Here is a 144179-nt window from a genome sequence, read left to right on the forward strand (position 1 = left end):
CATGTTTTGGAATATTTGTATTATGTAGAGGCTTCCTTCCTGTCAATTAACTTAGTGTTGTGGAGTAACTACAGTGTTGTTGACCCCATCTTCAGTTCTCCTATCACAGCCATTAAACTCTGTAACTGTTTTAAAGTCACCATTGGCCTCATGGTGAAATCCCTGAGTGGTTTCCTTCCTCTCCTGCAAACGAGTTAGGAAGGACGCCTATATCTTTGTAGTGACGGCATGTATTGATCAAAGGGATATTTGTCACGGTTTTCATATGGTGAAGGAGAGTCGGACCAAACTGCAGCGTGTCGATTGCGATCCATGTTTATTTAAACAACGTAACACGAATCAATACATGCACTACAAAACAAATAAACGAAACGAAAACCGAAAACAGCCTATACTTGTGTCAACTAACATCGAACAAGGACATCAAGACACTCAAGACAATCACCCACAATACAACCAAAGAATATGGCTGCCTAAATATGGTTCCCAATCAGAGACAACGATAAACACCTGCCTCTGATTGAGAACCACTTCAGACAGCCATAGACTAACCTAGAACACCCCACTAAGCTACAATTCCACTATCTACACACCACATACAAAAAACCCATGTCACAACCTGGCCTGACCAAATACATGAAGAAAAACACAAAATACTACGACCAAGGCGTGACAATATTCAATGTCTGCTTTATTTTTACCCATCTACCAATAGGTGCCATTTGTGAGGCATTTGAAAACCTCCCAGGTCTTTGTGATTGAATATTTGTTTCACTGCTCAGCTGTATGTGTGGGGTACAGAGATGAGGTAGTCATTCAAAAATCATGTTAAACACTATTATTGCACACAGAGTTATTCCATGCAAGTTATTATGTGACTTGTTAAGCACATATTTACTCTTGAACTTATTTAGGTTTGTCATAATAAAGGGGTTGAATAGTTATTGACTCAAGACATTTCAGCTTGTCCTTTTTAATTAATTTGGAAACATTTCTAAAAACACAATTCCACTTTGACATTATGGGATATTGTTTGTAGGCCAGTGACAAAAAAAATCTAAATTTAATCAATGTTAAATTCAGGCTGTAACATGACAACATGTGGAAAAGCTCAAAGGGTGTGAATACTTCCTGAGGGCACTTTAACTGTCAGAGAGCAACACACAGTGTAGTTTATCTGTTATGTTGTGTTATGTATGATGTAAACCCATAAACCTGTTGGTTACACTTACAAATATAGCCTAGTACTAGTATGCTATGCCCATTGAGACATATGCCCATAAGTCATTTTCAAGGGGTATTCAAAACATTTGCAATTACCAATATGTAGCAGGAAATCTTGATTGCACTTTTAACCTCTTAAATGTAAAGTCCCCATATTTTGGGACCCTATTAGATTTGTTTTATTCAATTCAGTCTGGTATGAGAACGGTAGCCCCTATCTCCAAAGCAGGGTGTATGCGTAAAGCTGAGTATCTTGGCTATTGATTGGTGTCTTAATATCTTTTGTATGACTTACTACCATTTATGGGCTTACGAAGGAATAAGGGCAGGCAGAGCAGATGACCTCCTTTCTAGATGGCTGCTACCTACATTCCGTTTAAGGTTGTGAAGCATAAACAAATGAAACACGGAATACGTTGATACACACCGAAAGCCTGGACTCCACAGATCATGATTATATCTTATTTGTCTGCCTGTGACCTACCATTGATCACCAGCCCCAAGAGTTAAAATGTTTATTTTACACATTGTTTTCACCAAACAGCGCACATCTTACAATGTAAGCTTCGTTTTGGTCTGTGTTTGAACTATAGCTACTTCAAATGAATCATTCGGTTGGTAGGAACAAATCTAGCCTATTGCCAATGTTATCTGATGATGTATGACTTAATAGCAACATCGAATGTCCAATGAGTGACTATATATTTGATGTTGCCCGCTTAAGCGCTGTAGGCATCTATTACACAGGGGATTGGCTACTATGGCACCTTGACAGTCTTGTAGCCAATGAGATAAGCTTTCCAGGGATATGCAGTTGACCTGGGTGGGACAAAGCAAGCCCTAGAACTTATATGTAGTGCGAACTATTGCTACCTAGCTTAGAAGCAACTAATGACCACACCTGATACCACTTACTAAAACATCTGTACATTTATAGTTGTTAGGTCTATCAATCCCATTTTTTCTTATATTGTGCACATGTTGTGGAAGCCATCTGACGTGTTTCCAGCTCTGGGCATCAATAATTCACTGATAGCTTGTCAATGAAAGATGACTTTAAAAATAAAAAACTGAAAAAATATATTTTATGTGTGCTTGATCTTATGTATTCTGAACTATGTAACTGCTATCTATCTTCTGATCATTTCCTCCCAAGCTCCCAGATGTCTTCTTTCCAGATATACTAAGTGCCAGAATCATGTAATTACACATGAATAGTATTTACCTTGTGTATGTCTAATTAGGCGAAATAGCCTTGTATGAGTTGTACTACGCCCATTGAGACATTTATGTCATATTCAAGGGGTATTCAAAACATTTGCAATTGCCAATATGTAGCAGGACATCTTGATTGCACTTTTAATTATAGGAGTGGGCCCATAGCAATGGCCCATGACCCATAGTGGGCTACAGCCTCGCAGCATTCGCTAATCATATCACACCATAGCCTACAATGTGACTATCGAAATTACTGTATGACCAGACCAAAATGTTTCCAATCCATCGTATTATGTTAATGACAAAACTCTGATTGTGGACAATATTGAAGCGTTTAAAGATACACGCGATAGCTTTTTGTTGGACCATCCCCCAATGTGCGCGAGTGCTTTGCAGCCCCCCCTTGCTGCGTGCATCGTGATCTCGCAGATGCAGAGTCTCTTGCAGAAGAAGCAGGGTCACCTTCTGTCATTCCAAAAAGAGAGCTGATAAACATTTAGAATATATTTGGATAACACGCTTAGCCTACACCCTGGTAAGTCAGCCGTGCATGTTTGTCCATTGTTGGCGTTACATAGTGTCTGTCCATGGTTATATAACGCTAGGGCAACACAGGGATGAAGGAATCTCTCGCATGGTTCCTTCCCATACATTTTTCTCGACCACGTCAGATTGCAATCTAGTGTGTTTTCGATCTCTAAACGACGTATTCTTCATAAATATGAAATGAATACTCTAATGTATTGTTGTCAATACCTTGATATAGCCTATCTAATGCCAGGTATGTTGTTATTTTGTATGTTGTAGACTGTTTTATGTTTCACGTGTCATTTAAAAAATGTGGTTGTGCTAAATTGTAACATATTTGGCAATTGTCTTATTGCTTTAGGCTACGTGAATGTTTTTTATTTCAATTTTTTATTTCATGAGATTCTACAAGAGATGATGTTTTCCATCATGCAGATGTTTTCCTCTGATCACATACTGTCACTATTAAGTTATATTGCCTGGTTATTCCTGAGTTTTGACCTTATATAGGCTATATAGGCTCATGTTTTCCTTGAGTAATTGAAGCATGGCTTAGCGTTTTCTGGGGGTAATTGTAACAATGTAACCTAACCTGTGTATGAATAGAGATCGAATATAATGACTTTAGGATAAAAGACTACAGGCTATCGGCCGCAGATGCTATCACCACAAGTCCTTAAGAAAACAGACTGACCAAGGTTGTGAGATTGCCGTTTATGCCCCCTCCTAGCACGAACAGTGAGAGGAACTAGACAATTGAGGTAGCCTGGACGAATAAGCAAGGTCGCAACGATGCTTCTGAAAACTATTTAATAAAGCAGTCGACCAACGATGAATAGTAGTCTATATTTATTGTTTAGTAGGCTATCAGGTGCAACATTTGTAATATGTAATGCCAGAAAATCGTAGAATAGGGTATGCAGAATAGGGTATGAATAGGGTATTGAATACTAATGAGGGCATTCCGGTCTGCTGTTATGTAATAGCCTGTCATAACACAGTGCCATCGTTACTCTATCGTCAATGTTTTTCTCGGTGGAAGCACTGCTGCTCGCCTCACGTATCAATAACATTATTACAATTCCACGAATGGCATTTCCTATCGTGTGTCTTAAGGAAATATATCTCAGCACAGTCAAAACAGAAGATAGTCTGGTAGAATGCACATGCCTAAACATTTATGCAGTTTGGAGATGTTTATATCATTAATGATTCTTCTGCACCACTAGTGATGGCTGTAGGAGATAGCCAGTTCCCAGTTGTAGGCTGTGTGTTAAGGGGTTGGAATAAGGGGATGTTAGGCCCTTTAGAGAAACGGGTTGTTTATGCCTCGCTCATCAGGGTGTCAACACTGTCCATGAGGGGATTGACTGCCTCAGCATAGTTTATTGATGCTGAGGAAGGGAAGGTAGCCTATTACCGCCATCTGTTCTGTCCGTTGTCTCTTGGGAGCTGTCCATGGTGCTGAAATTGAGCTCTGGTGGACCGCACTGTCTGTAAGCCTGTCAGCAAAGGTGCCAGTGCCCCTGAGTGAACGAGATGTGGCTGCAGAGGAGGGAGAGGATGGACATAATGCAGTGAGGGGAATAATCCAATTGTAGTGCGCCATAAGCAGTTGTAGCGGGTTTTCTTTTAATTAGCTGACTCCATGCACTCTCCTATACCTTGGAGTGGAGTCTTTCAACAGGAACCGTTCAATATCAGTTGACTAAAATGAATCTCTCTTGTTGATTGATACTGAGTCCATGCTTGGATTAATCTGGAATATTTTCTTTATTCATTGTGCATTGCAAAAACACACTTGCAGTGTTCCAAGTGCCCACACAATCTCTTGGAGGGAAAGCTAGTCTAAAGTTGGCACCGACATTCACTGCATCCAAGTCTCTTGACATAAACTGTGTCCTACCTTCACCCATTTGTTTGTTCTCACAGACAATGTCAGTTTGTCACTGATCTTGGATTAGTTGAGATTCTCTGTGTCATGTCTGTTAATCTCTTGTGGGCAGACTACATATGACCAATTACGTGATACTTTAGTTCTTGGTTAACCAAAATTACATGTCTGTGGGTGAGATGCTCAGTTCCTATAACTTCCTAAAATGGAAGCAGACAGGGAAGCCTCCACAGTGACATGATTCAAAAGCAAACTGCTACAAGTGCCATGTGTGCCCAGTGCCCATCATGCAATATGAGTCATCTGGAAAATATGTCTACGCATCTCTGTTGTGATAGAAGAAGGCGTTAATAAAAGTGGGGCACCGGCCCTCAACACAAAGCTTGTCAGAGGCAAACACAACTGCCATTGATTTCTGGACTTGTATTGTGCTCTTAGTTTCTGAGAACCTGTCGCAATTATTTATTTTCTTGTAATGACATACAGTAACTGAGATCAGAGAAGTGTGTGTTGGGCAATTAGTTAGAATTATAATATCTGCACAATTCACATGGTTATTGCATCCCGGTAGGCCCTTCTAACCCTTGTCTGTTTTCCCTAGCTTACACTATTATCTTCAATAGCCTACATTATTTAATATTTGAGATTCTTCAAAGAAGCCACCCTTTGCCTTGATGACAGCTTTGCACACTCTTGGAATTCTCTCAACCAGGTTCATGACGTAGTCACCTGGAATGCATTTCAATTAACAGGTATGCCTTGTTAAAATTGTATTTGTGGAATTTATTTCCTTAATGCGTTTGAGCCAATCAGTTGTGTTGTGACAAGGTAGGGGTGGTATACAGAAGGTAGGTAGCCCTATTTGGTAAAAAAAAAACAAGTCTTTATTATGGCAAGAACAGCTCAAATAAGCAAAGAGAAACGACAGTCCATCATTACTTTAAGACATTAAAGTCAGTCAATGTGGAACAATTCAAGAACTTTGAAAGTTTCTTCAAGTGCAGTCGCAAAAACAATCAAGCGCTATGATGAAACTGGCTCTCATGAGGACCACCACAGGAAAGGAAGATCCAGAGTTACCTCTGCTGCAGAGGATAAGTTCATTAGAGTTAACTGCACCTTAGATTGCAGCCCAAAGAAATGCTTCACAGAGTTCAAGTAACAGACACATCTCAACATCAAATGTTCAGAGGAGACTGTGTGGCCGTCATGGCCTTCATGTTCCAATTGCTGCAAAGAAACCACTAGTAAAGGACACCAATAAGAAGAAGAGACTTGCTTGGGCCAAGAAACACAAGCAATGGACAATAGACCGGTGGAAATCTGTTATCTGGTCTGATGAGTCCAAATTTTGGTTCCAACCGCCCTTGTCTTTGTGAGACGCAGAGTATGTGAACGGATGATCTCTGCATGTGTGGTTCCCACCGTGAAGCATGGAGGAGGTGTGATGGTGTGAGGGTGCTTTGCTGGTGACACTGTCTGTGATTTATTTAAAATTCAAGGCACACTTAACCAGCATGGCTACCACAGCATTCTGCAGCGATACACCATCCCATCTGATTTGCGCTTAGTGGGACTATCATTTAGTTTTTCAACTGGACAATGACCCAAAACACACCTCCAGGCTGTGTAAGGGCTATTTGACCAAGAAGGAGAGTGATGGAGTGCTGCATCAGATGACCTGGCCTCCAGAGTGAAGGAAAAGCAGCCAACAAGGGCTTAGCATATGTGGGAACTCCTTCAAGACTGTTGGAAAAGCATTCCTCATGAAGCTGGTTGAGAGAATGCCAAGAGTGTGCAAAGCTGTCATCAAGGCAAAGTGTTCTTCAAGGTGGCTACTTTGAAGAATCTAAAATATAAAGTATATTTTGATTTGTTTAACACTTTTTTGGTTACTACATGATTCCATATATGTTATTTAATAGTTTTGCTGTCTTCACTATTATTCTACAATGTAGAAAATAGTTTTTTTTTAATAAAGAAAAACCCTTAAATGAGTAGGTGTGTCCAAACTTTTGACTGGTACTGTATGTATGTGAGTTTTATCCACAATCACATTTGTGGGTTGTTTTATATGTCCAGTGCTTGACTTAGACAAGAGTTCACCGGAGCTGAGTACCGGCACCTCAAATGTTCTACTGCTTGAGCTCCTGCTCCTCTTGTAGAAAATTCTCAAAAGTATTGTGGAGCTCCTGCACCTAAATATAAACAGTACCGGCACCGAAAATGAGTATCGGCACTTATTTCAGTCCAAGTCAAGCACTGTGTAGGTAGGTATAATAACATGCTTCACTTTTCTTGCTTCTCAGTGTGGTTGTGGAAACTGCTGCTGCGTAGAGCCTGAAAGTTTGTATTTTAGCGTTCGATTATGATTTGTGCTCATGCATCCAAATGGCTCTATCACTGTAGTTATCATCCAGAGCAGTGGTATTCAAGCTTTTTCAGCAAGGACCCAATTATTTTTACCATAACTTTTGGGGACACAATTCTTCCCCTAAAAAAATACTTGCAACTCCACCCCAAATCTAAAGACACAATCGGGAAATACATTTTAAAAAACTTTTTACATCAACAAATAACCTTCAATTCATTGCATTTATATATCTTTCTGAAACGAAACCAATAACTACATTTACATCTTTCTCAAAAATCTTTGTATATTGTCCAATACACAAATTTTGTTCCTAAAAAAATGACATGATTTTGTGTACATTTTGGCGACCCCACTGCAGGTCCCCCCTGACCCTGACTTTGAATGCCACTGATCCAGAGAGTAATGGAATGCTCTTTAATTCTGCAGCTAGTGACCGGTCTGTCAGAAGGAAAGCAGTGGAAATAGATAGCAAGCTTAATCACAACAGAGGAAGCTAACCATAATAGAATAGGGCACTCTATGTAGTTTTTTATCCCCTTCCTCCACTTAAGTGTTTATCTGTTTTGTACGTGTTGAAACAAAACTGAGGATGAACAAATATAGCTTTGTGGAAACATGGAAGATTACATCACATTGTATTTCTGAGATGTGTCATTTGAAATTTGATATCAGATTTGCAAATTGGCTGTAAACGACAACAACTTTGTATGGTCAGTGCAACATTTTGGCAACTGTGTTATCTAACACCCAGCAGGTAGCCTAGTGGTAAGATCTTTGGGCTAGTAACTCCAAGGTTGCTAGTTCAAATCCCTAAGCCGACATGGGTTATGCACTTTTCACACTACACACTTGTATAGGTTACATGGTTGTACAAGTGCGAAACAGGACAAATATAAACACAATGTTGGGTTTGTTTGCTAACAGAATAACAGATGACCAGTCTCCATTAATATAAAACATTGGATGATCCTCAAAGATTGAACCTTGTTTTCATGAAGAGGTTGTTGCGGTGACTATATCACGATTAAGAGCAAAGGGCCGGTGGTGCTGCAAACAGTATTATTAATATTATTTTTTTACATTGAAATTTGAGTAATTTAGCAGATGCTCTTATAGTGAGTGGATACATTTTTAGTTATAAAACGAAACAGTATTATTAGCGTTTCAGTGACATTAGAATGGACAGCGACCATTCAGCCAGATTCAGTACCTAAACAGCGACCGTTTTCTCTCATAGGTTCTGCTCCGAGGAAATCCCTAGCAAGATAATGGGGAGTAGGTCACAGGAGGTTGGTGGCACCTTCATTTGGGAGAACGGGCTCATGGTAATGACTGGAGTGGGATAATTGGAATAGTATCAAATACACCAAACACATGGCTTCCATCCATTATTATGAGTCATCCTACCCTCAGCAGCCTCCATTCGAGTTGGCCTATCTAGGAAGCTGGGAGCTTGGATGGCGAATGGCTCCTCTGAGAACTACTGCTAACCTGATTCAGCCATATTGACTTTCCCAACCAAATGTTAGGAAGCCTTACTCATGTCTCAGTCAAATTATCCAGTGATTCATAAAACACAACACATTCACTTTCTGTGGGAAGCCCGGTACACTGACATTACATTATATATACATTATATATCTCTCTAGTAATCCAAAATTGAAGTTCCAAAAGTGGAACAAGAAGTTGCACTATTAACTATTATGATGTTATTAACTATTTTTATTTTCAAATGCAAAGTCTTCCAATGTAGATTTACTTATCAAATACACTTGTTTGTCTTTTACTCAGATTAGGAAATCTGTTGCCAAGGTAACAACTTTTGGTTTGATCAGTTGATGTTCACTTCAGATCTCATTACTTGAAATACAAGAGGGAGAGAGAGAGCTCCTGCTCCTCTGGAGCGAGAGGCCTTATTATTAAAGGTGCAATATGCAGAAATCACTCTACCATTTCCTGGTTGCTAAAATTCTAATAGTTTATCTAATTTCAGTTTATGTAAAAAAAACTAAAAACAAGCTAGTGTAGAGAATCATTGTACCTGTAAACGAGTGCGCTGAGAGTCGGGAAGCAAGTTCAGGGAGAGACACAAGCAATGCACCGACATGAAAACAGAGTCAATAACACCTGAGGAAAGAACCAAGGGGAGTGACAGATACAGGGAAGAAAATCAAGGAGGTGATGGAGTCCAGGTGATTGTCATGAGGTGCAGGTGCGCGAGACGATAGTGACAGGTGTGCGGGATAATCAGCAGCCTGATGACCTAGAGGCCGGAGAGGGAGTATATGTATACTTTATATTTTCATCTGTTTGAAGCTGGTGTACAAAACCGAAAGTAAAAGACACAAAAACTAAACTTAAGAACTGGAATCATAGTGCACATCGAACAGATCTACCGCTTCTTAGACTTGCTTTCAATGAGAACTCACATTTCTATGTGAATTTGGTCCGGTCATCCAAAAAGTTACATGTTGCAGCTTCAAACCCGGGGCGACAGGTAGCCTAGTGGTTTGAGTGTTGGGCCAGTAACTGAAAGGTTGCTGGATTGAATCCCCAAGATGACAAGGTAAAAATCTGTCATTCTGCCCCTGAACAAGGCAGTTAACCCACTGTTCCCCCGTAGGCCGTCATTGTAAATAAGTATTTGTTCTTAACTGACTTGCCCTCAGAATAGCCTCAATTTGTTGGAGAACGGACTCCAAGGTGTCGAAAGCGTTCCACAGGGATGATGGCCCAGGTTCACTCCAATGCATCCCACTGTTGTGTCAAGTTGGCTGGATGTCCTTTGGGTGGTGGTACACACAATAAACTTTTGAGCATGGAAAAACCCAGCAGTATTTCCGTTCTTGAGACAAACTGGTGTACCTGGCACCTACTACAATACCCCATTCAAAGGAACTTAAATCTTTTGTCATGCCTATTCACCCTCTGAATGGCACACATACACAATCCTTGTCTCAATTGTCTCAAAGCTTAAAAATCCTTCTTTAACCTGTCTCCTTCCATTCATCTACATTGATTGAACTGGAATTACCAAGTGACATCAATAAAAGATCATAGCTTTCACCTGGGTTCACCTGGGCTGTTTATGTCATGGAAAAAAGTGTTCTTAATGTTTTGTACGTAATATAATGTGTGTGGACATGACCTATGTGATAGTGTTACCAAGAGAGAAGCTCTTGGATGGTGCGGGTCCAAGGGGTCCCACCGTGAGAGCCAATCTGTTAGTGGGAGGTGATAGTCATTTGTTGTTGCTGTGACTGTATGGAGTCCTGTTCTCAGAGCAGGCAGTGGTGTCTGACAACCTGTGAAAGTGGAAGAGGGAAAGGAGGGAATGTGAGAACGGTGAGTCTGAAGGATAGCCCGGCTGTCTTATCTCTCCAGGCTGCGGGGAGAATAGGAAGGAAGTAATAATGTGATATCTCCCTTTATTGGCTGGGATGAAGCCTTTACCAATAGGTAGCTGAGGCACAGCTAATAATAATTATTCTCTTGTCCGTGCTTAAGACAAAATGCTTTATCTTCCAACCTCTGACATTTTATCTTAACATGATCGTTGGTCATTGTGAAAAAGATGACAATGATTCAGCTTCAGCCCCAGCCTGTAGGGATGGACTGGATGACTCAGCTTCAGCCCCGGCCTGCAGGGATGGACTGGACTGACTCAGCTTCAGCCCCCGCCTGCAGGGATGGACTGGATGACTCAGCCCCAGCCTGCAGGGATGGACTGAACCAGCTTCAGCCCCAGCCTGCAGGGATGGACTGGACTGACTCAGCTTCAGCCCCCGCCTGCAGGGATGGACTGGATGACTCAGCTTCAGCCCCAGCCTGCAGGGATAGACTGGATGACTCAGCCCCAGCCTGCAGGGATGGACTGAACCAGCTTCAGCCCCAGCCTGCAGGGATGGACTGGACTGACTCAGCTTCAGGCCCCGCCTGCAGGGATGGACTGGATGACTCAGCTTCAGTCCCAGCCTACAGGGATGGACTGGATGACTCAGCTTCAGCCCCCGCCTGCTTGGGATGGACTGGATGACTCAGCTTCAGCCCCAGCCTGCAGGGATGGACTGGATGACTCAGCTTCAGCCCCAGCCTCAAGGGATGGACTGGATGACTCAGCTTCAGCCCCAGCCTGCAGGGATGGACTGGATGACTCAGCTTCAGCCCCAGCCTGCAAGGATGGACTGGATGACCCAGCTTCAGCCCCAGCCTGCAGGGATGGACTGGATGACCCAGCTTCAGCCCCAGCCTCAAGGGATGGACTGGATGACCCAGCTTCAGCCCCAGCCTCAAGGGATGGACTGACTCAGTGTGTCATACAAGTGGCTTTGGGCTTCCCATAATGGCGACCTACATGGCCTGTTTGTCTCACCTACATGGCCTGTCTGTCACGTTCAATGATCAGTGTTTTCTCCTAGCTTTGGTTTGTTTTATTGTATTTCCTTTTGGATGGGTGGTAATCAAGGATGTATATAAACACATTTATTTATGGTGGTAATACTGTAACCACCCAGGGTTGGTTACCCACTGAAGAGTTGGGTTTCAGGTGTGTCATTCTGAACACTAGGGGTTGTATTGCTCATTAACGTAGGCCTCACTATTTGAACTGGTCAGCATTTGAGGTGTATCTGTTTGCATATGTGTGCATTAGCTTCTCTTCAAATGTTCCAGATATGTTCCCATAATTTAATGTATCCTTTGTGTGTCCTCAGTTCAGAGTGAGAGGCATGAGCAGCCTATATGTGTGTGGATGTGGGGTTTTCATAGTGATGCTCACACTGACATTGTATATCAGAGGCAGTGTCTCTTTAAATGTTTGATCAACTGTGCTGCTGAGAATCCTGGCTACAGTCGGTTCCCTCTCACTAGGTCTGTGTGGGATGCATATGGAGTGGTATGATATCAGAGGCACTGCATATTTTTATAGTCTCATAATTCCTTGTCCCAGAAGGTTCCTGGCCTGCCACAGAGTCAAACACAGAGACTGTGTCCTCCAAAATGTAAGTAAGCAGACTAGACATGCAGTCACACGTTAGAGAGGAACATGGAGGGCACAAGGGAGATATAATGGGCTGTGTTACCCTTTTAAAGGATTTGTAACTCATGGCTCCACAGTCAAGGAGGAGCAATTGGAGGGTATGGGTTTACTGTTGTAGCTACCAAAATGACTGTTATCGGCTTCAAAGTGGCACTTTGAAAACTTTTCCTCTCTGTTTCAGGAACAATTAGAATTTACTCCAGGGAGCTGAATATGACAGCTAAATGCATTTCTACAGTTTTGCTAAAATGCATGGAAAGAGTGTGAGTGTAGGAGAGTGAAGAAAATATCATGGTTAGTAACAATTCTTGTGTTGGTGAATTATAAGAGCTGGTCGTTGGCTCAGATCCATAGACTGTCCGTCCCATCTTCTGTGCTGTGTCTGGTGGTCATATGTTTGGTCAAGGAGACACACTGCCATCTTATCTTCCACATGCTGAATCATGGTCAGATCAGTTTTATTCAAATAAGACTGCAGAAAATAGAGGGCGTCCGCGACACGTATCCCTGAACCTGTCTCTCTGTCTGTCTCTCTGTGTAGGTGACCTCCTGTAAAGGACAGCAGCTCTCTCCAGGGTTTATGGAAACCTGATTTCTCATCCGGCGGTGAAGGTGAGTCTTCAACCTTGTCCTCTTTGTCTAATTCTCTTTAGGATTTAGTATGATTGTCTGTTTACATGGGATAGCACTGCAATGGTCATCAGGCTTCTCAGAGGAACCACATGTTGTTGGCTGTAGTTTAGTCTCTGAGGCATTGTTCTAATGTCCGTTTGGATCATGAATCTTTAACTAAGTAAGCACTCCCATTGGGTTAATAAAAAGCACATCAGCAACCCCACTAATATTTCATGAGGAGGTCATTCCGTTACAGCCCCGGGGTCACTGGGGGTTTCCTGTAAAAGGGCACTGCACTCAGATAAACAGCCATCCGATGTAACCTGTGACATACAGTAAATACTTACCTATGTCCACATACCCTAGACCTTCTCTGACTTGTTCTTGGTGTCCTCTAGTATTTAACCTTTCATTCCAAATTTGGTCTCACCTGGTCTATGGATTGCTGTTCAATCCTTTACTGCTGACTTCCCCTTGCAGTTTTGCTGGCAAAGTAAATTATAAAATCACAAGCGCCTTCATCATATAGCACATACACTGTCAAACAATAATTCTGGAATAATTACAGAGTTTCTTGTTTGATCACTTCCTCTTTGTGGTCTGTAAAAAAGCACCTTCCTTCTCACTCCCGGGAGGTGATGAGAGGAGGCTGTGTTTGGTTAGCACAGACATGTCGTTTGCATATGCAGGGTCGTTAGAATGGATTCTCTGCTCATCATCAACACATCATGGCCCGGATCTGTGGGTCTACTCTACTCCGGGAAGCACAGCTGTCTGGGCTGGGGAATAGAAGGGAGCTGCATGGGAGCAAACTGGAGCCTAGAACAAACACAGGGGACCTAACCTGCACACTCCAAACCACTCAAGCATACTGATCTGTGTTGGTGGGAAAATAGGGACTCCAGGAATTGTGTGTGTGCATGTACAGTACATGCATGAAGTCCTGTAAATCAATAGTGTGCGATCCATCAAATGCACAAACTGCAAGAATGAAAATAGTTAGTCAGGTTACCCATTGTTCTTTTGTAGTCATAATGCATACACTGACTGTACGCGATAGTCAGATTAACCTTCATCAACCAAGACCTTAGACCTTAAAGTGACTGATCTCTCTGTGGACTTAAGAGTTGTGTATTAATAGAAGCATAAGATGCTTATGGTCTGCACATTTAGACAGAGCTCCTGTCTTTGTATCTCAACTGTCAGGCATGGTTGGTCATGTCTGTTTGGTGCTGCTCATATACTGCTTTGATTGACTTGAGGTTGTGATACTACCAAACCCGTAGTAGACCCCGTACACTTTGCTCTGTATGTATGCATCTGCTAAACTCTCTCTGACACTTCTAAACTCTCTCTGACACACCATAATCATTGTAGTAAGGTAGTTATGTAGGTGTTATGTATAGGTGTTACAAAGGCTAAGCTGTAGATTAATGTCAATAGTTTAGACACGGTGTTAGATAGCATGTAGATTAATGTCAGTAGTTAGCATGTAGATTAATGTCAGCAGTTAGCATGTAGATTATTGTCAGTAGTTTAGACATGGTTTTAGATAGCATGTAGATTAATGTCAGTAGTTAGCATGTAGATTAATGTCAGTAGTTAGCATGTAGATTAATGTCAGTAGTTAGCATGTAGATTAATGTCAGTAGTTAGCATGTAGATTAATGTCAGTAGTTAGCATGTAGATTAATGTCAGCAGTTAGCATGGAGATTAATGTCAGTAGTTAGCATGTAGATTAATGTCAGTAGTTTAGACATGGTTTTAGATAGCATGTAGATTAATGTTAGTAGTTAGCATGTAGATTAATGTCAGTAGTTAGCATGTAGATTAATGTCAGTAGTTAGCATGTAGATTAATGTCAGCAGTTAGCATGTAGATTAATGTCAGCAGTTAGCATGTAGATTAATGTCAGTAGTTAGCATGTAGATTAATGTCAGTAGTTAGCATGTAGATTAATGTCAGTAGTTAGCATGTAGATTAATGTCAGTAGTTAGCATGTAGATTAATGTCAGCAGTTAGCATGTAGATTAATGTCAGTAGTTAGCATGTAGATTAATGTCAGTAGTTTAGACATGGTTTTAAATAGCATGATTGGTAGAGTGCTGTAGAGATGGCTGTAAAGAAGGTTCTCCCATCTCCACAGAGGAACTCTGCAGCTCTGTCAGTGTGACCATCTGTTTTTTTTTTTTTGTTTGTTTGTTTTTTTCACCTTTATTTAACCAGGTAGGCTAGTTGAGAACAAGTTCTCATTTGCAAATGCAACCTGGCCAAGATAAAGCATAGCAGTGTGAACAGACAACACAGAGTTACACATGGAGTAAACAATTAACAAGTCAATAACTCAGTAGAAAAAAAGGGGAGTCTATATACATTGTGTGCAAAAGGCATGAGGAGGTAGGCAAATAATTACAATTTTGCAGATTAACACTGGAGTGATAAATGATCAGATGGTCATGTACAGGTAGAGATATTGGTGGGCAAAAGAGCAGAAAAGTAAATAAATAAAAACAGTATGGGGATGAGGTAGGTAAAAATGGGTGGGCTATTTACCGATAGACTATGTACAGCTGCAGCGATCGGTTAGCTGCTCAGATAGCAGATGTTTGAAGTTGGTGAGGGAGATAAAAGTCTCCAACTTCAGCGATTTTTGCAATTCGTTCCAGTCACAGGCAGCAGAGAACTGGAACGAAAGGCAGCCAAATGAGGTGTTGGCTTTAGGGATGATCAGTGAGATACACCTGCTGTAGCGCGTGCTACGGATGGGTGTTGCCATCGTGATTTGTAGATGACCTGGAGCCAGTGGGTCTGGCGACGAATATGTAGCGAGGGCCAGCCGACTAGAGCATACAGGTCGCAGTGGTGGGTGGTATAAGGTGATTTAGTGACAAAACGGATGGTACTGTGATAAACTGCATCCAGTTTGCTGAGTAGAGTGTTGGAGGCAATTTTGTAGATGACATCGCCGAAGTCGAGGATCGGTAGGATAGTCAGTTTTACTAGGGTAAGTTCTTGATCACCTCCCTGACCAAGGCCTTTCTCCCCCGATTGCTCAGTTTGGCCGGGCGGTCAGCCCTAGGAAGAGTCTTAGTGGTTCCAAACTTCTTCCGTTTAAGAATGTGTTCTTGACCCTCAATGCTGCAGAAAGTTTTTGGTTCCCTTCCCTAGATCTTTGCCTTGACACACACCTGTCTCAGAGCTTTACGAACAATTCCTTCGACCTCATGGCTTGGTTTTTGCTCTGACATGCACCATCAACTGTGGGACCTTACATAGAGATGTGCGTGCCTTTCGAAATCATGTCCAAACAATTGAATTTACCACAGGTGGACTCCAATCAAGTTGTAGAAATATCTCAAGGATGATCAATGGAAACAGGATGCACCTGAGCTCAATTTCACATTTCATAGCAAAGGGTCTGAATATCTAAATAAGGTATTTCAGTTTTTATTATTACAATTTCTAAAAACCTGTTTTCTCTTTGTCATTAAGGGGTATTGTTTGTAGATTGATGAGGGAAAACAAACATTTAATCCATTTTAGAATTGTCAGTAGTTTAAACACGGTGTTAGATTTACATTTACATTTACATTTAAGTCATTTAGCAGACGCTCTTATCCAGAGCGACTTACAAATTGGTGCATTCACCTTATGACATCCAGTGGAACAGCCACTTTACAATAGTGCATCTAAATCTTTTAGGGGGGGGTGAGAAGGATTACTTATCCTATCCTAGGTATTCCTTAAAGAGGTGGGGTTTCAGGTGTCTCCGGAAGGTGGTGATTGACTCCGCTGTCCTGGCGTCGTGAGGGAGTTTGTTCCACCATTGGGGGCCAGAGCAGCGAACAGTTTTGACTGGGCTGAGCGAAAGTCAAAAAATTTTATCAGGGAACTGTACTTCCTCAGTGGTAGGGAGGCGAGCAGGCCAGAGGTGGATGAACGCAGTGCCCTTGTTTGGGTGTAGGGCCTGATCAGAGCCTGGAGGTACTGAGGTGCCGTTCCCCTCACAGCTCCGTAGGCAAGCACCATGGTCTTGTAGCGGATGCGAGCTTCAACTGGAAGCCAGTGGAGAGAGCGGAGGAGCGGGGTGACGTGAGAGAACTTGGGAAGGTTGAACACCAGACGGGCTGCGGCGTTCTGGATGAGTTGTAGGGGTTTAATGGCACAGGCAGGGAGCCCAGCCAACAGCGAGTTGCAGTAATCCAGACAGGAGATGACAAGTGCCTGGATTAGGACCTGCGCAATATGATCGCTTCCTGTGTGAGGCAGGGTCGTACTCTGCGGATGTTGTAGAGCATGAACCTACAGGAACGGGCCACCGCCTTGATGTTAGTTGAGAACGACAGGGTGTTGTCCAGGATCACGCCAAGGTTCTTAGCGCTCTGGGAGGAGGACACAATGGAGTTGTCAACCGTGATGGCGAGATCATGGAACGGGCAGTCCTTCCCGGGAGGAAGAGCAGCTCCGTCTTGCCGAGGTTCAGCTTGAGGTGGTGATCCGTCATCCACACTGATATGTCTGCCAGACATGCAGAGATGCACCTCGCAAATCACCATTCGCCACCTGGTCATCAGAAGGGGAAAGGAGAAGATTAATTGTGTGTCGTCTGCATAGCAATGATAGGAGAGACCATGTGAGGTTATGACAGAGCCAAGTGACTTGGTGTATAGCGAGAATAGGAGAGGGCCTAGAACAGAGCCCTGGGGGACACCAGTGGTGAGAGCGCGTGGTGAGGAGACAGATTCTCACCACGCCACCTGGTAGGAGCGACCTGTCAGGTAAGACGCAATCCAAGTGTGGGCCGCGCCGGAGATGCCCAACTCGGAGAGGGTGGAGAGGAGGATCTGATGGTTCACAGTATCGAAGGCAGCCGATAGGTCTAGAAGGATGAGAGCAGAGGAGAGAGAGTTAGCTTTAGCAGTGCGGAGCGCCTCCGTGATGCAGAGAAGAGCAGTCTCAGTTGAATGACTAGTCTTGAAACCTGACTGATTTGGATCAAGAAGGTCATTCTGAGAGAGATAGCGGTAGAGCTGGCCAAGGACGGCACGTTCAAGAGTTTTGGAGAGAAAAGAAAGAAGGGATACTGGTCTGTAGTTGTTGACATCGGAGGGATCGAGTGTAGGTTTTTTCAGAAGGGGTGCAACTCTCGCTCTCTTGAGGACGGAAGGGACGTAGCCAGCGGTCAGGGATGAGTTGATGAGCGAGGTGAGGTAAGGGAGAAGGTCTCCGGAAATGGTCTGGAGAAGAGAGGAGGGGATAGGGTCAAGCGGGCAGGTTGTTGGGCGGCCGGCCGTCACAAGACGCGAGATTTCATCTGGAGAGAGAGGGGAGAAAGAGGTCAGAGCACAGGGTAGGGCAGTGTGAGCAGAACCAGCGGTGTCGTTTGACTTAGCAAACGAGGATCGGATGTCGTCGACCTTCTTTTCAAAATGGTTGACGAAGTCATCTGCAGAGAGGGAGGAGGGGGGGGGGGGGAGGATTCAGGAGGGAGGAGAAGGTGGCAAAGAGCTTCCTAGGGTTAGGGGCAGATGCTTGGAATTTAGAGTGGTAGAAAGTGGCTTTAGCAGCAGAGACAGAGGAGGAAAATGTAGAGAGGAGGGAGTGAAAGGATGCCAGGTCCGCAGGGAGGCGAGTTTTCCTCCATTTCCGCTCGGCTGCCCGGAGCGCTGTTCTGTGAGCTCGCAATGAGTCGTCGAGCCACGGAGCGGGAGGGGAGGACCGAGCCGGCCTGGAGGATAGGGGACATAGAGAGTCAAAGGATGCAGAAAGGGAGGAGAGGAGGGTTGAGGAGGCAGAATCAGGAGATAGGTTGGAGAAGGTTTGAGCAGAGGGAAGAGATGATAGGATGGAAGAGGAGAGAGTAGCGGGGAGAGAGAGCGAAGGTTGGGACGGCGCGATACCATCCGAGTAGGGGCAGTGTGGGAAGTGTTGGATGAGAGCGAGAGGGAAAAGGATACAAGGTAGTGGTCGGAGACTTGGAGGAGTTGCAATGGGGTTAGTGGAAGAACAGCATCTAGTAAAGATGAGGTCGAGCAAATTGCCTGCCTTGTGAGTAGGGGGAAGGTGAGAGGGTGAGGTCAAAAGAGGAGAGGAGTGGAAAGAAGGAGGCAGAGAGGAATGAGTCAAAGGTAGACGTGGGGAGGTTAAAGTCGCCCAGAACTGTGAGAGGTGAGCCGTCCTCAGGAAAGGAGCTTATCAAGGCATCAAGCTCATTGATGAACTCTCCGAGGGAACCTGGAGGGCGATAAATGATAAGGATGTTAAGCTTGAAAGGGCTGGTAACTGTGACAGCATGGAATTCAAAGGAGGCGATAGACAGATGGGTAAGGGGAGAAAGAGAGAATGACCACTTGGGAGAGATGAGGATCCCGGTGCCACCACCCCGCTGACCAGAAGCTCTCGGGGTGTGCGAGAACACGTGGGCGGACGAGGAGAGAGCAGTAGGAGTAGCAGTGTTATCTGTGGTGATCCATGTTTCCGTCAGTGCCAAGAAGTCGAGGACTGGAGGGAGGCATAGGCTGAGATGAACTCTGCCTTGTTGGCCGCAGATCGGCAGTTCCAGAGGCTACCGGAGACCTGGAACTCCACGTGGGTCGTGCGCGCTGGGACCACCAGATTAGGGTGTCCGCGGCCACGCGGTGTGGAGCGTTTGTATGGTCTGTGCAGAGAGGAGAGAACAGGGATAGACAGACACATAGTTGACAGGCTACAGAAGAGGCTACGCTAATGCAAGGAGATTGGAATGACAAGTGGACTACACGTCTCGAATGTTCAGAAAGTTAAGCTTACGTAGCAAGAATCTTATTGACTAAAATGATTAAAATGATACAGTACTGCAGAAGTAGGCTAGCTGGCAGTGGCTGCGTTGTTGACACTACACTAATCAAGTCGTTCCGTTGGGTGTAATAGTTTCTACAGTGCTACTATTCGGGGGCTAGCTGGCTAGCTAGCAGTGTTGATTACGTTACGTTGCGTTAAAAGAACGACAATAGCTGGCTAGCTAACCTAGAAAATCACTCTAGACTACACAATTATCTTTGATACAAGGACGGCTATGTAGCTAGCTATGTAGCTAGCTACGATCAAGCAAATCAAACCGTTGTGCTGTAATGAAATGAAATGAAAATGTGATACTACCTGTGGAGCGAAGCGGAATGCGACCGGGTTGTTGTTGGCTAGCTGTTAGCTGTTAGCTGTTAGCTAGCTAGCAGTGTCTCCTACGTTAAGGACGACAAATAGCTGGCTAGCTAACCTCGGTAAGTTAAGATAATCACTCTAAGACTACACACTCTAAACTACACAATTATCTTGGATACGAAGACAGCAAAGACAACTATGTAGCTAGCTAACACTACACTAATCAAGTCGTTCAGTTGAGTGTAATAGTTTCTACGGTGCTGCTATACGGTGGACGTTAGCTATGTGGCTAGCTGCAGTAGACTACGTTAGGACGACGAAATACGATAATTACGCAATTATCTTTGATACAAAGACGGCTATGTAGCTAGCTAAGAAGAAATTGCTAAGATTAGACAAATCAAACCGTTGTACTATAATGAAATGTAATGAAAAGTAATACTACCTGCGGACCGAAGTGCGAATGCGACCGCTCGCTCCAACCCGGAAGTTGGCAGTAGGTAGACATGGTGTTAGATAGCATGTAGATTAATGTCAGTAGGTAGACATGGTGTTAGATAGCATGTAGATTAATGTCAGTAGGTAGACATGGTGTTAGATAGCATGTAGATTAATGTCAGTAGGTAGACATGGTGTTATATAGCATGTAGATTAATGTCAGTAGTTTAAACACGGTGTTAGATAGCATGTAGATTAATGTCAGTAGGTAGACATGGTGTTAGATAGCATGTAGATTAATGTCAGTAGGAAAACATGGTGTTATATAGCATGTAGATTAATGTCAGTAGTTTAAACACGGTGTTATTTAGCATGTAGATTAATGTCAGTAGTTTAAACACGGTGTTAGATAGCATGTAGATTAATGTCAGTAGGTAGACATGGTGTTAGATAGCATGTAGATTAATGTCAGTAGTTTAAACACGGTGTTAGATAGCATGTACATTAATGTCAGTAGGAAAACATGGTGTTAGATAGCATGTAGATTAATGTCAGTAGGTAGACATGGTGTTATATCGCATGTAGATTAATGTCAGTAGTTTAAAAACGGTGTTAGATAGCATGTAGATTAATGTCAGTAGGTAGACATGGTGTTAGATAGCATGTAGATTAATGTCAGTAGGTAGACATGGTGTTAGATAGCATGTAGATTAATGTCAGTAGGTAGACATGGTGTTATTTAGCATGTACATTAATGTCAGTAGGTAGACATGGTGTTATATAGCATGTAGATTAATGTCAGTAGTTTAAACACGGTGTTAGATAGCATGTAGATTAATGTCAGTAGGTAGACATGGTGTTATATAGCATGTAGATTAATGTCAGTAGGTAGACATGGTGTTAGATAGCATGTAGATTAATGTCAGTAGGTAGACATGGTGTTATATAGCATGTAGATTAATGTCAGTAGTTTAAACACGGTGTTAGCATGTAGATTAATGTCAGTAGGTAGACATGGTGTTATATAGCATGTAGATTAATGTCAGTCATCATTAGTCCTTCTGTAAAAAAACAAATTAATTAGAAAAGTCAAATAAATAAAATAAAATACAAATTGAAATAGGGCTTCTGCAGTTTTATTTTTACCCTCCATTTACATTGAGTTATTTTTACATTCAGTTGTTTAGCAGACACACTAATCCAGAGCAAGTTACAGTTATAGTGCATTCATCTAATAGCTAGTTGAGACAACCACATGTCACAATCGTAGTAAGCACATTTTTCCTCAATAAAGAAGTAATCAGCAAAGTCAGTGCCAGTAGGAAAAGAAGAAGGAGGGCTGCTAAGACTGAGATGTCTTATTTAAGATACTCTTTGAATAGGTAGGGTCTCAGATGTTTTTGGAAGATGGGCAGGGACTCCGTTGACACACCGTGTCTGTGATCATTCTAGATTAACATGGGATTATTGTGAGAGTGTGTCAAGGTATGTAATGCCTCTACTTGGTTATCGCAACGTCAATTTGCACCTCAGTGCTGTTAACCATCCATCATGTATGTATTCAGGTTATTAAGACCTATTGAAGCCAGGGGAACATTTGAGAGAAGGTGGGAACTCTGAGAACAAAATGGAGAAATTCTCTATTGAAGCTGTCTGATTTAGAATGAATGAAAATCCTAATTCAGCCATGTTAAAAGAATCACACACACACATATATACACACACACTCTGGCAGTATTTACCGTGCCTTTGAAGAGCCCCCATCAGTATTCTGAGGAGCGACAGGCAGTTAAACGTAGAGAAGGAAGAAGAAGGCTGGTGTTTGAAGAGCTCCGCTCACAGATTTACTATCGCCTCCTTCCTTTCACTCCTTTCCCTGCTCCTTCTGTCTCTGTATCTCAGCCCCGGCTCTGTGAAAACCTGGACCGGTGTGAAGGGCCATGAGAGCCCTGTCCACATTCACTATCTCTCTCCCAGTTAGAAGGAAGTGGTGGAGCGGACAGACATTGCTGCTTCCTGTACAGTGCAGCCAAAGAGGAAGAGGCGAGATCATGGTGCAGCTAATTTTCTTCCCTTCCTTTAAAATCCTTTAAAATATCTCAGTCTTCCTCCTCCTCCTCTCTCTTTCTCCTCCTCGGCTCTCCACCCTACTCTCTTCCCTCCCTCCATGGGTTTCTCTGTTTACCACACTCAATGTCACCAGGAGGCTTGTGGGTTACATAAGCATTGCAGCAGCACTATCTGGACAGGGGTGTGTTATATCAGGACTAGGCGTCACATGTGCTAAGGGTGTGTGTGCGTGGTGGTTTGATGTATGGGGGCAATACATGTCAGTGTTGTAGGTTAGCGTGTATGTGTGTGGATGGATGTGTGTGTCCAACGTATGTGCACTCTGCAATTTGTGCCTTGAACAAAGCTAACACCCTTGCTTTCCGTGCGATATCAGCAGTTCCAAGCCTGGGGATCTACACACTATCCATTCAGCACCTATCTCTTTTTCTTTCTCTCTGTCTTTCTTTCTCTCTGTTACCTGGACAGGGCTGTAGAATATGAGTATGATGCTACACAGTGGCTGCTAATAATAATGCTTCTGTAACATTGGGGACATGCAGTCCTTAAATTGCACACACAGCCAGCAACAGAGCCGCCATCAAAATAATGAAAACCATGCTGCCCCATTGTACTTTGCTATAAATTTGCATCAACATTTTGCTCTCCTCGAAGCTTTGTAATGAAAATGATTGCTAATCATAATGCAGTGTGTGCAGTGAGGACTTTCAAGACAGAGAGAAATGTGTAATGCAGTATGTGCACAGGGAATTCATACCTGTATATTCTGAGGCTCTTGATAGAAAACTGCTATTCAAACATTGCATTAACCTCTATTAATCTCTCAATTACAATGAATGGAACTATGTTCAGTATACCTTGACTTTGATCTCTTCATGTTGTAATTTTGACATTCCTCCATCTTACAGCTCCAAGATAGACTGTGAGTTATTTTATGTACATTCTCTGTTTTTTTCCCCTCCTTTTCCTTTAAGAGCTTTTTCACACCGGACCAGTCAGTCAATGCCCCCTCAGGGATTATGGAGTATGCAATGGTACTTTAAAATAACATTCTAATAGAAAATGGTAGGTTGTCGCTCATGAATTAACAAAATAATTTTCCACATATAACATCACACTAAGGTGTACGGCGTTCAATGTATAACAGGGAATGATAGTATGTCTATTTTGCTCCAGAGAAGTAGCTCATTGTTCCCGCGATGGCCCAGATGCTAGGGCGGCAGGTAGCCTAGCGGTTAAGATTGTTGGGCCAGATGCTAGCGCGGCAGGTAGCCTAGCGGTTAAGAGTGTTGGGCCAGTAACCAAAAGGTCGCTGGTTTGAATCGAATCAAGCCGACTAGGTAAAAAAATCTGCCAGTGCCATTGAGCAAGGCACTTAACTCGAATTGCTCCTGGATAAGAGCTTCTGCTAAGTTATGTAAATGTATGTAAATTGTAAAGGCTTTTGTTTGTAATGTATTTTTTGTTACGCGTCGGATCCAAGTAAGACTAGCTAGACTAGCTCTGGCTAATGGGGATCCTAATAAAATCACATAAAAAAAAACTCAAAGCTGCTTATTCCGATATTGCTATTCTAACATTATGGCAAGGTTTTGGCTTTGCTGCATGGCTAGTCTACTTGGTTCTGGCCTGTCTTGTAGCATATAGACATTTACTGTGGCTATTATACTCATCCTGTAGCTGTGTTTGTTCTCAGCACCATGCTCAGGGCTGGGTCCGCTCTTTGTTGACACTGTGTATTGACTCTTGTTGATTTGACAGGAGTGATTTAGTATGTGGTGTGAAGGTGGGAAATGAATCAAGTCCCCCTGAGAACATAGGTTGAGTCTGCTTTACCCATCTTCATTTTCTCAGGAGAAAGAAAAGAAAGACATAATGAGAAAGAGAGATGTAGAAAAAGAAAGGCAGAGTCTTTTGACAGGGACAGAGGGCCCAATATGTCTGTCCCTTGAATCTTAACAAGCCCACAGAATTCAATACTGACCAGTCTAAGCTTGTCCCATATGACCGGGTCAGTGTCTCTTGCCTGCTGGAGCAATGACATCAGCAGCTGTTCCTGCTGTACTCTAACGGAATGCTGGGCCTGGGCTGGACAGGCTAGGATGAAATATCTAGCATGAGAGCTCATTGTAATGGGGAGGGAAGCAGGGAAAGATGTGAGGGAGCTGGGTGTGGTGGTTTTGTTCCTCCACCATCCAGGGAGAGATGGAGAGGCGGAAGGCCTGGCCCTGCAGCAAGCCCTAGAGCTCTGTTATCTACTGTAGGCCACCTCTGAATCAGAGAACTGAGTTACACGTTTGTCTCCCCAAATAGGGATCCCATCCAGCCAGACCTCTCTGTGCAGACAGACAACTTAGGGAGCTTTAAAACATGTTTTAATATTTTGCAGAAACGAAAGAGAAAAATAGAATATTTACAACTGGTAATTCATTTATTTTTCCTGTGTGAGTTAGCGAGAGAGAGGGTGTGTGTATTCATGATGACAGAGATTAGTTGTATGAGCAGGATGTATTACATCTGTGTGTCTGTTTGTTAAGGCCAGATCTGAGTAGACATTTAGGGGCAATGTGAATGCAGTGGTTACTGGTGTATTTGTACTGAATCACTCTGGCTGAGCTCATTATGATCATTGTGATGGTGTACAGCGCAGTCCCGCCCACATGCATTTCTGCACCATACTGGTTTCCCTCCCACTCACACAAGGAGGAATGCATCCCACGCACACAAACTGCAGTGCATTCACATTATGCTCAATACTGCTCAGATTCTGACTTGGATTAGGTTTGCTTCCAGTCAATGATCCAGTCCTTTCTCCAAAGAGATTCCAAAGAGCAGCCTGTAGAACTTATATCTCACTCAGTGCTGCAGCCCCTTCATTCCCTCTCTTCATTCCCTCTCTCTGAGAGGACATTTGATATGTTGCAACAGTACTTCAATCTCATATATCAGTGGGTGTGTAGTGGGGGTGGGGCAGTATGCATATCGTCGTCCTCATATGACGTTTCACCCTCCTCACATTGTTGCAAGGGTAGGCTCATCGCGAAACAGGCTTCCCTAAAACAGGAAGCCTGGAGAACTTCCATGGCAGAAATCAGCTAAAAAGACGGGTCGGAAGCTGATGTAAATCAGTGACACCTCGCAACACGTCAAGCCAATGAAATGCCTTGCTTGGGCGGCACTCCGAATGTGTGCACCAGATTAGGGAAAGTTAGAAATTGTGTCATAGGGACTGGTCCAATTGAATTGAAGGTGTCATGGGGACTGGTCTAATTAAAGGTGTCATGTGGACTGGTCCAATTGAAGATGTCATAGGGACTGGTCCAATTGAAGGTGTCATAGGGACTGGTCTAATTGAAGGTGTCATAGGGACTGGTCCAATTGAAGGTGTCATAGGGACTGGTCCAATTGAAGGTGTCATAGGGACTGGTCCAATTGAAGGTCTCATAGGGACTGGTCTAATTGAAGGTGTCATAGGGACTGGTCTAATTGAAGGTGTCATAGGGACTGGTCCAATTGAAGGTGTCATATGGACTGGTCCAATTGAAGGTGTCATAGGGACTGGTCCAATTGAAGGTCTCATAGGGACTGGTCTAATTGAAGGTGTCATAGGGACTGGTCCAATTGAAGGTCTCATAGGGACTGGTCTAATTGAAGGTGTCATAGGGACTGGTCCAATTGAAGGTGTCATAGGGACTGGTCCAATTGAAGGTCTCATAGGGACTGGTCCAATTGAAGGTGTCATAGGGACAGGTCCAATTGAAGGTCTCATAGGGACTGGTCTAATTGAAGGTGTCATAGGGACTGGTCCAATTGAAGGTCTGAAATATGACATTTACATAAGTATTCAGACCCTTTACTCAGTACTTTGTTGAAGCACCTTTTAGATTATGTCAAGGCACATTTCTGCAGCATTGCTTCCATCATTCTTAAATGAAAGAAGTTTGTTACCACCAAGACTCTTCCTAGAGCTGGCTGCCTGGAAAAACTGAGCAATTGGAGGAGAAAGGCCTTGGTCAGGGAGGTGACCAAGAACCCGATGGTCACTTTGATAGAGCTCCAGAGTTCCTCTGTGGAGATGGGAGAACCTTCCAGAAGGACAACCATCTCTGCAGCACTCCACCAATCAACAGGACAACGGCCCTAAGCACACAGCCGAGACCATGCAGGAGTGGCTTCTGGACAAGTCTCTGAATGTCCTTCAGTGGCCCAGCCAGAGCCCGGACTTGAACCAGATCGAACATCTCTGGAGAGACCTGAAAAAAGCTGTACAGCAATGCTCCCCATCCAACCTGACAGAGAATAAGAGGATCTGCAGAGAATAATGGGAGAAACTCCCCAAATACAGGTGTGCCAAGATTGTAGTTGCATACCCAAGAAGACTCAACGCTGTAATTGCTGCCAAAGGTGCTTCAACAAAGTACTGAGTATAGGGTCTGAATAGGTTTTTAAAATACATTTGCAAACATTTCTAAAAAACTGTTTTTGCATTGTCATTATGTGGTATTGTGTGTAGATTGATGAGGAAAATGTAATCAATTTTAGAATAAGGCTGTAATGTAACAAATTGTGTCAGAAGTCAGGGGGTCTGAATACTTTGCACTTGTTTGGACCAACGCAGGTTAGTTTTGAGAAAAGTCAGCTGACCTTGTAAGATACCTAGGTATAACGTAATAGCTAGTTCATTTTCTCTCATGATTATAAAGCCAACCACATTTTTTATAAAAGGTTAGCTGTGTCTCTAGCTTATCCAGAGTCAGTGATACATAGAGCAACCATGTACTGTCTACAGTATCTATGGGAACAACTGCAATCATTTTGCAAGCGACATTACTGTAATGAATTAAATAAAATGAACCTCATAAAATGTTAATGCCTGTAATGCTCATCTCCTGTAGCCTAATTGTCATCTCCTTATTTTCATACTAAATTACAAGGGTTGGATTTGCACTAAACCAATGTATTTCTCAGCACTTAAAAGGCATGTAAAAAATCTGGTATATGGTTTGCCTCATATACATTGTCTACTGGTATCCTTTTGAATTGAGAACATATAGCTCAACATGTGTGAGTTGAGCTATTCTCTGCTTCAGATGACAGATGCCCATAAGGCCAGTAATGCCGTCATACTGTAGGCCTAAGGCTGCGTTGGCGATGCATGCCATATAAGCTGCAGAATGGATTCACATCGTTGATATACTGAGAGAGAGTGACAATCAAATAAAACAGATTGGAGATCTTACAACTAGACACAAAGGAAATGTTCATTTGAAAACACAGACCCATTACAGACAGAAACCCTTCCCCTCTTTATTGCATGATTGTGATAGGTGATTAATCAACATGATTGTGATAGGTGATTAATCAACATGATTGTGATAGGTGATTAATCAACATGATTGTGATAGGTGATTAATCAACATGATTGTGATAGGTGATTAATCAACATTGACACTAGTTCATTTTGAATAATAGTATAAACACTTCACTTCAAAGAATCAACACTTCATCACTTCAAAATGTACAAATAAGCTAACTCGTATGTAAAGATTAGACATCTTAGTCTAAACAGCAATATATAATTGAGCAGTAAAAGGTAGGCTATTATTATAAAAACTTTATTTCAGGTTAAAAAAAAAACTCCATACCAGCAGTGGCCAACCTTGCTCCACTGATCCCTAATCTACTGATCTACCTCGCTCCACTGATCCCTAATCTACTGATCTACCTCGCTCCACTGATCCCTAATCTACTGATCTACCTCGCTCCACTGATCCCTAATCTACTGATCTACCTCGCTCCACTGATCACTAATCTACTGATCTACCTCGCTCCACTGATCCCTAATCTACTGATCTACCTCGCTCCACTGATCCCTAATCTACTGATCTACCTCGCTCCATTGATCCCTAATCTACTGATCTACCTCGCTCCACTGATCCCTAATCTACTGATCTACCTCGCTCCACTGATCCCTAATCTACTGATCTACCTCGCTCCACTGATCCCTAATCTACTGATCTACCTCGCTCCACTGATCCCTAATCTACTGATCTACCTCGCTCCACTGATCCCTAATCTACTGATCTACCTCGCTCCACTGATCCCTAATCTACTGATCTACCTCGCTCCACTGATCCCTAATCTACTGATCTACCTCGCTCCACTGATCCCTAATCTACTGGGTGAGGAGACTTCTATACCAGCCCAGCAATAGCACACTTGATTATCAACTCATTTGATTTGAGTTGAGTTGAATCAGGTGTGTTATTGCTGGGCTGAAATAGAACCCTGCAGACCTCCAGCAAGGCTGGCCTGCTCCAATTGTAATAGGTTTATACATTGTGAGTGATTAACTGTATTTTTGTATACAACATTTTCTAACATAGGTAGGCCTACACACATAACCCATGGCATTTAGGATATACCATTAGTCTCTTAGGATATTCATTGAGACCTCTCTCTTCATTTGGAAACAGGCTTTCACAGCTTTCCATATCTGAGGACAGAAAACATCACAAAGAAACGGGTTTCATTATACTCAAATTAGACAGCACTTAACATTATGTTGCTATTATCTCTATGTCCTCAATGTTTTCCCCTCTAGGTACTGGAACTGGTGAATCTTTTAAAAATGTCCTTCCAAAAAATGACCTCCCTTAATCAGTAGCCTACACTCTCCCTTTACTGACATCTGGAGCTGCAATTTCATCCTCTTCCATGGCTATTATCTACAAATGCACTTGGAGACTGGATTTTTTAAATTTACATTTATTAAGATACCTAGCTAATAGGAAGTTAGCTAGCTGATGACATTTAATTCACTTAACTAAACAGTGTGTAAAGTTAGTTAGCTAGCTAGCTAGCAGCTTAGATGAGTTAGCCTACAAAGTGGCCGACTGTAGCCAGCTAGCTAGCTAGATCTATCATATAATACATTGTTTTTTTTATTGAAAAAATGTATTTACTCACTTGAATAGGTTCTCCAACTGCCTCTGTTTTTTGGGTTCTTACAAAAACTAAATAATGGACAATCTTCACAATATCTTTGGTGGTAGCAAAGCGCAGCCAGCAACCATGTGGATCAAATAAAACAGTCAACCAAATTGTTTCTAGTCATCTCTCCTCCTTTCAGGCTTTTTCGTCTTTGGATCTTACATGGCGATTGGCATCTAATAGTATTACCATGATGATGATCGACCTCAGTTCCTCTTTCAATCACCCATGTGGGTATAACCAATGAGGAGATGACATGTGGGTATCTGCTTCTATAAACTAATGAGGAGATGGGAGAGGCAGGATTTGCAGCACGATCTGCATCACAAATAGAAGCAGCTTCTATTTTAGCGCCTGGCAACACAGATGCTCGTTGGCATGAGCGAGCAGTGTGGGTGCAATGATTGAATAACGTGTGGAAATGTATTTTGCAACGTGAAGCACGCACGCGACGTGAGCGGTGTGATCAGCAGAGCAGTTACCATACCAGGCTGTGATGCAACTGGTCAGAATGCTCTCAATGATGCAGCTGTAGAACTTTTTGAGGATCTGGTTGTTCATTGGTGATGTGGACACCAAGGAACTTGGAACTCTCAACCCGCTCCACTACAGCCCTGTCGTTAATGGGGACCTGTTCGGCCCGTCTTTTCCTGTAGTCCACGATCAGCTCCTTTGTCTTGTTCACATTGAATGGTGAATGGGAAAAAAAGTGTCACTCGAGCGATTTAGAACGTGTTGTGACGTTTGTCTTTAGCAGCGTAATCCACTTTCAATAAATATAAATCACAGACTGTCACCCACACTTTATAATGTGAAAACTAGCACTTGAAACTAGCATAGGCAGCAACTACCCCGACAGGAAAACAGTAACGTTTACAGCACCCCTTCTATGGGCGTGTCAAGGGAGGGGTCTTGAAATGAAACATACAATCAAAATTGTGCCGCTGGTACCAGCAGACCATTCAAAACATTTTTTGCAATACAACATTCTCCAAATCTCAAAGGGAGGCATGACAACGACGTGATTTTGGAGGTATGGCAACACGAGACTACTGGAAGCAGCCATTGCATAGAACTGTACATGTTTGAGAGACAGATTATTTTGACCCAAAATACATTTGAATCATTTCAAGGAACATCTTCTGTTGTCTGGGTATAGCAGTACAGGTATAGAGGAGAGGGAGGCTATGAACATGTTTTGTTGTCTGGGTATAGCAGTACAGGTATAGAGGAGAGGGAGGCTATGAACATATTCTGTTGTCTGGGTATAGCAGTACTGGTATAGAGGAGAGGGAGGCTATGAACATGTTCTGTTGTCTGGGTATAGCAGTACAGGTATAGAGTAGAGGGAGGCTATGAACATATTCTGTTGTCTGGGTATAGCAGTACAGGTATAGAGGAGAGGGAGGCTATGAACATGTTCTGTTGTCTGGGTATAGCAGTACAGGTATAGAGGAGAGGGAGGCTATGGAAATGTTTTCTTGTCTGGGTATAGCAGTACAGGTATAGAGGAGAGGGAGGCTATGAACATATTCTGTTGTCTGGGTATAGCAGTACAGGTATAGAGGAGAGGGAGGCTATGAACATATTATGTTGTCTGGGTATAGCAGTACAGGTATAGAGGAGAGGGAGGCTATGAAAATATTCTGTTGTCTGGGTATAGCAGTACAGGTATAGAGGAGAGGGAGGCTATGAACATGTTCTGTTGTCTGGGTATAGCAGTACAGGTATAGAGGAGAGGGAGGCTATGAACATATTATGTTGTCTGGGTATAGCAGTACAGGTATAGAGGAGAGGGAGGCTATGAAAATATTCTGTTGTCTGGGTATAGCAGTACAGGTATAGAGGAGAGGGAGGCTATGAACATGTTCTGTTGTCTGTGTGACAGGCGAGAAGGTACATGGGGAGAGGGAGGTTATTTTTTAGATGCTGCTGCAGTCTCCCCATCTGGATGGCCATGTCAGCTCTGATTTAACTCTCACAATCCATGGCCCAGCGAGCTGAGCAGAGCACAGGGCCCACTGTAGAACACATTCCACTGATAAATACAACAATACCCCCCTCCCCCCCATCACATTTACCCTCTGCCCCCTCCTTTCTAACAATCTTTTACAAACACCCATCCTCCCTCCAAAATATATATATATATGCCTTCAGTTGATCCCTCCACACACACCGCTGAATGCCTGATGCGTTTACCGAGATGGTCTGCTCATTTTTACTGGAGTGCAGGTGCTGTGCTGTTATGGATATGAGAAGACCCTATAGGAGTTGATTGCAGAGTCACCTGACGACACTCATCCACCTAACCACCCCTTATGTTTTCGCCTGAATGTGGATAATGGCCAGCTTCCCACCCTCATCTCATCTCCACTGTGATGATGCAAGCCCCGTGCACACAGCGCTGTAGCTCTGTCTGTCTCCTAGCAACATTCAACAGCCTGTTTATTCCACCCTGCCGCTGTAACCGCAGTGCCCGCACGCCCCGGAGATGAATCACGTCTCTCTCCTGATCTATTTAGCTACCACTCTGACCCGGTGGCACTCTCTATTCCGCTCACCAACTGTTTTCTCACAACAGCTTCCATTGCTCTATGCACCTGCTCCACCAAGTCTCATCTCCCTACCTCCCTTCCTCGCTGTCTATCTCTCTCGCTCTCACTCTCTCGTTCTCCTTCAGAAGCCTCACTCTCCCCCTCCCTATCACTTTCTCTCTCCAATTCCTCCTCTTTCCTCCTCTCTCTCCTTGAGTGTCCTCCCTATCAGCTTCTCAGTTGAATGTCTTCTCAGAGTGTATTTCTGTCCAACAGTAGCCATGACAACCACCAATGTTTATGGAATTCATATTGTTTAGGTAAGAGTGAGTTATAGATGGGTTCAGGCGTATTTGAGTAAGCTACCTGGTTTGGTAATCAGCCTCATTTCTAAAACGTGTCAGAAAGGGGGATGGTAGGGTGTGAGAGAATAAAGTTAGAACCTGACTGAAATCTGATTACTGTAATAGGTTTACAAGTGTTTTGTGGTTCTCACTCACAAGGCTTTAGAAGAGCGACAAACAGCCCTATGACGAAGGTATGAACATGGTCTCCCATGCTACACAATATACGAAGTCATAGATAATATATCATTATGTTTAACAATACCACTCCTTATTTCATTATTCCACACCAGTCACCTCATCTAAGCATATACCGTCTGTATTCAGGCAGTAGGTTTGCATGCTGCTTTTTTGCATACACAATCACACACACCAAGCACAGCCTCAATATATCTCCCTCTCTCTCACACACACACGTTTGGGATGCCTTGCACGTTTAGCTAGCTAGCCTATCAATACATAATCACATCCTGGTAGTTAGTGTAATCTCAGACTCCTTCATTGCATCCTCCTCTCTCTCACACTCTGCAATGCATGTATATTATATTGCTCCTCCTATCTTCTCCTATCCTCTTCTTCACCCTCCCTCCCCTTCTAAGCCATTCAATTGGAACATTGCAGGATTATCTGTCCACCATTGAGAAACACTGGCTTGTTCACACTGGGTCTGGCCAAGACGGCCAAAAACAAAGAAGTTCAACAGAGCCCACTGTTCTCCCTGCTAATGAATTCAAACAGAAGCCAAATCTGGACTACAAAATAAGACTCGAAGAGGGAGTAGCCCGTGTATGGTTCCCACAAGGGCTTGTGGATGTACATTTATTTTTGATAGTGTCCTTCAATCTGTTTTCATGGGTGCAAATAGGGTAAGTGAAAATCATTAATATTGTTGCTCCTTTCTGAGCCATAATGGCTTTGACCTGTCCCTTTATTTCCTTCTGGCTGTGCTGTTAGACAGATCCTAGTATGTTGATTGTACAGTGCAATATCCTGCAAGCTATGTCTTCAAGAGAGGTCGTTGATTCATTAATTGCCCAAGGATTGGATCAAAACTCCAATGGACCCAATTATATGACATTTGGATGTATGTCTCTTATCCAAGTCATTTAAAGTTGCCTTCAGTTGGTCAAATCGTCTATCCTCTAGTGATTAAGGGAGAGACTGTGTACTGGTCGTGTTTTTTATATGGGCACCAAGTTTATATTAGAGATAGGGTTTGATAAATTGTCAAGAAAACATAGTAGCCTATTAGAACTGTTTGGATAATTTTTATAGGCATATTCTCCTCATTAAGCAAAAGATACTCAATCATTTTTATGGTGGAAAAGGCTTGATACTAAGATCAGCTTACTGTATCAGTTTTAGGTACAGGAAGTGAAAATAACCTTTTGAGTCTTGTTCTGAAAAGGAGAAGTATAATCTGTTTGGACTGGCACATTTAGTGGCCTTGAAACCACAAGCAACATGAAAATGATGTGCAATATATTGAAACTTTGATGTAGATATTTTCATGTTTAGATTTGACACCTGTCATACTGAACATCAATTGACGTTTCAATCAATTAGGCTATTCTCTGGTTTCTCATCTCCTCACCACGCACTGCAAAGGAAGACAATCTACTGGCAGAGTGACCAAAATAATTAAGCAGCATGTCTCCATACCTCCCAAATTAAATTAAATCAAACTTTTTTATATTATTTTTTTTTTAAAGTAAGAGAATCATGTCTTAAATATTTTTAAAAAGTAACACAATAAAATAACAATAAAGAGGCTATATACAGGGGGTACCGGTACCGATTCAATGTGCAGGGGTACACATCCCCTCAAGTGATGATCATTTTTGTTTTCTGGCACATGCCACTTTACAACCCTGAGTACCGGAGGATGATGTATTCTCATTCTGTAGTGTGACCATCTGACCCTGAGGACCTTTGTGTCCACATTGTCCTTTAGTATTAACAAACATTGTGCCAGTAACCGATCTAGCAATAAGCCTTTGACCCTATAATAGTTTGAGAGGTTAACCATGCATGAAAGGACTGTGACCTTCCATGTAGCTTGTCTCACAAGATGATTTTGGAATGGTATGAGTTCTGTTTTTCCCTTGTTATTTCACAATAATGGTAATGCTGCTGAAGGTTAGGTGTGCTTAGTTAGCTTTTCAATGTCACAAGCGTGTTAACATGTAAATATACAGTATTAGCATTGATAATGTAAAATGTTTTTTGTTTTTGCACAAAAATACAGTAAATAACTTAACGCTAAAGCAAAGGTTTTACACAGTTTATTCAGAGTATGCAGTTATGTTTAGGTGTGGTTGAGTGTTTATCCAATATAATTCAATGTATGGAAATGCCTGCAAAATGGAGCATGTTTGACAATGACATTTCATATTCACATACTTCACCCAAATTAATGAATGTTGAAAGCATAATCTAGCTTTATTCACATTTAGAAACTGCCTCACTATGGTATAATAACTATATTATAGTAGTGTGCGGTATAGAACCATGTGGGTTTCTTCATGAGCTCAGCTTTTAGAGTCTTGCAGGGGCTTAGCCGGCTCTGGAGGACAGCATGCCTCTTTGCCAGGGATCCAGAGGCTAATTGGAGGGCCAAACTGACAGACAGGTAGACGGACCTATGATCTCACTGAAATGAGAAGCGCACCAATAATAATGGGCGGGTCCTAGCTTGGTTGAGATTATCTAGAGAACCTGACCAGCGGGTCAAAGTGTGAAATGTCTTGGTTCCCCTGGATGAAACATTGTCTGCAGCATATCAAACAGATGTAATGCCTTGCTGAGTCACAACTTCTGATTACCATGCATGGTATAGATCTTATTGCTCATAAAACTACAAGGCAATAACTCTGTGACAGTAAACAGTAAACAGCGGAGGCGACCGGTCCGCTCAGGATCGTCCCTGTGGTTGGCGTCTTGCGGCTGGAGCCGAACGCGCCGGGGAGACGGTACTGTCACGTATGCTCTCTCTCCAGCCTCTAGGTCATCATGCTCCCGCGCCTTAGCAGAGGTGACCGGTCCGCTCCTGTATTCACTCCATGAACTTCCTTCCCGAATCTCGGAGTACATAGTTAAAAAACAAGTCAAAATATATTTTATATTTGAGATTCTTCAAATAGCCACCCTTTGCCTCAATGACAGCTTTGCACACTCTTGGCATTCTCTCAACCAGCTTCACCTGGAATGCTTTTCCAACAGTCTTGAAGGAGTTCTCACATATGCCGAGCACTGGTTGGCTGCTTTTTCTTCACTCTGCGGTCCAACTCATCCCAAACCATCTCAATTTGGTTGAGGTCGGGGGATTGTGGAGGCCAGGTCATCTGATGCAGTACTCCATCACTCTCCTTCTTGGTAAAATAGCCCTTACACAGCCTGGGGGTTTGTTGGGTCATTGTCCAGTTGAAAAACAAATGATAGTCCCACTAAGCCCAAACCATATGGGATGGCATATTGCTGCAGAATGCTGTGGTAGTCATGCTGGTTAAGTGTTCCTTCAATTCTAAATAAATCTGACAGCGTCACCAGCAAAGCACCATCACACCTCCTCCTCCATGCTTTACGGTGGGAAATACACATGCGAAGATCATCCGTTCACTCACACCGCATTTCATAAAGACACTTTCCAATTTGGACTCATCAGACCAAAGGACAAATTTCTACCAGTCTACTGTCCATTTCTCATGTTTCTTGGTCAAAGCAAGTCTCTTCTTCTTATTGATGTCCTTTAGTAGTGGTTTCTTTGCAGCAATTTGTGTATGAAGGCCTGACTCCGACAGTCTCCTCTGAACAGTTGATGTTGAGATGTGTCCGTTCACTTGAACTCTGTGAAGAATTTATTTTGGCTGCAATTTCTGAGGCTGGTAACTCTAATGAACCTATCCTCTGCTGCAGAGGTAACTCTGGGTCTTCCATTCCTGTGGCGGTCCTCATGAGAGCCAGTTTCATCATAGCGATGGTTTGTGTGGCTGCTCTTGAAGAAACTGTCAAGGTTCTAGAAAAATTCAATATTGACTGACCTTCATGTCTTAAAGTAATGATGGACTGTCATTTCTCTTTGCTTATTTGAGCTGTTCTTGCCATAATATGGACTTGGTCTTTTACCAAATAGGGCTGTCTTCTGTATATCCCCCTACCTTGTCACAACACAACTGATTGGCTCAAACACATTAGGAAGGAATGAAATTCCACAAATGAACTTTTAAGAAGGCACACCTGTTAATTGAAATGCATTCCAGGTGACTACCTCATGAAGCTGGTTTAGAGAATGCCAAGAGTGTGCAAATATGTCATCAAGGCAAATGGTGGCTATTTGAAGAATCTCAAACATAAAATATATTTTGATTTGTATAACACTTTTTTGGTTACTATATGATTCCATATGTGTTATTTCATAGTTTTGATGTCTTCACTATTATTCTACAATGTAGAAAATAGTAAAAATAAAAAAAACCCTTGAATGAGTAGGTGTTCTAAAACCTTTGACCAGTAGTGTAACTGCCTTGGGTTTACGCAAGATAGTGTGATGCTCAGTGGCGATAACTGTTGTGTTTGTATTACTGCGGGGCTGATGCAGACATTGCTGTCCTGTATCTGCAGTATAGCTGCCCTGCCTGCGCTGCTCGGCGCTCCTGCTAGTCACGATTCATCACACAAGGAACAAAATGTTCCAGGGTTCCGATTGAGATGAGTAGCCCATCATCAAGGCTTCAAGGTCATATACTGCAGAAATGTGTTTGAATAAGTAAACACACTGTCTATCTATATTGCCTCTCTATTGCATACTTTATCAAGTAGCCTATAGACCAGTGTTTCCCAACTCCACTCCTCGAGTACCCCGAACAGCACACATTTTATTGTAGCCCTGGACAAGTACACCTGATTCAACTTATCAACTAATCACCAAGTCCTGTTAAGTTGAATCAAGTGAGTTTATCCAGGGCTACAACAAAAATGTGTACGGTTGGGGTTACTTGAGAAGTGGAGTTAGGAACCACTGCTATAAAATCCCAGGCACAACCACACAAACCACACAATTTCTGTCTTAATGTAGATTGTTCATGATTATGGTGACCTTGTAACAGATTAGGGCTGAAAATGTGTAGCTGTTATCTATCATGTGCATACAACTTGGCTTCTGAGATCCACCAATCCTCATCTGTAAGGTGTTAAAGACACTAATATGTCAGGTTGGCTCAAACTGATCACAACACTCACCTTATGTTGGTAAATGTTATGTTGGTCCCTTTAAGGATTTACTGAACATGGTCAGCTAGATGCTAGATGGCAGACAGCCGAAGAACGAACAGACATGCCACCTTTACTTCTGTCCTCTTAGGGAGCATCACCAGAGACAAATATCATGTCTAAATGACTTGCTAACTTAGCGTCTTACTCTACGATCAACCCAAATCCGAGATTGTATTGCTCCATTGTTTATGTTTTGTCATTTCTGATTTGTAAATAAACCAAAGCTTGTTATGTAGCTTGTTCTGTTTCAGACCAAGTATTGGTGCTGTTGTTGGGCTGGCACACATGCTCAGGATTTTGTCTTTAAGACATTTCCTTCCTTGTTTAGGGACCATTTAATGTTGTTTTATGTAGTGTATCCCTCCATGTGCTTGCTATTTTGCACTGGGTAGTTGTGGAGACTTTTAGGCCTGAAGGAGGTGCCACTAATAAATAGTTCATTGAGACAGGAAAGGAGAGCAAAATAGATTAGGTTTCAATTAGAGCTCAATACAAGAATAGTCTGTGCTATTTTATTATTCGCAGGGAAACATCGACCAGCCGTCAAAGGAATAGATGCTAATCATCTATTCATCTCAAATCTTGGAGGAAAGCCAGGAAGCATTATATTTTTTAGAAAGTGGAAAGGTTTACAAAGTCATTGGCAGTTGAATCACATTGTTAGAGGGCACCTACATTTGTCTAAACTTACACTAGATGTTAATGTGAAATAAATGTCTATTTTGGTCTCTTTTACTGTCTGATATCTGGGCTGTATAACTTCTTGTAGACTTTTCAGAGAAAGGAGATACAGTGTGTGCATCAGGGTTTCCATTAGCCGGCTTCTGGCCAATTAAAAAAAATGAAAAGGCGATAAATAAAAAACTGTTGCTGGCCAAAATGACCGGAGGGAAAAAAAGCCAAAATAATCCTTTAACTTCCATTGCTATATCACCCCGAAGATTGGGGATTACTGAGAGGGAGATTGTTGGAAAAATGTTTCAAATAGCTTTTTGTGAGGAAATATAGTTTTAATGTTATCATTTGCAATTGATGTAAAAAAAAATATATATATACAGTGGGGAGAACAAGTATTTGATACACTGCTGATTTTGCAGGTTTTCCTACTTACAAAACATGTAGAGGTCTCTAATTTTATCATAGGTACACTTCAACTGTGAGAGATGGAATCTAAAACAAAAATCCAGAAAATCACATTGTATGATTTTTAAGTAATGAATTTGTATTTTATTGCATGACAAGTATTTGATCACCTACCAATCAGTAAGAATTCCGGCTCTCACAGACCTGTTAGGTTTTCTTTAAGAAGCCCTCCTGTTCTCCACTCATTACCTGTATTAACTGCACGTGTTTGAACTCATTACCTGTATAAAAGACACCTGTCCACACACTCAATCAAACAGACTCCAACCTCTCCACAATGGCCAAGACCAGAGAGCTGTGTAAGGACATAAGGGGTAAAATTGTAGACCTGCACAAGGCTGGGATGGGCTACAGGACAATAGGCAAGAAGCTTGGTGAGAAGGCAACGACTGTTGGCACAATTATTAGAAAATAGAAGAAGTTCAAGATGACGGTCAATCACCCTCGGTCTGGGGCTCCATGCAAGATCTCACCTCGTGGGGCATCAATGATCATGAGGAAGGTGAGGGATCAGCCCAGAACTACACTGCAGGACCTGGTCAATGACCTGAAGAGAGCTGGGACCACAGTCTCAAAGAAAACCATTAGTTACACACTATGGCAGTGTATCAAATACTTGTTCTCCCCACTGTATATACATTTCCCTACATTTACACACTGCAGGCCAGGACCTCGTATGTGTGCTCAGGTGGGCGTACTCCCTCAACATTATCAGGAAAGAGAAACCAGACTCATGCTCATTGCTCACATGGAGCACTCCAAACAAACGACACATTTTTAAAAGTCAAATCTCATAAATAACGGTTATGAAATAAACCAGGTCCTGGCCTGAGGTGTGTTGGGTCATTGTCCTGTTGAAAAACAAATGATAGTCCCACAAACCATATGGGATGGCGTATTGCTGCAGAATGCTGTGGTAGCCATGCTAGTTAAGTGTGCCTTGAATTGTAAATAAATCACAGACAGTGTCACCAGCAAAGCACCCTCACACCTTTTCCTCCATGCTTCACAGTGGGAACCACACATGCAGAGTTCATCCATTCACCTACTCTGCGTCTCACAAAGACACTGCGGTTTGGAACCAAAAATCTCAAATTTGGACTCCTCAGACCAAAGGACAGATTTCCACTGGTCTAATGTCCATTTCTCTTATTTCTTGGTCCAAGCAAGTCTATACTTATTGGTGTCCTTTAGTTGTGGTGTCTTTGCAGAAATTTGACCATGAAGGCCTGATTCACGCAGTCTCTATAACGATACAAGGTGAGACCCAGATGCCGACATTGGAGGCAGATGGTTTGAGTCTCTGATAGTTATTATAAAACGAAGGACTGTCAAAAGATCATAAACCAGGTCAGAGTCCAGGAGGTACAGAGTGGCAGGCAGGCTCGAGGTCAGGGCAGGCTGAATGGTCAGGCAGGTGGGCTCAGTGTCAGGGCAGGTTGAATGGTCAGGCAGGCGGGCTCAGTGTCAGGGCAGGCAAAGGTCAGGACCGGAAGGACTAGAAAAACAGAGACTTGGAAACAGCAGGTGCACAGAAAAACCACGCTGGTTAACTTGACTAGACAAGATGAACTGGCAACAGATAAACAGAGAGCACAGGTATAAATACACTGAGGGTAATAGGGAAATGGGTGACCCCCGGAGGGGGGTGGAGACAATCACAAGGAATTGGCAAGAGACAATAGAGCCATTCTGGAGAGAGACTCGTCTGTATCTTTGCCACACACCCCTCCCTTCTTGTCTCAACATTTTAAATTATACTCAATCCACATTATCTTCAGACATATTTTAGATACTTTTCACTGACAGCCACAGCTAAATAATCAACTTGGCCTATTGCCACGCGAGCTGCCCAATTTGGGGGTTTTCCAAATAGGCATAGGCCTACGAGCTTGTGATTTGAAACAATCCACAGCCCAAAATAAATAATAATAAGCTAATGATGATTCTTCCGTTGCTTAGTCTTGCTTTCTGGTGAAGTATTTTTCATTATTTCTTTATTTTAGTATAGACAGGAGTAATTATATTATTTTGTCAAATGTATTTTAATTTATTTCCCTGTTGGACCCACCGCTTTGCCATTTCTTTTCTGTTCTATTGGTTTTAATACCATCTTTCTTCCGTTGTCCAGAAGCCGAAAGTAGAATCCTAGTCATAATAGCAACCCAACCTAGTTGATTGCATCTTCAGATTCCCTGGTATGTCACATATGGAACCGCTGTCATGTATGCTGTTTAGAATGGTGTTTTCCCGCAAATTGTATTTTGGCGAATATTTGAAAAGGACGTTTTATTGGCTGCAACATTACATGAGTTGCATGTTCTGTTCGAAACATTTCCATAATCTAAATGGGATTTCTATAATTCTGAGCTCTGTGGATGGACGGACTAATGGGTTATGCACCCAGTGCATATGGGTCCGGTAAATTTCTCAAATGGAAGGTAAATTAAAATCTTCCCGGTCACATTGTCTGGCGCCACATTTTCCAAAACGGAAATCCAGGTGTGCGTGTCCTGTGTGTGTCCATGTGTGTGTCCATGTGTGTGCTTGTGTCAATGTGCTCAGCCTTGCGTGCTTTGGCACACATGCATGTGTGTTAGTATGCCTACATGTCTGTGTGCAGTGAATGTGTAGTGTTGCAGTCTTCCAGATGGAATATGTCAGGGTAGAGAAACACTTTATGCTTAGCTACTATGTAGTACAACGCAGTGTCATACCTCCATGATGACAGTGATGCTGTGTGCCCTGTGGTGTCTGTGCTATGGTTTCTGGGACAGGCGTGTGGAAAATGGCCTTTCTGTTCCCCGGGGAGCAGTATTCTTTGGGACAGAATACTATTTTTACCTTACTATTAGAGCTGTCTCAGAGCCTCCAAAGGAAGCCTTTCATCGGTGCTGCTCATTGAGTGGTTATGGAAAACATGGTTTCTGAATACCATAGAGAGCCCAAGTATTGTATATCATATCATATCACATCATGTAAATGATGAATGTTGTACACTCTTAGGGTTCCAAAAGGGTTCTTTGGCTGTCCCCATAGGAGAACACTTTTTGGTTCCAGGTAGAACTATTTTGGATTCCATTACCTGGAAAAAGGGGTTCTTCAAATTGTTTTCTTATAGGGACAGCCGAAGAATAGTTTGAGGTTCTAGATAGCACCTTTTTTTCTAGGTGTGTAAGGATGTTCTACTGTATTGCATTTATATAGCTATGCATTCTCACTCTTTCCTCCTTTTCTCCTCTTTCTCTCTCTCTTTCTCTTCCAGTGCATGAGGAACCCAGCTCTGCTGCTGACACATTTAGAGTTTAGCCTGCTTTGCCACAACCAGGAAAATGTCGGGGTCCTACGATGAATCTGCTACTGCTGCTGACGACGCTATGGACAGCTTTTGGGAGGTACTTCAGAAAACACCATCCATGCTGTTCTTTTGGGCTGTGAAGCAAAACCTATCGACCTTTATAAGCCAAGTCAGACACAACAATCCCTCTTTAGGAGGCATTAAACATGGACATGACTGGCCACCATCTTCTTTTCTCTGTTTGAAAAGGTTATTGACAGAAAACAGAAAACAAACATGATACAGTAGGTCATTTCATTTCCGCGAAGATCCATAGGAATATGGTTGCTTATTCCAATGCGTTGATATTGTTGTTGTTGCACAGAACTTATCCAATTAGTGCTAATGAATTCACTGAACACAGAGACCCTTTTGTGTCATCGTATGGAGGAGGATCACAGACACACAGACAGACAGAGCCCCTCAGTTAGAAGCAGCACTGAGGGAGCCATTCAGCCTACATGCACCTGCCCTGTATAGATCTCTATGTGGCCAAGAAAGCCCTGGCCACAGCATAGTGAATAGCATAATGACTCTCACAGGGCTAGATGTTTTGATATGAAAAGCACATATCTGACAAAAAACACACCAAATACAAATCTGAATATCATCTATATACTGTGAACTCTGCTCAAAGGGGCTTTGTTTTGAATCTTACATAGAGGACAATGTATGGCTACAGACACTGTTGATAACCTGAAGTTGAGAACTCAAGTTTATGTATGTCGGGTTGTTGTTGCTGCAATCAGATGCAATCACTGTACCCTGTACCCCACACCTGTCCCACCCAGCCCAGGGCCCATCCTGTCTGAATGGACAGAGTGGTCTGTGACTGTGGGCTGCATTCCTGTCTCTGCCTCGTCCTGTCAGTGTCCTATCCCTGATAATCTGTCTGCCTGCATTAGAGCAGAGTACAGGATTATAGCAGTCACAGTGCACAAGCACACACACAGACATGCGCGCGTGCACACAGGGACAAACACACTTACATGCACGGACCATTAGACACACACACAGAGCGCACACACACTCACACAAAGCCACTGCCATTGCATAACTACACATGCACAGGCACGAGCCCCCCTCCCTCCGTCATGCACCATGAGCTCACACCCCCTGCAGGCACTGGGGGGAGGGGCCTCAGATCTCTGTACTGCATATAATAAAGTCCTATTCCAGTCTCCCTTTCACCTTATTTAAGACCTGATTTACTTAATAAAAGGCACATCTCAAAAGGTGGTCCAGGTATCCTCATGACATGGCACAAGCTGGGGGTGTGCCTTTCCTATTTTGTTCTCTATCGCTCCTCTATTTTTCCTCAAGCAAGGGGGAAGGCCAATGCAATCACAAAGTCACCATCAGACCAACTCCTAGAATGGCCTACTCCTTGAAGTTTGCAGGTGTCTAAAAAACACTCTTTTGCTAAATACATGTTTTTTGACACTTTAGTGTGTGGTATTCACTGTCGTTGATTCTTGGGATATCATTTTTCAGCAGGAATAGTTCCAAAATCACTGGATGACGTCTTTAAGGTGGCATCTCTTAAGGTGCCATCTCTTAAGGTGGCATATCTTAAGGTAGTATGAGAATGATGAAAGAGAGTACAGATGATTCTTTGTTACTCAAGGGTATTAATAGATAATATATAATTTTTATCACTACATCAGAGTTGTAGTATTTAACTCCATTTCTAATTTGACTCTCTCGAGAAAGAAAATTAATTTACAGTTTATGTTGGCCCATCAGATTAGTTATTTCCATTTCAAAATATCTTAGTGGTCTTAGAGATTTGGCGTGTTGCACTTACATATTTTAGATTTTTTTGTGTGCAAATGACTGCATCCTCATCCTCAATCATTGATACCAGTATGTCAATTCAAGGGAAGCCTTGTGTTTTCCTATTTTATGTAACTTGGACCTTTAATCTAACCTCTCACTATTCTCAGGTGGGGAACTACAAGCGTGCCGTCAAGCGGATTGACGACGGCCACCGGCTCTGCAATGACCTCATGGGCTGCCTTCAGGAACGTGCCAAGATTGAGAAGGCCTATGGTGACCAGCTGACCGCCTGGTCCAAGAGATGGAGACAGCTGATCGAGAAAGGTCAATATCGGGATTGGAGAGGTTCAATCAATGAACCAAATCTTACTGTGTGGATTAGAAGCTACTCATATGGTGGCTTTTGTTGCAGTCTGTTTTGAGGTCTTCGTCTCATATTAAATTCATTTGATTCATCTCACTGCTCAGCTGTATTGTGAGTGTTTTCTATAAGATGACAACAGTCATGTTTTCTGAAACCTATATGTTTTGATTGAATGTAGGTAGCCTTGCATGAGCCGGAACACCTCATAGGAGCAGGAGCCTATTTCCTGTTTCTGTAGCACGAGGCAGCTTGATGTACAAGTACACCCCCTGGACAGGATGTTAGTCTATCGCAGGGCCTTAACCCCAATATATCTCCTTAATGCTTAGTGCCCCGCACAAGTGCATTAGGTCTCATTTTTACAGTCTTTGGTATGACTTGGTCAGGGATCAAATTCCCAACTTTCCAATCTCAGGGCTAACACTGAGTTGGTCACGTTCATATTTTCCATCATATTTTTCTGCCACCTATATGTTGTGATTGAATGTCCCCCTGTGATATTCTCTAACCCCAGGACCACAGTATGGCACCGTGGAGAGGGCATGGCTGGGTGTGATGACCGAGGCTGAGAAGGTGAGTGAGCTGCACCAGGAGGTGAAGAACGGCCTGCTCAACGAAGACCTGGAGAAGGTCAAGAACTGGCAGAAGGAGGCCTACCACAAGCAGATGATCGGAGGCTTCAAGGAGGCCAAAGAGGCCGACGAGGGCTTCAAGAAGGCCCAGAAACCATGGGCCAAGAAGCTCAAAGAGGTAAATTGACTGGAAGGGTTAGGGAAGGGGATCTGTTGTATCCTCCATGTGTACTTGGATTTCTAACAGGAAAACCACGTTATTCTTAAATCCAATACAGAACCCTTAAGGTTCTAGTTAGCTCCTTTTTTCCGAAGTGTGTGTCTGGCTGCAAAGGTACTGCATGTGTGTAAGATAGGTGCCGCACACTACACAGTTGGTAGAACTAGGACCCACTTCAATCAGCCCTAATAGGGTTTACAGAGGCCATCTTAAAAACAATGGCTGTTTAACTTACATCTGAGTCAACATACAAGTTGCTCTGCCAAACATCTAGGTACTGTAGCTATTGGCACATGTGTTAGTTCTGTTTTGTGTACCATAATGACTTGCTGCATCACTCATCCGAGCTTAGCATCAGAGAACAACATTGCCTTTGCGAAAGTAACTCAATTAAGTCACTGTCATGCTTAGATGTATTAGTATTTATACAGTTTATCTATAGGGATACTAAGATTCTGTGTGTGCTTCCACAGATGGAGACGGCTAAGAAAACATACCACATGGCATGTAAGGAGGAGAAACTGGCCGCCACCCGCGAGGCAGATGGGAAGACACAGGCCTCCGTCACAACTGACCAGCAGAAGAAACTCCACGAGAAAACAGACAAGTGCAAACACGACGTTCAGAAGGTGAGACAGAGAGGCTCAGGGTCTGGCAAATGGAAGATAGAGCAACAAAATGACATGACAACCTTTTCTGTACAAATGTCTGAAAAGGTAAGACTTTACACAATGCCATTTGACGTTCTCCATATCAAACAGGAGAAAATTCCATGTTATCTAGTGTCATTCCATCTGCTTTAAAACATATATGGTGCTATTAACACCATAGTGTGTGTGTTATTGCAGTATACTACCGTAAGTACATTCATCTGTTTCTGTTAGCGGCTTAAGTGAAATAAGCTGTGAAAAACAGAATCAATGCAGTGTGGCAGATTACTCTAGTGATCAGACAGGACATTCATTTTATTTTACTAGGCAAGTCAGTTAAGAACAAATTCTTATTTACAATGACGGCCTAGGAACGGTGGGTTAACTGCCTTGTTCATAGGCAGAACGACAGATTTTTACCTTGTCAGCTCGGGGATTCGATCCAGGACCTTTTGGTTACTGGCCCAACACTAACCACTAGTCTACCTGCCGCCACAATCATCCATGAAGGTGGATCTCCCACTCTATTCACGGAGCTCTGGTAACAAAAAGAGCAGAAATGTTTGCACTGTCTATTGTTGATTATAATGATACATGACATCTATCTGCAGTAACACAGCTCTTCTCACCTCTTGTGGATGAAATACACTGTGTCCAACTCCTCGTGTTGTCCTTATCATCCCCCCGGATAAGGAGAAGTATGAGAAGTCTCTGTCAGAGCTAATATTGTCCCTATCTTCCTCCAGGCTAAGGAGAAGTATGAGAAGTCTCTGTCAGAGCTGATATTGTCCTTATCATCCCCCCCGTTTAAAGGGAAGTATGAGAAGTCTCTGTCAGAGCTGATGTTGTCCTTATCTTCCTCCGGGCTAAGGAGAAGTATGAGAAGTCTCTCTCAGAGCTGATATTGTCCTTATCTTCCTCCAGGCTAAGGAGAAGTATGAGAAGTCTCTGTCAGAGCTGATGTTGTCTTTATCTTCCTCCGGGCTAAGGAGAAGTATGAGAAGTCTCTCTCAGAGCTGATATTGTCCTTATCTTCCTCCAGGCTAAGGAGAAGTATGAGAAGTCTCTGTCAGAGCTGATGTTGTCTTTATCTTCCTCCGGGCTAAGGAGAAGTATGAGCAGTCTCTCTCAGAGCTGATATTGTCCCTATCTTCCTCCAGGCTAAGGAGAAGTATGAGAAGTCTCTGTCAGAGCTGATGCTGTCCTTATCATCCCCCCGGCTAAGGAGAAGTATGAGCAGTCTCTGTCAGAGCTGATGTTGTCCTTATCATCCCCCCGGCTAAGGAGAAGTATGAGCAGTCTCTGTCAGAGCTGATGTTGTCCTTATCATCCCCCCGGCTAAGGAGAAGTATGAGAAGTCTCTCTCAGAGCTGATATTGTCCTTATCTTCCCCCAGGCTAAGGAGAAGTATGAGAAGTCTCTGTCAGAGCTGATATTGTCCTTATCTTCCTCCGGGCTAAGGAGAAGTATGAGAAGTCTCTCTCAGAGCTGATATTGTCCCTATCATCCCCCCATTTAAAGAGAAGTATGAGAAGTCTCTGTCAGAGCTGATGTTGTCCTTATCTTCCTCCGGGCTAAGGAGAAGTATGAGAAGTCTCTGTCAGAGCTGATATTGTCCTTATCTTCCCCCAGGCTAAGGAGAAGTATGAGAAGTCTCTGTCAGAGCTGATATTGTCCTTATCTTCCTCCGGGCTAAGGAGAAGTATGAGAAGTCTCTCTCAGAGCTGATATTGTCCTTATCTTCCCCCAGGCTAAGGAGAAGTATGAGAAGTCTCTCTCAGAGCTGATATTGTCCTTATCTTCCCCCAGGCTAAGGAGAAGTATGAGAAGTCTCTGTCAGAGCTGATATTGTCCTTATCTTCCTCCGGGCTAAGGAGAAGTATGAGAAGTCTCTCTCAGAGCTGATATTGTCCCTATCATCCCCCCATTTAAAGAGAAGTATGAGAAGTCTCTGTCAGAGCTGATGTTGTCCTTATCTTCCTCCGGGCTAAGGAGAAGTATGAGAAGTCTCTGTCAGAGCTGATGTTGTCCTTATCTTCCTCCGGGCTAAGGAGAAGTATGAGAAGTTTCTCTCAGAGCTGACATTGTCCTTATCTTCCTCCGGGCTAAGGAGAAGTAGGAGAAGTTTCTCTCAGAGCTGACATTGTCCTTATCTTCCCCCAGGCTAAGGAGAAGTATGAGAAGTTTCTGTCAGAGCTGATGTTGTCCTTATCTTCCTCCGGGCTAAGGAGAAGTATGAGAAGTCTCTCTCAGAGCTGATATTGTCCCTATCATCCCCCCATTTAAAGAGAAGTATGAGAAGTCTCTGTCAGAGCTGATGTTGTCCTTATCTTCCTCCGGGCTAAGGAGAAGTATGAGAAGTCTCTGTCAGAGCTGATGTTGTCCTTATCTTCCTCCGGGCTAAGGAGAAGTAGGAGAAGTTTCTCTCAGAGCTGACATTGTCCTTATCTTCCCCCAGGCTAAGGAGAAGTATGAGAAGTTTCTGTCAGAGCTGATGTTGTCCTTATCTTCCTCCGGGCTAAGGAGAAGTATGAGAAGTCTCTGTCAGAGCTGATATTGTCCTTATCTTCCTCCGGGCTAAGGAGAAGTATGAGAAGTCTCTCTCAGAGCTGATATTGTCCCTATCATCCCCCCATTTAAAGAGAAGTATGAGAAGTCTCTGTCAGAGCTGATGTTGTCCTTATCTTCCTCCGGGCTAAGGAGAAGTATGAGAAGTCTCTGTCAGAGCTGATATTGTCCTTATCTTCCTCCGGGCTAAGGAGAAGTAGGAGAAGTTTCTCTCAGAGCTGACATTGTCCTTATCTTCCCCCAGGCTAAGGAGAAGTATGAGAAGTTTCTCTCAGAGCTGATATTGTCCTTATCTTCCCCCAGGCTAAGGAGAAGTATGAGAAGTTTCTCTCAGAGCTGATATTGTCCTTATCTTCCCCCAGGCTAAGGAGAAGTATGAGAAGTCTCTGTCAGAGCTGAGTGCTGTCACTCCCCCGTACCAGGAGAGCATGGAGCAGGTGTTTGACCAGTGCCAGCAGCATGAGGTCAAGAGACTCACCTTCCTCAAGGAGATACTGCTGGACATCAAACGCCACCTCAATCTCACTGAGAACCAAAGGTCAGTGACTGGTGTTATCCTCTATCGTCCCATACATACTGTAGCCCATCCTGCTGTATTAAATCACCTCCATCAACCTTTCCTCCCACATGGCCTTTGAATTGAAAGGTTATAGAGGAAAAACATGTCTGTCTTCAATTTCAGTTGGTACAGTACGTATACGTATTTACATATTATCAGTTTGGAGTCATCTACACAACAGCAAGTCTGCCTTGAAAAGATTTCCACATTAGTGTATCTAATATAGTTAGAATACCTTCATTACAGTATTGATCTCTTCTTTAAGCGCTCGTCGGCATTCCTTTTTGTTATTAGTCGAGTCTATGGATTAGTTGAAATATTACATTCAGAGGGAATTTACTCCAATGTGCTTATGATATTGCTTTCATTACAGTTCCTGTCAAATAGATTAGTTTCAACACATTTCAGTCTTTCAGAGTCACAACACCAATTATACAGAGGATGCAGTTAATGACATTTCAGCCAAGTTGCATCATGTCAGAGTGAACTCTTGTCATATTCTTGACTGTGGATCAAATTGCATGTGATACAAAGCCAGGTTCCATGGTGATTGGAATAAGGAGTTAATTCAAGCTGTTTCCTGGATGCATAGTCTTGGTTTATGATCTGAATGGAGGATAAGTATAGGCTTTTATAGTGTGGTGTGGAGTACTAACATGGGCCTTTCAGCCACAGTATTGGTGATAACCAATAAATCAACCATAGACAGGGTAATGGTAAGCTAATAGCTAAAAACCCAGTCCTCAGCTCCCTCTCATACAGTTATGCAAATACAGACAGTGTCCCAGTGACAGCGGTGAAAAGAGAAAAATCACTTGTAACTTTTATGTGCTGTGGATGCATTTGAATCGTCCATTTTATTGTTCATTATAGCATCTTACTCCTCAATTCTTGGCAGTTTTATCACCATGAAATGTCTTCATTTGTTGGGCTGGACTGTCAGTTATTCTGTGTTTTTGTCTCCACCTTCTGGTGAAATAATATCCATCTGTCGAGACTCCACCTCACTACGCCAATTTTAATGCAAATGTCGTGTCTGTGTTCTGTGTAGCTTCACCTCATGCTATGAATTGACTGAATGGCTTTGTCTTTCAATTATTTCACCCTGTTCTGAGTAGTGGAGCTTCATAAACAACTAGAAACTCTACAGGAAACAGCACCATTAGTGCTGGACAGTTGGCGCTGGCAGCCCTAATGTGTTATTGTCCCATAAAAACTGGATGGTTGAAGCTCTGAATGCTGATTGGCTGACAGCCATGGTATATCAGACCGTATACCATGGGTATGACAAAACAGTCAGGGCTGTATCCAGGCACTCCACGTTGCGTTGTGCCTAAGAACAGCCCTTAGTCGTGGTGTATTGGTCATATACCACACCCCCTCGGGCCTTGCTTAATTAAACAGGCTCCTTCTCTCTCTGCGTGTCACAATGTGCTCTCTGTCCTCCTCTCCCCAGCTATGGCACAGTTTACAGAGAACTGGAGCGCACCATCCTGGGTGCCAACACACAGGAGGACCTGCAGTGGTTTAGCAACCACCATGGCCCTGGCATGCATATGAACTGGCCCATGTTTGAGGTACTGCGGCCTATATACTCTGTAGTTCATCCATATACTTGCTTTTCAGGATTATTTACAACATGTAGCAAAGGTTCAGGTATTTTATTTATTAATTCCCCCTCAGATGCAAATATTGCTTTTTGTTACGACTTCTTAATACCATTTCTTATATTTGTAAGATTGTTGATTTAGCCTACTTTCTGATTTAAAAGGAAAAGTGAAGGACATTGGCCAGATCTGAGGCTCTGCTTCAGTATAGACTTTCAGAAGTATTAATCCTTTCCTCTGACCTCCAGGAGTACAACCCAGATGCTACTGCTGCTGTTGTTAAGAGGGAGAAGGTGCAGAAGCCGGCTGGGGCCCCACCGACCCCCAGCACTGACCATGTGGCACCACCTGGAGACCGTGGCAGGTGAGAGGACTACTCCACTGGTCAAACTACTACTGACACACACACACACACACACACACACACACACACACACACACACACACACACACACACACACACACACACACACACACACACACACACACACACACACACACACACACACACACACACACACACAATGACATGCCAGGGTTCATATCAATATCTCCTATGATGCCATATCATTTGTTTCTCTGTCTTCCTTCAATTGATCAGTATCAGCGCTGATCATGTGGCACCACCTGGTGACCGTGGCAGGTGAGAGGACCAAAACACTGATCAAACACCACTGCCACACACCTGCTACTGCCACACACCTGCTATTGCCACACACACCTGCTACTGCCACACACCTGCTATTGCCACACACACCTGCTACTGCCACACACACCAGCTACTGCCACACACACACCTGCTACTGCCACACACACACCTGCTACTGCCACACACCTGCTACTGCCACACACCTGCTACTGCCACACACCAGCTACTGCCACACACACCAGCTACTGCCACACACACCAGCTACTGCCACATACCAGCTACTGCCACACACACCAGCTACTGCCACACACCAGCTACTGCCACACACACCAGCTACTGCCACACACCAGCTACTGCCACACACACCAGCTACTGCCACACACCAGCTACTGCCACACACACCTGCTACTGCCACACACACCTGCTACTGCCACACACACCTGCTACTGCCACATACTCCAGCTACCGTCACACTCCAACTCCTGTCACACCAGCTACTGCCAAACCACCTTCCGCCACACAGCAGCTACTGCCACACACTTGTTACTGCCACACACCAGCTACTTCTGCCACACACCAGCTTCTGCCACACACACCAGCTACTGCCACACACACCAGCTACTGCCACACACACCAGCTACTGCCACACACACCAGCTACTGCCACACACACCTGCTACTGCCACACACACCTGCTACTGCCACACACACACCTGCTACTGCCACACAAACACCTGCTACTGCCACACACCGGCTACTGCCACACACCTGCTACTGCCACACACCAGCTACTGCCACACACACCAGCTACTGCCACACACACCAGCTACTGCCACACACACCAGCTACTGCCACACACACCAGCTACTGCCACACACCAGCTACTGCCATACACACCAGCTACTGCCACACACATCTGCTACTGCCACACACACCTGCTACTGCCACACACCTGCTACTGCCACACACCAGCTACTGCCACACACACCTGCTACTGCCACACACCAGCTACTGCCACACACACCTGCTACTGCCACATACTCCAGCTACCGCCACACACCAGCTCCTGTCACACAAACCATCTTCCGCCACACACCAGCTACTGCCACACACTTGTTACTGCCACACACCCAGCTACTGCCACACACACCTGCTACTGCCACACACCAGCTACTGCAACGCCGGGACCTAACCTAGTCCAACTATTTAAACACCCTGGGATCCAACATGATGCGATGACTTTTTTTGCAGTCTCCATATAATGAACTGGATTGATGTTGATAATTTATGTATTTCATTCAGTCTGTTAATAACAGTTGCTCTAGTCTACGGTACAGCAATGTTTGTAATCTTGATAAAATTCCCCAGATCAAATCCCTGTATCTTCCCTAACTCTTCCATTGCAGTGTGAGCAGCTATGAAAAGAACCAGGCCTACTCCACTGAGTGGTCCGATGACGATGCACCTGCAGCCTACTCAGGCGGTGAGACCAACGGGGGTGGAAATGGAAACTCCTTCGAGGAAGACTCTGGCAGTGCAGGGAAAGGGGGTGCAGGGACCGGGACCGCATCCGGGGTCCGAGTGCGTGCTCTGTATGATTATGACGGACAGGAACAAGACGAACTCACCTTCAAAGCTGGTAAGCAACGACAACACTTCACCATCTTTGATGTCTCTTCATTTTTGCTACAATGCATTTGCAGCTAAAGCCTATTCTTGAGTCAAACAGTGTAAGACAAACTCTGTAATTGACACTATCAGTATCACATGGTGTATCATGGACAGGCTGGCTAGATAGGGGGTTGGAGATGAGGTCACATGAAAGCCCCATTTCGAAGCCCCTCTATTCCTGGAGGAAGATAGTAGTGGTTTGTCAATAATGGCCATATTCCACTTCCTTCAATTACAGGCACCTGCTAATTATTAGTAATTGTCTTCTAAATGTCCCTATGTTAGATGGTGTTAGTATGGCCTTCATAACCACATGATGCACATCCTGCCTGATCTTTGCTAATAGTGACATGATAAAGAAAACGATGAAGGTGACCAGATATACTATTGACCATGGAAAAGATCATAGAATGCATGTTGATTAAGGAGTAATGTACATATGTTCTTCACAGGTGATGAACTGACCAAGACTGAGGATGAAGATGACCAAGGCTGGTGTAGAGGTCGCCTGGATACAGGCCGAGAGGGACTGTACCCGGCCAATTACGTCGAGGAGATCTAATGACCCCAAAGGAGGAGGACATGCCATTGGAGGCAGCTCGGACTGTCTCATCCAATCGCACTGCACATAGCCAGAGACTTATGAGCAACACATCCCTTGCCCAACAGATGCGCAAATCAGAGTCTTGCCTAAATAAAATCTTAGTATATTAGTAGTATATTATATTATATTTATCCAGTATTTGGAGTGAGGAGGACATAAACACTAAAAGAGGAGCAGCATTTATTCCAGAGTACACAAACTCAAACATACTGTAACATCAAGCCAATGCAGGGACACATTTGTGTAGCTGTGTTCAATATAAAGATCATGCGGATGATTCAACGTTTTTGCAGTATATTCTCCTATAACAGTGTGACAATAATGTAACCAATTATATTTACCTGCCGGTTTAACCAGAACAAGCTACTCGGCCTGCGTTGTGTATATATGACACCGTTTTGTCTAGCAGTTTCGATGCTGTGTGTTCAGTCCTCCTCCTTACATTGGGAATGCTGTGTAGTGTTAAAAGTACCACAAAATGTATCCTAGATTTTATTATTTTCTCTTTTGTGATTTGGTCTCATCCCTTTTACCAGTTGTGCAGTGGTACAGTATCTGTTGTCTCTGTTTCTCAATTGGTTTGCAATAGCAGCATGTGCTATGCAACATGCATTCCCTTAACCTCCAAGCCATATTACGGCTACAAGATGCAACTAATTCCCTGATATGACCAATGCAGAGGACCAGAGTTCACCATTAGACACAGACACAGCATTGGAATAACACCATGAGCTTGTCTGCCTTCATCCCCGGAAGTGGAGAGGCTGGATAGCTGTTTTTCTCTCTCTTCCCCATCACCACCATTGAATCATAACGTCTCATTTCCATTTCATTGCGAGGTATTTGTAGAATATCTGTTCATTTGGATCTATTGCTGTGTTATATCTAGAATACCTGTGAGGGAACATTTTAGGGTCAGTAGGCAAGGTATTATCACCAGCTTGCTTTGATTTAATCTGTCATGCTGACAAGAACGTTTTGGACAATTTGATTGTTCAGGTGAAGTATTCAGGCATATTTAATGTGAATTTAGTTGTTTTCCTGCTGTAGGGGGAAAACAGCATGTAGGAAAAATGGCTTTGAACTATGTTACTGTTCGATGGTTGTCTCCTGGTAAAATAGGAACATCAATCTTGACGGTACCATGCTGCAGATCCTTGTCTTAAAATGGAAACGTGGACATGAATGTACTATTGTAGGGGCATGGAAGGAGACATGCTGTATTTAACTAGGCATGTTTTGTTCCATTGTCATAGAGAACGCCACCAGAAAAAAAGTGGTTTTGAGCCCCTTTACCTACTTAGGCCAAAGAATGACCGAAATCCGAAAATGCATAAAACTCTCTCTATCCATGCAATAACTCACATAAACCTGTCAAGGATTTTCTTGTCAAGATGCAACTCATGCAACTAACTGCTTCCTGTCCTCTGAATATTTCTGTGTTCATTCAATAGGCGATCCACATGGGGGAAGACAAGAGCATTTTATATTTATTTTTTATTTCATCTTTATTTAACCAGGTAGGCCAGTTGCATACAACAGTGACCACAGTATATCAGAAATAATTTCTTTGTCTACAGTAATTAACTCTACTTTAGATTGCTCCCAGTAGTATACTTCACATACTCACACCTAATGCAGCCCCCGCTTTGAATACACATGTACTTTTACTGCTCTAATTACATTGGGAACCAGTTTATAACAGCAATAAGGCACCTCTGGGGTTTGTGGTATATGGCCAATATACCACGGCTAAGGTCTGTATCCAGGCACTCCGAGTTGCCTCGTGCATAATAACAGCCCTTAGCCGTGGTATATTGGCCATATACCATACCTCCTCGTGCCTTATTGCTTAAATATACAGAAAACACTACAGTACTTGTTGAGAAATCAAACTTATCAGATGTTGTCCGATGCAAATATGGTTGCCAATGGTAAGCTGTTTAAATCAGACATGCAATGATGTTGTGAGAGCAGAATGCTCATGAACATGAGGTTATGCAGTAGGTCTCTCTTCAAGTTTGATGTCGTAGAACATTCTCTAACGACAGGATGTGTTTAGGTTGAGGCTTAGGAGGAGACTTCACCAGGTCTTGGTATCACTGTTGAGAGATCACATCACCAGCTCACAAGTAATGTGTATTAGTGTAAGCTGTCCAGCCTAGCAAAAATAACTCATATCATTGAGATATCCTATGTCCTTTACACACGCACACACACACACACACACACACAGGAACACACACATCTCGGGTAGATATTTTGGGGTCAAACATCCTTATCATCATGAGTTGTGTAATTGTAAAGAAAAAAAAGAAAAAAATGCAAATGATCGAATACTAAGAAAAATGTAGTGTCATACATGTAAATGTGTTAACAGCAATGGAAAAGCATATTAAGTAATAGGTACCATATCGTATGAATTACATTGCAATGGAATTGTCAATGTACCAGAGCGTGACGTTACCCCACGCTGTCAAATTTGTATATGATGATGTAATTTAAAGATTATATTCTATTGTAACTGTACAACTGTGTTGAGTTGGAAAGGAAACCTAACTACATTGAGGCAGTAAAAACAGTGTATATGTAAATGCTTTTTTATGTTGATTTCTCTCTTCCTTATGCACACAAGGGGGACACGGCTCATGTCGTGAAACCCCTGTATTAGCAGTGTATGTATGTTTCTAGTTAGTGATGTAATTGGATCTCCTAACTGGTGTAGTGCCTGTTCATCTTAATGTAACAAAAGGTTCATTTAAATATGCATAAAGATGATTATGATTATGATAATAATTATGATAGTAATGAAAATCCTGAATCAAAGTTGTTGTGATGGTGTCAATATTGCGATATTGGTTTGAAAGGGGAAAACAAGTTTGTTGAGAATACAAACAAAACGTTTTGTGTCATTTGTGTGTTTCTTGAATGGATTTTGACTGTACATTGGGATATGCTATGATTGTAGTCTCAGGGTGCTTGATGAGAAAGCAGAAAAAATACACATTATTGTGTCATTTTATTTTAGACACATTCAGTATGTAAACACATAGAAGGATATACAGTATGCTTTAGGTCATTATTATACCTAAATATTTACAAACGACATCTTGCTCACACTCTCATTATAAATATTCAATATTATGTTCTAACATGTGTACAGTATGTATTCAGTCACTAATCTCTAGCCCTGTTTATACCTGCCGTTAACACGCGTCCTTCGTCATGATCTTGACTTGATCTTGCCTGTTTACACTTATAAGATTTGATCACAATGTTTCTTTTAATCGTCTTCACTTGTCTAAAAATGTGGGCACAATCAGAATGTGGACAAGATCAGGACAAAGGCAGCATGTTAGAACCAGGTATAAACAGAGCTTCTATCACTGGTTTTTGTCTCTACATATGGATTCTAGCACTTGAAATGTGGCAATGATATTGAAATGCTTCTATTACAGTAGTTTACTGTATTCACAAATTCCTATTAGGCTCGATTCTTCCGCCAGTGAACGGGCCCCGGAGTCAAATAATTTCTCTATACTTAAATGAAATGACCAACGTAAACATCAGATCTGTGTGATTAACTGCTGTGGTTACTTGAGACTCATGAAGAGCCCCATACATGAGAATACCACTACAGATCAGTAGTAAACACATTGCACACATTCACTCCAATATTCACCCGGCATGTAACAAAATGCCATGAACTGTACGAATGCTTTTATATCCAAGGGACATTGTGTAATGGTAATGAAAGAGGAACCACCTTAAAAAGTAAATACTGGTGGTTACAGTAATGTGAAGTCACAATCAGAGAAAAAAGAATACAGACATATGGCTTTGACCTTTGTGAAAATGAAATATTGGACAATTAGTATTGAAAATATTTGAAATGTAAAACTTTGCATATCTAATGCAGTGTGGCAATAGAAAGTAACAAAACCCCATATCCATTCAGTTTACCTAATAATATTGGAATTAGGCAGGAGTGCACAATGCAGGAAGCAGTCTATACATTGTGTTGCTGGAGCTAAAACAATCCTTTTGCCAAAACCTGTTTGGCTATATAGTGGTCTCCAGTCATCATCAACACTAATCTTCTCTTCTGGCTGGCTGCCCCACAGCTTCATACAGGGTGGACAAACTGGTAGACCAGTCTCTGGGACACATCAGGCTTACGGATGATGCCCTTCTTGTAGTACTGTCGGATAGAGCGACTCAGCTTGTCATAGTTCATAGCTGGACGGTTCTTCCTGATGCCCCATAACCTGGACACATAAGCCGAGTCTTCTATTTTGAAGATTCCTGTTGATTATAAGAAAAACTACTTTTGAGAGATGTAACATTTCACCTTTTTCAGCAACCAATGCACAATAAGCCCCAATGTTGAATAATCCAAGTCAGCTCCCATGGCAAACTTTTCTCTCCCGTATGGTGTACATTTTAGGACACCCTCAGCCTCAAACCTAGGAAGGTTGCCCTAAAATGTATGCCGTACACCCGCATGCACTCCACCCTTATGGCTTCTCCCTGCCCACTCACCTTTCTCCTTGTTGAGCCAGCGGATGCAGTGTCCGTAGTTGTGCGGCTTGAGGAGCAGCTCTCTAAGAAACTGCCACAGGTGGATGGGCTGGCCTGAGCAGGAGGAGTCTGCCTTTGGCCACGACTCCTCAGCATTATGTAACCTGTTATCTCCTGGTGTGTAGGGCTCCTTCATGCATGCAGCTGTGACAAAACAACATAGAACAGAATTACACATTTGTGATCTTGACACAAGAAAATACCTGAAAACTACAACACAATCTGTGTAGTGAATGAGCCAGGCATTCCTTCTGCTTGTGGCTATAAAACACGCAATACTTTTACAATGGAATGACCCACACCGAAGATTAAATACATGCCATGTTATATATACCACAGTACAAGTAAATGGACCCATTGAAGGTTGTCAGTTGTCCTACCTGATCTCCAGATGTCCAGGTGAGCGTACAGCAGGTCTCCACACTGCATTGAGTGCTGCCTAAAGTCCTCCTCTGTCATGGAGCACAGATCCTTTCCACTGAGCTCCTGGAACACCTTGCCCACCTGGGGTAGTCTGTACAGGTGCTCTGTCCACAGCAGCCACTTCTGGACGTTCCCACAATTCCACTCCATGGGGTCTGCACAGGAGATGAGTTGTTCATGATGGACCAATATAATGGTAAACATTTATCCACAGCAAGTTATATATACAGTTAAATACAATGGCACTGTTGGCACCAATGATGTATATAAACCCTGTATTGCTGATGCTATGTACTGCCCAGTGAGAGGCATTGAAGCCACCAGTCGTCCATATTGGCACTCCCCCGAAGGAACAGTCAGCTAAATGTTTCAAGGACAAAATAACATGTATTTAATTATTGTTGTTGTTGTAATGGGTACAGTAACATGTATATACAGTTGAAGTTGGAAGTTTACATAACTTAGCCAAATACATTGAAACTCATTTTTCACAATTCCTGACATTTAATCCTAGTAAAAATGCCCTGTTTTAGGTCAGTTAGGATCACCACTTTATTTTAAGAATGTGAAATGTCAGAATAATAGTAGAGAGAATGATTTATTTCAGCTTTTATTTCTTTCATCACATTCCCAGTGGGTCAGAAGTTTGCATACACTCAATTAGTATTTGGTAGCGTTGCCTTTAAATTGTATAATTTGGGTCAAACGTTTCGGGTAGCCTTCCACAAGCTTCCCACAATAAGTTGGGTGAATTTTGGCCCATTCCTCCTGACAGAGCTGGTGTAACTGAGTCAGGTTTGTAGGCCTCCTTGCTCGCACATGCTTTTTCAGTTGCGCCCAGAAATGTTCTATAGGATTGAGGTCATGGCTTTGTGATGGCCACTCCAATATCTTGACTTTGTTGTCCTTAAGCCATTTTGCCACAACTTCGGAAGTATGCTGGGTGTCATTGTCCATTTGGAAGACCCATTTGCGACCAAGCTTTAACTTCCTGACTGATGTCTTGAGATGTTGCTTCAATATATCCACATACTTCTCCGTCCTCATGACGCTATCTATTTTGTGAAGTGCACCAGTCCCTCCTGCAGCAAAGCACCCCCACAACATGATGCTGCCACCCCCGTGCTTCACGGTTGGGATGGTGTTCTTCGGCTTGCAAGCATCCTCCTTTTTCCTCCAAACATAACGATGGTCATTATGTCCAAACATTTATATTTCTGTTTCATCAGACCAGAGGACCTTTCTCCAAAAAGTACGATCTTTGTCCCCATGTGCAGTTGCAAACAGTAGTCTGGCTTTTTTATGGTGGTTTTGGAGCAGTGGCTTCTTCCTTGCTGAGCGGCCTTTCAGGTTATTTCGATATAGGACTGGTTTTACTGTGGATATAAATACGTTTGTAGCTGTTTCCTCCAGCATCTTCACAATGTCCTTTGCTGTTGTTCTGGGATTGATTTGCACTTTTCGCACCAAAGTACGTTCATCTTTAGGAGACAGAACGCGTCTCCTTCCTGAGCAGTATGACTGCTGCGTGGTCCCATGGTGTTTATACTTAGTATAATACGTAGTATTGTTTGTACAGATGAACGTTGTACCTTCAGGTGTTTGGAAATTGCTCCCAAGGATGAACCAGACTTGTGGAGGTCTACCATTTTTTTCTGAGGTTTTGGCTGAAGCCAAACCTTGACCCAGAAAATATTTTTTTAAACTTATCGGCCTATATCGAATCTTCCATTCCTCTCAAAAATTTTAGAAAAGGCTGTTGCGCAGCATCTTACTGCATTCCTGAAGTCAAACAATGTGTACGAAATGCTTCAGTCTGGTTTTAGACCCCAGCATAGCACTGAGACTGCACTTGTGAAGGTGGTAAATGACCTTTTAATGGCATCAGACCGAGGCTTTGCATCTGTACTCGTGCTCCAAGCCCTTAGTGCTGCTTTTGATACCATCGATCACCACATTCTTTTGGAGAGATTGGAAACCCAAATTGGTCTACACGGACAAGTTCTGGCCTGGTTTAGATCTTATCTGTCGGAAAGATTGCAGTTTGTCTCTGTGAATGATTTAAATTAAATGTATGCATTAATAAGGTGTCTGTAATCGAATAAATGTGGGAAAAACAAATGTAAGCATGAACAAATGCTTTTCTATAGCTTAAAAATGGTGGGGGAGTGTCAAGATGGAGTCAGCACCCCGTCAGTCATCTAGTCTATATATAAATCACTGGTTGGCACTCATGCAAATGCATAGGTTACCTATTCAAATGCGAGCTAGTACATCTTTAAGGAGCCTTTGAGGAGAAGGAGATGAGGTGTGTGGGCATTGTACTGTACGCAATTTCTGAACTCATATTTGTGTTGCTTTATGACAAGTACCGAGTTGGTGAGTGTGTGAAATGATGAATTGTCAACAGAGCCATTTGCACAGGGCGGGGAGGCCCTAGACACTTCCTTTCATTGGGTTTAGCCTATCATCAGTAGCATTGCCATAAAGTCGGAGTGTCGCATAAAGAAAGACCAACCTAAATGGTGACCTTCACTGTTTAGTTTGCTTTGCTGTAAGTAAGATCCAACAGTGCATAAGGAGGTACTTCAACTGTTAAAGTAGTGCATGAAAGGTGCTCTTTTCTCTGTGCTCTTTAATCCTTATCCTCAGCCAATCTACTGACAGTGACAGGTCACATGCTCAACTGTAGTGAACATAATAGACCCAGAGACTGATAGAGGCATGAGGTCTATACCTTTCGGAGAACTTAACATATGAAACAGTAGCACAGTTTATAGCACAGGATAAGGTGGTAATAACATGGTGTTGTATCAAATTATAGGCAAACAATAGCTTGGTAATTTAACAGTTTTCCTACCTGGAGTAATGTTGAGCAGTATGCAGGCAGTCTCTATGTCCTTCAGTACCTCTCCCAACACCATGCTCTGAACCTGCTCCAGACAGCGTTCCTCAACCTGTCCCTCTAGCCCAGAGGGGAGCCCCAGGCCCTGGCTGTTGATGACAGGGCACTGCTCCAGGGCCTTACAGGGGAGCACAGGGGGCGCTGCGTCAGACTTCTTCAACAACCATGAGCTGTTTTCAGTGAGGAGCATGTCGAAGCAGGGCAGGAAGACCCCTTGCAGACTGCGTTCAGGAGTGGTGTGTTTAGGCACACTCATCAGTCCCCGGGGCGGCTTGGTGTCCTCCTCCTCCTCCCAGGCCCTTAGGGCAGACCCACTGTGGGAGTAGTCACTGAAACTCATCAGGGGAAGGGGCACTGTGCTCCCCACGCGGTCACAGCCTGGACTCCCCATAGCTTCAACAGTGCTGGAGAAAACTAAGGAAGACTTTCATCAGTCATGTTGTATAAAGGGATTTCTACTGGATACACCTAAATATAATTTCGGTATCTCATGAGGCTCAATTGGAAACAATAGCGAACTCAATGGCAAACTGTTAATATATTGACATAGTAAATGAGATGAGTAAGAACAAACATTTTTTTAAATAATATCTTATGAAGAACAGAAACTGTCATCCATGAGTGACACTTTCTATTTACACTTTTTTAGTCACTTTGTTTGACTGTTTTATCTTCCTTAAATTGACATGGAATTCCTTTCTCTCAGACAGTACTGTCTTTATGCTGCATTGAAACCAAGACCAAATGCCCAAATATTTAAACAGTAGTAATCCTAAAGCAAATATGACATTTCATACATTTTCTTTGGTCTGTTGGTACTTTCTTCAAAATGTTGAATTAAAAAATCTCTTTTCATAAAAACAACAGTTCATTATGTAGAGTAGCACATTTGAGTATGGTGTGTAAGAATCTTGAATGCCTGACTTTTTGTGATGTAATTAGTAACCCTATAGGATGAAACCCTGCAGGTGAAACATGACAGTTCAGTTGGATACCAGAGTGACAGTTAGTTCAGTGAGAACAGAATTCTATGGGGTGGGAGGGACATTGACTCTCTTATCTTACCCTGAGGTAACATACATTGTAATGTCAAGTAATAATGTCATACAATACTGTATCAATGACAGCTGAATCAGCACTTATTAACTAAGGTCTTAGGCCTAGGAAGTTTGGCTGGTTGCTCATGTGCTGGTGGACACTGACAGGGTTAAGTTTTTCAGGCACCAAGATTTATTTGAGCTTAATAGTAAAAAAGAAAGTCCTTGACGTCATGGCATATTCGATAAAAGGTGGATGATGAATAACCCAGCCCATATCCATGGTGTGACCGCAACAGCTCATAATGCTGCCCTGTCCATGCTCACTTAGCGGGAGGGATTACACTGCTGAGAAGTGCTGTGCCTCTGGGCACTAAAACCAGAATGCACCATCCTTATGTATGACTTATGCTGCAGCTTGTACTGTTGCCATTGACACTAAGGTGTACAAACGACAGTATAGCACAGCTGTTTGAGCCTAGGAGCTTTTCCTCCCAAAATGACTAGAGTTGAGAGAGATTATCATGGAAGAGATATTTACCCCTAGGTGTGTGTTTTCAGGTGCTTTTGTCTTTGGGCGATGGACTAGGCACGCAAGACCATGACGCGTTTTCACGCCAATTATCTTAGCAAATTCATATCACATCAAATAACATTTTACTGCTGACTGACATGGCTTGTTAAAATGCCTATCCTTCCAGATATCACATGGGAAAGACGTTTAGGTTTTTACAGTGGTGGACAAGTAACCACTTGTCATACTTGAGTTAAAGTAAAGATACCTTCATAGAAAATGTCACCCAGTAAAATACTACAAGAGTAAAAGTCTAAAATGATTTGGTTTTAAAAAAATACTTAAGTATCAAAAGTAAATGTAATTGCTAAATCATAAGTAAAAGTACAAATAATGTCTAATTCCTAATACTAAGCAAACCAGACTGCACAATATTTTAGCTTTTTATATATATATATACCGATAGCCAGGGGCAAACTCCAACACTCAGACATCATTTAAAAACAAAGCATTTGTGTTTAGTGATTCCGGCAGATCAAAGGCAGTTGGGATGACCAGGGATGTTCTCTTGATAAGTGCGTGAATTGGACCATTTTCCTGTCCTGCTAAGCATTCAAAATGTAACGAGTACTTTTGGGTGTCAGGGAAAATGTATGGGGTAAAAATACATAATTTTCTTTGGGAATGTAGTGGGGTTAAAGTAAAAGTTGTCAAAAATATAAATAGTAAAGTAAAGTACACATACCCCAAAAACTACTTAAGTATTTTTACACCGCTGGGTTTTATTACTATTTAGTGCTTGAGGGGTTTGGTCAGATCATATGGCTTATCGTTTCCAAGACTAAGTGTAACATAATTGGTGAGTTATTACAGGGAAGTTAATTGACTAAATACTGTAAAATAGGGGCCTTTCATCTTCAATGGAAAATGAAATAGCTCATTAGAATGAATACATCTCAATTGATTCTCCAAACTATTAAAACATTCATGATTTTTACCTGGTGTTATACTCAAAGAATACTTTCCCTTTATTGAAGTGTCTTACAGTCATGCTCCATTTCTATGTTTTACTTTGTGGGTATGTGTGCATGCACGTGTGACTATTATACTACACATGAAAGAAATACTGCTTTAGAACAAAGCACTGGCTCCAAAAATATACCTTGCTAGATAACAATGGTAAACTGATATCAGAGGAATTCAGTCGATATGAAGATATTTGGTAATGTATTACTCATTGCATTCTCCCACACATTAATCAAAGGGAGGGCTACTTTAAAATGCACACCTATTTCTTTATCTAGCTACTTTACCAACATTTAAAAAAAATCTGAGTGTGTTTGTATTGTTCTAAACTTTCAATCAGAATTCAGGCACACATTATCATTAGCAGAGAGTGGTTAAACTCTCATTACAACCTGTTGAACTGGTTTTGTTCCCCTTGGGGTATTGTTAATAAAAATGAAAAACATTGCTAGTGAGTGATTACTAACAAGCAGTTTTGTGCACTTTCCATGGATGCAAGAAAATATCAGGAAATGTCAGTGCATCAAAAGGAATGAAAATCACCTGCACTTTATATCTGAGGGGCATGAAAATGCCATAAAAAAGAGAATCACCTCTGATATTGCGAGTAAAAACAAGGGAACTTGTAAATGCTCAAAAACTGAAAAGGGGAATATAAACTTAGTGTTTCCTTCAAACATGCATCATCAGTGTCTTGAACTGTGAACCCTTCTGTAAAGAATGGCCTGGTACTGTAGCTACAACACCAATTGTCCACTGCTACAGTTTCAGTCCCTGGCTGAAACATCCTATCAAACTGGTTTCATAGTTTGCTATCCTCATGAATATAACTCATTTTAAATCACACTGATCAAAACCACCACCTCTACATCCTTACATAGTTCAAGCAAGTCTACCACTTCATCATTAAAAATCCACCTAGTGGTTAGAGCGTTGGGCCAGTAACTGAAAGGTTGCTGGATCGAATCACAGAGCTGAAAAGGTACAAATCTGTCGTTCTGCCCCTGAACAAGGTTGGTAGGCTGTCATTGTAAACAAGAATTTGTTCTTAACTGACTTGCCTAGTTAAATAAAAAAAGTACAAAATTATAAACATCTCTCCCAAGCCCAGGTGTGCCCGTAGACTTACCTGGTCAGAGGTGTAGGCTGCTGATGCTGTCTGAGCTGATAGACTGTCACTCTGGATATCTGTCTTTGAGTCAGTCAAAGGACTGTCTTCTTGTCAAAGTGCGGAAGAGTTCCACAGTGAGTCACAGTACAGATACCGGTTAGTCAGAAGCCCAAGTCCCAAGCTCCTCTGGTGGTGGATGAGTCTATGTACGCTTTACCTCAGTGGTCCTCTCTGGTTGGCTGTTGCAGTCGTCAGGTTGTAACAGATGAAGGTGGCCCTCAGGTCATGAGGCAGTGATGTGTCAAAGAGAGGGTCATTAGGATGCCTGGAGCCGTGTCTCAAACACTTTTAGGTGGTCGAAGCTCTGTCTGATGCTCTGACAGTTGTGAGGGAGTCCTCAGCTGGCTTGATTGGTTGAGTGTAAGGCGAGGTTATTGGTCATTGCCGGCCAGCCTTATCTGTAATAAAGTTCTCACAATACTGACAAATTCATGCCAGAGGAGGGTGTGTGCCCAAGCAAGCGTGCGCATAGGAATACTTGCTTCAATGTGACTTCAAGTCATATTTATAAGGTGCTATTTTACCCTATGTAAACAGTATGAATAATATAGTTCTGCCTAGCCACAGGTGAATGAGCAACTCTGTGATGACATCTGTAGCTTCCCTCCCCTCTTAAGAAGAGTGGCAGTTAACTCTTTGCTGTCAGCCATGCCTTCTCATAGTGAAAGGACGAGTTTTCTAAAAGTGTTCCCTTCAGTATTTGTTATAATCTATACAATGTTTGTGATTTGTGAATAAGAAAACATTCCATTGGCCTGAGGGGATTTTTCAAAGAATTCTCATCACTTAAAAATGGGCATAATGAATCAGGCTGCATTGTCTTAATAAGAGGCAACACATTTGTCTACCAAATGAGCAAATGAGCAATTACAATATTACAATATGCAGTGATTTTTGACATGCTTTCTACTTTTTGCCATTTTAGGTGAAGTTAAGAAAAAAATTAAGAAAGTCACAAACTCTCTACATATACCGTATATTTCTCTCCTTTAAATATTTTGGAGTATAAAGCCAATAGAGCATGGGTGTCAAACTCATTCCACGGGGGGGTCGAATGTCTGCAGGTTTTTGTTTTTTCCTTTCAATTAAGACCTAGACAGCCAGGTGAGGGGAGTCTTTACTAATTTAGTGACCTTAATTCATCAATCAAGTACAAGGGTGGAGCGAAAAACCACAGACACTCGGCTCTTCGCGGAATGAGTTTGACACGTGCTATAGAGTGTGCTTTGTTTTTTTTTTCAAAATAACCGTCCTTACCAGCACAAATTACCATAGTAATTTACACCACATAAATATTTGTCTTTTTCCTGGATATAGTGTTACCCAGCCTATTCAACGGTGCCATATCAGATGTGATGAGGCAGCAGGAGGCGAGCCATGATCTGCAAGAGAACAGAACCACACCTGGAGGTTCTTTGGATCACTACAGTGTTATCGTATTCATACAGTATGTCTGTATATCACTGTTTGCACAGAAAAAGCAGCTTACAAACTACATCTCAGACACACCCGTGAAAACACACATTCACACCCACACACGCCAGAGGAGGCTGGTGGGAGTAACTATAGGATTACGGGCTTATTGTGATGGAATGGAATAAATGGAACGGTATCAAACACATCAAACATATGGAAACCATGTTTGTTTAACCCTAACCCCTTCACTTTTTCCAAATGTTGTTACATTACTGTTACGTCCGATGAATGAGACCAAAGCACAGCCTGGAAAGTGTTCATGATTTTTAATACTGAACAACAAAATACAAAACCGAATGTAAAGTTCTGCAACTATGCAAAAAAACAAGGTCCCACAATCTAAGGTGGGAAAAAGGGCTGCCTAAGTATGATCCCCAATCAGAGACAATGATAGACAGCTGCCTCTGATTGGGAACCATACCCGACCAACAAAGAAATAGAAAAACTAGAATGCCCACCCAAGTCACACCTCGACCTAACCAAATAAAGAAATAAAAAGGCTCTCGAAGGTCAGGGCGTGACAATTACAGCCTTGTTCGAAAATGTATTTTTTTCCTAGTCAATCTACACACAGTACCCCATAATGATGAAGCAAAAACTGTTTTTGATTTTTATTCTAGCAAATGTATTCAAAATAAAAACTGAAATATCACATTTACATAGCGGCAAGAAAAAGTATGTGAAACCTTTGGAATTACCTAGATTTCTGCATAAATTGGTCCATCAAATTTGATCCGATCTTCAACAGACAAACATAGTGTGCTTAAACTAATAACACACAAACTACCGTATTTTTCTTGCCTATATTGAATACGTCATTTACATATATACACAGTGTAGGTTAGAAAAAGTATGTGAACCCCTAGGCTAATAATGACTTCTCCAAAAGCTAATTAGAGTCAGGAATCAGCTAACCTGGAGTCCAATCAATGAGATGAGATGGGGACGTTGGTTAGAGCTGCCTTGCCCCATCAAAAACAATATTTGAGTTTGCTATTCACAAGAAGCATTGCCTAATGTGAACCATGCCTTGAACAAAAGAGATCTCAGAAGACCCAAGATTAAGAATTGTTGACTTGCATAAAGCTGGAAAGGGTTACAAAAGTATCTCTAAAAGCCTTATTGTTCATCAGTCCACGGTAAGACAAATTGTCTATAATTGTAGAAAGTTCTGCACTGTTGCAACTCTGCCTAGGAGTGGCCATCCTGCACAGATGACTGCAAGAGCACAGCGCAGAATGACTTCCGCCGAAGTCGGTCCCTCTCCTTATTCGGGTGGTGTTAAGCAGTTGACGTCACCGACCTTTTAGCCATCATTGATCCATTTTTCATTTTCCATTGGTTTTGTCTTGTCTTCCTACACACCTGGGTCCAATCCCATTCATAACATGTTGGGTATTTAACCCTCTGTTTCCCCTCATGTCCTTGGCAGAGATTGTTTGTTGTATGTAGGTGTGTTATTTGTTCTGGTGTGCGACGGGTTTTGCACCCTATTATGTAACTTTTGTATACTTTGGTTGTCGGAGGTTTTTTGAATGTTTAGCTCCGTTTTTACCAAGTTCATTCTCCTGCACCTGACTTCCCTGCCACCAGCACGCACCGCATTACACAATGAGGTTAAGAGGAATCCTAGAATGTCAGCTAAAGACTTACAGAAATCTCTGGAACATGCTAACATCTCTGTTGGCGCGTCTACGACACGTAAAACACTAAGCAAGAATGGTGTTCATGGGAGGACACCACGGAAGAAGCCACTGCTGTCCAAAAAAACATTGCTGCACATCTGAAGTTTGCAAAAGTGCACCTGGATGTTCCACAGCGCTACTGTCAAAATATTCCGTGGACAGATTAAACTACAGTTCAGTTATTTGGAAGGAACACACAACACAATGTGAGGAGAAAAAAATGCACAGCACACCAGCATCAAAACCTCAACCCAACTGTAAAGTATGGTGGAGGGAGCATCATGGTTTGGGGCTGCTTTGCTGCCTCAGGGCCTGGATAACTTGCTATGATCGACGGAATAATGAATTCCCAAGTTTATCAAGACATTTTGCAGGAGAATGTAAGACTATCTGTCTGCCAATTAAAGCTCAATAGAAGTTGGGTGATGAAACAGGATAATGACCCAAAACACAGAAGTAAATCAACAACAGAATGGCTTCAACAGAAGAAAATACACCTTCTGGAGTGGCCCAGTCAGAGTCCTGACCTCAACCCGATTGAGATGCTGCATGACCTCAAGTGATCAGTTCACACCGGACATTCCAAGAATATTGCTGAACTGAAACAGCTTTGTAAAGAGGAATGGTCCAAAATTCCTCCTGACCGTTGTGCAGGTCTGATCCGCAACTACAGAAAACGTTTGGCTGAGGTTATTGCTGCCAAAGGACGGTCAGCCAGTTATTAAATCCAAGGGTTCACATACTTTTTCCACCCTGCATTGTGGATGTTTGCAAGGTGTGTTCAATAAAGACATGAAAACATATAATTGTTTGTGTGTTATTAGTTTAAGCAGACTGTGTTTGTCTCTTGTTGTAACCTAGATGAATATATCAATTGTATGCAGAAATCCAGGTATTTCCAAAGGGTTCACATACTTTTTCTTGCCACTGTAAGTATTCAGACCCTTTACTCAGTACTTTGTTGAAGCACCGTTGGTAGTGAATACAGCATCGTGTCTTCTTGGGTATGACTCTACAAGCTTGGCACACCTGTATTTGGGGAGTTTCTCCCATTCTTCTCTGCAGATCCTCTCAAGCTCTGTCACGTTGGATGGGGAGTGTCGCCCCACCCCTATTTTCAGGTCTCTCCAGAGATGTTCGATTGGGTTCAAGTCCAGGTTCTGGCTGGGCCACTCAAGGACATTCAGACTTGCCTCGAAGCCACTCATGCGTTGCCTTGGCTGTGTGCTTAGGGTCATTGTCCTGTTTGAAGGTGAACCTTGGCCCCAGTCTGAGGTCCTGAGTGTTCTTGAGCAGGTTTTCATCAAGGATCTCTCTGTACTTTGCTCCGTTCATCTTTCCCTCGATCCTGACTAGTCTCCCAGTCCCTGCCACTGAAAAACATCCCCACAGCATGATGCTGCCGCCACCATGCTTCACTGTAGGGATGGTATTGACCAGTTGATGAGCGGTGTATGGTTTCCTCCATACGTGACCAGTGGTGTAAAGTACTTAAGTAAAAATACTTTTAAGTATTACTTCAGTTGTTTTTGGGGTATGTGTACTTTACTATTTATATTGTTGCCAACTTTCAACTTTCTATGTTCCTAAAGAAAATAATGTACTTTTTACTCAATACATTTTCCCTGACACCCAAAAGTACTCGTTACATATTGAATGCTTAGCAGGCCAGAAAAATGGTCCAATTCATACACTTGTCAACAGAACATCCTTGGTCATCCTTACTGTCACTGATCTGGCGGACACACTAAACACAAATGTTTAGTTTGTAAATGATGTCTTAGTGTTGGAGTGTGTCCCTGGCTATCCGTCAATAAAAAAAATGCCGTCTGGTTTGCTTAATATAAGGATTTTGAAATGGTTTATACTTTTCTTTTGATACTTAAGTACATTTTAGCAATTCCATTTACTTTTGATACTGAAGTATATTTAAAATCAAATACTTTTAGACTTTTACTCAAGTAGTATTTTACTGGGTAACTATCACTTTTACTTGAGTCATTTTCTATTAATATGTCTTTACTTTTACTCAAGTATGACAATTGAGTACTTTTTCCACAACTGGATGTGATGCTTGGCATTCAGGCCAAAGAGTTTAATCTTGGTTTTATCAGACCAGAGAATCTTGTTTCTCATGGTCTGAGAGTTCTTCAGGTGCCTTTTGGCAAACTCCAAGTTGGCTGTCATGTGCCTTTTACTGAGGAGTGGCTTTCGTTTGGCCACTCTACCATAAAGGCCTATTTGGTGGAGTGCTACAGAGATGGTAGTCCTTCTGGAAGGTTCGCCCATCTCCACAGAGGAACTCTGGAGCTCCGTCAGAGTGATCATCGGGTTCTTGGTCACCTCCCTGACCAAGGCTCTTCTTCTCCGATTGCTCAGTTTGGCCGGGCGACCAGCTCTAGGAAGTAGGAAGAGTCTAACTGGTTCCAAACGTCTTCCATTTAAGAATGATTGAGGCCACTGTTCTTGGGTACCTTCAATGCTGCAGAAATGTTTTGGTACCCTTCCCCAGATCTGTGCCTCAACACAATCCTGTTTCGGAGCTCCACGGACAATTATTTTGACCTCAAAGCTTGTTTTTTTCGTCTGACTTGCACAGTGGGACTTTATAAAGACAGGTGTGTGCCTTTCCAAATCATGTCCAATCAATTTAATTTACCACAGCTGGACTCTAATCAAGTTGTAGAACATCTCAAGGATGATCAATGGAAATAGGGTGCACCTGAGCTCAATTTCAAGTCTCATAGCAAAGGGTCTGAATACTTATGTAAATAAGGTATTTCTGTTTGTGTTTTGTCATTATGGGGTGTTGTGTGTAATCAATTTAGAATAAGTCTGTAACGTAAGAAACTGTGGAAAAAAACAAAGGAGTCTGAATACTTTCCGAATGCGCCCTATTCAATTCCAGCCATTACAATGAGCTTTTCCTCATATAGCTCCTCCTACCAGCCTCCCCTGGCACACACAAACACTGTCTGATCAGTCTGATAATTGACTGGGACTGGGCCCTGGACTTGAGGTTAGAGAGACTGACCAGAAATATTGCTGGTTCAAGCCCCGAGCAAGGCGATAAATAAAAATGAGAAGCTGGCTTTTGCTAAACATACATGAGGTGTTTAAGGTGTTTAACAATGTTTATTCTCTTCAACCTGAGGCGAAGACATTACAAAACACATTGATTAACATTGTGATAGTAGGACTAGCACAACAGAACATTAAAGCAAAGCAGTTTTGTGCCAGAAACCAACTCACAAGGTATAGATCCAGGAATTCCCTAAATGTGTTTAAAACCCACTTTCTTGATATACTCAAACTGGGTTTCTGGCATCCAAGATAATTAATTGCACCATTATCTATTGTCTGATGTGGTCACTAGCCAAACTATGTTTTCTCATGACAACAGTTTGCGGTGAAGTTGAGGATCTGCAACTTTCTGATGAACTGCCGTTAAAAGTGATGTTGCCAGGATAAAATGACAATAGGAAATGCAGACTTCCAAAGGGAAGTTTAAGATGCAAATTCACCTCTTTTCCAATCTGTAAATCTTCCTGGAACTTCTACCAATCTTCCATCTACCACAATCATGCCATTCAAATCTACTTGGAAAGTTGTCATGAGTTGAAACTGTCATAGTACCAGGGTATGCTTTTATTTGGAAAGGGGGCAACTTTAGGTCAAACTATTTTGAAGGGATACAGAAATGACAAGCACGCGCTTTAGAATTGTTTGAGCAGTCTGGTGAGGTTGAGAACTAACTAGGGGTAAGTTACAGCCAGTGTTGTTGATTAACATACATGCTCAGAGCCAGGGGACAGAGGTATAACACAAGAGGCTAAAGCTTAGCCCACGGAATCACAATGACAAATGAATTCAGGGACTTGTGTGTTCAATCAGACTATGTGTGTGTGAGAGCTGTACTGAAAAGACGGAGACATTTATGAAATGTTGAAAGATCTGCCACAGAAAAGGCGATATCCTTCATTTAAATGTTCAGAGAAATTGTGTAACAGCAATATTGAGAGAGAGCACAAATATTTGCTTAAACAAAAGAGCAATGTTTGTGCAGTGCTGTTGAAATATTCTAAAAGAGCTACCATGTGCCAACACAGTTGGATGAATCATCGGAGTAAGTTAAGACATATCTAACATCTCAGTGTTGGTTTTATGCCAATGACAGATTATGCCCCTTGCCTATAGCAATTAAAATATTAAAAAACCTGTTATTGAATTTGTCGATGCACAGTTTCAATGGGCTCCACCCTGAAACAACATATACTTTATTTTTGTAACATATTTTCATTGAAGAGTTGAAAGTGCAGAAGAGTGACCCTGTTACACTAACTAGGTAAATCAACATTGTTTCTACGTCATTTCAACAACAACAAAAATCTATGTGATGATGTTTAATCAATGTGGGAAAATGATTGGATTTGCAAAAAGTCATCAATGTAAGGGAATTTAGTATTTTTAGTCATTACCTTGCTTCATAAATTTGAAGAGCACATGCAATTGATCTATGCCTTCAGGGGAAAACTGTAACATAGCAGATTAGCTATGACAGGAGGTGTGGCTCTGGACAATGACACTGCTGTCACATTGACAAAGTACAGTCAATCATCCCTAGGTGCAAATAAGTTTTCTGCCGTTTGTTGCCCAACTGCCCCAATGCAATGAAGTAAATAGTAAATATTTGAAAAATGCAATCATGCAAGCCAGGTTTTCAAAGTCAATCCCTGGTTGCAATGGAAGGTGCAGAAGAGTAACACTGTTACACTGACTGATTGAATCAACATTGTTTCTATGTTATTTCAACAACAAATAAATATATGTAATGACGTTTAATCAACGTGGGAAAATGATTGGATTTGCAAAAAGTAAACAATGTCAGGGAATTTTGTCAAAATTGAAAGGAAATCAAAACTAACCGTTGAACTGGGTGGGTAACCTCTTCCATCCACTCAACCCCTGATCCAACCTACTATTACATATTATCATAGTAAGTAACTCATCTTGTCTTCAAACGTATTTTCACTGTCATCATCACGCTCTGCTATAGCCTTCTCCCCTGCTGTCTCAGGTGGATGAGCTCTAAGATATTTACATAATGCTCAAGGTCGCCAACATTCAAATGAGCAGCGTTCCCTGAGGCTGTATGCTCAGCAGATAAACAGAAACTAGTGAACTGTAGCATTTTGGCAAGTTAGCCCCGCAGACCTAGTGATTGTAACCAAAAACCTCTTTAAACTGAAAAAGCACTTTGGTTGAAACACCCACCCACCCTGTCCATCAATTATGCCCTGGGGGTTTGACACAGCATACTGTATGTGGAAGCCTTCCCGCTTTTCTTCAGTCAGAGCTCTACACTATCCATGCCTTATACCTATGCAGTTTTACCTTACAATAATGACGTTTATATCCTGGTCTAATTGGACATGTATTGGCTATTCATAGGATTGGCTGACTTTTCAGTCAAATTTGACCATGCCAAAAACATGTAGATCAATGCTACCTGAGATTCAATCACCCACAAGGTGACTGATGGCTGGGATTAATTTATGAATGAGGCTCTGTTACATTTGGTGCAGGGAAAATAATCCATTATCGTGGAGTGGGAACCTAAACAAAAACCAGTGACCGTCGTCATAACCTGAGTTTAGGACATTTGATTTGGACACCTTATTGACATTAGTAGAGGAAAATGTACAGTTGATGAATGCAAGTTACTCATTCTCAAGTTGCTTGGTAAATATTACAGGCATCCATTTCCACTACCTATACACAGTAAATATTTTTTTTTTTTTGTCCTTATGCGTCTTTAGTGCATGATTAAAGCTAATCAGTTGAAGAAATTAATCTGGAGAGAAATGTATTACTGTAACAATACTCAAGGAAAGATAAATTAATATTCCAGTTCTTTTAAAAATCATAAAACTGAATGTTAACTCTAAAATAAAATAAAAACATTTACTGAGTCTATATATCTAAAGTACGTGCAAAATAAAGACCACGGAGAAATGCCCAGCATTTTGTTTTCAGTGATAATTTAATCATACAAACGTTCGTTCAAACATACAGGAAAAATGCTTTCATATCTTTGCTGACTCTGTCTCATAAATGTTCTGCTGTAGAATTCCAAAAGTCATCCATTCACCATTCTAACCCCTGAAAACTTCACAGAAAAAAAATCTATCATACCCCCTAAAAAAAAGCAATGTATCACTCAATATGTGACATCCGACTGTAAACAAAAAACATACGAATGTGGGGTGTGTCATAAACGGTACCCTATATAGTAAGGAAACTATAAAGGGAATAGGGGGCAATTTGAGACACAACCAAGGAGATTAATGGGCAGTGTATACCTGTTACGACGAGGATAAACATTTGTCATTACCTTGCTTCATAAATTTGAAGAGCACATGCAATTGATCTAAGATATTACCAAATGCCTTCAGGGGAAAACTGTAACATAAGCAGATTAGCTATGACAGGAGGTGTGGTTCTGGACAATGACACTGCTGTCACATTGACAAAGTACAGTCAATCATCCCTAGGTGCAAATTAGTTTTCTGCCGTTTGTTGCCCAACTGCCCCAATGCAATTAAGTAAATAGTAGATATTTGAAAAATGTAATCTTGCAAGCCAGGTTTTCAAAGTCAATCCCTGGTTGCAGATGGAAAGATAACAAAACCGAGGAGGACCACACATGTAGCCTACCAGGCATGTAGTGACCCAGGCATGAAACTGAAGCATAAAGACAACTGGCATCATAAGGAGCAATAGTAAAATATCTCACGTTTGGGCTGGAGGCCGAACTACTCAGTGCATAGAGATTAGCCAGTTAGTGCAAGTAATTTAAAACATTCTTTAAAATATAGTCTTTAGAGGGAGGGACTAACAAAATGAATGCCTGTATATTTGAATAAATGGTTGAGTTTAACATTGTCTGAACAAGAGGACACTGTAATTGTAATTTCAGAATTTTCTCTCAAGAATAGATTCATTTTCCTGGGCTTTGGAATAAATAATAATGAACAAAAAGAGTTAGAAAATCTGAAAACCTTAAATGAAGCTGTGTCTTCAAGGCAATGTATAAGATCTTTGGGCAGATAAAACAAAAATGCTTCAAAACAACATAGCTCTACATTCAGCAAATACATTCAACTCCAAATGACAAAACCAAGAAACGACACTGCTTTGCAACATGTGAACTTTTGCAATCTCACAGAACAAAATGATGAAGCCCTATTAAAACAAATTGAACCTACAGTGTGGTGATATAATCTACTTTCCAAGTATTGATCCTGACATGGAGGGTCCTTTGAGTAAATGTTAGTTAATCTTTCTTTGTTTTCACCAATTGGTAAGTGGGAAACTGACCTCCCTCTAGTGGATGGATATACTGTAGCTCAACTTCAGAGTAACAGAACCAACCAACAATCAAAAGTGAAGCTGCAGCAAATGGGATTTGCATGTAAATAAGCTGTTCTTCCTTTGTTGTTACCAGAAAAACATCCAAAACAATACATGCTTATCAGGCTGCTAAATTTACTGAATTATTCTCCTGTCCCTAAAAAGTATACACTGTGAAATTAGGATTTTAAAAAGTATGAAAAGAAGAGAGATTACTTTTTTTTTTTTTAAGTCAGCTTAGGAACTAGAGGATCAGTACGCAAAATAAATGGCTTTTCCTCCCTAGTCTGTCTCTTTCAGGTTGCATAAACCAAGCAAACACACATACCCACTCACATGCACACTCCGACGCAAACACACACTCCTCCTTTCATCACTGTAGTTTCAACAGCATTCGGACATGACAACTAAATAACTAAAAATAAAGACCAGAAAAAAAAAACTTGTATCTCATCTCTTTAAAAAAAGATTTGTAGCACTCATTTTTAACTTAACATTCACACATGCATACACTGGATGTGGGATCTTGTTGGTTGAGTCGTATGCTGGGAGAACAGAGCAGCTTTGTCTTCTGGTTTCCGTTTGTGTTGCGTAAAGTGGAGGGGGAACTTTGCATAAGTGTTTGTATGAATCTCAGGATACTCTACCAGCCACAAGTAAAGCCTCCTCCCACAATAGATGTTGTGGATCCAGGAACACAGCGCTGCCTGGACGTGACGATCTTTCCCATGTTTTAAGACTGCCCAAAAGGATAGGGTTCGTGAATACCCTGTGGGTAAAAGATAAAGAAACATTTTGTGGATATAGATTTTTTTTATATGTACAAAGTTGTGATTGTACTGATGAGCTATGGTATAATTGAACAATGAAGGGTATCCCTAAAAGGTTTGCAGTTGCTTCACATAGGCCTTACCTGACTGTAAGTCACTAGGTTGCTTTGGAGCCCGTTTGTTGCTATATTCACAGAGTTGTGTGACAGTCCATTTTGCTCTTGCTGCATTCGGTCCGGGCCACCCTCCCAGACGTCAGCGGGGTCCTCGAGGCCGCTGTCGTCACGGTGACTGTTATCGTGGGCACCGGCGTGTTTCTGTGGCGAGGCGAAGGGGTTGTAGTCTCCCTCCACGTTGCGGGCCGGCTGGGTGTTGAACTCGGCCTGGAAGGAGGACATCTGCTGCGTCACGCCAAGGAGGCCTCCCACCTCCACGCTGACGATTACCCAGATCACATCTACAGTGGGGAGAGACATTAACACTCCACATTTTTCATTGGTAGAATTGGTGCGCTGAACGTTAAAGCAGCAGAAAATAGGATTTAGATACAGCCTATATGAATTCTATCTAATTTTAAAGCACATGTTATGCCCAAGAAACTAATATGTAACACTGTAAAGACATTTGTTTATTATAAAAGCTCAAATGTTGATACAAATCCCTGTTATTATTACAAAGTCATTTGTGGAATATTAGGTTTCTGTGCCCCCAAATGTTTGGATATACTGGTAATGTTATCTAGCTAGCCAATTAGGCAGCATGACTGAACAAAGTGTAAACAAATGGTTAACGAGCAAGTAGTTTTACAACGGCCCACAACATGGTTTATGAATGTAAAATGCATTCCCGGATAATAGGAAGATAAAAAATGTTGCGCCTGTAATATGGGTCAGATCTTTTGATCTCGGGTACGTTTGTTAAATCACTTTTGCCATCTACTCCGATTACAGAGCACTCTCGTTTAAGTGTGCCCGAGTGCAGAATAACTGATTAATTTACGAAAGCGCAACACACGTTAAATATGACAGGTGTCAGTAAATGTCGGCAAAAATGTTTTTAAATAAATTGCTGCCAGCAGCAGTTACAGTTACTAAAGCTCTAGACAACATGAAAACAGTCTAACCAGCTCTGCTATGGCAAGTAAATTGGTCAGAGTGGGGTGATCTCTCATTTGTGTCTGAAAGTAGCTTCCAAGCTAGCCAACTTTAGCCAGTTAGATTTGGCCATTGACTGCCGTTGTGAGGTCAGAATGCTCGGATCAACCCTACTCATCGGCCAGTGTCCAGTGTGCGCTCTGAATGCTCCGAGAACTAAATGCTCTGAATTTACAAACAAACAATCTGAATACACTCAACGTACGATCGGCACAGAGTGCACTCTGACACACTGGAGGCTATCAGCAAGCCGTTTTCACTATAGTAATGTTGCAACCAGGATGCTTTTTTTCTAGGGCACTCGGAAACAACAATACAGCGAAGCCTTATCATTATCAACAATTATTATCTGGGAGATCTATTTCCTAGTTGCACAGTGCTCCCAAAAATGTTATCCTGGTCGCACAGCAAAATATTTTGTCACACTTCAGAGCCCCGATTAGACCTTGAATATATTCAAGTGATGTAAACGCTAACTTTGGTGAATTCAACATTAGACTGCGGTAACACTTTACATTAAAGTATACTTTATAAAGGATGTATAAAAGTTTTAAATTATAAATTAATTTACAGATTATTATAATTGTTTAAATTGTTAACAACAGTTGTGTGCTTATCATTAAGCTGGTTGCCAAGTGAAGTTTCTCACCCCCATAGAAGAGTCCGGTGGCTGTGCACATCCTCCACTGGCCCTGGTACATGCCAGGGGAAAGGGGGCTGCGCATCTGTACGCTGACATCAGCCATCTCCTGGGGGTTTAATGAGCGCACCATCACCATGTTCACATGACCAAACTGGTCCCCTCCAACATACTTCAGACATACCCCAGGGGGCCAAGACTCTGCTCCTGCAAGAGACGAATAAACAAAACATGCATGATGAAATTAATAAACAATAACCTCAATTGCCAGCTCCAGTGACTATCAGTAGCTTGTTTGGGATGCTGTTTACTACTAGGATGGAACTTCAAAGCCTGAAAGCTAACAGTAAGGCCTTGTCAACACTGTTGTCAACACCGTCTATGACTGTGTGCAGCTCCTAAAGGGTTTTTCCACTACAACCAACCTGTGTTCTGTATCCTCCACGTCTTAGTGAAGGGCGTGTCAGGGGGCACAGACTCCCCCTCCCCGATCGTCACATCCCCAACAAAAGACATGCATGGTGCATTGATGTTGGGGCTTTCAAAGTCATAGTAGGCTCCGATGGCTGCTTGTAAGTTCCTATAAGAGACGTAACAATTTAGGGAAAGGAATGGATATCAGTTAGTAGAATACAACAATCCCCAGAGGTTAAAAAGAGGGGGAAACTAGAAGCAAAAATCAATATCATATTTTTACCAAAAGGCCTGCTTATTGAACTGGCCAAAAACAGAGTGCATGGAGAAAATTGTATGGATGACCTATGCTCCTTATGGAATAAATTGGTTTAAGTCAAGTCAGTATGTCAAATATGAATCTCAGCAGTGAAACTTGTATTGCGTCTTGGATCCCTCCCATGACACATGGATATAATGACAGGGAGCCAAGCCTACTTAAGCCACCACCCCTAAAGGCCTTTACTAACAAGCTGGTCAACAGGAATTAAACCAAATATTATAAATATTTCTGAAATTCTCTGACATGAGGGTTTTCAAACATTCCTTCCTCATACAATTTGGCCAGATGTCCGAGTGGACATTGACCTTTTGAATTATGCATGTTTGTCAGAGCAACACTACAGAAATCTGAATGTGCAGCAACAAACCTACTGTCATAATATAGCTGTGTGTAGAGCGGTTCTAATTTTAGACAGCTCATTCTGTAAGTGCAATTACTAACTAATTACATTAAAAAACTAATTGTGACACGTTTCCACTGCAAAGCTTCCACCAGTAACATTGTTGCCCATGAAACTTGATTTGCACCAAGTTGTTACATAACACAGGCTGCAGCATGTTCCCTGATCTAAAGGAGGGTCTTGGAACCTTGTCGTGAGACAGGCCGTGCTATCAGAGATCCTTGGAATGTCCCTACTCCATTGAAGTTTACATTTACAATTGTTAAGGGTAGTGTTTAGGGTAGGTACGTCCCAAATATTCCGTATAGGAACTAGCGATCTTGTAATGACTGGGCACTTTCATGTGGTAAGAAATTCATAGCTGAAAAAGAAAAGCAGAATGGACAAACGAACCTCGTTGGTTGAAGCCTTCTGTTGTAGATAGTTAGCTAGCTATGATTACTCTAGCTAATTATACTAGGCTCAGTTAATTCAAGACCCTCTCCAGACATTAGAATTAGTCTGACCATAACACAACTGAACACTGGAAAATAAAGATATGTAACTGACACGTTCCCCTGTATAAAATAATAGAAAATAGACCCAGATCTGTCAATGACTTTTTCAACCAAGGAAGGACTATCCTGGCTGTAGCTAATTAGCTAGCATGCAATCCAAATGTCAACCCAATTTAATTACATTTTCCAATTAAGAATATACACGACAATATAGTTTTGTCTCGTTGAATTGTAAATAAAAAAGAAAGTCACAAATAAGCCGTGTTGGCTGACTATCCGTCATGCAACTAACAAAATCCTAGTATTAGCAATCACAGAGAGGCCACAATTCCCCGAACTCACCAATTGGTCATGTCCAAGAAGAAGGCGCATCCAGCGGGGTTCAGTTGAAACCCAAGCATTCTCTGAAACTCGGCTATGAGTATGTCCTTATCGGTAGTGCCCATGCAGCTAAATTTTTGCATTAACTCCGGGTCCAGGTCCAAATCCATGCCCTCCATCGTGGATTTCCCTGGACAGAGACAGGGTTCCTTTCCTAATTTAGTCCGAGGCCTCAACCTGTCATAACAAACTCAACAACAACCCAAATGCGCATGTCATTGACAATTATGTGACGACTTCAACCCATGGCCTGTTCAAGATGGTCGATGTAGCAAGATAATCTCCAACAAAAACATCTGAGTAGGTCTCAGACTGTCCGCTATTTATTTTAGTACACATAATAGATTATTCAATCTGTACATCACTTTAATATCAAACAACATGTGGTGAACACGTACACCTTGTATTTTGTAATCTGATCCACGCAGCGGCTAGCTCAGGCCGACCTTCTTGAACTAGGCCACAGTTGGCGTTCATAAATCCACCATGGAGTGCGCTCTGGGCCGTTCGTAAATTTAGAGCGTTGTCATATTGTTTGTTCGTAAATTCAGATCGTTTCGCTCTCAGGGCGAGCGTTCTGACCTCACAAAGCAGTCAAGCACCCAAGCTATCTAGTTTGCGAGATACAATACTTTCTAACACGTGGGTGCGTTCGTAAATTCACTGGCTATTTATTCCGATTTCAAATCGGCGTGTACTAGAGCGCAGAATAACTGATGAATTTACGAACATTCAACACCCGTTGAATATGACCGGTGTCAGTAAACAACAGCAAAAAAAGTAATTCAACTGTTCAACTATTGTCTTTCACTCTTTAAGTCAACTACTCACCACATTTTAAGCACTGCAGTGCAAGCTAGCTGTAGTTTATGCTTTCAGTACTTGATTCATTCTCTGATCCTTTGATTGGGTGGACAACATGTCACTTCACGCTGCAAGAGCTCTGATCAAATCAAATGTATTTATATAGCCCTTCTTACATCAGCTGATATATCAAAGTACTGCACAGAAACCCAGCCTAAAACCCCAAACAGCAAGCAATGCAGGTGTAGAAGCACGGTGGCTTGGAAAAACTCCCCAGAAAGGCCCAAATCTAGGAAGAAACCTAGAGAAGAACCAGGCTATGAGGGGTGGCCAGTCGTCTTCTGGCTGTGCCGGGTGGAGATTATAACAGAACATGGCCAAGATGTTCAAATGTTCATAAATGACCAACATGGTCAAATAATAATAATCACAGTAGCTGTTGGGGGTTGGAACAAGTCAGCACCTCAGGAGTAAATTTCATTTGGCTTTTCATAGGCAATCATTGAGAATATCTCTACCGCTCCTGCTGTCTCTAGAGAGTTGAAAACAGCAGATCTGGGACAGGTAGCACTTCCGGTGAACCGGTCAGGGTTCCATTGCCGCAGGTAGAACAGTTGAAACTGGAGCAGCAGCACAGCCAGGTGGACTTGGGACAGCAATGAGTCATCAGGCCACGTAGTCCTGAGGCATGGTCATAGGGCTCAGGTCCTCTGAGAGAGAGAGAGAAAGAGAGAATTAGAGAGAGCATACATAAATTGACACAGGACACCGGATAAGACAGGAGAAATACTCCAGATATAACAGACTGACCCTAGCCCCCCGACACATAAATTACTGCAGCATAAATACTAGAGGCTGAGACAGGAGGGGTCAGGAGACACTGTGGCCCCACCCGATGATACCCCCGGTCAGGGCCAAACAGGCAGGATATAACCCCACCCACTTTGCCAAAGCACAGCCCCACACCACTAGAGGGATATCTTCAACCCCCAACTTACCATCCTGAGACAAGGCCGAGTATCAAATCAAATCAAATAAAATGTATTTATATAGCCCTTCGTACATCAGCTGATATCTCAAAGTGCTGTACAGAAACCCAGCCTAAAACCCCAAACAGCAAACAATGCAGGTGTAAAAGCACGGTGGCTAGGAAAAACTCCCTAGAAAGGCCAAAACCTAGGAAGAAACCTAGAGAGGAACCGGGCTATGTGGGGTGGCCAGTCCTCTTCTGGCTGTGCCGGGTAGAGATTATAACAGAACATGACCAAGATGTTCAAATGTTCATAAATGACCAGCATGGTCGAATAATAATAAGGCAGAACAGTTGAAACTGGAGCAGCAGCACAGTCAGGTGGACTGGGGACAGCAAGGAGCCATCATGTCAGGTAGTCCTGGGGCACGGTCCTAGGGCTCAGGTCCTCCGAGAGAGAGAAAGAAAGAGAGAATTAGAGAGAGCATATGTGGGGTGGCCAGTCCTCTTCTGGCTGTGCCGGGTGGAGATTATAACAGAACGTGGCCAAGATGTTCAAATGTTCATAAATGACCAGCATGGTTGAATAATAATAAGGCAGAACAGTTGAAACTGGAGCAGCAGCACAGTCAGGTGGACTGGGGACAGCAAGGAGTCATCATGTCAGGTAGTCCTGGGGCATGGTCCTAGGGCTCAGGTCCTCCGAGAGAGAGAAAGAAAGAGAGAAGGAGAGAATTAGAGAACGCACACTTAGATTCACACAGGACACCGAATAGGACAGGAGAAGTACTCCAGATATAACAAACTGACCCTAGCCCCCCGACACATAAACTACTGCAGCATAAATACTGGAGGCTGGGACAGGAGGGGTCAGGAGACACTGTGGCCCCATCCGAGGACACCCCCGGACAGGGCCAAACAGGAAGGATATAACCCCACCCACTTTGCCAAAGCACAGCCCCCACACCACTAGAGGGATATCTTCAACCACCAACATACCATCCCGAGACAAGGCAGAGTATAGCCCACAAAGATCTCCGCCACGGTACAACCCAAGGGGGGCGCCAACCCAGACAGGCTGACCACAACAGTGAATCAACCCACCCAGGTGACGCACCCCCCCCAGGGACGGCATGAGAGAGCCCCAGCAAGCCAGTGACTCAGCCCCCGTAACAGGGTTAGAGGCAGAGAATCCCAGTGGAAAGAGGGGAACCGGCCAGGCAGAGACAGCAAGGGCGGTTAGTTGCTCCAGAGCCTTTCAGTTCACCTTCCCACTCCTGGGCCAGACTACACTCAATCATATGACCCACTGAAGACATGAGTCTTCAGTAAAGACTTAAAGGTTGAGACCGAGTTTGCGTCTCTGACATGGGTAGGCAGACCGTTCCATAAAAATGGAGCTCTATAGGAGAAAGCCCTGCCTCCAGCTGTTTGCTTAGAAATTCTAGGGACAATTAGGAGGCCTGCGTCTTGTGACCGTAGCGTACTTGTAGGTATGTACGGCAGTACCAAATTCGGAAAGATAGGTAGGAGCAAGCTGCTGAATGGGGAGAAACGGTTGAAAGTTTCTGTTGGCTGAATGAGCGACACCGGTGGAGCATTCCTACAGCATTTCCTTCCAGTTGTCCGGCTGCGGGAACTGTGTGAGGGGATTTATACTACTATCTGTACTTACTGGTGGCACAGACGGTGTTTCATACTTTTCTACACTTAAATTACCCTTGCCTAACGATTGCGTCTGAAGCTGGGCTGGTAGCACAGCTATACTCGCCGGAAGGCGATCATTCTCCTGTATATTATGAGTACAGCGACTACATTAGAAGGCATCATGTTAATGTTACTACTTAGCTTCGGTTGGTGGAGGTCCTGACGAACCACGTCCAGATACTGCGTCCGGAGTGAAAAAGTTGAATGAAAAACGTTGAGCGAGGGAAAACAAGTCTCCAATTCAAACCACAGGTTTTCAATCTGCAAAGGTAGTACAGAAGCCAGCTGTCCTCTAGCTACACTATGACACTACCCTACATAGTGCTGTTAAGGCTACTGTAGACCTTCATTGCAAAAAAAAAGGTTGGTGACGTGAATATATTTAGTAAAGGTTTATTTTCATGAAATTCACTGAGGAGGATAGTATTCCCCTTCCTCCTCTGAGAGCCTGCAATGGTCCCCATTTAGACTTGGTCATTGTACTTTCCCTATCAGAGCTGGTTATACGGTTTTCATGTTGTGTTGAGGGTTAATGACTAACTGTGTAACTGGCACCAATTTATTTCTGTTCTTTTTTTTGCTGATGTTTACTGACACGTGTCATAACAACCGGATTCAAGGTCGTTTGTAAATACATCAATTATTTTGCGCTCTGGTACCTTCACACTAGTCCTCTGAAATCGGGAAGATTGCCAGAGTGAATTTACGAACGCACCCGCGTATATTGTAGATGTGCTAAGATTATTAGATTTCATGATTTTTCGCACTGGAAAGGAAATTATTAGAAATGCACGCAGCCTTCACAAGATAATTCCAAATGGCCAATACAGTAATGTTTAAAACATTGATGATTCAGTCAGTGCCCTGCTGGTATAGTTTGTATTATTTGCAACACCTGTAGTGGGGGTGGTGGCGCTGCAGTTATTATGAGGACTCATTATGGCGCACCTCTTTCCTTGAAAAGAGTCGTCGTCGTTTAGTTAGGCTTCCGGTAAAGGGACGTTTTTAACATATCTCAGTGCTTGTTTGCAAGGCTGCTCAAAATGCCGAAGTAAGTATTTATCTTTTGTCGCCCTGTAGAGTATTTATTCTCTTTTGAAGGTATTTGACCTTAATGAAGACTGAACATGTAGATCTAATTTAACGAATCGAAGTTATAGTAGATTATTAAACCGGACTCAGACATTTCAGCTACCTTTTGTTAGGGTCGTCACTAGTTACCACAGCCTCAAAGTCATAAACCCCGCCTATTTCTACAATTTCACGTTTTCAAATTGTCACGTGCAGAATTACGGTGAATTTTTTTTTTTCAAGCTCTAAACCCAACAATTCAGTAACCAATAACAATGTAATACTACAAATATAAGTAGATAAAAAAAAACGTGTAATAAGAACTCTAGAAAGTATTTATACTATTATATACAGGGTCAGACTTACCATATTTACAATGTTTAGGGATACAGGAGTGATCTCTTCTTACAATTTGACCTTAAACACATCCATAACCACACTGCTAACCTTATGCCTAACCTTTAAGACTAAAAATAATGTTTTTGTTTTCACGATTTGACCATCTAGCCAATTTTTGACTTTGGCTGTGTTCTCTGTTGGCTGGGAAGGAAGTGTTAACCATCAGCAATAGCATCATTCATATCTTGTCTGTTTTGTTCCCAGTGATTGAGTTCTACGGGGAGCTAATACATTTATTCTGACTTTTCAGCCCAGCTGCATATGTTTTTTTATACTGTCTGGTTCTGCCTACACAAAGATCTACCATTCAATATGTCTGTTTATCATCAGGTTTTATTGTGATTACTGTGATACCTACCTTACTCATGACTCGGTAAGTCTGCATAACATTGCTAGTGGAAGTGTTTCCTGATTGCATGTGGTTAATTCTGTCATTAAGCTGAATGTGATGAGTATTTTTTTCTTCTCTTCTATTGCCCTGTTATGTATAAGGAATGTTGGTCAACATTGATGAATGTTCTGTGTTTGGCAGCCCTCTGTGAGGAAAACACACTGCAGTGGCCGCAAACACAAAGAAAATGTAAAAGACTACTACCAGAAATGGATGGAAGAACAAGCGCAGAGCCTCATTGACAAAACAAGTGAGTAACACACAAAAAAAGACTGACCTGTCTTTTACCTTGATGTGTCAAGTCAATACCGTCCTAAGTGAACGGGGGCCTGAAGGCTAATATGTCAGGAGCTCTAACTTTGTCATTGTGTTTCTCTTAGCCGCTGCCTTCCAACAAGGGAAGATGCCCCCAACACCATTCCCAGGAGCCCCACCTCCAGGGGGTGCCATGATCCCTCCACCAAACCTCAGTAAGTGCATTAGCGTCATGTATACTGAACAAAAATATAAACGCAACATGTAAGTGTTGGTTTCATGGGCTGAAATAAAAGATCCCAGAAATATTCCTCATGCACAAAAAGCTCTGAAATTGTGCACATTTGTTTACATCCCTGTTAATAAGCATTTCTCCTTTGCCAAGCTAACCCATCCACCTGACAGGTGTGGCATATCAGGAGGCTGATTAAACATTATGGTCATTACAGGTGCACCTTGTGCTGGGGGCAATAAAAGGCTTGTGCTGTGGATTATTTCTGTCTCTAATGAAGCACTTTTGATGGAGGGAAACTCATTTTGATTGGCAGGGCCTGGCTACAGAATGGGGGAGCCAAATTTATTTCGATTGACTGATTTCTTTATGGACTGTAACTCAGTAAAATCTCTGAAATGTTTGTATGTTACACATTTTTGTTCAGTGCACATTTGTTAGGATGCAAAGATCGCAACCAAAAGTATTTTCTTGGAAAGCAAATCTTGCAGCCAATTTACTTTATATAAGAATATTTTGCTGCTAATGGTCTGAGTTTCCTGGTGGTTATTGTTGTTAATGTGTCACCAATAGATGGCCCCCCACGTCCAGGGATGCTACCAACACCCCAGATGGGTGGTCCTCCAATGATGCCCATGATGGGTGGAATGGGACCACCTCCACCTGGAATGATGGGTGGTCCAGGTAGGATAACCTCAACTCTTATTTCTGTTGTATACGTACTCTTCACTTGTTTGAGTCTACGTATGCTTCAATTTGCCAATATTGTTGAGGAAACATACCACTATCTAAAACTAAATACTATAATCTGAACAAATAAATGATTGAAACTACCTGTAAATGCTTTCTTTCCTACATTCTCAGGTATGCGACCTCCAATGGGTGGCCGAATGCAGATGATGCCTGGACATCACATGATGCGACCTCCCGGTCACCCAATGATGATGCGGCCAATGATGGCACGGCCAGACCGATAAACTCTCCCGACTCCCTCAAACACACCCATGGGTTTGTTCCACATGATCAGTAAATCTTATTCTCACTTATAAAATCGGTTTGATTAGGGAAATCGATTGTTGAAGATTGTCTCAAATATAAAATGTTTGTCTCTGACAAGTGCCACAGTTGCTCACATGTAGCTAGTTCATCGTATAATTATTGGTAACTTTGCGTCAAACTTCTTCTACGTAGATTTTAAGGTGAGGAGCATTACTGATCCTGTGGAACAAACCTTTTGGCAAATCCCTCCACTCTACAACTGTTTCTTGGACTTTACTTTACATAATACTGTGTTGGTTGTCTTGCCTTTGCTGTACCTTCCATTTTCCCTGGATGGATTTCATTTTTTATTATTCTATAGATTTTATAATGTTCCCTCTGCTTATTCCCATTTCCCTGCTCATTGTTATTTTGGTGTCTTGGCAAGTGCCAAAGACAAAATGGGAAGTTATGAAAATGTTGTTGAATGTGTTTTATCATTCACCTAGAGGTGTATTATAAGGTCTCCCGTTTTATTTTGTTGGCAGTACCAGTCAGATGAGTCGGCAGCAGTTTCTTTTTTACAATTTTATGAGCCGTTACTATTGGCTTTGAATTTGTTGTATTACGGTCTATTAAACGAAAAGCTAAGTTCTCTGTGGTCGTTAATGTTTTAATCTCTGAACAACACCGTTGTCATTTTTATACCTAGCTATTCTTTATAAATCCAGCAGGGGGCGCTAGAATGTAATATTTGTGACCCAGGCACCTAAACCCAAGGCAGCATGTTTTTGCTCGCTATGTCTTATGGGAAAAATACTTTTAGACAAATGACTGTGCAATCGTAATGAATGAGAGAAGGCAGCCAGCTGGGCATTTCACTGAAGATAAGAGGGCGTGGAATGTGAAGAGATGCAAATAAGCTAGCTACAAATAAACAATTTAGCTAGCGATCTTATTCTCCCAATACCGCTATGGCAGGAATAATAAAAAAACAAATATTGAAACATTTGTCCAGGTAAGAAAGATTGCGTGCTAGCTCTGCTAACGTTAACCATCTTTGCTTTGACTGGCTAGCTACGTCGAATAACTAGGTATGTCAACCAGAGCTGGCCAAATAACTTCATTATTTGTACCAGCCCACGGTGTAGTTTGTGCTTTATACGTCTGCTGGCAAACTCGCTAGCTAGTAGTGCAAGTCAGATTGATGCATGCCAACAGACGTTTTAGTTATTGGAAGAAGAGAAACGAGAGATTCTTAATGTCAGTTACCTTGCATAATTAAGCAATATTGCTGACTAAAGAAATTAAACCAGTATTGATAATGGTACCATTTCTCCAGAGTATGACTAAGAGTATGAATGGAACCCATGTTATGTTTACCTTTAAGTTCTCTGCTTGGAACATAACACTGTCAGTCAATTAATAGACGCTGCTTTTATGTAGACTTTTCAGGACCTGACAGCAGTACAGGTACAATCTAAGCTCCTGAACGGGGTTTAAACAATTGTCAAACATCTGACATCCTTGCTAAGCAATTGAATAAGTGGAAATACTCCTTTAGAGAAAAATTAAGCTCAGGTGACTTCAGGACTATTACTACACTAATATTCCTTGTTTGAGTCAGAAAATAGTATCGGAATCAGACTGGGTCCTTGTAGTTGGTCACACGACACTGGGTGCTTGTGAGGACACATGCCGACTGGGTGTCCAAGTTGGCGCTGAATGGTTGCCAGCCCTTCATCCAGTGTAATTTGTCATCACTTATTAGTGGTTAGACTAACTTGGCTTTACATCACACAAGGATTTCATCATGTGATAGAATTAACATCAATCAGTGGGGGCTGGGATATCCCAGGGACTCCACAATACAATATTATCACGATTCTTAGGTGTCGATACCCCGTACCAAAAAAAAAAAACAGGCTTCTGGCAAACCTTTGGCCAGTTTGCTGCAAGCCCATATTTTGTCATGCAAATTAGTTTTGTGGCGAACATAATGTTTGCTGCAAACCCAGTCCGAATATGGAAAATAGATCCGTTTTTTGGTTACTGTGTGTTATAATTTAAATGTATCTACACAGGGGTGCAACTTTGGTTTTAGAAGTGTGGGTGGACAATTATTATAATACCGTTTTTTTAATCCAATCAGAGCTGACTGCTTGGAGGCGTCCGCATGGTCCAACAGCACACCATTGTCTCGTTTTGTATCACATGTATCACACAATGTTGTATCTACACAGGGGTGCAACTTTGGTTTTAGAAGTGTGGAGGGACTATTATAATACCGTTTTTTAAATCCTGGTCCTAAAGCACACCGTTCCTCGTTTTGTATCACATTCCAATGATAAAACTGTGGGGGGGCAAAAATACAATTTCAGAATGTGTGGGGGGAGGACACGTCCCCAGTGAAAGTTGTGCCCCTTTATCTATATAAACCAAATCACAACTTTAAATGAACTTGCTTCTCACAGAGAACTAAACATATGTATTCAATGTCTTAACAGAAGTAAATCCAATACAGCTTGAAATCAGAATGCTAATGAAGTAAAGAGCAGACTGGATATTTCCCAAATAAATTGTTTATTTAATATTTGAATGTAGCTACAACATTTACATGAGAGATGTGGCTGACCGCCTCGATTTGGTCTTATATAGCAAAATTTGAAATGTTTTTTTTTTTTTCACATTGGATGAAGGTAGAGACAGAGAGTGGTGTATCATACACTGCAGTTGAGGAACAATGGGAAAGTAATTATGCTTTGAAAGTTGATAAACTTGAAACCCCACTTTTGAGAAAATGGCCCTTGAATGTTTTGGTACACCTACTGGAGAGCTCTTTGTCTACACCCATTCAGCATCGTTCACACCCTCTTAAGCCTTAATCCTACCTAGGGTTGCACATTTTGGGGAATATTCAGAGGTGAAAACTTTCTGTTGGAATTAACGGAAATATATGCGCCGACAAAGATGGCCACCTCGCTTCGCATTCCTAGGAAACTATGCAGTATTTACTTTTTTATGTGTTATTTCTTACATTGTTACCCCAGATAATCTTAGGCTTTATTACATACAATTGGGAGGAACTATTGGATATAAGAGCAACGTCAACTCACCAACATTATGACCAGGAATACGACTTTCCCAAAGCGGACCCTCTGTTTTGCCCACCACCCAGGACAATGGATCGGATCCCAGTCGGTGATCCAAAACAACGACGCTGTAGAAGGGGCAGACGGAGTGGTCTTCTGGTCAGGCTCCGTAGACGGGCACATCGCACACCGCTCCCGAGCATACTACTCACCAATGTCCAGTCTCTTGACAAGGTTAGCCTTCCAGAGAGACATCAGAGACTGTAACGTTCTTTGTTTCACGGAAACATGGCTCACTCGAGACACGCTATCGGAGTCGGTACAGCCAACTGGTTTCTTCACGCATCGCGCCGACAGAAACAAGCATCTTTCTGGTAAGAAGAAGGGTGGGGGTGTATGCCTTATGATTAACGAGATGTGGTGTGATCATAACAACATACAGGAACTCAAGTCCTTCTGTTCACCTGAGTTAGAATTCCTCACAATCAAATGCCGACCGTATTATCTACCTTGAGAATTCTCTTCGATTATAATCACAGCCACATATATCTCCCCCAAGCAGAAACATCGATGGCCCTGAACGAACTTAATTTGACTCTATGTAAACTGAAAACCACATATCCTGAGGCTGCATTTATTGTACCTGGGGATTTTAACAAGGCTATTCTGAAAACAAGGCTCCCTAAATTCTATCAGCATATCGATTGTGCTACCAGGGCTGGCAAAACCCTAGATCATTGTTATTCTAACTTCCGCGACGCATATAAGGCCATCCCCCGCCCTCCTTTCGGAAAAGCTGACCACGACTCCATTTTGTTGCTCCCTGCCTATAGTGAGCGGGTTTATTAGCAAGTGCATCGGCGACGTCGTACACACAGCGTCTATTAAACCGTGGATTGATGGCAGCATTCGCGCGAAACTGAAAGCCCAAACCACTGCTTTTAATCAGGGCAAGGTGACCGGAAACATGACCGAATACAAACAGTGTAGCTATTTCCTCCGCAAGGCAATCAAACAAGCTAAGCGTCAGTATAGAGACAAAGTAGAGTCGCAATTTAACGGCATAGACACGAGAGGTATGTGGCAGGGTCTACAGTCAATCACGGACTATAAAAGGAAAACCAGCCCCGTCGCGGACCAGGATGTCTTGCTCCCAGACAGACTAAACAACTTCTTTGCTCGCTTTGAGGACACTACAGTGCCACTGACACGGCCCACTACCAAAACCTGCGGGCTCTCCTTCAATGCAGCCAACGTGAGCAAAACATTTAAAAGTGTCAACCCTCGCAAGGCTGCAGGTCCAGACTGCATCCCCAGCAGCATCCTCAGAGTATGCGCAGACCAGCTGGCTGATGTGTTTACGGACATATTCAATATATCCTTATCCCGGTCTGCTGTCCCCACATGCTTCAAGAGGGCCACCATTGTTCCTGTTCCCAAGAAAGCTAAGGTAACTGAGCTAAATGACTACCTCCCCGTAGCACTCACTTCCATCATCATGAAGTGCTTTGAGAGACTAGTCAAGGACCATATCACCTCCACCCTACCTGACACCCTAGACCCACTCCAATTTGCTTACTGCCCCAACAGGTCCACAGATAACGCAATTACAATCACACTGCACACTGCCCTAACCCATCTGGACAAGAGGAATACCTATGTGAGAATGCTGTTCATTGACTACAGCTCAGCATTCAACACCACAGTACCCTCCAAACTCATCATTAAGCTTGAGACCCTGGGTCTCGACCCCGCCCTGTGCAACTGGGTCCTGAACTTTCTGACGGGCCGCCCCCAGGTGGTGAGGGTAGGTAACATCAACTCCATCCCGCTGATCCTCAACACTGGGGCCCCACAAGGGTGCGTTCTCAGCCCTCTCCTGTACTCCCTGTTCACCCACGACTGCATGGCCATGCATGCCTCCAACTCAATCATCAAGTTTGCAGACGACACTACAGTGGTAGGCTTGATTACCAACAACGACGAGCCGTCTTACAGGGCGGAAGTGAGGGCCCTCGGAGTGTGGTGTCAGGAAAATAACCTCACACTCAACGTCAACAAAACAAAGGAGATGATCGTGGACTTCAGGAAACAGCAGAGGGAGCACACCCCTATCCACATCGAAAGAACAGTAGCAGAGAGGGTAGAAAATTTCAAGTTCATCGACGTACACATCACGGACAAACTGAAATGGTCCACCCACACAGACAGCATGGTGAAGAAGGCGCAGCAGCGCCTCTTCAACCTCAGGAGGCTGAAGAATTCTGCTTGTTACCCAAAACACTCAAACTTTTACAGATGCACAATCGAGAGCATCCTGTCTGGCTGTATCACTGCCTGGTACGGCAACTGCTCCGCCCATAACCATAAGGCTTTCCAGAGGGTAGTGAGGTCTGCACAACGCATCACCGGGGGCAAACTACCTGCACTCCAGGACACTTACACCACCCGATGTCACAGGAATGCCGAAAAGATCATCAAGGACAACAACCACCCGAGCCACTACCTGTTCACCCCGCTATCATCCATAAGGCGAGGTCAGTACAGGTGCTTCAAATTAGGGACCGAGTGACTGAAAAACAGCTTCCATCTCAAGGCCATCAGACTGTTAAATAGCCATCACTAACATTGAGTGGCTGCTGCCAACATACTGACTCAACTCCAGCCACTTTAATCATAGAAAAATTGGATGTAATAAATGGATCACTAGCCACTTTAAACAATGCCACTTCATATAATGTTTACATACACTACATTACTCATTTCATATGTATATACTGTACTCTATACCATCCACTTTCCAATGCCGTTCTATACCATCACTCATTCATATATTTTTTTATGTCCATATTCTTATTCATTCCTTTACACCTGTGTGTATAAGGTCGTTGTTGTGAAAATTGTTAGGTTAGATTACTCGTTGGATATTACTGCATTGTCGGAACTAGAAGCACAAGCATTTCGCTACACTCGTATTAACATCTGCAAACCATGTGTATGTGACAAATAAAATTTGATTTGATTTTGATTAATATTAATACCATTTAAATGTAGATGTTTTTTGCATTGGATATATTTACCATATCAAATGGAGACAGAAACATACCCCTTTATCAGAAGTAGGCAAAATTGCAAAGGGTTAAATCCTTCCAATTAAAAAAACATTTAGTTCTGAATTGAACATTAAATAAATGAGTTGACTCATCACATGGGATGATTTTACTAAACAACAAAAGAAAAGGAATATTGAATGATCCCCAATGATCCATCGTATCTCCCAAAAACGTTTTCGATATACATCTGTAAAATGATAGTTGAGAAACTAAAGCTTTGATTGTCTTCCTCTCAGGCTTCCATGTCTTCTCCCTGGGCCTCCTCAATGTCCACCTCTTGAACATGAGGCCTCATCTTCACTGTCACTTTCCAACCTTGTTGAGGATGTTTCGTTGTCAGCCTCAAATTTGCCCGGATGGCCACCAATTTCTCAACCCTTGTATTGGTCAGCTTGTTGTGTGCTTTGGTGTGTGTGTTCCCAAACAAGGGCTAGTTCCAATCTGAGGCGGCTGATGTTGGTGGGATTTGGAGGATGATGGAGGCAACAGGGGAAAGAGCCACAGACCCACAAAGTCCCCTCCACCAGGTGGCTGATGAGATATGTTGGCACAGCTGCCATATTACATCTCCATCCCAAAGCCCTTGCTTTGAAGTGTACTTCACCAGACTACCAAGAACCTTACCCTCATCCAGGCCAAGGTGGCGAGACACGGTTGTGATGACACCATAGGCCTTGTTGATCTTTGCACCAGACAGGATGCTTTTGCCAGCAAACTTGGGGTCCAACATGTACATTGCGGCGTATATGGGCTTCAAGCAGAAGTCTTCACGCGTTTTGATGTATTTCAGAACTGCAGTTTCCTTTGCTTGGAACAACAGTAATGTGGGCAGGGCAGTATGGATTTCTTCTCTTACATCTGCAAGCAGTCTGAACATCAGACAGGATGGCATTGTCTCCCTCAATCCGTGCAATGGCTACTGCTGTAGGTTTCAGGAGTTTCAGGCTGCTTACCACTCTCTCCCAAAATACATAATCGAGGAGGATCCTAGACTGATATGGCCATTTCTTGGAGAGACTCCTTCCCCTCTAGGAGACTGTCAAACATGATGACAACACCACCCCAAATGGGTGTTGCTGGGCAGCTTCAATGTGGTGCTTTTATTCTTCTCACTTTGCTTGGTGAGGTAGATTGCTGCTATAACTTGATGACCCTTCACATACCTAACCATTTCCTTGGCTCTCTTGCAGAGTGTATCCATTGTTTTCAGTACCATGATGTCCTTGAGGATCAGATTCAATGCATGAGCAGCACAGCCAATGGGTGTGATGTGAGGGTAGGACACCTACTTTAGACCAAGCAGCCTTCATGTTCGCAGCATTGTCTGTCACCAGTGCAAATACCTTCTGTGGTCCAAGGTCATTGATGACTGCCTTCAGCTCATCTGCAATGTAGAGACTGGTGTGTCTGTTGTCCCTTGTCTGTGCTCTTGTAGAATACTGGTTGAGGGGTGGAGATGATGTAGTTAATTATTCCTTGCCCATGAACATTTGACCACCCATCAGAGATGATTGCAATACAGTCTGCTTTCTCTATGATTTGCTTGACCTTCACTTGAACTCTGTTGAACTCTGCATCCAGCAAATTAGTAGATAAAGCATGTCTTTGTTGGAGGGGTGTATGCTGGGCGAAGAACATTCAGAAATCTCTTCTAATACACATTGCCTGTGAGCATCAGAGGTGAACCAGTCGCATACACAGCTCAAGCAAAACAAGATCAGCATCTCTCTGACTAGGTTCTTCCATTGAGTCAAAAAACTTCTGATTCCAAGAGGACTATGAGCTGTTGCTATCGATAAGATGTCTGATTCATCATTTTCACTTCGAATAGAAGAAGAGGGACTTTTGTCAGAGGTTGATTGTTGTGACTGCTGAGGGAACTTTATGCACTTGGGCAAATGATGCTGCATCTGTTGGATTTTTCACATATGATTTGGCACCGTATTTGCAGATGTACACAGCTTTTCCTTCAACATTAGCTGCAGTGAAATGTCTCCACACATCAGATAGTGCCCGTGGCATTTTCCTGTAAAGATTAGATTGTTTTGTTTTTGTAAATAAAAACAAATACAATTCTATGTACAGATACATATTTAAGCAGTTAAACAACTCCTTTGTAAGATAAATGTTTTAAAATGAAACATGTATGGAAACAGGTGAATTAATACTCAGTTAGCAGGCTCAAGCAAGTTAACACCCACACGGTAGCAAAAACTGACTAGCAGAAATCGTTAACAAGTTAGAAATGATTTAAACACACTTTTCCTGGTTAAATGAAAAAAATAAACACACTTTGCTGTAGGCTACTATTTACTAGTTAAAACCTCTTTGGGATAGGGGGCAGTATTTTCACGTACGGATGAAAAGCGTGCCCAAAGTAAACTGCCTGCTACTCAGGCCCAGAAGCTAGGATATGCATATAATTGGTAGATTTGGATAGAAATCTCTAAAGTTTCTAAAACTGTTAAAATAATGTCTGTGAGTATAACAGAACTTATTGGGCAGGCGAAACCCGAGGACATACCATCCAGGAATTTGTTTTTGAGTTCACTGTGTTTTCTATTGGTTTTCTATGGGTAACTAGATGTATGAGGCACCTGGTTGCAGTTCCTCTGGCTTCCACTAGATTTCAACAGTCTTTCGAAATTCGTTGATGCTTTTCCTTTGAGAAATGAAGAAGTACGACTATTCAGAATGAGTGTCAAGCCAAGTGGACTCTTTTGTTTGGGGCGCGTGACCTGGAGCTCGCTCTACTTTGTTTTTTCCACTATTGAACACAGTATATTCCGTCTTAAATTTGATCGATTAGTTACTTGTTGTTTGAAATGTTTGGACCAAGTTTACAGGTAACTTATTAGATAATTTGTAGTCATGTTGGGCGAGTTGGAACCGGTGTTTTTCTGAATCAAACGTGCCAAATAAATGTACATTTTGGGGATATAAAAAAAGGAGTTTATCGAACAATAGGACCATTTGTGATGTTTCTGGGACATATTGGAGTGCCAACAGAAGAAGATCTTCAAAGGTAAAGCATGAATTATATTGTTATTTCTGACTTTTGTGTCGCACCTGCTTGGTTGAAATATGATTTTCATGTGTTTGTATGGTGGGGTGCTGTCCTCAGATAATCGGATGGTTTGCTTTCGCCGTAAAGCCTTTTTGAAATCTGACATGGTGGCTGGATTAACACCAAGTTAAGCTTTATTTCCGTGGATTGAACTTGTGATTTTATGAAAGTTAATATTTCTAATAATTTAATTTGAATTTCACGCACTGTAATTTCACCGGATGATGTCGAAACGTTCCGCTAGCCGTAACAGATTAACAAAAAAGTAATGTACGCTACCGGTCAAACGTTTTAGAACAGCTACTCATTCAAGGGTTTCTTTATTTTTACTATTTTCTGCATTGTATGAAGTAGTGAAGACATAAACTATGAAATAATACATGTTGAATTATGTAGTATAAAAAAGTGTTAAACAAATGAAAATATTGTATATTTGAGTTTATTCAAGTAGCCAATCTTTGCCTTGACAGCTTTGCACACTCTTGGCATTCTCTCAACCAGCTTCAAAGACATCACCCGGAATGCATTTCAATTAACAGGTGTGCCTTGTTAAAAGTTAATTTGTGGAATTCTTTCCTTAATGTGTTTCAGCCAATAAGTTGTGTTGTGACAAGTTGGGGGGGTATACAGAAGATAGCCCTATTTGGTAAAAGACCAAGTCCATATTATGGCAAGAACCGCTCAAATAAGCAAAGAGAAATGACAGTCCATCATTACATGAAGGTCAGTCAATACGGAACATTAAGAACTTTGAAAGTTTCTTCAAGGGCATTTGCAAAAACCATTAAAGGGCTATGATGAAACTGGCTCTCACGAGGACTGCAACAGGATTGGAAGACCCATAGTTATCTCTGCTGCAGAGGATCAGTTCATTAGGGTTACCAGCCTCAGAAATTGTAGCCCAAATAAATGCTTCACAGAGTTCAAGTAACAGACACATCTCAACATCAACTGTTCAGAGGAGACTGTCTGAATCAGGCCTTCATGGTCAAATTGCTTCAAAGAAACCACTACTAAAGGACCTCAATAAGAAGAGACATGCTTAGGTCAAGGTTACACGAGCAATGGGTATTAGACCGGTGGAAATGTGTCCTTTGGTCTGGAGTCCAAATTGGAGATTTTTGGTTCCAACCTCTGTGTCTTTGTGAGACGCAGTGTGGGTGAACGGATGATCTCCGCATGTGTATTTCCCACCTTAAAGCATGAAGGAGGTCGTCTGATGGTGTGGGGGTACTTTGCTGGTGACACTGATTTATTTTGAATAAGGAACAAGGAACACTTAACCAGCATGATTACCATAACATTCTGTGGTGATACACCATCCCATCTGGTTTGCGCTTAGTGGGGCTATCATTTGTTTTTCAATAAGATAATGACCCAACACACCTCCAGGCTGTGTAAGGGCTATTTTACCAAGATGGAGAGCGATGGAGTGCTGCATCAGATGACCTGACCTCCACAATCCCCCTACCTCAACCAAATTGAGAAGGTTATGGATAAGTCGGACCACAGAGTGAAGGAAAAGCAGCCAACAAGTGCTCAGCATATGTGGGAACTCCAAGAGTGTTGGGAAAGAATTCCAGGTGAAACTGGTTGAGAGAATGCCAAGAGTGTGCAAAGCTGTCATCAAGGCAAAGGGTGGCTATTTGAAGAATCTCAAATGTAAAATATTTAGATAAAAAAACCCACTTTTGGTTACTACATAATTCCATATGTGTTATTTCATAGTGTTGATGTCTTCACTATTATTCTACAATGTAGAAAATAGTAAAAATAAAGAAAAAAAACTTTGAATGAGTTTGTGTTCTAAAACTTTCGACCGGTAGTATATGTCATATAAAATATATTCACCCAACCCAGTATTGTAATCAAAACTTACCAGAAAGCATGTAGTCCTTGGCTCAGACAGTGTAGGAGTGTGGGCTCAATAGCATCTCATTAGTGTGCAAGATCTTGAGGATCAGCTGCACATGTGACGGAAGAATGCACTGTGCATGCAGAGGGTTGCAATTCCATTGAATTGGGGATAGTTTTAAAAAATATATTTTATTTTTTAAAATATTTTATTTTTGCATTTTCCAATTAAGAACATTCAAAACAAAAGTGAAAAGATATTAGACAACGATAGGACAAAGTAACAGTAACAGACGAACGTAACAAAAATAAATTATAATTATAGTTATATAAACAAACATACAATAATAAAAAATATAAAAAATATTTAAAAAAATAACGAGACATTGGATCACCTGTCGTAGGCTACATAATATACATTACGTGTGAAACATTATGTGAGGATTATATATAGATTCAATCAATGAGATGTGGGGGGAGATTCTCCATATAGTCAATAAAAGGTTGCCAAATTCTGTAAAATGTCTTTAACTTATTCCTCAAGCAGTAAGTGATTTTCTCCAAAGGGATACAACTATTAACTTCCGAAAGCCACACTGCAACTGGCAGGGAGGAATCCAATTTCCATTTCAAGGCAATACATTTCTTGGCAATCGCTAGCAATATTTCTGTTAGCTTTATAGTATGGCTTTGCCTAAGATTGGTGTTAGTAAAGTTACCCAGTAGACAGACCTCCGGGTCTAAAGGGAATGCAACCCCGTGAATTGAGGATATGGTATCGCATACCCCCTGCCAGAAACCGTGTAGTTTTGAACACTGCCAAGTGGAATGGAGGAATGTTCCTTCATCTGAGCCACATCTAAAACATAGGGAGGAGATATCTGGGTTGAACCTGTGCAGTCTAGATGGGGTGATATAGAGCTGATGGAGGAAATTAAACTGGATCAGTCTGTATCTGGAGTTCAACGTGGATGTAACCCCATCCCTGCATAGGTCACTCCATAGATCCTCATCAAGATCAATACCCAGATCTCTCTCCCATCTAAGTCGGGGTTTATCTAGCCCAGGCAGTGTTAGTCCTGACATAAGAGCATTGTAAACACGGGAAATGGTCTTGAACAGTGGTTGGTCTGCGTGGCAGAGTTGTTCAATAGGTGACATCTTAGGTAGGTTCCATTGTCCCTTGAGAGTCACCCTAATAAAGTTTCGTAGTTGTAGGTAGCTAAAGAAGTCCCTGTTAGGCAAGTGGTATTTCTGTTTCAGTTGATCAAAAGACATAAGAACTCCCTCCTTGTAACAATGTTCCAGAAGAGTGATCCCCTTATCAGACCATGGTCTAAAGTTACTATTCTGGAAAAACATAGGGATCAATCTATTGTTCCATAAAGGGGTTTTAGGGGAAAGGAATCCCCCTCGTCCGAACAGCTCATGCAGTTTGCACCATGCCATGACAGAATGTATGATTAAAGGGTTGTCTGTGATGGTTTTTATAGATTTTCTGTCCCATTTGTAAAACAAATCTGCCCCAGTGTCATCATTTACCTCAAGCTTTTTAATGTTCAACCATGAGGGAGAGGGACCATTGTCAAACCTCTGAGCCAGAAACCTAGACTGTGCAGCCCAGTAGTACATTCTAAAATTGGGGAGGTTTAAGCCCCCTTGACTGTAATCAAGGGTCAGTTTATCCAGGCCAACCCTAGGGGTTTTGCCGTGCCAGATAAACTGTCTGGTCAGCTTGTCGAGAGAGGAAAAAAATGCTGCGGGAACAGGGATAGGAAGAGATTGAAACAGATATAGAAACCTGGGCAGGACATTAATTTTAATTACATTGATTCTACCCAGTAGAGTGAGAGGTAAGTCCATCCATTTACAAAGGTCAACCTCCACCTTTTGCAACAAACTGGCCAGATTGAGTTTATAGAGGTTGTTCAGATTACCATCCACCATTATGCCCAAATATGTGAAGCCCATAGGCGACCATCTAAAAGGAAACTTGTGCTTGATGGTATGATGGTCAAAGACAGACAATGGTAAGATTTCGCTTTTATCAAGATTGACCTTATATCCAGAGAAAGAACTATAACACTGTAGTAGGATCTGCAAGTGAGAGAGGGAGTGTTCTGGGTTTGTTAGGAATAAGATAAGGTTGTCCGGAAAGAGTGACAATTTATGGGTATGGGGGTCCACCTCAAAGCCATGTATGTCAGGACACGTTCTAATAGCCTCAGCCAACGTTTCGATGGCGAGGGCAAAGAGGTGGGGGCTAATTGGGCAACCTTGTCTGTTCCCCCTATAAAGAGGGAAAGAGGAGGAAGTCATCCCATTGGTAGTAATCCTAGCTTTAGGAGATTTGTACAGTGATTTTATCAAATTTACAAACACGGTACATAAACCGAACTTCTCCAAGACGCGAAAGAGGTATGGCCATTCAACCCTATCAAAGGCCTTTACAGCGTCGAGGGAGACTGCGACACCAGGTATTTTGTTTTTGTTAGCAAGGTGAATTATATCAAAGAACCTTCTGAGATTATTGGAGGACAATCTATTAATTATGAAGCCAGTCTGATCTGGGTTGACCAACAGGGGAAGACATGACTCCAGTCTCTTAGATAGCATCTTGGTGACCAGTTTACAATCTGTGTTAAGGAGAGAGATTGGTCTATAGGAGGTGCACTTTAGCGGGTTTTTCCCTTTCTTGTGGATTATAGTAATCACTGCTTGAGAGGACTCTGGAAAGCAGTTTTCTTCTCTGGCTTTTTTAAGTACCTCCATAAGGTAGGGGACCAACAGCTCCATAAATTCTTTATAGAACTCTGGAGGGAAGCCATCCTCCCCAGGAGATTTATTAGAAGGTAAGGATTTAATGGCCTCCAACAATTCAGGGACTGAGAAGTGTTCACTCAGGCGCTCGCTGTCTTCCCCTGACACTTCCCCTGACAGGCATGGGAGGTTGAGAGAGGAGAGAAAGGAGTCTATCTCTGATAGATCATCGCTTGATTGGGAAGTGTAGAGGTCTTCATAGTATTTCTTAAAAGTATTATTAATTTCAGTAGGGTCGAAAGATATCTCTTTAGTGAGAGTTTCTATGGCATTAATTGTCCTCTTACTTTCCTCTGCTTTCAGTTGCCATGCCAATACTTTGTGAGCTTTCTCTCCAAGCTCATAATAACGCTGTTTTGATTTAGTGATGGCCCTCTCAGCTTGATGTGTTCAGAATATTATATTTAAGTTTTTTATTTTCCAAAAGCCTGTATAGATCTTTAGTCGGGCCTCTCTGGTAGGTTCTCTAGCTCGGAGATTTCAGATTCAAGAGCACTCAGTTCCGCACCGTGTTTTTTCTTCAGCCCTTTAGTATAGGAAATAATCTGTCCCCTCAGGTAGGCCTTCAATGTGTCCCAAAGAATGAAGCTGTCAGGAGCAGAGGGTTTGTTTGTCAAAGTAAAATAATTGATCTGCTCTTTGATGAATGCACAAAATTCAGGTTGCTTTAGAAGTGTAGAATTTAGTCTCCATCTATATGCTCCATTTACCTTGGTAGGAATGGAGATTGATAATACCAGAGGAGAATGGTCACTAAGCAATCTAGGGAGATACTCCACATCTAAAACTCTATGAAACAGTTGTGTTGAAAGTAAAAAGTTATCTATGCGTGTGTGTGTCTTGTGTGGGTGTGAATAAAAAGAGTAGTCCCTATCCTGTGGGTGCAACTGTCTCCAGATGTCTAGTAAATTGAGATCTTTCATGAATGACATGGTGAGCTTGCCGGCTTTGGTAAGAAGTGCGGGTTTATCAGAAGACCTATCAAGAACTGTATCTAAGCAAAAATTAAAATCTCCTCCAACCAGTAGCCATCCTGGTGGTGCTTGAGCAACCTGAAGGAAGACATTCTGAATAAACATATGGTCATCGAAGTTAGGAGCATAAATATTCAATAGGGTCCAAGACTCTGAAAACATATGCCCCTGCACCAAAACAAACCTGCCAGAGGGATCAGAGATGGTGTTGTTGACGCAGAAGGGGATGTGTCTACTTATCAAAATTGCAGTTCCTCTTGCTTTGGAGTTAAACGAGGATGCAAAAACTTGTCCTACCCATTCCCTCTTCAATTTCTTGTGTTCACTGGCTGTAAGATGTGTTTCTTGTAAAAACACAATGTCAGCCTTTAATTTCTTAAGGTATGTATAGACTCTTTTCCTTTTACATCGGGCTGTTAAGACCTTTTACGTTGAATGTGACATTTTAGTGGATTAAGCATAGGTTGGGTTTCAAATATGTAACTGAATAGAAATCTATCATATGCAGATAATTAGGAAATGTTTCAACTTTGGTTTGAGCACAAAAGTGACCTGTGTGTCTCTTTAGGAAGGAAACAATAAACATAGAAAAAAAGGAAGAAAAAATAATAAAAATCCCACCCACCCCGATTGTCAGACTAGAACAACAGTCCCAACAATCAAACATGAATACACTTGTAGAGATACGTTGCTGCTCGCTTTCCATCTTGCTCTTACTAGCTAAACCTTGGCGTAAACTAAAACCTGCGAGCTCTCTAAATTGAAAACAAACGTTGTGAATAGATATTTATGGCTGAATATTTACTGCCCACGGTAAGGGCTGCTTGAGTCTCTTTACGAAAGATTAACATAAATGAGGGGGAAAGCAGTGGGCCTAAACCCACTTATTGCTTCGCCCAGTAGATATGGACTAAACCAAAATATACTCTCCTGTAAATGTAATAGAACTCACCCCGGGAAGATACGGTTAGTTGAAAATGTACAAATCAATTAAAGTGACCGGGAGATGCCAGCAGTTCAATCCGGATAAGAGAAAACAAACGAACTGCATTTTATCCCCCAGAGAGACCGTCCTGGCTCAGACTCAGACGTTGCTCAGTTCTTTGAGAAAAGTGTGCACTTCTCCCGGTGTGTTGAAGAGATGGCTTCGACCTTTGTACTGAACTTTCATCCGCGCAGGGTGGATGAGGTAGCCGGTGATGTTCTTCTCCTTCAGTGCTTTGGCGGCAGGTCTGAACTGCTTGCGGCGTCTGGCGAGGTCCGCGCTCATATCCGGGAAAAGGCTGACCCTCTTCCCATCGATGGCGATGTCCCCTTTGGCTCTTGCGAGTTGCAGTATCTTCTCTCTGTCTTGGAAACGGAGGAACCTGATCAGGACGGCTCGTGGTGACTCATCTGGCCGGGGTTTCGGCGCTGATGTTCTGTGGGTGCATTCGATTTCCAGCGGCTTGGTGAAGTTGGTTATGGACCTCCGGGATCCATTGAGTGAAGAAACGGACCGGGTCACGGCCCTCGCTGTCCTCTTTCAATCCCACCACACGGATATTACTACGTCTACTCTGGTTCTCCATCTGATCTACTTTGTTTTTGAGGTAGGCATTGTCCTTTTGCAGTTGTGTCAAGACCTGGTCATGTCTAGCGATGGTATCTTCAACTGTGCTAATGCGCAGCTCTGCCTCAGTCATTCTCAAAAGGAGATCATTCATGGAGGATTTCAGGTCGTCAATGGAAGAATGGAGTTCAGCCGATTTCTTATCGATTTTCAGAGAAAGACCCCTGTTACCATCCTGACTTTCCCGGAGGAGAGTAGCCAGCATGTCGGCAGGCTCGCAAGAGCCTGACTGTCGTCTGAGTTATGAGGGCTAATGCTAATCTTGCTAGCTGTAGCGTTATCGTTATCTTGGGAATCAACAACGTTTTGGTCGTCCTTCTTGCCTCTCGGTCGGAGGTCCATGGCTCTTTGGGAAGGTAAGTACTTGACAATTTATCAGCCGATGTTAGAATATTGTTTCAACATTGTTATTTAGGTAAAAATAGAATAACTTTGAAGAGCTCGGTTTGTCAACGTCTGCTCAGCTCCGCGGCATCACGTGTCTCCGAATTGGGGATAGTTTAACCAAAATATGCCACAAGACCTAGAATTGCCTTATGCGTATACCACAAAAAAGGTTCACTGTTCTAACATTTTTTTATGAATTTAAGCAAAATTCCCCAAATTCCCAAGCTTAACTTCCCATGGAAAAATTTATTTTGCAACCCTAGTCCCACCCATTTAAGGAATCTCATGTGAGGCCATGTGGTAAAATCTAAGTTTGTCACATGCACAAATAAATGTAAACGGTACAGTCATAGTACTTGCATAGTGGCAATATCCAAAATAGAAAGTGTCCAGATAATTTTTATTTTATCGTTCTTAGATTACGCTTACCTGACACAATTGTCTAAATTAATGGGTCATGTGCAGGAAATGCTTTAATGCTTTAACCACCCCTCGCCCACACCCCTCACTATTGTCTAGACATGTACACATGTTCATGAAATACAATAGAATCGAGGGCCGTAATCACCCCCAGACACACCTGCTAATTTGATGGGTCATGTAATAATCCAGCCAAAGTGGAGTCTTTTGTTTAGACATGTAGCTAGCTAGGTAGGTAGCTAAACAATGAACCGATATAACCAACTCATACTACTACCAATACAAACATTGTCAGTTGTAGTATGAATCTGCAGGTTGACAAAGCTAACAAAATAGGTTAAATGTTAACTAGCTAACATTAGGCTATAACTAGCAATGCAGATACATTTCTGATTTGAATAATATTACTACACAGATCATACACGTAATGTTAACTCGTGAGCCAGCAAGCTAACATTAGCTAGATAACTAAAAATACGCTTTAACTTGCAATAAATGACTGACAAAATTAGAAACTTAAATATGGAAAATGTAGCTAGACTCTTACATGAACGCTTCACGGCAGACTGGAACCATTTTTAACTCCGGTTCACACTGACCGTAGCATGTGCAGAATGTAGCCCATCACTTTTTCCTACTGATTTGTTGATAGCACCTGCTAAATTCAGGGCATTAATGTTGTTGAGAAAAGTAGCAAAAAAATGTTTTTTCTCTATGGCTAACGTTATATCTTTCAAAAACGGTGTGCGGTAGAAAGGACTGTCAACACATACTGTGAACAGCTCATGTTATATACAGAAGCGAGCTACATGGCAGACCAATCCAAACTCCTCTCCCGGCATGTACAGCCCATACATTAACTTCGCCAATTATGGCTAGTGGGAAGGTTCCTGTCTTTTTCCATGGCTAAACCAACTAGGCTCGTAATTTAACAATTGTATTTGTATTTATGGATTAAATACGTTTGTTATTAAGGCACATAAAAGTTCACATGTTCCCGAAGGCATTTCTGCCAAAAACACATTTTGAATATTTTATTATTTTCTCCTGTGATAGTGACATACGACTAGTAACCTGAAACGACTCGCAAATGTGAACACTTTGGAGATGTTGATCTTGGGATGTTTAAAGGGGCATATACAGAATTTACATGAGCCAAGTGATTACTGAGCAATACCAATGGATGTTTAAAAGATAAGATAATTGACAATAAATAATTAAAACAACAAAAACTAAATTGAACCCAGTTCAGAACAATTCTTTTTTTGAGTGGATGTTGGAGATATACTTGTTGAATGGATGCACAGAAATGATCCGAAAACAAAAACAGGATACTGAAACATTTAATATTTTGGCATCTTAAAAAGTAGACTCAGCGGCTAATTGTCGGGTGGGTTTGGCTTTTGAAAAACTGGGTCAGCTGTTATGTTGCTATGCTTCTCACTGAAACTGGCATTCTTTGTATGTTTCAGCAAGGAAATAAAGTTTCAGCCTTGTATAAATGTGTGGCCACAGTATACATGATTTTTCTCCAGCCAAGGCCTCAACACAATTGTTTCAAACTAATTAACTAATTATGATATTTAATCTAGACTGGGGACTTCAAATGAAACGCAACATAAAATTGAGTTATGCCTAACATGGAAATTCATATTATTTTCCCAAAATGAATAATTGTAAACTGACATCTCAAAGCCATGCATGCATGAAGCCTTGACCTGGTGCACATTTCTCTGTCCTCAGTTTGATTAAAGGCCTCCATCTGTCTTTTTGCCTTGTAACTGATGGCTTCTAGAAAGAGAGAAGGAACAACACATGATCAAGATGAGTAGCTAATAGTTTACAGCAATGAAAGATCGAATTGTTGCAAAGAATGGGCTACATTCATGAGAATAATACATGCATTTGCTTACCTTATCAAGCTTGAAGACGATTCACTCAAAAGTGTTATGAGTGAGTGCACTATAAACATTTTTCCAGGGTGTTGATGCATCCTCCTCCCAATACAACCTCTTTCAACACCATGGGTAGGGGAAGGGTATCCATCTGCAAAAGTGAAGTTTTTCTTTGATGTCAAGTCAGCTCATATTGTTGCTACCATAGCTGTTGTGCTAGCTAATATGCTACTGAACAGTGACACTAGCATATTACATGCATATTGGTATTAAAAGACAGCAACGTATTCACCTAAAAATGTAAGTGTTTAGGGAAATCATTAGTTAGCTAGCTATTACAACAATTGCGCAAAAATATAATAGCTAATATCATGTCTAGATAAGCACCAGACAGTGACAAACATATTTTAGCTGGTATCAACAAAATGTGTTTCTCTCTATCCCATAAAACATGACATTGCTAACTAGGCATCAATTAGCTAACACTATTTTAAAATGTCCGGTGAGTGTTTAACTTATTACAACTTTGGTAGGTAGCTAGATAAATGGAAAGCAAGCCATCTTCCAACAAATCTTTCTAATCCCCTTGATTGGACGTCAACGGTGACTGGTCTTGGAACTTATGTGTTCCCCAGAACCGGCTTCTGGTAAACTGTTTGCCGCAAGTGGCAATACATATTGTTGCCACAGATTCAACTAGAATCTTGAGAGAATTGTTTGCTAGAAAAAAGACTCTGGGTGAATTGTTTGCCTCTAGTGGCAATAAATATTATGGTTGCCAAAGGCTTGCTGCAGATTCCCCACTATTGGCAAACATTTAATATATGCCATTTAGCAGACGCTTTTATCCAAAGCGACTTACAGTCATGTGTGCATACATTCTACGTATGGGTGGTCCCGGGAATCGAACCCACTACCCTGGCGTTACAAGCGCCATGCTCTACCAACTGAGCTACAGAAGGACAAACTTCTGGCAACATTTTGTGGCACACTATTTAGTTAAGGGCAAGTTTGCCACAAACTTGTGGGAAGTTTGCCGCAACAAATACATTTTTGTACAGGACAATATGTATTGCAATTCTCACGATTTGATATGTATTGCGATTTGATAGTGTGATTTTCATTGCAATTCGATTTCAACATATTGTTCACCATAAGGCTCCTGAGTGGTGCAGCGGCTAATGCACTGCATCTCAGTGTTAGAGGCATCACTACATATGGCATTGATTGGGAGTCCCATAGGGCGGTGCACAATTGGCCCAGCGTCGTCAAGGCTTGGGGAGGGTTTAGCTGGGGTAGGCTGGGGTATTTGTTGATGTCACAGTGTCTAATTGTTTTCTCCCTGACATACAGATGAGCTGAAGCTGGGCATGCATCAGTATGGTGATTTGGGTATCAGACTTTCTGTGTAAGATTAGATTGGGGCAGGGGTATTCAAGTTTCTTATCTACCTGATAGGCTGCATCCCACTTACTAAAGCCATTACGTAGTCACTTGTCTTTAAATGTAGTCTACAGCTGCTCACCTTTGAATTTTGAGTTGTGTAAAAGCGTTAAGCTTTTATTTGCAGCAATATTGGTTTCTGCCTAGGTCTCTGACTGTCCTCTGTTTTTTAATGCCTGGCAAATTGTCAATCACTGTCAGTAAGGGCAGGTTTTTTTGTGTTGAAATGTGATGAGCTCATTCAGCTGTATGGGGAAAAGGCTAAGAATGGAGAGTGTGGTGTTTTTGTTCATAAGACATTGGCCTATTTCCAGTGTGTCAGTCTGACACATTTAGGCTTTGCTCTGTTTGTCCGTTGTGGTGACTGTTGAATAAATTAGAAAGATTGCGTACTAGATGGGAGGAGGTGAATGAGCCAATTCGCAATGGCATTGAGAACATCTAGCCTCTGGATTGCATGCTGACAAATGTTACGCTTAAACATCCTTACCTTCTCTCTCCGTTATGGGACAAAATAAATTAGGATAATTTAAAAGCATGGTCTATTCATTGCTACTGCTTTGGTGATTATAGGACATTTTATTCAGACTTTGGAGTAGCTTAGTGATTTATGTAATCAAAGAAGCAACGTTGTTTTAGACTAGCTTATTTTTATGTGGAAATCTCTTCTGTTCTCTTTGAATGCTCTCTTTGGGAGTGCATTAGTATGACTCATTGCCTGCATTGGGCTATTATTTGACTGTTTCCCTTGCCCCTCCTTGCATACACTTTTATAATAAAGGCTTGTCAAAAAACATACCTCTCTGAGTGGTACCACCTCACAAAGAGACTACTTTGTGTAATAGTTAGCGTGGCTGGCTGTTTCAGTCCTGTAAGTGTGAGGAAGATGCAGATGCCATGTTTGAGCTTGTCTTTGGTCACTCAGTCCCATTATACCCACTCAGCAACTCCCCTGCCTCTGGCTTCAAAACTCCCCTTCACTCCAGTAGCGTTGTTGATGTGGCCCTGCTTTGTTGGTAGTGTTAGGAATTGCCAGGGACCTTACTATACAATATTATCATGATACAATATGTATTACGATTCTCACGATTCTATACATATTGCGATTCAATTTTGTGATTTGATGTTCCAAACCAAGGTAACACGCACACCTTTAGCCAACATATCAAATTGTGTGGACAATATGTCATTTGGAGATTGTTTGCACATTGGGAAAATGTCGGCGAGACATTAGAATAAAATGTTGATGTCTGACCAATGTATAAACGATGTAGAACTGCGGAATTTACAATGTAGATATTCTACATACATCTGCAAGATGTCTTGCCAATGAGCAACGCTGTCTTAACGGCATCATCCAGATTAGTATCCTGTATACATTGTGCCAAAGTTGGGCAGACCTATGGGTGCTATCTGGGAACATATTGCTTATGTCTGCTGCAGAGAGAGGAGAGGACACTATTTGTTGGCCTAACAGAGTGGAGGTCAACATCACTGCAGAATATTCTGTCATGTTCAATTTCACCCACTCAATCCCTTCCCTCTCTCACGCAATCTTGGTTCTTCCACTTGGTAGAATGACAATAGAACCAAATCACCAGGCTCACCCAAGCGCAGGACACTTCACTGCTAGAGGCAGGCTCTGTGACTGAGATGACCAGGAGCTCTGTCTGTGCTCTGAATAACAGATAAGACTGGGAGATAACATCTTGGCCTATTCTACCAAATCTAGGCCCTATGTTGTGGCAGAAGGCTGATGGAAATAGAACATTCCTCAGCAATCTTTCTTGTGTCTTCAAACCAAAGGATTATAAATATTTCCCTGGATTTTAGATTGGGCCAGTGAGCGACAAGCGTCCAGGGAAGCACTGAGTTGTGCTGTAAAGCTTAACCGGGAGTCTTTGTGGTCTCCATGGGGTTTTCCATCAGTCGCGCAGACAGCAAGAAAGAACTCTCCGGGAAAAAGAAAGGTGGAGGGGTATGTTTCATGATTAACAACTCATGGTGTGATTGTGGTAGCGTACTGGAACTCAAGTCCCTTTTGTTCTCCTGATCTGGAATACCTCACCATAAAATGCCAACCGCATTACCTCCCAAGATAATTTTTGGGTCATCGTCACTGCTGTGTATATTCCCCACAAGCCGACACTGCGAAGGCTCAATTGAACTACACTGCAAACTGGAAACCGCACATCTTGAGGTTGTATTTATTGTAGCTGGGACTTTAATAAAGTCAATCTGAGAAAAATGCTACTGAAATTCTATCAACACATCTCCTTCTGCTTCACGTGCTACACTTCTCTGGACCATTGCTACTCTCCCCCACCCTCCCTTTAGCAAATTGGATCACGCCTCCATTCTGCTCCTCCCCTACCTATAGGCAGAAACTTAAGCAGGAAGCAGCCGTGGTAAGGACTGTTCAACATTGGTCTAACCAATCAGAATCCATGCTTCAAGATTGTTTTGATCACACGGACTGGGAAATATTCCGGGGTCACCTCTGAGAATAGTATCGACATATACACTGACTTTATGACTGTGTTCATCAGGAAGTGCATAGAGGATGTTGTTCCCACTGTGACAATTAGAACTTATCCAAACCGAAAACCTTGGATAGATGTCAGCATTTGCACAAAACTAAAGGCACGAACCACCACATTTAACCACAGCAAGGTGACTGGGAACATGGATGTGTACAGTAGGGTTGGGCGATATGGACAAAATATCACATTACAATTTTTTAAAAGGTATTTTACGTTTTTTAATAATAAATGTTCTAAATATGCTTTCTGAGTATCTCATGACCCTAGGGTGGCAACACAAATTAAGTGATTTCAATGGGGCTTTCTCCATTTATACTATTCAATCCAACTCTAACCAAAAATAATTTTCAGCATTTTCATACATTTCTGCATTTCCTTCACTTTTATCATAATCTCCATACTGTGTAACGCAGCATGGTATGGGCAAAAAAATCTAGGCGTTGTTAATTGGTGTTGGAATCATGGAAATATAATGATTATTCTAATTCTATAGTTGGAATATAGTGGGCAGCACCTTGAATACATTGTTTGACCTGACAACGAATGAATAATCCAGTGAGGAATTATTGACAGGGTAGGAACCAAAGTGTTGGTCAGCGTTTCCAGGTGACCCCAATTAGATGTTACATTTCATGTTGTTTTCTTACTTCATGTAGCTAGCTAGTAAACCAACATATTCATGCTTCGCCTATTCCTCTCTGACAAGTTATCGTTGTACAAACATGCTTATAAAGGTCTATACCAGCACAGGTACCAGGCAGTATAAGCTAACTAGCTACGTTTGCTCTGACTCTCAGCTAACTAGCGATTAGCGGCTAACACAAAAGACAAACTATTAAACAGTAGTATTCAGACAATAAGATACGCAAACTAATAGTGTAATTATAGAACATCTGTGGAAAACAGCATGTCACCAACATTGTTGCATCATTTGATCTTGGAGAGTGAATGGCAAGAAAGTGCTTGTAACTGGTCGTGAAACTGCTCTCTCCTTGAGTGACGGGGCAAGGCTTGGTGTGGTTAGCGGCATGCAGAGGGAGAGACTACTCAAGTAGCAAACAAGTAAAATATATTAACAGACATTTTACATGCCGAAGTTGCTTATTACATTTAACAAACCAAACATATACAAATACCATTATAGAAGGTAAAGTAAAAACTCCAACCGGTCTGTGCATAAATACCGGTATATAGTAAAATACGGTATACAGCCCAGCCCTAGTGTACAAACCAGCTATGACTTCCGTAAGGCCGTACAGGGACAAAGTGGAGTCACAATGCAATGTATTAAAAAATAAACTGAAATACCTTATTTACATAAGTATTCAGACCCTTTGCTATGAGACTCAAATTTGAGCTCAGGTGCATCCTGTTTCCATTGATCATCCTTGAGATGTTTCAACATGATCGGAGTCCACCTGTAGTAAATTAAATTGTGTATATAAGGTCCCATAGTTGACAGTGCATGTCAGAGCAAAAACCAAGCCAATATGCAGAAATCGCTACGCCATTTCCTGGTTGATGAAATTGTAATAGTTTGCGTAATTTCAGTTTACAGTTGAAGTTAGAACTTTACATACACTTATGTTGGAGTCATTAAAACTAGTTTTTCAACCACTCCACAAATTTCTTGTTAACAAACTATAGTTTTGGCAAGTCGGTTAGGACATTACTTCGTTCGTGACAAGTAATTTTCCCAACAATTGTTTACAGACAGAATATTTCACTTATATGTGAAATAATGTATCATAATTCCAGTGGGTCAGAAGTTTACATACACTAAGTTGACTGTGCCTTTAAACAGCTTGGAAAATTCCAGAAAATTATGTCATGGCTTTAGAAGCTTCTGACAGGTTAATTGACATCATTTGAGTCAATTGGAGGTGTACCTGTGGATTTATTTCAAGGCCTACCTTCAAACTCAGTCTCTTTGCTTGACATCATGGTAAAATCTAAAGAAATCAGCCAAGACAAAAGACAAAAAAATTGTAGACCTCCACAAGTCTGGTTCATCCTTGGGAGCAATTTCCAAACGCCTGAAGGTACCACGTTCATCTGTACAAACAATAGTATGCAAGTATAATCACCATGGGACCACGCAGCAGTCATACCGCTCAGGAAGGAGACGCTTTCTGTCTCCTAGAGATGAACATACTTTGGTACGAAAAGTGCGAATCAATCCCAGAACAACAGCAAAGGACCTTGTGAAGATGCTGGAGGAAACAGATACAAAAGTATCTATATCCACGGTAAAACAAGTCCTATATCGACATAACCTGAAAGGCCGCTCAGCAAGGAAGAAGCCACTGCTCCACAACGGCCATAAAAAAGCCAGACTAAGGTTTGCAACTGCACATGGGGACAAAGATCGTACTTTTTGGAGAAATGTCCTCTGTTCTGATGAAACAAAAATATAACTGTTTGGAGGAAAAAGGGGGATGCTTGCAAGCCAAAGAACACTATCCCAACCGTGAAGCATGGGGGTGGCAGCATCATGTTCTGGGGCTGCTTTGCTGCAGGATTGACTGGTGCACTTCACAAAATAGATGGCATCATGAGGAAGGAAAATGATGTGGCTGTATTGAAGCAACATCTCAAGACATCAGTCAGGAAGTTAAAGCTTGGTCGCAAATGGGTCATCCAAATGGACAATGACACCCAGCATACTTCCGAAGTTGTGGAAAAATGGCTTAAGGACAACAAAGTCAAGATATTGGAGTGGCCATCACAAAGCCATGACCTCAATCCTATAGAACATTTCTGGGCGCAACTGAAAAAGTGTGAAGTGAACTTATTCCATTTTCCAATAATTGCACCAACAGTTGTTGCCTTCTCACCAAGCTGCTTGCCTATTGTCCTGTAGCCCATCCCAGCCTACAATTTAATCTCTGATGTCCTTACACAGCTCTCTGGTCTTGGCCATTGTGGAGAGGTTGGAGTCTGTTTGATTGAGTGTGTGGACAGGTGTCTTTTATACAGGTAACGAGTTCAAACAGGTGCAGTTAATACAGGTAATGAGTGGAGAACGGGGGCTTCTTTAAAAAAACGAACAGGTCTGTGAGAGCCGCAATTCTTACTGGTTGGTAGGTTATCAAATACTTATGTCATGCAATAAAATGCTAATTAATTACTTAAAAATCATACAATGTGGTCTTCTGGATTTTTGTTTTAGATTCTGTCTCACAGTTGTGTACCTATGATAAAAATTACAGATGTCTACATGCTTTGTAAGTAGGAAAACCTGCAAAATCGGCAGTGTATCAAATACTTGTTCTCCCCACTGTATAAGCAATGTGCCTAATATTAGGGTTGAGAAATACTAAGTTGAGAAATAAATATAGTAGGCCTAACCTATAGAAAGCTGATGGGATCTTTGTCTTTTTTTAGCGGCCATCACCCTGTTTTCTCCCGCAATTACATAACCTATAGAAATGTTGCGCAACCTGAGCTCACGGGCTCTCATGTAATGTTTGATTAGATTTTCGATTACTTTTGCATTGATGTCAGAGTGGTTAGAGGGAGAATAGAGTGCTGAATACCAGGAAGTTAGCAAGTTTGGTAGGCTACTAATTACTAGCAGCAGCATCACAGCTTGGAGAAGCCTAATTACCGTGCCTAATTACGGTCACGTGGTATTTGACTGCCTTCATGACTCGTGACCGCCGGTGTGGTGGTAATATGGTCACCGCAACAGTCTTTTTGTTCTGTATCTATGTTCTGTATCCCAGTTGTTCATTCTAAATATTCCATTGCCATATTGGCTGGCAATGTTCTTATCCCTTGCTTTCTAGCTAGCCAACTATGGCTAACTTACAGTCACATCAAACAGTGCAGCCAGAAAAACAGCAAAGTCGCTGCATTTGTTTAAGCTGTTTTCTAGAGACAATTATTTGGATACATCTATAACGATTTCGCCTGGCATAGATAGAAAATTTGCTCACTCATCAGGACACTGTTGTTCAGAGGAACTAGCCAACAACGCATCTAACACAATCACTTCAAACTGAAGCTGGAAAGACTGCAAGCTAGAAGCACTTAGTTTCGTTTACCTTTGTATATTTTCATAAAAATGATGCCAGCTGATTCATGATTTCGACTGGTTGAGAAACGCTGCCTGCCTGTCTTGTTTCGTCCCGACACGTTTATTACTGGGACAGCTGGAGATTACATTTGAATATTGAAACAATGTTGTAAATGTCAGAGACACAGACAGCAATGTTTATACAAATATCTGCTGTTGAAACTAAATGTTAGTCTAAAAGAAATGTGAGATAATGTCCAGATGCTTTTTATAGTGGAGTTCAAGTTTATAACTTACCTGCCTGGGCTGATGAGACAATGGATTGCGCAGTTAGATGGAACAGAGTAAATAGGCATTTTAACATTATAGATTTAGCCGGTGGTAACTTGTGGAATAGACACCGACTGGAATGCAGTTTTAACCAATCAGCATTCAGGGTTAGACCCACCCGTTGTATAAATGTGTATATACTCTATTCTAGTCATGGCTCATTCTATATAACTACTGCTATACACAACTACTCTATTCATATACTGTCCATACTGCCTATGCACATCATTATGTATGTGTGTTTACTGTATATGTATATACAGTGCCTTCAGAAAGTATTTAGCGCTCTTGACTTTTTCCACATTTTGTTACATTACAGCCTTATTTTAAAATATAACAGTTAGGTTAAGTAAGAAAATCCTCAGCAATCTACAAACAATACCCCATAATGACAAAGCGAATACTGGTTTATAGAAAATTTTGCAAATGTATTACAAATAAAAATCAGATACCTTATTTGAATTAGTACCATGATAGTCTGTGTGGTGTTCCAGACTACAGCCTATCAGGGTTCAATTCCATTTAAATTCTAGTCAATTCAGGAAGTACACTGAAATTCCAATTCTCCTCAGTGCTTTTTCATTGGGAAAATTTGGATTTTGGTTTACTTCCTGAATTTAGGTTACCGTAAATGAAATGGGATTGACCCCAACCCTTCAGGCTATTCTTTATTATTTTCACCGCTCTTAAAGGATAGAAATACCAAATTAAAATGCAAGCGCAGTATTGTTAAAAGGGTTGAATCCCCAGCGAGGACATGTTGGATCCTGTGTGAGCTGTTTTGAATGAGGAATGTCTTTTTATTTTCTTCTCATTATTGAGCAGGGTTAGTGTACACATAAAAGCTACTGGGTGTGCAGGCTTTTGCCCAGCCCTGCTTTAAAGGATGGAACAAAACCTTGCATACCCTGTAGGTCTTCAGGAGGAGGCTTGGACACCTCCCTGGTGAAGGTCTATTTTCAGTCTTGGACATTTCATCATAGGGTGCTAAATTGGTCTGTAGGAGTGTTGGGTGGATTGAAAGTGCTCCCTCAGGGAGAGAGAGGTTCCAGGCTGTGTGCACTCAGTCGAACAAGGTTCTGAGTGCACAGGCCTAGTTATAGTGGAGTAGCTTTAATCTCATTACAGCAGTCTAGTCAATGACAGACCAGTATTGCGACTGGGATAGAGATTGAGGTATGGTTGAGGGGTGGAGTGGTTCACCTGTTCACCTTATAGCTTAGCGCTCATTAATGTGGGCTGGTTAACCTCGTATAACACTGTTCTTTACAGCTGATGACTGGTAATAGTCAAGCTCCTTTACTGGAAGGCTAATTCAAATCTTGTTGGACTGAGGTTGATGCTTTACTCTGATGGTATCTCAGCTTTTCAAATGAAGCCCTCTCGTTAAAGGAATTCTGAGACTTGCTACATACCAAAGGCAGCACTAGGCTACTAGAAAAGCCCCTGACAACACCATCTTGAACCAGTGTCTCACTTGTCTCAGTAGCATTACAATATGTTACCCAGACAGTGGACTGGTGAGTCAGTCCAGCACTAGAGTCAGACCTCTTGTGTATTGGCATTTAGCTCTGTCACCACCAGCCAAAGCCCAAGAAACACCAGCCTTTGTGTTGGGAGTCTGAAATGTCAGGTTTTAGTTAGACGAATGAGTGTGGAGTAAAGGTCATAATTTTCCAGTCATGGTGAGTGTGGTAGATTTTAACTATAAATGGTCTGTTTGTTGCCTCATCATCTTTTCAGAATACGTTACAGCTAGCCTAACACCACTGCTGTTTCACTGTGTGAGGTTTTGCTCTGGCAAATGACTCAGCAGTTCATTTTTAGCTCTAGTGGAGGGTAAGGTCAATGAAACCAGATGGGGAAAGTCCTATGGTGGGAATCTGGCAAAGACACGGTCTGTACTGCAGCCTGGGATTCAATTAGGCCTACAGCATGAAGCTCACAATTACATCTCACTGCCAATATCACTGCAAAAAGCTGACCGTGGTCAGGCTAGCATCTAATTTTAACCTCATTTACACTGTCCTCACATAGCCTCCGAACCCTCGTAAACCACACATGCATGACGTGTAAACTATTTTGGTGATCAGTCTGGTTTTTATGCCATGTTCTTATGCCATCTAAGTGACTCAAACATTATAACAAAATCAATGGGGTCTCCATGCGGACAGTTAGTACAGTATGCCCAGGTTTCATGGTAGAGTTAGTACAGAAAGTCCAGGTTTGATGGTTTCTTGAACTTACCCCTCTCTCATTCCTTTGTATGAAGGTTCACCAAGAACCTGTCTCCAGACAAGATAAACCTGAGCACACTGAAGGGCGAGGGTCAGCTGTCCAACCTGGAGCTGGATGAGGAGGTGCTGCAGAACATGCTGGACCTGCCTACCTGGTTGGCTGTCACCCGGGTGTACTGCAACAAGGCTGCAATCAGGGTGAGACAACTGTTATTCTTTTTATTTTCTCTGCAACTCCCCAACGGGCTCGGGAGGCGAAGGTCCAGTCATGCATACTCCGAAACATGACCCGCCAAACCATGCTTCTTAACCTGGTAGCCAGCCGCACCAATGTGTCGGAGGAAACACCGTTCAACTGGCGACAGAGGTCAGCCTGCAGGCGCCCGGCCCGCCACAAGAGTCGTAAAGCACGATAAGCCAAGTAAAGCTCCCCGGCCAAACCCTCTCCTAACCCGGACAATGCTGGGCCAATTGTGCGCCGCCCTATGGGACTCCCGATTACAGCCGGTTGTGATACAGCTCGGGATCGAACCCGTGTCTGTAGTGACGCCTCTAGCACTGCGATACAGTGCCTTAGACCGTTTGTGTTATTCTTATAATAAACCATGTCTTTCCCCAATGACAATGGCTGCGTACAGATAAGAAAGAGTGTTCCAGAATTACGTCACTGCATTAATTTAGTAGTTTAAGGTCAGTGTTCTTTCAGCAGCGGTGGAAAAGATAGTGTTGTGGACAGCGTGGTAGTGGACGTGGCCAACTGCACAGTCTCTGACCAAAGATTTTAAAGGCCCTCCTCTTTGCTGCAGACATTTTGCTGTTTCAAAGCACATTTCTGTAATTCTACACATTTTGCAATGGGGCGGAGAGAAAATGTCCCAGTTTTAAAGCTAGTTTCCTGTAATTCTACACATTTTGTCATGGGGCAGAGGGGATAAGAATCTGTTTTAAAGCAAATTTCCTGCAATTCTATACATTTTGCCATGGCTTATGCCGTGTTCTTGTGCTATCTGAGTATCTCAATCATGATAACAAAATCAGTGGGGGCTCCATGCCATAGAAGTTTGGGAATTTTAGATTCTCTCTGACTCCTAGTTTTTATTGATGATTGTTTGTTCTCAAAGATGATCTTATTTAAAAATATATATATATATTTAGCTCTTTTATCATTTCTACATACTTTATATCTGGTTTTAGTTGTCTAAGTTTAACTGACAATGTTTTACCATCCCACTTTTTTCATATTTCTTGGCGGCAACTATTTAGCAGCGAGGGCACCGCCACTGCTAAATGAATATAGGGGAAACACTTGGTCATATTTGCTGATCAATGGCAGATTAATATGAAAGCATTAAATCACGACCAGGCAAAACGTATGGTGAGCGGTTTGACAAGACCATGTCATTGGGGTTTCACAGTGTAGCCTTTAGCTACATCAATGAACGCCGCAGAGGGCATAGGCTACACACACAGGCAGCATGGCAGAGATAAGCAGCATTACTGTCTTATAACACTAAGATCAGTGGACACATCTCCAGGCCCACTGCTAGGCTCAGATAACAGCGAGAGAGCAGCATGAGGGGGAAGGACACAGAAGGCCAGAAGCTAGCACAGCACAGCACCACACCGAAGCCCTGAATGACCTGCTCAACCTGTTGTTTAGAAAGATGTGGACTGCAGATCAGATTTGAAATTAGCTGGGTTGTCTTTGTATGGCCCAGATCAGATGTCCCCTTATTATTGTTTTATCTTTAAGATTACTATTTTGAAGCCAGTCTAGGTCGGGTATAAGTCTACAAGGAGAAGCCTAAAAGCACAAACCACTCTGTGTGTCTTGCACACAGTGAATGATAAACAGTCCAGTAGAACAGTGCTGAGGAAAGTGTTTGTGCCATCCTGACTGGTCCCCTGCTGTTTTGTCTCCCTCAGATACAATGGACAAAGTTGAAGACCAGCCCCATCTGCCTGGTATGAATTCTACCCTTTGTTCTATTCCTCCATGAGTTTCTGTCCTGCTCGTTCTCCTTCTCTTTCTCCATTTTATTTCTCCTGTCATAAAATGTATTGGTTTACTATTGTAATACTACATCCACCCCTGCTGTGCTGAACTATGGTAACTATGCACACTTCTTCCAACCCCCGCAGTTCCTGGACAAGGTGGAGGTGGAGATGAGAACGTGTGAGGAGCCCCGTGCACCAAATGGCCCCTCCCCTATTGCCATCACTGCTGGCCAGAGGTAAGCCTTACCTTTTCTGTCTGTTTGGAACCTTTTTGAGGGGAATTTGTGATAGATCCATTTATTTTATACTATTATGTACTGTATATAAATGTTGCTCTGGACAGATATAATTTACTGAAAACCCACTGTCTTCGGTCATATTCTCATCTGTCTATTGTTGTGTCTTGCTGCAGTGAGTATGGCTTCGCTGAGAAGGTGGTGGAGGGTATGTCTGTCATCATCAACTCCATCACCATCAAGGTGCAGTCCCGTGCCTTTCACGCCTCCTTCGAGCTCTGGCAGCTCCAGGGTAACAGTCTCAACCCCAAATGGCAGAAGACTGACCTCCGCTACACCCGCATCACAGACCCCAAGAGAGGAGAGGTATGCCCACAAAATGAGGTTTCATGTAGCGGTTAGTACAGTATGTCGAGGTTTCATGGTACAGTTAGTCCAGTATGTCCAGGTTTCATGCTACAGTTAGTACAGTATGTCCAGGTTTCATGCTACAGTTAAGTACAGTATGTCCAGGTTTCATGCTACAATTAGTACAGTATGTCCAGGTTTCATGCTACAGTTAGTACAGTATGTCCAGGTTTCATGATACAGTTATTCCAGTATGTCCAGGTTTCATGGTACAGTATGTCCAGGTTTCATGCTACAGTTAGTACAGTATGTCCAGGTTTCATGGTACAGTATGTCCAGGTTTCATGGTACAGTATGTCCAGGTTTCATGCTACAGTTAGTACAGTATGTCCCAGGTTTCATGCTACAGTTAGTACAGTATGTCCAGGTTTCATGCTACAGTTAGTACAGTATGTCCAGGTTTCATGGTACAGTATGTCCAGGTTTCATGGTACAGTTATTCCAGTATGTCCAGGTTTCATGGTACAGTACATCCAGGTTTCATGGTACAGTTAGTCCAGCATGTCCAGGTTTCATGGTACAGTTAGTACAGTATGTCCAGGTTTCATGGTACAGTTATTCCAGTATATCCAGGTTTCATGGTACAGTTAGTCCAGTATGTCCAGGTTTCATGGTACAGTATGTCCAGGTTTCATGGTACAGTGTGTCCAGGTTTCATGGTACAGTTAGTACAGTATGTCCAGGTTTCATGGTACAGTTAGTCCAGTATTTCTGTAGCTCAGTTGGTAGAGCATGGCGCTTGTAACGCCGGCGTAGTGGGTTCGATTCCCGGGACCACCCATACGTAGAATGTATGCACACATGACTGTAAGTCGCTTTGGATAAAAGCGTCTGCTAAATGGCATACATATATATCCAGGTTTCATGGTACAGTATGTCCAGGTTTCATGGTACAGTATGTCCAGGTTTCATGGTACAGTTAGTACAGTATGTCCAGGTTTCATGGTACAGTTAGTACAGTATGTCCAGGTTTCATGGTTTCATGGTACAGTTAGTCCAGGTTTCATGATACAGTTAGTACAGTATGTCCATGTTTCATGCAACAGTTAGTACAGGTTTCATGGTACAGTATGTCCAGGTTTCATGGTACAGTTAGTACAGTATGTCCAGGTTTCATGATACAGTTAGTACAGTATGTCCAGGTTTCATCGAACAGTTAGTACAGGTTTCATGGTGCAGTATGTCCAAGTTTCATGATACAGTTAGTACACTATGTCCAGGTTTCATGGTACAGTTAGTACAGTATGTCCAGGTTTCATGCTACAGTAAGTACAGTATGTCCAGGTTTCATGGTACAGTATGTCCAGGTTTCAGGGTACAGTTAGTACAGTATGTCCAGGTTTCATGCTACAGTTAGTACAGTATGTCCAGGTTTCATGGTACAGTATGTCCAGCTTTCATGGAACAGTATGTCCAGGTTTCATGGTACAGTTAGTACAGTATGTCCAGGTTTCATGGTACAGTATGTCCAGGTTTCATGATACAGTTAGTACAGTATGTCCAGGTTTCATGGTACAGTTAGTACAGTATGTCCAGGTTTCATGGTACAGTTAGTACAGTATGTCTAGGTTTCATGATACAGTATGTCCAGGTTTCATGATACAGTATGTCCAGGTTTCATGATACAGTATGTCCAGGTTTCATGAGACAGTTAGTACAGTATGTCCAGGTTTCATGGTACAGTATGTCCAGGTTTCATGGTACAGTATGTCCAGGTTTCATGATACAGTATGTCCAGGTTTCATGATACAGTAAGTACAGTATGTCCAGGTTTCATGATACAGTTAGTACAGTATGTCCAGGTTTCATGGTACAGTTAGTACAGTATGTCCAGGTTTCATGGTACAGTATGTCCAGGTTTCATGGTACAGTATGTCCAGGTTTCATGGTACAGTTAGTACAGTATGTCCAGGTTTCATGGTACAGTATGTCCAGGTTTCATGGTACAGTTAGTACAGTATGTCCAGGTTTCATGCTACAGTTAGTACAGTATGTCCAGGTTTCATGGTACAGTACGTCCAGGTTTCATGGTACAGTTAGTACAGTATGTCCAGGTTTCATGGAACAGTTAGTACAGGTTTCATTTACATTTACATTTAAGTCATTTAGCAGACGCTCTTATCCAGAGCGACTTACAAATTGGTGCATTCACCTTATGACATCCAGTGGAACAGCCACTTTACAATAGTGCATCTAAATCTTTTAAGGGGGGGGGGAGTGAGAAGGATTACTTTATCCTATCCTAGGTATTCCTTAAAGAGGTGGGGTTTCAGGTGTCTCCGGAAGGTGGTGATTGACTCCGCTGTCCTGGCGTCGTGAGGGAGTTTGTTCCACCATTGGGGGCCAGAGCAGCGCGAACAGTTTTGACTGGGCTGAGCGGGAACTGTACTTCCTCAGTGGTAGGGAGGCGAGCAGGCCAGAGGTGGATGAACGCAGTGCCCTTGTTTGGGTGTAGGGCCTGATCAGAGCCTGGAGGTACTGAGGTGCCGTTCCCCTCACAGCTCCGTAGGCAAGCACCATGGTCTTGTAGCGGATGCGAGCTTCAACTGGAAGCCAGTGGAGAGAGCGGAGGAGCGGGGTGACGTGAGAGAACTTGGGAAGGTTGAACACCAGACGGGCTGCGGCGTTCTGGATGAGTTGTAGGGGTTTAATGGCACAGGCAGGGAGCCCAGCCAACAGCGAGTTGCAGTAATCCAGACGGGAGATGACAAGTGCCTGGATTAGGACCTGCGCCGCTTCCTGTGTGAGGCAGGGTCGTACTCTGCGGATGTTGTAGAGCATGAACCTACAGGAACGGGCCACCGCCTTGATGTTAGTTGAGAACGACAGGGTGTTGTCCAGGATGACGCCAAGGTTCTTAGCGCTCTGGGAGGAGGACACAATGGAGTTGTCAACCGTGATGGCGAGATCATGGAACGGGCATTCCTTCCCCGGGAGGAAGAGCAGCTCCGTCTTGCCGAGGTTCAGCTTGAGGTGGTGATCCGTCATCCACACTGATATGTCTGCAAGACATGCAGAAATGCGATTCGCCACCTGGTCATCAGAAGGGGGAAAGGAGAAGATTAATTGTGTGTCGTCTGCATAGCAATGATAGGAGAGACCATGTGAGGTTATGACAGAGCCAAGTGACTTGGTGTATAGCGAGAATAGGAGAGGGCCTAGAACAGAGCCCTGGGGGACACCAGTGGTGAGAGCGTGTGGTGAGGAGACAGATTCTCGCCACGCCACCTGGTAGGAGCGACCTGTCAGGTAGGACGCAATCCAAGCGTGGGCCGCGCCGGAGATGCCCAACTCGGAGAGGGTGGAGAGGAGGATCTGATGGTTCACAGTATCGAAGGCAGCCGATAGGTCTAGAAGGATGAGAGCAGAGGAGAGAGAGTTAGCTTTAGCAGTGCGGAGTGCCTCCGTGATACAGAGAAGAGCAGTCTCAGTTGAATGACTAGTCTTGAAACCTGACTGATTTGGATCAAGAAGGTCATTCTGAGAGAGATAGCGGGAGAGCTGGCCAAGGACGGCACGTTCAAGAGTTTTGGAGAGAAAAGAAAGAAGGGATACTGGTCTGTAGTTGTTGACATCGGAGGGATCGAGTGTAGGTTTTTTCAGAAGGGGTGCAACTCTCGCTCTCTTGAAGACGGAAGGGACGTAGCCAGCGGTCAGGGATGAGTTGATGAGCGAGGTGAGGTAAGGGAGAAGGTCTCCGGAAATGGTCTGGAGAAGAGAGGAGGGGATAGGGTCAAGCGGGCAGGTACATGTGTCATGTACAGGTTTCATGGTACAGTATGTCCAGGTTTCATGGTACAGTTAGTACAGTATGTCCAGGTTTCATCAAACAGTTAGTACAGGTTTCATGGTACAGTATGTCCAGGTTTCATGATACAGTTAGTACACTATGTCCAGGTTTCATGGTACAGTTAGTACAGTATGTCCAGGTTTCATGCTACAGTAAGTACAGTATGTCCAGGTTTCATGGTACAGTATGTCCAGGTTTCATGGTACAGTTAGTACAGTATGTCCAGGTTTCATGATACAGTATGTCCAGGTTTCATGGTACAGTTAGTACAGGTTTCATGGTACAGTTAGTACAGTATGTCCAGGTTTCATGCTACAGTAAGTACAGTATGTCCAGGTTTCATGGTACAGTATGTCCATGTTTCATGGTACAGTATGTCCAGGTTTCATGGTACAGTTAGTACAGTATGTCCAGGTTTCATGGTACAGTTAGTACAGTATGTCCAGGTTTCATGATACAGTATGTCCAGGTTTCATGGTACAGTATGTCCAGGTTTCAGGGTACAGTTAGTACAGTATGTCCAGGTTTCATGCTACAGTTAGTACAGTATGTCCAGGTTTCATGGTACAGTATGTCCAGGTTTCATGGAACAGTATGTCCAGGTTTCATGGTACAGTTAGTACAGTATGTCCAGGTTTCATGGTACAGTATGTCCAGGTTTCATGATACAGTCAGTACAGTATGTCCAGGTTTCATGGTACAGTTAGTACAGTATGTCCAGGTTTCATGGTACAGTTAGTACAGTATGTCTAGGTTTCATGATATAGTATGTCCAGGTTTCATGCTACAGTTAGTACAGTATGTCCAGGTTTCATCATACAGTATGTCCAGGTTTCATGATACAGTATGTCCAGGTTTCATGAGACAGTTAGTACAGTATGTCCAGGTTTAATGGTACAGTATGTCCAGGTTTCATGATACATTATGTCCAGGTTTCATGATACAGTAAGTACAGTATGTCCAGGTTTCATGATACAGTTAGTACAGTATGTCCAGGTTTCATGGTACAGTTAGTCCAGTATGTCCAGGTTTCATGGTACAGTTAGTACAGTATGTCCAGGTTTCATGGTACAGTTAGTACAGTATGTCCAGGTTTCATGATACAGTATGTCCAGGTTTCATGATACAGTTAGTACAGTATGTCCAGGTTTCATAGTACAGTATGTCCAGGTTTCATGGTACAGTATGTCCAGGTTTCATGGTACAGTTAGTACAGTATGTCCAGGTTTCATGGTACAGTATGTCCAGGTTTCATGGTACAATTAGTACAGTATGTCCATGTTTCATGGTACAGTTAGTACAGTATGTCCAGGTTTCATGGTACAGTTAGTTCAGTATGTCCAGGTTTCATGGTACAGTTAGTACAGTATGTCCAGGTTTCATGGTACAGTATGTCCAGGTTTCATGGTACAGTTAGTACAGTATGTCCAGGTTTCATGGTACAGTTAGTACAGTATGTCCAGGTTTCATGATACAGTATGTCCAGGTTTCATGGTACAGTTAGTACAGTATGTCCAGGTTTCATGGTACAGTTAGTACAGTATGTCCAGGTTTCATGATACAGTATGTCCAGGTTTCATGGTACAGTATGTCCAGGTTTCATGCTACAGTTAGTACAGTATGTCCAGGTTTCATGGTACAGTATGTCCAGGTTTCATGGAACAGTATGTCCAGGTTTCATGGTACAGTTAGTACAGTATGTCCAGGTTTCATGGTACAGTATGTCCAGGTTTCATGATACAGTTAGTACAGTATGTCCAGGTTTCATGGTACAGTTAGTACAGTATGTCCAGGTTTCATGGTACAGTTAGTACAGTATGTCTAGGTTTCATGGTACAGTATGTCCAGGTTTCATGGTACAGTTAGTACAGTATGTCCAGGTTTCATGGTACAGTTAGTACAGTATGTCCAGGTTTCATGGTACAGTATGTCCAGGTTTCATGGTACAGTTAGTACAGTATGTCCAGGTTTCATGGTACAGTTAGTACAGTATGTCCAGGTTTCATGATACAGTATGTCCAGGTTTCATGGTACAGTATGTCCAGGTTTCATGCTACAGTTAGTACAGTATGTCCAGGTTTCATGGTACAGTATGTCCAGGTTTCATGGAACAGTATGTCCAGGTTTCATGGTACAGTTAGTACAGTATGTCCAGGTTTCATGGTACAGTATGTCCAGGTTTCATGATACAGTTAGTACAGTATGTCCAGGTTTCATGGTACAGTTAGTACAGTATGTCCAGGTTTCATGGTACAGTTAGTACAGTATGTCCAGGTTTCATGATACAGTTAGTACAGTATGTCCAGGTTTCATGGTACAGTTAGTACAGTATGTCCAGGTTTCATGGTACAGTTAGTACAGTATGTCTAGGTTTCATGATACAGTATGTCCAGGTTTCATGCTACAGTTAGTACAGTATGTCCAGGTTTCATGATACAGTATGTCCAGGTTTCATGATACAGTATGTCCAGGTTTCATGAGACAGTTAGTACAGTATGTCCAGGTTTAATGGTACAGTATGTCCAGGTTTCATGATACAGTATGTCCAGGTTTCATGATACAGTTAGTACAGTATGTCCAGGTTTCATGGTACAGTTAGTCCAGTATGTCCAGGTTTCATGGTACAGTATGTCCAGGTTTCATGGTACAGTTAGTACAGTATGTCCAGGTTTCATGGTACAGTTAGTACAGTATGTCCAGGTTTCATGGTACAGTATGTCCAGGTTTCATGGTACAGTTAGTACAGTATGTCCAGGTTTCATGGTACAGTTAGTACAGTATGTCCAGGTTTCATGATACAGTATGTCCAGGTTTCATGGTACAGTATGTCCAGGTTTCATGGTACAGTTAGTACAGTATGTCCAGGTTTTATGCTACAGTTAGTACAGTATGGCCAGGTTTCATGCTACAGTTAGTACAGTATGTCCAGGTTTCATGCTACAGTTAGTACAGTATGTCCAGCCTACAGAGTCACTGTATTAGTTTTTCAGGCCAGCAACAAATATCACTTAATTAGGCAAATTGTTCAGCCTTTTATTGGTAATGATTTCCAGCCCCTCTATTTGAGATCAGAAAATGCGTCTGCGTTATCCTTAGAAATGACCTCGTTTACATGGTCTCCCTGTTTTTCTCGTAAAGAGACTTTTAGGCCAGTGTACTTGTAGCTCGTCCCATCCCATCCCTAATATGTATATACGTGTGTCTGTGTCTTTGTCTGTCTGTGTATGTTTTGTGCAACTCCCCAGGTTTTGACGTTTAAGGAGATCAACTGGCAGAGTCTGCGTATAGAGGCTGATGCCATAGAGAGTGAAGACCAGGACCTGGGCAGTATCCCACTACGCCTCATTACCAACCAGGGACGCATCCGCATCGCCCTGAAGCGCAGGGTAAGACTGGGCCATGGGTAGGCCAGGGAGGGTGGGGTTTACTTGATGTGACGTTTCCCCAACAGTTTAACCACGTTACATTTTATTTTTCAAATGCAACTGTTCTCAAGGTGCTTCAGAGTAAATAAACACATAGTCATTGTATGAATGTAAAATTGCTTCCTCTGTAACATGATGACTAACTAGGTTTCTCCTCTGTCTTTAATCATATCCCAGGTGAAGGACTGTAATGTTCTGGCCTCGAAGCTGCTCTTCATTTTGGACGACCTGCTGTGGGTGCTGACGGACTCTCAGCTCAAAGCTGTCATCCACTACGCCAAGTCCCTGAGTGAGGCCATGGAGAAGTCTGCCCAGCAGAGGAAGAATATGGCTGCAGAGTCTCTACAGGTACCGTCCTCCCGCCTTCCTTTTATATGTAGTCTGCAGCCTGCACTTATTTTGTGCTACAGTTCTATTTCAAATGTAGCTATATTCAGTGGCGACCCGTCATTCAGGGTAGGTGGGGCAGAGCCTGAGCCAAATCTGTTTTGAGCCCTGCATATTTAGCTAAAACAAATAAAACATGTATTTATTCTCTGTGTGCCTGTTTTGGATGTTATTTTGGCATTCATTCGTGTCACATATCAGTTTGCAAACAATGTAAAAAATACAAAATCATCGTTGAGTTAATAAAGCTGCATACGAACGTGGTATCTTTCTTGAATAAGGCAGCTCCAAAATGCAGGTGTTTCAGACGAGCTCAGTGTTTTCTGTGGTGGAGGGGCAGCCAGCGGAAAATACTGAGTGTAAGTGTCGATAGTCTTCTGTAGCTGCACCGTGATTGGTTCAGTGTTCTGTCACTCATGGGGACACTACGTCACTGTAGAATCTACAGGGAGAGCTAGGCAGTTAAAGCCCCCTTGGGTGTTGCCAAAGATTTACATTAGAAATCAAATCAAGTTTTATTAGTCGCAGACACATATTTAGCAGATGCTATTTCGGGTGTTGCGAAATGCTTGTGTTACTAACTCCAACAGTGCAGTAGTATCTAGCAATTCACAACAATACACACAATTTAAAAGTAAAAGAATGGAGTTAACAAATATACCAATATTAGGACAAGCAATGTCGGAGTGACATTGACTGGAAAAAATAGAATACAGATTAAATGAGTCAAATTGTATTTAAACATTATTACAGTGACCAATGTTATCTTATTAAAGTAATCAGTGATTCCATATCTATGTAAACTCAGCAAAAAAAGGACCCTGTCTTTCAAAGATAATTTGTAAAAATCCAAATGACTTCACAGATCTTCATTGTAAAAGGTTTTAACACTGTTTCCCATGCTTGTTCAATGAACCATAAACAATTAATGAACATGCACCTGTGGAACGGTCGTTAAGACACTAACAGTTTACAGACGGTAGGCAATTAAAGTCACGGTTATGAAAGCCTAGGACACTAAAGAGGCCTTTCTACTGACTCTGAAAAACACCAAAAGAAAGATGCCCAGGGTCCCTGCTCATTTGCGTGAACGTGCCTTAGGCATGCTGCAAGGAGGCATGAGGACTGCAGATGTGGCCAGGGCAATACATTTCTATGTCCGTACTGTGAGACGCCTAAGACAGCACTACAGGGAGACAGGATGGACAGCTGATCGTCCTCACATTGGCAGGCCATGTGTAACAACACCTGTACAGGATCGGCACATCCGAACATCACACCTGCGGGACAGGTACAGGATGGCAACAACAACTGCCCGAGTTACACCAGGAAAGCACAATCCCTTCATCGGTGCTCAGACTGTCCGCAATAGGCTGAGAGAGGCTGGACTGAGGACTTGTAGGCATGTCCTCACCAGACATCGCCGGCAACAATGACGCCTATGGACACAAACACACCGTCGCCGGACCAGACAGGACTGGAAAAAAAGTGCTCTTCACTGACAAGTCGCGGTTTTGTCTCACCAGGGTTGATTGTTGGATTTGCGTTTATCGTCGAAGGAATGAGCGTTACACCGAGGCCTGTACTCTGGAGTGGGATCGATTTAGAGGTGGAGGGTCCGTCATGGTCTGGGGCGGTGTGTCACAGCATCATCGGACTGAGCTTGTTGTCATTGCAGGCAATCTCAACGCGGTGCGTTACAGGGAAGACATCCTCCTCCCTCATGTGGCACCCTTCCTGCGGGCTCATCCTGACATGATCCTCCAGCATGACAATGCCACCAGCCATACTGCTCGTTCTGTGCGTGATTTCTTACAAGACAGGAATGTCAGTGTTCTGTCATGGCCAACTAAGAACCCTGATCTCAATCCCACTGAGCACGTCTGGGACCTTGTTGGATCGGAGGGTGAGGGCTATGGCCATTCCCCCAGAAATGTCTTGCAGGTGCCTTGGTGGAAGAGTGGGGTAACATCTCACAGCAAGAACTGGAAAATCTGGTGCAGTCCATAAGGAGATGCACTGCAGTATTTAATGCAGCTCGTGGCTACACCAGATACTGACTGTTTAATTTGATTTTGACCTACCCTTTGTTCAGGGACACATTATTCCATTTCTGTTAGTCACATGTCTGTGGAACTTGTTCAGTTTATGTCTGAGTTGTTGAGTTCATGTTCATACAAATATTTACACGTTTAGTTTGCTGAAAATAAACGTAGTTGGTAGTGAATGGACGTTTCTTTTTTTGCTGAGTTTACATAGGGCAGCAGCCTCTAAGGTGCAGGGTTGAGTAACCGTGTGGTAGCCAGCTAGTGATGGCTATTTAACAGTCTGATGTCCTTGAGACAGAACCTGTTTTTCAGTCTCCCGGTCCCAGCTTTGATGCACCTGTACTGATGATAGCGGGGTGAACAGGCCGTGGCTCGGGTGGTTGATATCCTTTTTGGTCTTCCTGTGACATCAGGTGCTGTAGGTGTCCTGGAGGTCAGGCAGTGTGCCTCCGGTGATATGTTGGGCAGACCGCACCACCCACTGGAGAGCCCTGCGGTTGCGGGCGGTGCAGTTGCCGTATCAGGCGGTGATACAGCCCGACAGGATGTTCTCAATTGTGCATCTGTAAAAGATTCAGGGTCTTCGGGGCCGAGGACCTGGAAGCTTTTCACCTTCTCCACTGCGGTCCCATCGATGTGGATGGGGCGTGCTCTCTCTGCTGTCTCCTGAAGTCCACAATCAGCTCCTTTGTTTTGTTGACGTTGAGGGAGAGGTTATTTCCCTGCCAACACTACTCCCTGTAGGCTGTCTCATCACTGTTGGTAATCAGGCATACTACTGTTGTATCATCTGCAATCTTGATGATTGAGCAGTAGGCATGCGTGGCCACGCAGTCATGAGTGAACAGGGAGTACAGGAGTGGGCTGAGCACACACCCTTGTGGGGACCCTGTGTTGAGGATCAGCATAGTGGAGGTCTTGTTTTCTACCTTCACCACCTGGGGGCAGCCCGACAGGGCGGGGTTCAGACCCAGGTCCCCGAGCTTAATGATGTGGAGGATACTGTGGTGTTGAAGGCTGAGCAGTAATGAGTGAACATCATACTTACATAGGTATTCCTCTTGTCCAGATGGGATATGGCAGTGTAATTGGTGGTGATTGCATCATCTGGGGCTGTATGCAAATTGAAGTGGGTCTAGGGCAGGAGTGGGCAATTCCAGTCCTCGAGGGCCTGATTGGTGTCACAATTTTGCACCAACCTCAGCAAACACACCTGACTCCAATAATCACCTAATCATGATCTTCTATTTAGAATGAAATTTGATTAATCAGCTGTGTTTGCTAGGGATGGAGAAAAAGTGTGACACCAATCAGGCACTTGAGGACTGGAGTTGCCCACACCTGGTCTAGGGTGTCAGGTAAGGTGGAAGTGATATGATCCTTAACTAGCCTCTTAAAGCACTTAGAAGTGAGTGCTACGCGGTGATAGTCATTTAGTTCAGTTACCTTTGCTTTCTTGCGTACAGGAACAATGAAGAACATCTTGAAGCAAGTGGGGGCATCAGACTGGGATAGGGAGAAAATTAATACTTCTGTAAACTGGTCTGCGCATGCTCTGAGGGAGCGTCTATGGATGCCGTCTGGGCCAGCAGCCTTGCGAGGGTTAACACGCTTAAATAAATGTCTTACTCATGTCGGCCATGGAGAACGAGAGCCCACAGTCCTTGGAAGCTGGCCACGTCGGTGGCACTGTGTTATCCTCAAAGCGAGTGCAGAAGGTGTTTAGCTTGTCCAGGAGCAAGACACCGTGTCTGTGACTTGGCTGGTGATCCCTTCGTAATCCATGATTGTCTGGAATCCACCACCACTCTCACCTTACCAGGATCCATCTGGACACTCCCAGCAGAGATGATGTACCCCAGAAAGGGGATGGCGGAGCGATGGAACACTCACTTCTCTGCCTTGATAAACAGCTGGTTGTCCAGGAGGCAGGCGTTGAAGAACCTGTCGGACATGGAGCACACGTTCTTGGGGGGAGCGAGAGAAGATGAGGGTGTCATCAATGTAGATGAAGACGAACTGGTTCAACATGTCGCGGAGAACATCATTCACCAGAGCCTGGAACACAGCAGGGGCGTTGGTGAGGCCAAATGGCATGACCAAATACTCATAGTGGCCACTGGCTGTGTTCGCTGCTCTGGCCCCCCAATGGTGGAACAAACTCCCTCACGACGCCAGGACAGCGGAGTCAATCACCACCTTCCGGAGACACCTGAAACCCCACCTCTTTAAGGAATACCTAGGATAGGATAAGTAATCCTTCTCACCCCCCTTTAAGATTTAGATGCACTATTGTAAAGTGACTGTTCCACTGGATGTCATAAGGTGAATGCACCAATTTGTAAGTCGCTCTGGATAAGAGCGTCTGCTAAATGACTTAAATGTAAATGTTGAAGGCGGTCTTCTACTCATCCCCCTCCCGTATCCGCACCAGGTGGTAGGCGTTCCGTAGATCCAGATTGGAAAACACGGTGGCCCCCTGGAGCAGCTCGAGGCCGAGGAGATGAGTGGTAGCGGGTAGCGGTTCTTCACCGCTATGTCATTGAGTCCCTGGTAGTCGATGCACGGGCACAGAGACGACGAAGGACATATAAATCCTGCAGCTTGGGAGTCCCCAATGTAGGTGTCCATAGCCTTAGTCTCCGGTCCCGACAGCGAGTACAGTCGTCCCCCGGGCGGAGTGGTGCTAGGTAGAAGGTCAATCCCGCAGTTATATAGTCGGTGCAGCGGATTCGAAGTGGCCCGGGCCTTGTTGAACACCTCCCGAAGGTCCTCGTACTCCATGGGAATGGTGGAGAGGTCCGGGGCACCTTCCGAGCCCCCAGGAAGACGTCCCGGGGCAGGTTGCGCTGACCTCAGACACTGGGCGTGGTAAAACGGACTCCAGCCCATGATGGCACCAGTAGATGAGGGGATTGTGTCGCTGGAGCCAGGAGAATCCCAATACCACGGGAATCTGAGGAGACTTGATGAGCAGGAATTGAATAATCTTGCTGTGATTCCCTGACACCCGTAGGTTGATGGGAGTGGTAATATGAGTGACCTGGCCTATAGAGCGCCTATCCAGCGCTCTAACTTCCATGGGAGTGGAGAGAGGCTGCTCGGAAGCCAGGGTAGCATCCAAAAAACTGTCATCGGCCCCAGAGTCAATGAGGACCCGGAGAGTTTTAGACTGGCTTCCCCACAGCAGAATGCCATGAACAGGGGTGCGAGCAAGGGAAGTGGGAAAGTTCTCCATATGACCCACCAAAGTACTCATTCCTACCAGTGAGCCTGATCTCTTTAAAGGACAAGAGGACACAAAATGACCAAGAGTCTTGCAACACAGACAATTCCTAATGTTGATCCTGTATTGCCGTTCTGCAGCTCTACCTAGTTGCATAGGCTTGGGAAGCGGTGACTCAGCCGTCTCCGGCGACTCTGGGGGAAGGTCTGGAGACCTCGGGTTCTCTCGGCAACGGGATCATCAGAGACTTCCGGGACGACTCGGAGGCAAGGTGGAATCCCTGGACGAGCGAGCGAAGTTGAATTTCCTTTCCCTCCGTCATTCCTGTAGTCGCCCATCGATTTGGATGGTCAAAGCGATGAGAGAATCGATATCCCGAGCAGCAAGCTCGTCCTTGACCTCCTCCGAGACTCTGTGCAGGAACATATTGAACAGTGCTTCCTGGTTCCAAGCACTCTCCGCTGCCAATGTGCGGAAATCCACTCTAGTCAGCCACACTGCAGGAGTCCTGCCGAAGCTGGATTAGCCCCCGGGCAGCTTCTCTCCCGGAGAATGGGGCGTAAAAAACATTATTCACCTCTCCCACAAACCCCTCCTCATAATGCATGTAACCCAAACTGTTCACACCCCATTTGTTAGAGTAAATCAAACATTTTATGATACTTGATTGACTCAACAAAATCAATGGGGGCCCTCTTGGGGTCGAGGCTCTTAATCAGTACAAAGGTAAGACCCAGATGCCGACCGTGTCGAAGGAACAGGTTGGCAGGCAGGCTCAGGGGCAGGCAGAGTGGTCAGGCGGGCGGGCTCAGGGTCAGGACAGGCAAGGGTCAAAACCAGGAGGATGAGAAAAGAGAGACTGTGGAAAAGTAGGAGCTGATACAAAAAACGCTGGTTGACTTGACAAACAAGACGAACTGGCAACAGACAAACAGCGGACACCTGTATAAATACACAGGGGATAATGGGGAAGATGGGTGACACCTGGAGGGGGGTGGAGACGATCACAAAGACAGGTGAAACAGATCATGGTGTGACATCCTTGGGCACATAATCTGGCCATGGTAATTAGAAGATTTAGATGACTGGTTATTATATTTGACCTAAAAAGCTAACATGAGCTAGTTGATCAACTGGACATTTCTGACAGGTTATAGTAGCTCCATAAGTTCTGTCAGTGAATGACAAACTGCCCATGCATTACCACATTTCAAACTCTAACTACTCTCAACAGCAGTAGCCTAAGGTAAAAGCCTGACTAATTTCCAAAATGTGTTGGGACCCATGGTCGGTATTGACCCTGTTCTGGGTCCGCCTGTTGAGTATGGCTGGTCTAGATATTATAATAGTCTTTGTGATAGTTAGAGATAATAATGGTATGATTTTGTGTTACAGACTGCACCCCCATCCCCTGGTATCCACAATCTATGGACAGACCCTTCACCCCCTCCCAGCGTTGGTGTACCCAGTACCCTGGACCAATACTTTGATCAACACGACGTCAAAGAGTCCTCCTACCACACCTTCATCTCTCGTCTAGACCTGCACATATGCAACGACAGCTCCTCAACAGACCCCGGTTAGTCCCACAGACTATCCCAGACACCTCAAAAATTTCAGTGCACAGAATTAGCCTATAACAAAGGTCAAATAGGGGTTACTTATATTTTCCCTGTTTCACACATGTACAAGTGTGTAACCTGTACAAGTGTGTGGTGCGATATGGACATTTGTTTTTGCATATCCTACTCCCCCTGAGACACCCTCAGAGAGTATGACCTTTTCTGCCTGTAGAGATCCAATCTATACTTTCTGGTTGTCCTAATACTCTTTAATTAAAACAATTAGGATCTTGATGGTGGAATTTAGTTTAGTCAGAGGTGAACAAAGCTTTTGACCTCTGCCTTCTCATGTCACACAGATGAGCCTCCACCTCCAGGCTCCCAGGGTGCAATGCAGTTGACCTTCCGCAAGCTGGGTTTTGACTACTACCCCATCCACCGGCCCGGTGAGTGTACTTCAGTGTTTCCGCTGCAGTCATTTATATATTGTGCTGCGCTACGGCAAAGTCATATGAAACATGACTAAATATTTCTGCCGAGGCGCCCTTGGAAGATGATAGAACAGTCCACATTTACTTCTCCTTTGCAAACAAAACGAGTAAGGAATGGAAAAACCAGACAACCCCATAGTGGAATAGTTAACTGTTACAGGAATTAAATTGCTGTATGTTTTAATACCCAATTAAAATTAAACACTCTGTCAATTCATAAGGATTTGTAAGACCCTTATTCTATAATAATGGACAGAGCCCAGTCTTAAAGTTAATCAGCAGAGTTTATTCACGAGAGTACTGAATACGATACAGTTTACCACAGGTTATAAACTGAAAATGATGTCATTAGTTTCAGCACCAACCCGTGCCATCTCCGTTCCAGTACAAAGGCTGTATCTCAAGCTTTCCCACATCCTTCTCCCTACCAATTTAATATAATTTACGAGCCAAGGTCTTCTCGTGTAGATAAGCATTCTAGCCAGTCTGAAGATATTGTTAATTAATTTCTACCAAGGAACAGACAGTCATTGTTCTAACTCTTGACCACATTCACACACATTATATTCAGTACTGGGATCAAGAAAGAAAACTCATACATATACAGCAAAATAATAGTATTCTGATTAGTACATATACAGTAACATAATAGTATTCTGATTAGTCAGTCCTGATTGAAATGTATACATAATTAGTCATCATTGATAAAAATTCCCTTAACATTAACCTATTTATCTTGTCAGCTTGTTGTTGTGTGTGCTATGTGAGAGAGAGATTCCTCTTGAGCATTCACGAGTGCCATAGGGAGGGAAACATGCATTCTGACAAGCAGTCAATGCACAAAAATGCAGCCATGGGGAAAACAACAGTTTTAATTAGAGGTCAACTGATTAATCCGCATAACAATCGGTTTTCATAACAATCGGTAATCAGCCTTTTTGGATTCCGATTATGGCCGATTACATTGGCCGATTACATCTTTGATAGAGCAGTCTGACTGAGCGGTGGTAGGCAGCAGCAGGCTCGTAAGCATTAATTCAAACAGCAATTTACTGCGTTCGCAAGCAGCTCTTAGCAATGCTTGAATCACAGCGCTGTTTATGACTTCAAGCCTATCAACTCCTGAGATTAGGCTGGCAATACTAAAGTGGCTATAAGAACATCCAATAGTCAAAGGTATATGAAATACAAATGGTATAGAAAGAATTCCTAATTCCTGCGGCTGAACATGAAAGGGGTTCCTTCGTTATTTTACCATTCATGTCTTCCATAGGGTATGTCTTGATCTACTTCAAATAAGGTCTGCATAGTGTGCAGGCTTAAACCGCCTAGGTGTTTTGAAACTCTTGTAAATCTCACTAGGATAAGGTAATGTTTGTAAACGTATGTTAATAAATCCACCCCACAAAAATAATATTTGTTTATATTTAGCCAATATTGATCAGAGTTACCTTGTCCTATGGATATCTACACAGATATCAAATTGACAAGGTGGTGTAAGACTACATGAAACATATACCTTATTTGAAGTGAATCTAAAAATATCCCTTGGAAAAAATGAATGAAGGAACCACTTTTCAGATTTTGCTGGAAGGTGTCATGGGAATTATGACTCACACTTTGGTAGTCAATTCTTACCATACCCATTATTAAAATAAGATTTCCTGCATATAGAAATTACAGTTTTTGTTTTCAACATTCATCACAGGTAACTTGTCTTGGATGTGTGCTGAGGGTAGTTTTCCCATTGGAAGGTGACACTTCACCCCAGTCTGAGGTCCTGCCTTTGAAAAATATCCCCACAGCGTGATGCTGACACCACCTAGCTTCACCGTAGGGATGGTGCCAGGTTTCCTCCAGACGTGACTCTTGGCATTCAGGCCAAAGAGTATAATCTTGGTTTCATCAGACCAGATAATCTTGTTTCTCATGGTCTGAGAGTCCTTTAGGTGCCTTTTGGCAAACTCTTGGAGACATTTACATTTACATTTAAGTCATTTAGCAGATGCTCTTATCCAGAGCGACTTACAAATTGGTGCATTCACCTTATGACACCATAACCAGCTATGGATGCTGGAAGTACAGTGGATTCTCTAAGCTGTCACAGACATTGACTTGCTATAGGTGCGACTGAGCACAGACACATTCAGAAAACACACACGTGTCCAGTGATTTTAATGCAGGGAAACTGAAATCCGTTTTACCTCATTTTGACCAGCATGTCACCTGTGCAACTAGAGGGGAAAAACTCTAGATCACTTTACTCCACACACAGAAATGCATAAACTCTAGATCACTTTACTCCACACACAGAAATGCATAAACTCTAGATCACTTTACTCCACACACAGAAATGCATAAACTCTAGATCACTTTACTCCACACACAGAAATGCATAAACTCGAGATCACTTTACTCCACACACAGAAATGCATAAACTCTAAATCACTTTACTCCACACACAGAAATGCATAAACTCGAGATCACTTTACTCCACACACAGAAATGCATAAACTCTAAATCACTTTACTCCACACACAGAAATGCATAAACTCTAGATCACTTTACTCCACACACAGAAATGCATAAACTCTAGATCACTTCACTCCACACACAGAAATGCATAAATTCTAGATCACTTTACTCCACACACAGAAATGCATAAACTCTAGATCACTTTACTCCACACACAGAAATGCATAAACTCTACATCACTTTACTCCACACACAGAAATGTATAAACTCTAGAACACTTTACTCCACACACAGAAATGCATAAACTCTAGATCACTTTACTCCACACACAGAAATGCATAAACTCTAAATCACTTTACTCCACACACAGAAATGCATAAACTCTAGATCACTTTACTCCACACACAGAAATGCATAAACTCTAGATCACTTTACTCCACACACAGAAATGCATAAACTCTAGATCACTTTACTCCACACACAGAAATGCATAAACTCTAGATCACTTTACTCCACACACAGAAATGCATAAACTCTAGATCACTTTACTCCACACACAGAAATGCATAAACTCTAGATCACTTTACTCCACACACAGAAATGCATAAACTCTAGATCACTTTACTCCACACACAGAAATGCATAAACTCTAGATCACTTTACTCCACACACAGAAATGCATAAACTCTAGATCACTTTACTCCACACACAGAAATGCATAAACTCTAGATCACTTTACTCCACACACAGAAATGCATAAACTCTAGATCACTTTACTCCACACACAGAAATGCATAAACTCTAGATCACTTTACTCCACACACAGAAATGCATAAACTCTAGATCACTTTACTCCACACACAGAAATGCATAAACTCTAGATCACTTTACTCCACACACAGAAATGCATAAACTCTAGATCACTTTACTCCACACACAGAAATGCATAAACTCTAGATCACTTTACTCCACACACAGAAATGCATAAACTCTAGATCACTTTACTCCACACACAGAAATGCATAAACTCTAGATCACTTTACTCCACACACAGAAATGCATAAACTCTACATCACTTTACTCCACACACAGAAATGCATAAACTCTACATCACTTTACTCCACACACAGAAATGCATAAACTCTAGATCACTTTACTCCACACACAGAAATGCATAAACTCTAGATCACTTTACTCCACACACAGAAATGCATAAACTCTAGATCACTTTACTCCACACACAGAAATGCATAAACTCTAGATCACTTTACTCCACACACAGAAATGCATAAACTCTAGATCACTTTACTCCACACACAGAAATGCATAAACTCTAGATCACTTTACTCCATACACAGAAATGCATAAACTCTAGATCACTTTACTCCACACACAGAAATGCATAAACTCTAGATCACTTTACTCCACACACAGAAATGCATAAACTCTAGATCACTTTACTCCACACACAGAAATGCATAAACTCTAGATCACTTTAATCTACACACAGAAATGCATAAACTCTAGATCACTTTACTCCACACACAGAAATGCATAAACTCTAGATCACTTTACTCCACACACAGAAATGCATAAACTCTAGATCACTTTACTCCACACACAGAAATGCATAAACTCTAGATCACTTTACTCCACACACAGAAATGCATAAACTCTAGATCACTTTACTCCACACACAGAAATGCATAAACTCTAGATCACTTTACTCCACACACAGAAATGCATAAACTCTAGATCACTTTACTCCACACACAGAAATGCATAAACTCTAGATCACTTTACTCCACACACAGAAATGCATAAACTCTACATCACTTTACTCCACACACAGAAATGCATAAACTCTAGAACACTTTACTCCACACACAGAAATGCATAAACTCTAGATCACTTTACTCCACACACAGAAATGCATAAACTCTACATCACTTTACTCCACACACAGAAATGCATACAAGGCACTTCCTCACCCTCCCTTTGGCAAATTAGACCAGAAGTCCAGCTTACAAGAAAACTCTAATATGAAGAACCAGTGACTCGCTCAATATGAAAGTCTGATAAAGAGGAAGCTACAGGACTGTTTCGCTAGCACAGACTGGACACGTAAGGAACCAATCACTGTTAGTCTACACCTGTTGTTTACCAAGCATGTGACACATACAATTTGATTTGATTTGACCTAGCCATATCTGAACAGAGGGGGACTTTATATCTATATATTTCAACAGAGGGGGACATTAGTAGTTTGTGCCAGTCTCTTCCGCTAACATTTCACTCCTTGCTACCCCTTGTCATTTCCAATGAGACTGGCCTTTCGGCAATCTCAACGTTCAATATGCGCTGGATTTACCTCAGAGTTGTTCATTGGTTCATTGTTCATTGAGACCTTCAATGCTGCAGACATTTTTTGTTACCCTTCCCCAGATCTTTCCCTCGACACAATCCTGTCACAGAGCTCTACAGACAATTCCTTTGACCTCATGGCTTGGTTTTTTCTATGACATGCACTGTCACTGTGGAACCATATATATACAGGTGTGTTCCTTTCCAAATCATGTCCAATCATTTGAATTTACCACATGTGGACTTCAATCAGGTTGTAGAAACATCTCAAGGATGATCAATGGAAATAGGATGTACCTGAGCTCTGTTTTTTATTTGTAATACGTTTGCAAACATTTCTAAAAACCTGTTTTTGCTTTGTCATTATGGGGTATTGTGTGTAGATTGAGAACAACATTTTAGAACAAAGCTGTAACGTAACAAAATGCTTCTCAGTCCTACTTCAAAAATGACCCCCCCCTTCCCCGCAACCTTTTCGTCCCACTGCTACAACATTTTCCAGAGGAAACAAAACTAAGGAGATGATTGTGGACTTCAGGAAACAGCAGAGGGAACACCCCCCTATCCACATCGATGGAACAGTAGTGGAGAGGGTAGCTAGTTTTAAGTTCCTCGGCATACACATCACAGACAAACTGAATTGGTCCACTCACACTGACAGCGTCGTGAAGAAGGCGCAGCAGCGCCTATTCAACCTCAGGAGGCTGAAGAAATTCGGCTTGTCACCAAAAGCACTCACAAACCTCTACAGATGCACAATTGAGAGCATCCTGGCGGGCTGTATCACCGCCTGGTACGGCAACTGCTCCGCCCTCAACCGTAAGGCTCTCCAGAGGGTAGTGAGGACTGCACAACGCATCACCGGGGGCAAACTACCTGCCCTCCAGGACACCTACACCACCCGTTGTTACAGGAAGGCCATAAAGATCATCAAGGACATCAACCACCCGAACCACTGCCTGTTCACCCCGCTATCATCCAGAAGGCGAGGTCAGTACAGGTGCATCAAAGCTGGGACCGAGAGACTGAAAAACAGCTTCTATCTCAAGGCCATCAGACTGTTAAACAGCCACCACTAACAGTGAGTGGCTGCTGCCAACACACTGTCATTGACACTGACCCAACTCCAGCCATTTTAATAATGGGAATTGATGGGAATTATGTAAATATATCACTAGCCACTTTAAACAATGCTACCTTATATAATGTTACTTACCCTACATTATTAATCTCATATGCATATGTATATACTGTACTCTACATCATCGACTGCATCCTTATGTAACACATGTATCACTAGCCACTTTAACTATGCCACTTTGTTTACTTTGTCTACACACTCATCTCATATGTATATACTGTACTCGATACCATCTACTGTATGCTGCTCTGTACCATCACTCATTCATATATCCTTATGTACATATTCCTTATCCCCTTACACTGTGTATAAGACAGTAGTTTTGGAATTGTTAGTTAGATTACTTGTTGGTTATCACTGCATTGTCGGAACTAGAAGCACAAGCATTTCGCTACACTCGCATTTAACATCTGCTAACCATGTGTATGTGACAAATAAAATTTGATTTGATTTGATTTGATTTGGTGTACCTCCCCCTTTCTGTCAAGAGACTCGTGCTCCTATTTGTTATAATTAGAGTTGATGTTTATTCACTGCTGTCTAGATAGTGGTCCCACTGAACGTTCAACCTCCATTCAGACTTCTAGTAAGCCTCATCGACATTCATTCATGCAAACTAATAGCCTGGATGGAGAAGGTTGCATGCCCATTGCTATTATTCTCAGTGGAATTCCTCAACTATAGAATGTATAAAGCACCACAATCCCTTCCAGAACTCTGCACTTCACTTCATCTGTACTACTGGTCTGTTACACAATTACAGAAAACCCATTTTAAGGGAGAGTGGATTGGTTTGCTTGCGCAATCATGCAAAATCCCAGATCAAATAGTAAAACAGAATCTTTGGAGAAGTTGATATGTATAACTGGTATGTTTTTTTAATATTTGGATTAGTATGAGAGATGGGATTCTTTCAATAATAACCCTGGAGATGCACTGAACCCTATTGTATAACTCTAATGAATGACCTTTGTATGACATAACGTAGGGCTCCCGAGTGTCGCAGCGGTCTAAGGCACTGCATCTCAATGCTAGAGGCGTCACTACAGAGGCTGTATCACAACCGGCCGTGATTGGGAGTCCCATAGAACTTCGTACAATTGGCCCAGAATTGTCCGGGTTAGGGTTTGGCCGGGGTAGGCCGTCATTGTAAATAATCATTTGTTCTTAACTGACTTGCCTAGTTAAATAAAATAAAAATAACATTTGACCTGCAGCTGATGGCTGTCAGCACTGGGAGCGTCACTGTGGAGCAATGGAGGCCCGAGCCCAGTGGGCTTGCAGACTGCTGCAGGAGTTCCAGAGGAGGGTGGAGGCGTCAGGTATCCCTGGTCCACATTCTGAGATCCCCAACCAGGCCAAGGACTCCCCTGCCAAGAGGGCTCACGGTGAGATAAGGAAAGAGAAGGCTTTGATAGATACTGAACAGGAATGTTTGATGTGGTCTTTTTGTCCTCACTGTGCCATTACCAGGCCCCAATTGTCTCTCTCTTGACACAGATGGACAGCCCAGCCCCCCTGACAGGGATCAGAGCTCCAGGAGGAACTCAATAGCACCTCCTCCCCCGGGGAATCCTCTGAAGAGGCTCCGCTCTAGCTGTGTGGTGGTACGAATGGACGACCTTGATATCCATCAGGTGAGACTGTGCTTGCTTTCTGTTTTTAGCCAGCTAGCAAGTAGCCTACAGCCTATTGGCAGGCACAAAAAGAGGTAATGTAAAACAAACCTAAACTTTCATTACATGTAGCTATTATTAATAAATATGCAGTTGATTTTCTTTCAGATTAGTTTACAGTGGGGATGTTTTCAACATCATTCTTATTAGCCTTTACCACAAGTGGGAAGACAACATAAATAACATCTCCGCTGTCGCCCCCTTGTGAATGTTGCTATTTCATGGACAGGCAAAGTATCATGTTACCAAAAGGTGTGCGTTGCTCAAAAAAATTGTATTCCTCCCAAGTGCAAATCGACGTGCATGAACTGTGTGGACCGCTTAAGAGAGGAAATCCTTTTCACCTCGTCATGCTCCACCACCCTAAAGCATGTCAGCTGTGATGTAGAAAACCCCTGCCACCACAAATAAAGCTCAGTAGTTTCGTATTATCCAGCCATAGAAGAAAACTGATTTAAAATGCAGCATGACATGATTATGGGTATTTTTGGGTTGAGTTGAAAGTTGTTCCTTTCATACATTCGATGATCTATAGCAGGGGTCCCCAATTACATTCAGCCGTGCTCCAATATTTCCTTGAACGATGGTCGGGGGGCCGGAACATAGTTAGATCATTTGTACAATGCAATTTGACCGTAAGAAAGTAAAACAGATATCGTATTTGACAAAAACAGAATTATTTCAAACCTTGATTACATTGAGATACGATCGCATATGCCTGTATTTATGCATGTGAATACTTGGGAACAGATTTCCTAAATTGAAATCACTTTGAGCTTGGGGGTCCCAAATAAAATCACCCCCGGGCTGAATTTGGTCCGTCTTACGGAACCCTGGTGTATAGTTAGTACTGCATTGAGTAATTAAGATCCTCGTGAGTTCCGTTCACTCTGACAGTCAGAAAACTCATTACTTCACTCCTGCCGATTGTTACATTTTCGATGTGAGAAAAGCACTTTAGAGATCAATTTCACATGAATCATTATTGCCACCCCATCCCCTCACACAGGTGTCTACAGGGGGACGCCACAGCAAGAAGACCCAGTCCTTAATATCCTGTAACCGCAAGGCCCTGAACCTAGCAGACAATATACCAGCCATCCACCTGCAATTCACAGAGTATTACTTCCCTGACAACCCTGGTTTGCCTGGTATGAGCTGACCACATTGTGTGTTTATAGTAAACTGGTATTATCTTATTCCGTTTTTTTGTGGAACAAAACAAACCATTAGAATATTATCTTACAACAACTGAACAAATGCTCCTCTCTCCATCCCCCTCTCATTCCCCAGTACCCAACACTAACCTGTATGCCCAGCTGAACGGCCTACAGCTGTGCCTAGACCCAGCCAGTCTGCTGTGGGTCAACCTGTTCTCGCGGGGCCTGCTGCGTACCCTGGAGCAGGTCAAAGCCTTCTACCAACTCCAGGACGGCAGCAAGGCAGAGGAGCACGTGGACATCCGCATGGACGCAGCACAGATCAAAGTGAGATTGAATGAATGAAACCAGGCCAAGTTGTCAGGAGGAAGAGAGCTGCATCGTTGCAGGCTGTGTCCCTTTTAGTATTGCAGCTCTTTATACAACTTCTAAGTCATTGGAAATGTTGCAAACAGTTAGTGTTGCTCATGAAAATTGGTTGAAAATGTATGCCCTTCACCAATGTATACTCTTCACCATTTTGTAATGTGGCTTGTGTCTTTATGATGAGCAGTTTTCTCTCTAGGGGCACATCATGTAAACGTTGGAGTTTATGTTATTGTTAGTTTAATGTATCAGGTCAGTAAATGACTGTTTCTGTGCCTCACCCTGTCTGTCTGTCTGCAGTTGATTATTCCCCTGGAGTCATCCATCATGGACCACCAAGACAGGCCCCAGTCTCTGAACATCACTGTTCCCCAGACGGTCCTCAGCAACACCTGCCACTCCCCACACGGCACCCGGGCCGACCTCAACACCACCTACAGCAGCTTCTCTACCTGCCACTTCTTCCAGTCCGCTCCCCCTTGCTCCTTCCCCCGAGACCAGAGCTCCTTTCTCCCCCTACCCTCTGCCTTCCTCCAGCACTCCCTGGAGATGGAGCCCCTGCCCTTTTCTGAGATGAGGCCCCTCCGGGCCAAGGATGTCT

General features: G+C 42.6%; 5 protein-coding genes and 2 long non-coding RNA genes across 14 annotated transcripts in view; 3 read left to right on the forward strand and 4 right to left on the reverse strand.

Moving 5' to 3' along the window:
- Positions 1 to 2836: 2836 nt before the first annotated feature.
- Positions 2837 to 56313, forward strand: LOC118360901 (protein kinase C and casein kinase substrate in neurons protein 1-like). Of its 3 annotated transcripts, XM_052485189.1 has the most exons (12): positions 2837 to 2977; positions 12818 to 12888; positions 42088 to 42217; positions 44106 to 44262; positions 44817 to 45052; positions 45568 to 45723; positions 48675 to 48850; positions 50328 to 50448; positions 50727 to 50842; positions 51080 to 51121; positions 52533 to 52765; positions 53250 to 56313. In XM_052485189.1, the coding sequence occupies exons 3-12, from the start codon at positions 42155 to 42157 to the stop codon at positions 53357 to 53359; spliced, it is 1410 nt and encodes a 469-aa protein (XP_052341149.1). In that variant the 5' UTR covers positions 2837 to 2977; positions 12818 to 12888; positions 42088 to 42154; the 3' UTR covers positions 53360 to 56313. The 3 variants fall into 3 exon arrangements, with proteins under 3 accessions (XP_052341149.1, XP_052341151.1, XP_052341150.1); XM_052485191.1 differs by lacking the exon at positions 51080 to 51121; XM_052485190.1 differs by lacking the exons at positions 2837 to 2977; positions 12818 to 12888 and adding an exon at positions 33038 to 33274.
- LOC127913268 (uncharacterized) lies at positions 28125 to 30402 on the reverse strand. 2 transcript variants are annotated; one of them, XR_008085453.1, is made up of 4 exons: positions 29507 to 30402; positions 28461 to 29033; positions 28362 to 28427; positions 28125 to 28328 (listed from the first exon to the last, which is right to left on the reverse strand). It is a non-coding gene; the product is annotated as an uncharacterized LOC127913268 (long non-coding RNA). The 2 variants fall into 2 exon arrangements; XR_008085452.1 differs by lacking the exon at positions 28362 to 28427.
- Positions 56314 to 56403: 90 nt separating the features above from the next.
- Positions 56404 to 65519, reverse strand: LOC118360893 (SAM pointed domain-containing Ets transcription factor-like). Its single transcript, XM_035740440.1, has 5 exons — positions 65017 to 65519; positions 61266 to 61724; positions 58363 to 58560; positions 57944 to 58126; positions 56404 to 57706 (listed from the first exon to the last, which is right to left on the reverse strand). Exons 2-5 carry the CDS (start codon positions 61699 to 61701, stop codon positions 57528 to 57530), a joined length of 996 nt encoding a protein of 331 aa, XP_035596333.1. The 5' UTR covers positions 61702 to 61724; positions 65017 to 65519; the 3' UTR covers positions 56404 to 57527.
- Positions 65520 to 74243: 8724 nt separating this feature from the next.
- Positions 74244 to 81168, reverse strand: LOC118360894 (protein ILRUN-like). Of its 4 annotated transcripts, none has more exons than XM_035740444.2 (6): positions 81042 to 81168; positions 80172 to 80340; positions 78622 to 78776; positions 78206 to 78403; positions 76546 to 76859; positions 74244 to 76401 (listed from the first exon to the last, which is right to left on the reverse strand). In XM_035740444.2, exons 2-6 carry the CDS (start codon positions 80327 to 80329, stop codon positions 76366 to 76368), a joined length of 861 nt encoding a protein of 286 aa, XP_035596337.1. In that variant the 5' UTR covers positions 80330 to 80340; positions 81042 to 81168; the 3' UTR covers positions 74244 to 76365. The 4 variants fall into 4 exon arrangements, with proteins under 4 accessions (XP_035596337.1, XP_035596336.1, XP_052341152.1 ...); XM_035740443.2 differs by having other exon boundaries at positions 80172 to 80400; positions 81042 to 81149; XM_052485192.1 differs by having other exon boundaries at positions 80172 to 80387; positions 81042 to 81061.
- A 3431-nt stretch (positions 81169 to 84599) lies between these two features.
- On the forward strand, positions 84600 to 87674 carry LOC127913267 (U1 small nuclear ribonucleoprotein C-like). The gene is made up of 6 exons (XM_052485194.1): positions 84600 to 84742; positions 85492 to 85534; positions 85694 to 85802; positions 85933 to 86022; positions 86613 to 86723; positions 86904 to 87674. The coding sequence occupies exons 1-6, from the start codon at positions 84735 to 84737 to the stop codon at positions 87014 to 87016; spliced, it is 474 nt and encodes a 157-aa protein (XP_052341154.1). The 5' UTR covers positions 84600 to 84734; the 3' UTR covers positions 87017 to 87674.
- Positions 87675 to 87802: 128 nt separating this feature from the next.
- Positions 87803 to 144179, forward strand: part of LOC118360890 (UHRF1-binding protein 1-like) — a 71042-nt gene continuing 14665 nt past the window's right edge. The window contains exons 1-14 of the mRNA XM_035740427.2: positions 87803 to 88035; positions 116861 to 117023; positions 118752 to 118790; positions 118968 to 119059; positions 119236 to 119425; positions 126503 to 126643; positions 126860 to 127030; positions 133739 to 133922; positions 134265 to 134351; positions 141594 to 141764; positions 141877 to 142013; positions 143062 to 143203; positions 143346 to 143539; positions 143879 to 144179. The exon at positions 143879 to 144179 is cut by the window's right edge and continues 973 nt beyond it. Coding sequence (XP_035596320.1) covers positions 87992 to 88035; positions 116861 to 117023; positions 118752 to 118790; positions 118968 to 119059; positions 119236 to 119425; positions 126503 to 126643; positions 126860 to 127030; positions 133739 to 133922; positions 134265 to 134351; positions 141594 to 141764; positions 141877 to 142013; positions 143062 to 143203; positions 143346 to 143539; positions 143879 to 144179 — 2056 coding nt within the window. The 5' untranslated portion in view covers positions 87803 to 87991. The remainder of the gene's footprint in view (positions 88036 to 116860; positions 117024 to 118751; positions 118791 to 118967; positions 119060 to 119235; positions 119426 to 126502; positions 126644 to 126859; positions 127031 to 133738; positions 133923 to 134264; positions 134352 to 141593; positions 141765 to 141876; positions 142014 to 143061; positions 143204 to 143345; positions 143540 to 143878) is intronic.
- Positions 105682 to 114663, reverse strand: LOC118360902 (uncharacterized). Of its 2 annotated transcripts, none has more exons than XR_004820942.2 (3): positions 114556 to 114663; positions 106270 to 106402; positions 105682 to 106147 (listed from the first exon to the last, which is right to left on the reverse strand). It is a non-coding gene; the product is annotated as an uncharacterized LOC118360902 (long non-coding RNA). The 2 variants fall into 2 exon arrangements; XR_004820941.1 differs by lacking the exon at positions 114556 to 114663 and adding an exon at positions 114287 to 114405.

This window comes from Oncorhynchus keta, chromosome 28 (assembly GCF_023373465.1).
Source record: "Oncorhynchus keta strain PuntledgeMale-10-30-2019 chromosome 28, Oket_V2, whole genome shotgun sequence".
Classification (NCBI taxonomy): Eukaryota; Metazoa; Chordata; class Actinopteri; order Salmoniformes; family Salmonidae; genus Oncorhynchus; species Oncorhynchus keta.

Coding starts and splice junctions, on each gene's coding strand:
- LOC118360894 (XM_035740441.2), bottom strand. CDS start 80,687: ATGAACGCCAACTGTGGCCTAGTTCAAGAAGGTCGGCCTGAGCTAGCC. Junction 78,777..80,171: donor TTCTTGGACATGACCAATTG/GTGAGTTCGGGG, acceptor CGTCTCTTATAG/GAACTTACAAGCAGCCATCG. Junction 76,402..76,545: donor ACCTAGTGACTTACAGTCAG/GTAAGGCCTATG, acceptor TTTTACCCACAG/GGTATTCACGAACCCTATCC.
- LOC118360901 (XM_052485189.1), top strand. CDS start 42,155: ATGTCGGGGTCCTACGATGAATCTGCTACTGCTGCTGACGACGCTATG. Junction 48,851..50,327: donor AATCTCACTGAGAACCAAAG/GTCAGTGACTGG, acceptor TCCTCTCCCCAG/CTATGGCACAGTTTACAGAG. Junction 51,122..52,532: donor CCACCTGGTGACCGTGGCAG/GTGAGAGGACCA, acceptor CTTCCATTGCAG/TGTGAGCAGCTATGAAAAGA.
- LOC118360893 (XM_035740440.1), bottom strand. CDS start 61,701: ATGGGGAGTCCAGGCTGTGACCGCGTGGGGAGCACAGTGCCCCTTCCC. Junction 58,561..61,265: donor ACTGCTCAACATTACTCCAG/GTAGGAAAACTG, acceptor TCTCCTGTGCAG/ACCCCATGGAGTGGAATTGT. Junction 57,707..57,943: donor CTGGCTCAACAAGGAGAAAG/GTGAGTGGGCAG, acceptor TATAATCAACAG/GAATCTTCAAAATAGAAGAC.
- LOC127913267 (XM_052485194.1), top strand. Junction 85,535..85,693: donor CCTACCTTACTCATGACTCG/GTAAGTCTGCAT, acceptor TGTGTTTGGCAG/CCCTCTGTGAGGAAAACACA. Junction 85,803..85,932: donor GAGCCTCATTGACAAAACAA/GTGAGTAACACA, acceptor TGTTTCTCTTAG/CCGCTGCCTTCCAACAAGGG.